Below are 144,179 nucleotides of genomic sequence, written 5' to 3'. Positions count from 1 at the left end.
TATGTATACATATATGAGCATATGTATATGTGTGCACAAATACATGCATGAGCGTTTTTGCTCATATGCCTGTAGACATCTTAGTTCATTTTCTGATGCTATAAAAGAACACACAAGACATTTTAATTTATAAAAAAGAAAAGTTTATTACAATTCTGGAGGCTAGGAAGCTCAAGATTGGTTTGTTGTGTCTGTTGGCTTCAAGATCAGTGGGCAAACAGGTGTGAACAGGAGAGACAAAACAGAAGGGGCAGCTTCACTTTATAACAAAGTGCTCTTGCGGAAAGGGATGCACTTCCTGGAGAAAGGCATTTTTCGTCCTTAATAATCTAACCACTCTTCAAAAGGCCCCTCCTTACAACACCACCAAAATGGAAACCATGTTAAAACACAGCAGCATCAATGTAAGAGTCTGTGTGCTTATTTGGGTGTGTGCATCTGTGGGCACATGCATATGTGTGAGTCATGCTATTCTTTGAGGCTGGGTGGGTCTCCCTTTAGATTTCAAAGTAGGAGCGTTTATGTACATCAGGAGAACTGATTCATATAGACTGTAATGTGGTTTGACTTAGTACAAGGCAGGCTAAGGACAAGGGGCCAAGCTGAGCTGTTTCCTCCCAGTCGCATGCAGAGGGTTGGTGACTCAGTAACTGTGGTGGTGCCTAATGTCACTTTGTGATTAATCACAGTTGTATGAAATGCCTCAGTGCTGGAGACACTCTTTTATTATCCCTTTTCTCTCTTAGACCACATTATATCATTATTAAGTTGTTTCCACCTATATTGTTTTTATTAGATAACCGAGGGAAATTGTGATTCTGTTTATTGGGCAGAGTGGTTATGTGTGTGAACACACACAGCCATGAAGAGAGGAGCTTTACACCCGTGCCTGAATGTTGTGCTCAGGAGCAGAAAGGGAAGAAGACAACGGTATGATGTCCAGGGTACATGACTGTCGTCCTGAGAGATTCTGTTCTGAAATCCTCTGAGAACCTGAGGCAGAACGGAGTTTTCTGGCCTCCAACTGCACTGGTTACTAGCTAAGACTTTCAGAGATGGGGGTTGGGGGTGTGTACTTTCTCAGAAGCCCTCCAACTGTATTTTTTCATGATCTATAATCTTTGAGGCCTATTTTTATAGGAAAAAAAATGGTTTCAAGAAATGTAAGCCCATGCTCCCACCCTCCTCACGAGGCATGCTAGCCTCATTTTTTTGAGGGAGACCTTCCACTCTTTGAGGACACTGGATGAGGAAGGATTTACAGAGGGACGCTGTGGGCAAGGCAACAAGAAACAGGCAAAATGTCTGTGAGTAGAATTGACATATAGATCCATATCAGAAGAGCTGTGGGTTTCCTGAATAAACCCACAAACAGCCAAACAGAAAACCTAAGAGAACAAATCCCAAGTCCCAGCAACAGATGGTTAGAACAATCCATAGCATGGAAACAATAAAAGGGCTTTTAAAAAAAAAATAAAGAGAAAAGCTAGCCAACAAACTAGTAATATAATGGGATCATAAAGAAAATCCTCAGACAAAGGAACCTGTGGCTTTTAAGCACAGGCCTTAGTCTTCAAAACCAATGTGGTGGGGTTGAAAAGCAGACAGGAGTCTCTAGGATTCCAGTTCTGCTGTGTCACGGGTGTTGCTGTTGTGATTTGAAAACTTGTTTTCTCTTCCTGGATATGAACACATTTAGAAATTCCAGCTTCCCCTCAGAGTGTTTGAAAAATAAATAACATAAGCCAGAAAAAACCTCGGCCGGCCTCTCAGCTGCTGTACTGCCTGGCCGGGTCATCCCAGTCCCCATGAACCATGCGCAGTCAGTGGGCTCTGAGTGCTGAGAACACATCGGGGTCCGTCCTGAGCTTCTGATGCGCATGCCAACCAAGGTGGAATGGGGTGGGGGGTAGCATGCTGTGGTGAGGTATCAAGGCCTCACAGAAAATGGAGACTCAACTCAGAGGAGACTATGGTGTGTCCGCATGTGCCTCTGGCTGACCCTTACACCCAGCAAAGGAAACTTAAATTGCTCTTGGATGATAGGAAAGTGGTTGGTGCTGGAGTTCCATACAATTGATGCACAGTGACAACTTGCCTAGACAGCATGGGCCTTCCCTGCTGTTCCCAGGATAACAAATGAACCAGACCCTTCAGAAACACATCCCCGGAGAATGACAGTCGTCCCCCTCCATTACATATCATCTCCTGGTCTGTCTCTGCCCTCCTCTCTTGCCTGTTTCTCTCCAGGGAAGAGAGGCAGGCATGTCCCAAGAGCAAACCGCATGGAGCTCTGGTTTCACTCTAGTGGCTCATGTGACCTTGGGCAACTCAACCTCCTCAAGTCTCTTTCTTTATTCATGATGTAACAACAAACATAATAGGACTAGGTTTTAAAGCTGCTTCTGGACACTAAATGAAAGCGGACATGACAACTGTCCAGGCAGTGCTTGGCCCTGAGGCAGCATCTGTGGCTGCTAGCCATCTCCCTGACCAGCTCACAAGAGCTGTGGTTGGAGTAGAGGCGAACGGACATGCTATGCACGTGTGGTTCTCGGTTCCTACCTGGCTTGCATAGATTGATCTGAACAAAAAAAGTCAATACATGAGGCTAGAAGCATCGAACAATGGAAAAGGAACTCAGTCCCAAGAGCTGAGCGGTTAGTTTCCTATGTGCTAAATGCAGACAGACAGCATGCTTTCATCAAGGTTTAGTATAGAAATAGCTGTTTCTTCGTTTAACAAGGAAGGTAGCAAGGATTACTCTTGTTTAATTTGCGATGCTTATGTCTCTGAGAAACTGATTCTTCAAAATGTAGTCTGATTTTTCAAAATTTCTATGGTCATACATTGTTGTGACTGGCCCTGGTGTTGTTTGTATTTTGATGTTAATTCTGCTTTCCCAGGAGGAAACGAGGAATGAGTCACGTACTCAGGTGACTTCTGGTGAACTATCCCCTAATAATAAATAGTAAAGGAGCCAATCAATAAAGGCGAGTAGATGGAACTTCCGGGTTGGATGGAAGAATAGCGAGTAAGCAGCAGAGAGTTAGGGGCTTGTTGGACGGGATAGCGTAAGGGGAAGATGTAGCTGCTAGTGTCTTCCAGTTTCAGTGGTGGATCTGCCAGGATTCGCCACTAGAGGATTTAGGTTTTATATGGCATACAAGAATAGGATTCTAGTTGTTGCACCCAGAGATTGAGTTACTCTTGTTTCTGAACTAAGTCTGTGTGGCATTTTCCTACACACGGAAGTTAGATTGGATTCAAGAGAGAAAAAGTTAGGGCGGCAAAGCGTGGGTTTGCTTGAGGTGCTCCACAAAGGCCGTGGAGGATTTGAAGCATGGGGCTGGCATGGTAGCTACCTGTCAGTGGGAACTTAGCGAGCTGGGTGGAGAGATTTTAGAGCTCTGAGTCAGAGAGTCCCCATGAGATAAGAGCTGCTGGTGGTCTCGCTGGGGCTGGGAGTAGCTGGGTATAGGGCAGGATCTTGCCACTCATTTTTAATATTTCCTGCAACAATACATCTTTGAAAATATTAAACCTGAGTGTCATTTAAAACATGTTACAAAACCCCAAGGAACTTTCTGAACTGTAGATTCCTGCACATCCAAAGCAGGCTTTCTGATTCCATCTTTTAAAGAGTGTCAGTCCTTTTGTACCCTGTGTGTGACACTTCGGAGGACTCTGTATCTCCAGGATAATGGTCATCAAAAATGATAATATCTGGGTCATGTGACATACAGAAACACTTGGGAGAGCATATGTGAAAGTATTAGCAATGAATGAAAACCAGTCCAAACCATCTAATTCCACAGTAGTTCAAATTATGTCTATGGCTTGCATAAGCATGCTTCAAACTAAGATAGAAAGCATGCACGTACATACGTAATAAGAACATGATGTGAGATTTAGATTTCTTATGCTTTAAAACATTCTATACTAAGCATCTACTATCCTTCTAATGAGGGGAAATGTGTTTTAAAAATAAAGGCAAAGCGACCGACCAGATGTACATCACAGAAGGCATCCTGAATTCCTATAGATAGGAGGATGAAGAAAAGTTAGAAGCTCATGTGACCCAGAGTACCTCTCAAGACAAAATTAAGTGCATAGAGATTGGAAGTGGTCCGCCAGAGGTTCCTTACCCTGACCATTAATGGCTGGGCTACCACAAACTTTAGGTCTCTGGGTTTGGGGGCTAGACTGTCTGGAGTATCCTGTGCTGGCCAGGGACCTGCCTTACCTCCTTCCTGCTCCGTGAGGGTCTGTGACAGAACTACTACGGGAAGGGCGGTGATTTCAAGGGTTGAGAAGGATGTAATAGCCTTTGCAGAGAGACCTTGCATCTCTCATTCCTCTCTCTTTGGGAGTTAGTAGGTCATTTGCAAGAGGCATGGGAAGAGCAGCTGATGGAAAGGTCTGATGATGTGGAAAACTGCTTAACCTAATCACTCTATTTCTGGTTGCTCCCCATGGCCTAGGACTGTTGAGACCCTGGTTTCCCCGGGAGGTTTCCCAGTTATGAAAATGGTGAAACTACTGAAATCCAGAGGAATTGGGGAGAAGGCCAGCTGGAATGATGAACACAGGGCGGTCAGGTTTATTATGTTCAAGAAATGGGATTACGGATGTGGAAGGAGCCCCGCTGGGCTCAATGGAGAAGACTTTCTGTTTCCTCCTGGGTGGTGCTTCCTCTTGAAGGGCTTCTAAAGACAGAAGGCTCATTCTCCTGTTTCATGCTTAGGAAAATCTTCTTTTACCTGCTCTCGAATCTGCCTCCCCATAAGGCCATGCTTGTCCTCCAATGTTTTCAAACAATAGACATTGCCTGATCCTCACACAGTCTTCCACCACTTGCCAGCCTCACAGCATGCCCTGGGCAGACTGACCATTCTCAGAATGCCCGGCTATTATTTCCATAATAAATGTCATGTGCTCCTAACACAGAAACAGGAGATATTTAGAAATCTCTAATTAGCCTCTAAATGAACAGCTGTACAAATTCAGGGCTTAGCACAGCTTGGATACTCTCTGTAGGGGCTTCATTTTACAGGTAAACAAACTGAGGTTCCTCCTACGAAACTGCCTTACTTTACTATAAAGAAACAGAGGGAGAGAAATTAAGAGAGAAGTTGAGCAGACATCTACTCCCCAGTCATAGGAACTGCTGTGCTTAAAATCTCATTTTATACAACTTTCTACTGTTAACAAGATATCAGCTTCTCTCTCTCTCTCTCTCTCTCTCTCTCTCTCTCTCTCTCTCTCTCTCTCCCTCTCTCTCCCTCTCTCTCCCTCTTTCCTCCCTCCCTCCCTTTCTTCCTTCCTTTATTTTTTTCTTTCTTTCATTTTGCTTTTTGATACAAGGCTTCACTGTGTAGCCCTGGCTGTCTGGAACTCATTCTCAAGACCAGGCTGGCCTCGAACTCACAGCTGCCAGCTGCCTGCTTTGCCTCCCAAGCACTGGGATTAAATGTGTACACCAGCATTTTAAAACCTTGAAAGTGATTGGAAATTTTGCTCTCCACAGTGTTTTGAACATTTCTCCATCAAATTATATTTGGTCTGTCAATAAAGTAAGGCTTAGGCCGGAACTGACCCTGTGCTGTAACTGTGCAGCTGAGGGGAAGAGTTGAGGTTAGACTGTTAATGAAAAAGGTCGTTCAGCATGCGTGAGTCCTCCTGGCTTTGTGTTTTGTGAAGATAATTGCCCCTTGTCTTAGAACACCAGCTCGGAAACAGACAGCACACCTCCAGCACAACCCCGAGCAGTGACCACCAGGCTCAGCTGCCCATTCAACTTAGAAGACCTTCCCAACATTGGAACAGAGAATGAATTTGCTGGGACCTGGGGCAGCCTGCACCCTGCCATGTTTATTTTCAAGTTTCATATCCTTTTTTTCTGTTTGGCCTCCTTCTTTAAAAAAAAAAAAAAGATGAAGCAAAGACCCAGAGACATCATCAACTAGGCACCTCAGTGATCTGTTTCCTGCCCCTGTCCCTAGCCATCTATCCAGCAGTCACATGTTTTACAGGGACATTCCTCCTTGTCCCAACCCACAACAAGCTCCCTCTTCTCTCAACAAGGTATTGCATTTCCAGTTCTGGCGCTTGCTTTGGCTCACATCACAAGCGTCTCCCTGCCCCCTGCCGCTTCCTGCCTGCATGGGTGCTAGGCTCCTTGCATTCTCCAGTCACACAGACCTAGGCTCTGATATTTCCTCAGAAAGGAGTCGGCTGGGTGGCCCTTTGTCCAGTCGGCTTTATTCGCTAGATGACGACTATTCTATCTGCCTCTGAAGGTTTTGTAAAGATCCAGCGCTCAACACTTGCCTAACCTAACCCCGACCTTCAGTTCAATTTCATGGCAGATAACTGTTCAGTATTCTATCGTGGCCCAGAAGGAGGAAACCACAACCTCAGACTTCTCTCACATGCACCCAGCAGGTGTGCTACAACCATCCCAGGAGAGGACTCTCTCTGGTGTATAAGGATTTGGCAGCAAATCCTCCATCACAAACATTCTCAGCAGCATGTAAGGGCAGCTCCTATTTCTAGACTCCTTCCCCCTCCTGGATTCTTTGCCTCAGTAATTATCTTGCAGGCAGGCCCACCCTGTCCCGTTCACACCTGTCAGCTTGCATCTCAGGATAAGCTTCTCATTTGACAGACTCTGAGAACTTGCTGTCCAGGCAAAGAAAACTTTACGGTGACGAATCCAACACAAACCTTATGTAACTAGCATGTCAACAAGCAGGAGACACGGAGGGATGGGGGAAAACAAACCCACATGAAAGGTGGAAACCAAGGGATTGCAGGAGGCTCTTGGTGTTCTTGTTTTCCAAGCTCCTAAAAATGGACCAAAGTTCTTAAGCTTAAAGCATTCCTAAAGGGACTCAAACATTGCAAAAGTCTCTTTTAGCTGAGAATTGACGCTAACCTTCATAGCTGAAATTTTAACAAGTTGCATTAGGAATTCCTTTAGCCAAGAGTATATATGCATAATATTGACTTGTTAATAGTATTTCTTGTCCACTTAATATATAATGACAGGCAGGTTTTTAATATATATATAGGCATATATATTATATATATTATATATGTAATGTTAAAACTGTGAGTAATTCTAACTGAAGTGACTTGAAATTACACGCTGGTTATAATACAATTAGCATATCAAATGATTCCCATGAAGAAGGAAGAAGAGGGCCCTAATCCTGGAAAGGCTTGATCCAGCATTGTAGGGGAGTACCAGAACAGAGAAAAGGGAGGGGGAAAGATAGGAAAATGGGTGGAGAGAAGAGGACTTATGGGACATATGGGGAGGGGGGAACTGGGAAAGAGGAAAATTTTTGGTTTGTAAACAAAGAATATAGAAAATAAAAATACATATTAAAAAAAAGAATTAAGGGATCTTCCAACTTCTCTAATGCAAGGAATACCTGAGTAGATTCTTTTTAATAAAGCAAACAATTCTTATTCTTGCTCCTTTGGCAGGGTATTTAGTCCCCAATTTTTGTATTACAGATACCAAAAAACAAACAAACAAAAGCCGAAACAAACTAAACCAAAACAAAGCAAAACAAAACAAAAAACCCCAACAAACCAAAAAACCAAAACCCCTGCCCTAACGAGTGAAGTATGCACAACCCGACGGAAGGCTCCGCAGCTCAGATGAAGGCGGAGGCCGGTGGTGATGCTGTTAAGGCAGCATAGCAGTTCCTGGCAGGCGACTGGGCTGCTGCCCAACCCCGGCTCCAGCATCTTTCATCACTTACCTTGTGCAGGTCCTTTCCACTATCAGGCTTTCAGACTGTTCAGATTATGGACTCTCCAAATCCAAGACCTTGTGAGGGTGCGGGGGAGGTGAAGGATATCTGGAGAAGGTTGCTGTGCCTCGGGACATGAGTCCCAGAGCAGGAGAAGACTTCATATGAAAACCTTGACCAAGCCGTGAGAGCGCGGAAGAACACACATTGCACTTTGTATAGCGCGGGCTTAGCCTCCCTCTGAGAGATCGGTGATCACCAGAGGCCCCACCATTGAGCTTTCGAGAAGCAGAGGAGGCTGGTGTCGGGGACCTTGGACAGTAGGGAACATAGAAGTGGAGTCACCTTTATGAGTGAAAGAAATGACATCGAACCTCGAAGGCTAACCCTTTCCAGCCCAGCGTTGCCAAGGAGGACGATCCACTCCAGGAAACCTGGGCCAAGCTCTGGCTCAGACACACAGGCAAAAATAGAAAGGGGCTGTAAGAAGAAATGTGTTTACTTGTGTGATTTCCCTCTGTGCCTCTTAACAGTATTATAATCTCTCTGCAAATAGGCAGTAAGAGCCTGCAGGCCTCACCTCTACTGATAAACCTTACCAAATAACCCATGCATGAACCTAAAACCTTAACTTCTTGTGGTAACTACCTGGGCACCAGCTGGAAGACAAGTTTAGAAGGCACTGTGATAAGGAAGAAAGAGGAGGGGCTGAGGGGCTGTCACAACTGAGTGAGCTGGGAAAAACCCCTCTCCTATGTGTCAAAAATAGAGCCTTTGTAGTAAATGACATAATGATTTAGGTTGCAAAGTCTATACCAGGCTTTCTACTAAGAAGTACTTTACCCTTAGGGGTAACAGGTTGTGGCTGAGGTTATTTTTGCCTATTATTTGTAAACTTGAGGAGGTGCTACTGGAATTTACGGGGTACAGGGCTGCTGCTAAACATATAATGCACGAGTATGCCAGATATGGGAAAGCCTGGTTTACACAGAAGTGCAGAGAGTCAGGGGGCAGAAGACATGGGACAACAGAGGAGAGGCTGAACCCGTGCTCAGGGCATGAAGTATTCACCAGCTATGTTTTAAAGCTTTGTTCTCTCTGACCAAGGCCTTTGATTTCCCTTGGAATTCCTAGATGCTTGCATAGCTTTTACACAGAGCATCTTCCTCGTCCTGAACACACCAAGTCCTACTGCAGTACAAAGGGCACTACTGTAAGAGAAGGCAGTTATATAAATATACAGTTATTAAACAAGGAGGGCTGGAAGGTGGGTGTCAGGAGCATGTGGGACAAAACATATGCCTACAACTCTGTCTCTGTGAGTCAGGGTTTCCGAGGTGACAATACAGAATAGCAACTGTAGGGCACATTGGGTTATGCTGGGGACAGTTGGGACCAACTGGGACACAAGTGAAGTTAGGAAAGGCACAGGTTTGCATCTAGAGATCCAAAGAGGGCGCGAAGGGCTAGACAATCAGTATGTGCCATTCTGGTACCCTGACACATTAAGCCACTCAGCAGCTATGACACATAGTTACCTGTGGTTTCTAGTGGGAGAGACAAGGGACACTCCAGAGTCAAGAGGTTTTGGAGCAACAGGTGCAATGAAGTCATGGTCAAACAATTTATTTACTGTAAACTTTAGACTTTGCTCAGAAAAACAACTGATGTTGTCCCTCAAAATCCCTGCCTACAACACTCCATTTGAGCAAATAAGTGGAGTGAGAGAGAGAGTTCATATTCACAGCAGAAAGGTCCAAGACGCAGGATATTTCAAGTCCAAGGGTACAGGAAGAATACTTTCTCCTTTAGCTATAGATTGCCAGCAGCAATATATATTATCCTTAATACTTGGCCAGTGAGGTAGATACATGGAAACATCACCCAGACACTCAGACAGACTCGGTCCTCCAGAACCAACACACTTCAGACAGAAACTTTTAAGTTCCATACAAAGAGGAACTGAACTATACAAGAAAACAATAAACACTCAAATACAGTTGCTTTCCCACCCACCCACCCTCTCTCTCTTTCTCTCTCTCTCTCTCTCTTGTTTGCAGCTTAAAAAAAATAAAATAAAAAAGGCAGAAGGATGTGCCCCTCCTGCAAATCTCTATACAATTTTATTCTAAAGTTATTACACTCTAGTTAAAATAGTCTGGTTAGTGTCCTGTCAGGGAGGGGTCTTAAAGAGCAGAAAGCCTGGACTACAGTGGCGAGTCGTTTGTACTACAGTTCCTTCCTTGGGAGACAATGCAAAGGCTGGGGACAGTACCTTGACAGTTCCCAAAGCCTTCCGTGCCTGGGGGATCCTCACGCAGCAGTTCATGTTCTTTCTCCTGCCCCAGCGGGCATGCACTCGACTCCCCTGTATACTCTGTTCTGCCATTGCTGTTGCTAGAGTAGCCATTTCCATAGGTTTTCGAAGAAGACCTGCGAAGGCACAGAAGGTCCTGAAAGGCAATCCTGAAATCTGGACTCCGACAGTAGATGAGAGGATTGAAAGCAGAGTTGACATAGCCCAGCCAGTTCAGAAGGATGTAAACTTCCTTGGGGATGAGGTTATCCCGGATGGCATGCACAATATTGACAATGAAGAAGGGCAGCCAGCAGAGGGTGAACGTGCCCATGATGATGCCTAAGGTCTTGAGGGCTTTGTGTTCTTTCAGGCAGAACTTGGAGGACCTTCGGAGTCCGTGGCCGCTCCTCCCATCCTGCTCCACCTGGCTGAGGTTTTGGGCGTGGAATCTTCCTTCAGATCTGTCTATCTTCTGCAGCTGCCTCTTGGCCACCTGGAAGACCTGGAATAGGACAAAGACCATCACCACCAGAGGCACGTAGAAAGACACGATTGAGGAAGCGATGGCATAGGCTTGGTTCGTGAAAAAATCACAGCAAGTCTCCTTGGTGTAACAGTCCATAGCTTCCTGGTGGGTGGCACGGTACCAGTGCATCTGGATAGGCAAAAAGGAGGTAAGGCCGGAGACAATCCATACCATCAGGATGACCACTCGGGCCTTATTCTTTGTCAACAGGCTCTGGTACTTGAAGGGCGATGTGATAGCAACATAACGATCCACTGCAATCACGCACAGGGTCTCGATGCTGGCTGTGACGCACAACACATCGATGGCAGTCCAGAACTCGCACCAGAAGTTGCCGAAATTCCACATTTTCATAAGGATGTGACTGGCCCCAAACGGCACCACCGCTAGGCCCATGAGTAGATCAGCACACGCCAAGGAGGTTATGAAGTAGTTGGTGACAGTTTGCAGTCGCTCGAACTTGGCAATGGCTGTGATGACCAGCACGTTGCCAAACACGGTGGCCAGGACAATAAACGACATGAGGATGGCCATGCCCACCACCCACGCTTCGTCCCGTTCCTGAGTGATGTCGTGGTCTGGCGCTCGGCTTCCGTTGGGTACCAGCAAGAAGTCACTGTCGTTCCCGTGTGGCCCCATGGCTGGCAGGTGAGCGCACTGGCTTTCCCTGCCCAGGCGCTCTCAGCGGGTGCACCTCCGACGGGGCGCAGCCGGCCGGGGGCGGACTCCTGGAAGCTTCATTCAGCGGCCGTAGGTGGCTGTGCTGGGGGCGCGTCCTGCACTCTCAGTTTGTGGGTGCTCGGGGCTCGCGGTGCCTGCCAGCTGCAGCCTGAACGCGGGAGAAGCAGCCTTGCAGTGCGCCCTGCCCGTTATGTGCACTAGACTTTAGGGGAATTGCTCAGTGACGTGCAGCAACTTTGGGCCAATGGCACGGCCGTATGACCGGAGGGGCGAGGCATCAAGGGCCAACCCTCCCCGCCTAGCCCGCCTCCTCCTGGGGTTGGCCTGGGCGGGGCCCAGCTGCTCCCGGAGGCCAGGCTACCACTCCCCTTCCAGCTAACCTAGCTGGGGGCACCAAAGAGAGAAATCTGGGGCTGCTATGCCAACCAAGCGCTGTCTGGAGGTGCTACCTGTCCGTGCAGGTCACCTGTGCGGACTGAGAGGTCTCTGGACGCCGGTGGCGCAGGGGCAGGGTGCATTTTCGTTTAGGAACAGAAAAAGGAAGCTCACTGGGACACGCACACACAGGCACAAACGCACCCTGCTGATCGGGACATGCTCAGACTTATGCAGAACCACAGCTACAGACTCAGAGACACACACCCGCGCCTGCTCACGCTGGAGATGACAGCTGTCTCCTGGCCCAACACAGAGAGGTGGCTATAAACAAACCCAGGAACACCCAGAAGCATGCGGAAAGAAACGCGCACACAAGCGCTCCTGTGGAGACTGGAGTGCGGACCACTTAGACACCAGTGTGAACATACAGGTACCAGCCTCCTCTAGCACTCATAAGTGACACTCTATTCGCATTCCCCTTTCAGTTATTTGGCAAGAGCACAGGAGGGGACTCCAACAGTTACAGAGTTTCTCAGCACACTTTGTGAAAAAATATTTTTTTGGCGTCTTCCCTCCTTGAGAACAAACATGCAGGCACTGCACAAAGGCAGTAATTTCGCCCTTTGCATTTCTTTAGGAATCAAAGTATACACATTTGGGTAGACTTGGGAAGGTGTTTTTAATTCTTGGGAGTGTGGCATAATTTTCTTGTTATATGGTGGATATCTGGGGGATGCATTGAAAATTAAAATGCAAATGCAATAATTCTCTGTTCTACAATTTAAAAAATTAAACTACATTATTTATGTTATGTGTATGGGAGTCTTATCTCTACATTTACCTGTGTACCACCTTTATGCCTGTTTTGGAGGTCAGGAGAAAGCATCAGATCCCTAGGACTGAATACACAAGTAGTATCAGCTCACAAGTTGCCTTTGTGAGTGCTGGGAATTGAACCCTGGTCCTCTGGGAGAATAGCCAATGCTCTTAAGCACTGAGCTGTCTCTCCAGTCTGCATAATTTTCTTTTCAAACAATTTCTTTAATAACTTTGTTGTAACTATAAAAATATTAATTGTATTAATTGTATGCATTTGACTGGGTAATTCGATAATCTTTCAGGCTGTGCCATGTGAACATGCCACCTTTGGGTTATTCCTGCCTTAAAAAAAAGATATTTATAATTTCATATAATTCACTATATTAAAAATGTGCTTCTGAAGTTCATTTTAACACTACAGAAAGAAAATGATAGTTGTTCCTTTCTATTTAAAAAAAAAATCAGACCAAGGACTAAGATTTCATGAAATACTAACCTTTGCAGATGGCAAATGACTCGAATGTTGGGAAAAAATTATTTTCAAGGTTTGATATCACATGTATTATGTTTGATATCACATGTTTGATATCACATGTATTATGTTTGATAGACCTGAAAGTCTTTCACGTGGAATAAGCAAACATACTTTGTAGATTACATAATAACATAACAATGGCTGACATTTAGGGCTCATTCTGCTATGTGCCTTTTATGCATTATTGCATTTAATCCTTCCCACAATCCTGTGGGGGATATTTTTAGCTTGATTCTCCAATGGGGCTCAAAGAGGCAAAGCGCTTCCTGGTGGACACTGGCCAAGCATCACCAGAATCTGAACCTAAATCTGTCTGATTCTAAGATCCATTTTCTCACAATCTTTCTAAGGTGCTGTGTAGAAAAGGGGCGGATCCAGAAGAAACCTGCAACTGGGATTGGAGCACCTGGGTTCCAGGTTCACCTTGAGACTTTTACAATCAGTCCTTAGTCAAACCACAAAGGGATCAAGTTCTCTCCATCTCTAAGGCGGTGTGCTGCAGGTTTGTGTGTGTGTGTGTGTGTGTGTGTGTGTGTGTCAGAGAGAGAGAGAGAGAGAGAGAGAGAGAGAGAGGGAGGGAGAAGAGGGGAGAGGGAGAGGGAGAGAGGGAGAGGGGAGAGGGAGAGGGAGAGGGAGAGGGAGAGGGAGAGGGAGAGGGAGAGGGAGAGGAGAGGGAGAGGGAGAGGAGAGGGAGAGGGAGAGGGAGAGGAGAGCAGGGAGGGAGAAGGAGAGCAGGGAGGAGAAGGAGAGAAAGGCATTTTCATTGTGATGAGTGAGAATCAAATTCTATAGAAACCATAGTGCTGTTACATAGCTAAATATCAGACAAATGCAAGTGAACTTTGGACAGTTTACTTACTCATTTAGAAGACATTACTTGTTTTCTCTAACAGAACAATAAAGCAAAGCACTTTGTGAAAAAAAGTAGGTGCTGTGTTGCTTTCAGAAATGGGGCTTAGAAATGGAACCTGCATGGACCCTCTGGCCTCCTTCAGTGGCACACCCCCTTTTTTTGACAAGTGCCTCAAAAATATTTCCCATACACCCCACAAATATCAATTAAAGATCTCTTCTGCTCACACAATTTTCATAGCACATCCACTTCATATTTGTGTTTTCCAAAACTGGCCCTGGTCTGGTGCATTTTAGGAAGAGGCTTTGTGTTATGCAATAACCTTTCTTTAAATACACATGTACTCAGAATTGTGGAACTAAAACATTTGAAACCTACTTCCTGTTTGCGAAGGTATAGAATAAATAAGCACAAAGTTTAATCTTCCCCTAACAACGACAACAACAACAGCAACAACAACAAAAGAAACTCAGGCAGAAACCTTTTAGGAGAAACACAATCTTTTATTTGCTGTGCACTTAAGTCACCCTGAACTTTAACTATATAATTAGGGAAGCATCTTTTTAAAACCTCATACATACTAAATGAAGAAGAGGAAATAACATTGGTCAAAAAGGAGGTTCTGGGACATTCCCCACCAGTTTTGACAAATGGGCATATTCTTCCCCCGCCCTCCCCACCCCCAACACCCCCACCCCTACCCCCGAGGTAGGAATTTCAGAATGTTATCTTTTCTCTGACCTCCATTTAGGATTCTAAGTCTAGACACAATTATAATAGGGAATAGCTTAGCAGACCACTTTGTTTATTTCCCTTAGTCTGAGAAAAAAAAAAAAAAGAGAGAGAGAGAGGGAGAAGCCTGACTTGAAGAAATGGGGCGTGTCCTGTTCAAGGTGTTAGGAAAGTTAAGAGTCTGGCTCTGCCCTCCTGGAAGCACTCCTCCCTACCTAGCAACTGTGATTAGTTTTATTTCACAGTGAGTGAGTCTGCTACAGCTGCTTGGGGATCTCGAGACCTTACTGAGTTAAGTAATACTACTTTAGACTAAGCTGCGTTTATCTGATGTAAGAAAAACCAAGCTCTTTTATGGTGATTGATAGTGTCTAATTACATATTTTGTCAATCCCTTAAGACACTGATTTGCCATTTCCTGCCTGCCAAACAGAAATAAAAAAAACCCATTTGATTTATCTAATGAGTGTTTGAACAGGAGTAAGGCTCTGTACTGCCAGAGAATGCCCGCACACCACGAGTTGGACAGCTAAGAAACCTCCTCCTGAGTCTTGGCTCAGGCAAGACTTCTTCTATCTTCATGATTCTTGGGCAGACAAACATCTGTGGAATTCTTTTGTTTAGCATGACTATCTTTTAATAATATCTCTGGACAGAATTATCTCACTATGTTTATGTTAAATGTGGTTAAAAACACATGAAATACTTAGAATGCTATCTTCAAAAAGAGATAGTAATCCCCTTAGTCATATATTTTTGCATTAAAAGCTAGATATAGACTGCATATTTATCTCACCATATCATGTGTGAAAGAACCCTTTGAGCATGAGTAATATGTAATTTGTTTTTGAGTTACGATGAGGATAAACAAAACCAAACTTTACAGAGAAAAGAATGAGCCTGAAAGTAATTACTACTAGCATTTATGTTGTCTGGTTGTATGGGGTGGTAATGATTTGGGGTGAAGAATCTTAGTTATTTACAAGGCACATTCCCCCAAACTCTTGTGAGGAAAACCCCAATGGCATTTTTCACAGTGTATTGCTCCCACTGTCCAGATTTTGAACTAAAATCTGTCTTCTTTCCATTTGTGTGCCTGACTCTTAAGTCTGCCCCCTTGAGGCCACTCAAAACAATCACCTCTTTCTTTTCTTTCTTGAGTTCTTGACAAGATCCCTCTGAGTTCTCTCCTCCTGGGTCTGGGATACCCAGTTGGACCACTATGGCCGATTTCTTCCCCCACTGTGCTTCATTTAGTTGATGATGTCAACCTTGATATCTGGACCATCCTCAAACAAGTCGTCAGTCACTTTGCCATCACCTTGGCAACTGTGAAGTGGAGCAGGGCAACCAGCAAAGCTCTCCAAGCAGGTACTTATGCCAGATGAATTTAATTTCCTGCTATGCTTGGGTTTTATGAGAGACACGCTAATAAATCCTCTACATCCCAGGGGCATTGGACAAAAGGAGAAGGCATTAAATTAGAACAAGGGAGGGGGAGGAGGCAGGAGGGAGGGGATAATTCAGTTGACCACATACAGGACTCTTTGACCTGAAAAAAAATTAATCATTCAAAGGGAATAAACATCAGCAGCTTGAGAATTAAACCCCACAGAAAATTATTTGATTAAATATTCTTTCTAGCTCTCCTAAGCTGGTACAATAGTATCCTCCTTAAGGACATAAGAGCGAGGTTGTAAGTATTTATGGTATGATGGATACTCAGGGATCTGCGCATGAATCTCTTGCTGAGGAGGAGAGAGGTTGCTCGGAATCTCCCTTAGGAATGGAGATGAATAATAAACAATGTGTAAGCAACGGATGTTTGGATGGGAGGGAAGCACTGGATGAATATTCAGGCCGTGAGTAGGGCAGGAGCACACCTTGGATCTAATCCCAGCAAAGCCATGGCTTGGTGAGTAACCTTAACAAGTCATCTTCTCTCTTGGAGCCTCAAGTGTGATCAGGGAGATTTCCATCAGAAATGCAGTGGGCCTGCAGCGGAAGGAAATTACTTGAGGGCCGTTGAGGAGATGGGTTCCTGGCTGTGAAGAGTCAATTTGTGGAATTGGCAAAGACTACTTAGAATCCTGCAAAACAACTTGTTCACATCCCCACACTCACATACCGCGATCTCACTGTTCTGATTAGCAGATATATCATGATTTCCTAGATCATCGGTCCACTTTTAAAGCTCAAATACACTTATATATATATATATATATATATATATATATATATATATATATATATATATATATATATATACATATACATATACATATATATACATATATCTATATCTATATCTATATCTATATCTATATCTATCTATCTATCTATCTATCTATATATATATATATATATATATTCAGCCCTAACCACATGTGGAGAACTGGAGAACTAGAATCACTTTCCGTAAATAGAAAGTAACCGTAAAAACAAAGCAATGCTAGTGAAATGTGACTTGATTTTGCTGCCTGCCAAAGTCCTGAGCTCTTGATTGAAGGCTCTCAACTGAAGAGAAAGACTATCAGTGGTAATCTAGTACCTAAGGAGAGTGTTCCTCTGTATTCCAAAATGCGGAATGACAATTAAGAGTCAAATTACTCTTTGGCAGGTGACTAGGGAGGGATGCATGTTGGTGCTTTGTTATGGTGGAAGGGTTAGGTGAAGAGCAGTGCTCTCAGATGTTCTAGATGGTTAAACAGAATGATGCATTTAAGGACCTAGTGGAGTGCTTCCAAGAGAAATATTTATCATCACCATAGTAGGAATCAATTTTTGCCATCATCATCATCTTCATCTTCTTCGCCATCATCTTCGTTGTTGTCATCATCATCATCATCATCATGAGTTTTCTGGGAAAAATTCTTTTTACAGGAAATCCTGTTCATTTCCTTAAGGGCAGTCCTTTAAATGAATAAATAAACTGATCCAGAAGGGTGCAGATCCTTTCTATACACCAAATAGTACCTTGACGAGGTTCGTGCATTAGATTGGCTGGCATCTGCAAGTCCTCAAGGTGAGGACTCACCTGCTATTATTGAGAAAGGAAAGACTTTGTGAAAGAGAAGCAGCAGAGGGTGGAAAGGACCAAAATGCTAGGCAGCGTCTGACTCGTGGAGCAGTGTTGGAACAACCCAGGAGCCAACTGTTTCCTCCAATTGTTAGTGGAAAACCCTGAACCAGTTACTTAATCTTTGTCACACTTTGCTTATCTCTAAGTGTTCTTATCTCACAACCTCTCGGGATACTCGAGTGTCAGACAAGTTAGTATCTCCAATGTGGTCAGGATTAGCTTGGCAGATAATTTGTGCTACATTCATTACTAACCTTAAGCCCAGAGTGTCTATGGAAAGACCCATTATTGACAGAGTTCAGAAAACAGGCTACAGAGAAGAGATGGGTCACATGACTTGGATTGAAGAAGTTCTGTGTGTAAACTGCATGGTGCTATGGCATAAGGCAAGGAGACACAGAGTCTCTTGGCTCTAAAAGAAAGAAGCGAAGGAGTTGTGGTGATCAAGCCATATCTGTTGTAGAAGACGTGGGAAGAAGCAGGGCCAGTGAGGAAAACACAGGAAATGAAATTGATCGCAGGAAAGGACAGAGGAAGAGGAGAATCTTCAGGAAAGAAACACAGTGGTCCTTCTCCAAAACAGGATCTTCTACTGCTGGAGCACACAGAAGGAAAATAATCATGTCCCGGGCCAATGTATCAGTTACTTTTCTATCACTGGGGTAAAACACCATCACCAAAAGCAACCTGTGAGACAAAGACAATTGACTTTGGCTGGCCCTTCCAGAGGTGTAAGAATCCATCTTGGCAGAGAGATGTGGCAGCAAGTAGGAAGCTTGAGCGTTCACACCTCAACCACAGTCTGGAACCGAGAGACTGAGCCCTCAGAGCCTGCCCCTGGGGTTTACCTCTTCCAACAAGGCTGCACTTACGAAGCCTCCACAAACAATCCTACCAACCGTAAGTCAAGCATTCAAATTCCTGAGCCTGTGGAGGTCATTTTTCGATCACGACAGTCAAGGAGAGGTCAAGATGTCCCAACTGTGTCTACTGACTGTGGGTCAGAGAACATGGAGAAACTAGTCCTGGCACTTCCTTGTCCTATATGACTGTCCCTCACCTGGCCTCTGTTTTCAGATACATAAAGTGATAAGATCAAATCAAGAGTCTTTAAGATCAGTTCCTGGTACATCATAGTCAGTTGAAACTTATTGTGGAATCAGAAAGACAATAATCAAATTTTCTGTTCATCATGACCATTACAGACCAGGAACTGGATGTGGCACCTTTACATTATTTTCATTTGTAATCTTAGGTTTCATTCTCATTTCTGCACAACCTTACAATAGAGGCAAAGCTATTCCCATTCATGGGAGGGACAGTGGAGGTTTAAAGACACAGGGCAGCATGCCCCAGGTTATATAATAAATAATAGAAGAAGGGTTTTTAAACTGGCTCCATCTGATTACAAGCCTAAGTCTGAATCATTGTCATAGGACGCAGCCCCAAATGTTAGGCTTAAAAACAAGGCTGTATATTCTGCCTGCTGTGGAGGAAGTGCCCGGTTGTTAGGGACTCACAGATGAGCTTTGCAAAACTACTGGAGTTAAGAGGCATCAGCTTCCACACTTACGGGAACAAGGCCAAAGAACCAAGATTTTGAGCCAAGCACCCCATTCATGATTTCTAAAAAGAGGCAAGATACTAGTGCTTGCACGTTGTTGGCCGTGAGCCTCTTGGCTCTGCTCATGCCCTTTGCTATGTCTTCATTCACCTGTATTACTTCAATGCTTATCTCCTGAGTGAGTTTCAACCTCCTAGAATGCATGCATGCATGCATGCACGCACACACACAGACACACACACAACACACACACACACATGCATGCATGCACGCACGCACATGTACTCTCGGCTTCCTCCAGGAAGACTTGCTTACTGATAGACTATGTTAGATCAGCAGGCTTTTTGTGTTGTTCCACACACCGAACTTACAATAACTCTCGTCTAATGTTAGTATCAATCCCCAATTGGCGTCTTATATTACTTTACTTGTTTGTATTCACAGTATCCCAATACAGGGTCAAGGCTCCAGAAGACAAGCATGTCACATGCAGGGGCATGCACAACCCTACCCCAGACCTAAACATTCTTAAAGTACCACGGGAGAGGCTAACCATTCTAAGGAAGCAAGGAGGTAGTCTCCTTTGATAATAGTGGCAATTAGTACCTACACTCAATTCCTGTATAATGTAGTCAATACCATGTCACAGCCACAAACTTGGTCTGATGGGTGGTTGGGGTCCAGCTCAGTACCTCACCTTCCTGCAGAGATACTAGGAAGGAGACAAAGGAAGACTCCTCAGAAAAGCAAATATTGGGTAACAAGAGGACTCCAGCCAACAGACTAATGGATTTTAAAAATAAAATGGATTGTAATGGCTGTTGGGAGAATGTGATTTGGTAGAATTTATTACAGATGTACACGTTATTTGATCTAGAAGTCCAGCATTACAAAGTTCCCTCTTACATGTTAATTATGAAAGCTATTCTAGTAAAGAAATATTCTTAAGTACTAGTTGCTCTGAAGAGAAAGTATCTAAACCGATGAGAAGAAAACTATATACTGTGTTGGGATATGCAGTCACTGAAAATGCACTAGATATATGGGGAGTGACTTGGGAACTTGTCCTTGCTATACTAGAAGATAAAAATCAATTAATGTTTGTTTTATTAAATCCAACGGAACTTCTTCTATCCCAGATCCTGTTGCAAACTCTCAGCGTCATTCGGCATGTTACAGCACGTCAAAAATTTAGAGTAATGTCGTATTAAGAAGGACAATCAAGAAAAGGTCAGTGTGTTGTAAAGGCTATGAAAGGAGTATGAAAGGGGATTTGTGCAGAACGGAAGGCTGGCTTAGCTAGATGTGTCGAGGTAGATGAAAAGCCATCATAAATGTGTTCCCTGAGCTTTGGGGAAATGTCAGGTGAGCATTCCTGCGCTATCATGAGGACCCATGATCTTCAGCATGCATGCAAACCCAGCTGTGAGCCGATATATCTACAATCCGAGTGTTGGGGAGGATTCCTGGAGCTCACTGTCCTGCCTGACTGAGGTGATGAGCTTCCAGTACAAGGGATAGACCCTATCTCCAAAATCTAAGATGGAGAGTGGCTGGGGAAGATGGCTGGACAGCAACCTCTGTACACACACACACACACACACACACACACACACACACACACACGAGGTTTTCACTCGACTGGGTGGGTGCACAGCTGGGTTTGAAATCTGAATGGGATTTCAATGGTCTAACAAGGAAGGAGTAAATGATCTAGAAACAGCGCAGGCCAAGGTTAGAAGTGAGACCTATTCATTCATCTCTGCTTGGGAAACTGCAGATCTTCTTGGAGATGCTGGCGCCTGCTGTAGGAGAAGGGAATAGAAGCAGTTGAGGTGCACTTTGCATTTTGAAATCCCCTGAATGCTGAAGTGAGGCGGCCTCCAGTCCTAATAAACAAGGAAAGGAGGCGTCTCAGGCCATGGAAGGGAAATCTGGAAGCTAAGCGCGGTCATGCCACAGAGACATGCTCAGGCACTGAGAATGATGAGAAGAGAAGCAGATTCAGAAAGGCCATGATTTTAACACTGCTTTTAACACTTTAGATTTAAAGAGGCGGGGCTAGGAAGTGGGGGAGGAGCTCTCTGGAGCAGGACAGACCAGGGCAATAGTTTTTTTTTTTTTTTTTTTTTTTTTTTTACTTACACTGTAGTTCTTGAATTGTTCCGGGCATGCTTTCCCAGAGTTCTGGAACATACTATCACAGCTGAAATAATCATGAGGGTAGGGAGGAGATTTGCCGATAACGGCATAGAAGTAAAAGTAGAAATTGTTAGGGTTTTTTTTTTTTTTCAATCTGTTTAAAAAGGGAGGAGGAAGGATGTAAGTAAAAGGAAACCAGGAAATGAAAATGATGATGGGGAAAACTTAAACAACAAGGAAGCTTCTAGAAGAGACCCGGAGCTGGCCGGAGCCTTTCTGCGGGCCTGATTTCCACACTGAGTGCATCTATATGTCATCTTTGCATACGGTTTGCTGATGGTTCCCTTTTAACAGTCCAACAGATCAACAGGGCTACAGATCTTATTTCAGCAAAGGAGCCTCAGAGGTGGCCGCAGACAGTGAGAGAGGTGACAGGAAGCCCAGCTCCAACCACACCGGCCCTTCTCAGTCCTCCCTGTAGGTCAGCGTTTGCACTCACTATTTCTGGTGCCTGAAGCTTTCTCTTCCCCTGTTTAACACATTTGTGCTTACTCACTTCCTAGTTTGGAGTTTAATTATCACTTCCTGTGGTAGTCGACTTTCCCGCCCTAGATACACCACTGAGCCCCTTGCTGTCTCAGCGCTATCCCGACTCTCTATACTTTTGGTTTTATTCGTGAGATTATTCTACTAATATCTTTTCCCAGAAGACTTCTCAAGGCTGCAAGCCCTTACCAGCTGGAGTTCTGCACATGTTGACACTCAAGAAATCGTTGTGAGAGGCAAGCTCCCATTTTCCTGCTAAACTTTCTCATTTTGAGTGGTCCAAGTCCCTTCAAGGACTGTAGGGCTGGGATTCTGCACACTTTCTTCCCCCTCTCCCCCACAGACCCTCACCGATTAGCCCCACCCGGACCTGTCAGTCACTGAGCTGGTTAGCCCCACCCCCTCTTTCTCACTTCCACATTTAAGATTCCATCTTCAAGTCTCACAGTCAATGCCTTAGTCAGTCTTTTCCCTGTATCAAGTGACCCCTCCTCTTCAGGTTGTTGTCAAACAAGGCACATTTCCTTCCTCCTATTTAAACAGTGGGTTCCCAAGGCTGCAAGACAAAACTGCATGGGGTCATTCTTTTTAGGTTCTTGGTTCCCTTTACATTGCTTCCTCAATGCCTCCAGACACCACCCCTCCCCCCTTCTTCACCAGAATTGTTCCTTTCACTGCCGGTGGTGTGGGGTGTGGGGTGTGGGGTGTGGGGTGTGGGGTGTGGGGTGTGGGGTGTAGGGTTGTGTGTTTGTTATTGTTTTTGTTTGTTTGATTTTTATCCTTACGCCAGTTAAATGTTTCCACGCCTCTACCTTTCCCAGTCCTTCCTTATGCTAACTGCCTCAGGAATTTTCCCAACTACAGTTACTCCTGTTGTTTGTTGGTCCAGGGACTTCAGGGAACTCACCCCTACCCTCTCTGTCCTGAGCAATGCCTGCAAGTTGTTATTCACAGATTGGCTGACAGATGGTTTTTTTGGTTTGGCCTTAGGAGTCTAAAGAATTAACCAGTCTCCAGCAGCCAAAATTGGAATTGCGTATATAATTTTTGAAGCGTAGCTGCTCATAAACTCATCAGCGAGCCAGCCTTACCAGAAATGTGGAAACAGTTTTAAATAAGAGCCGCAAAGGAGACTTCTCCACTTGGCCGTGCAGTCTTGAGTTTACTAGAGTCTGTCGCTCCCTAGGCACTCCTGGTTTTCAGACTGGGGTTATCTGTCATCTACCAACACTTAAGCAGTGATTCACCTCACGGTGACATTTCTCGGTGCTAGTTTCCTGCCTTGTGAAGGCCCCCACCTTGCTGCTAACTATATTTGGTTTATAAAGAATTTTTTTAACTTCAGGCAGAGGAAGTGGCTCAGTGGTTAAGGAGAGTCAATGTGCAAACATGAGGACTGGAGCTCAAATCTCCAGCAGTCCCATACAATGAGCTGGTGTAGCTGTATTTGTTTATAGCTCCAGTGTCATTAGAAGGTAGGAACGAGGGAATCCCCGGAGCTGACTGACTGCCAGCTAGTTCCAAACCCTGGTGAGCATGGTGACTAGTGAGAGAATCTGTCTCAAGGGAATCAGGCAAGACATCTGATGACTTCTTCCCGTCTCTTCACCTGCAGGGGCATGCAGACAGAGAGGCAGGCAGACAGACAGATGGACACACAGAATTGTTAGTCCCTCAGACTTGTATAGTACTTAAAATTCACAGACCATCTTTACTTTTTGTGTGTAGGTTGAAAGTATTGGTATTTCCCCGACTTTCCTGGATTTCCCCCTTAAGCACGCTCCCCTTTTTACAAAAGCAGAATCTAAGCAGAAGAGGTACCTGCATGTCTTCAGCCGTGGAGGTTAACCAGGAGCACTAGCTCCCTCTGGACTATTTGCTCATGCTTATTGGGCCTGATAGCTAAGTGGGTCACTTCTTATTTCCTGAAGTCTCCCTCGGCTCATCAATTAAAATAAATTCAAATCACTTCTCACCTTCGAGACCATGTGATTGTCTTACTGAGGTACAACATATGGATATATAAACAGGTATATTTCATTCATTTTATGAGTGTATTTTAGTTAAATGTGTTTTAGTTTAAGTATGAAATACTGGGTCTCGTTACGACATTTCCACATGTTATATGTCAATGAATGCTCATAAAGAGTCGCCCCTTCTGGGCAGGGTGGTTCGTGCTCATAATTCCAGAACTTTTGGTGCAAAGGTCAGAGGTTTGCAAATGCAGGCCTGGACCACATAGCAAGTTTTAGGCCAAGAACCTTGAAACGAAAATAACTAAAAGAGACAGGAATATTCAACAGTAGCACACTGTTATTTTGTACACAGTGTCTAGTATGAGACAGCGTACCTGCCTGCATTAGCTCATTGGAGCTTTGCTGTCTAGAATGGCCATAGGATTGCATGTAAGGACACAGACTTTGGTCTCCCAGTTAATGAATGGCCATCCTGAGACACATACTGAGCCTCCTTATTTCCTAAGTTCCCAGGTGAGCTATGGGAAGCAGAGAGACAGAGGCAGCGCAGCGAAGCAGTCGCACAGAAACCCCAGGCCTTGCAAGTAAAAGTCAGCTCTCGGTCACCTCCCCAAGACCTCGGCCCTTCCCGCCCCCCCCCCCCCCCCCCGCTGTCACTTTAGTAATTTCTCCCTTCACTTCTCACAGTTGGCAGTTGAACCTTCCGTGCAATGGCTCATTTTGGAATTGTTCTGATCAAGAGTCACCTCGGCAGAGAAGTACAGGCCTGGCTTCCTTCCTTTATTGAGACACATTAACAAAAGCCACAGAACCAGAAACGGGAAATGGTCTCTATTCATGCACAGGATGGGAAAGACAGATATAGCATCTTATAGACTTGAGGGTGTCAGCATCGTTCATCCACAATCCCCTGGTGCTTTTCATCCCAGTCCTTGTGCTTGGTGGGAAGGGACCCTGGCCTTTTGCTCCTCCTTACTGCCACACATAGTGAACCTGAACCTCAAAAGAGAAAAATGTTCTGCAGAAGGATATGGTCGGCACATGATAGCCATCCATACAAACCCATTGTTCAGGACTCATCCCTAACCCCTTGTGGTCCATAGGCCTCTGATTCCAAGGCTTTGACTTGTGCTGTTCATGCACGTTGAAGCTGCTGCCTCAGATCCTTTTTCACTCCTGTGATGCAGGTGCTGAGATCTGCAAATGCCATTTCTGGGGGTTTCTTGCTGGTTATCTTGACGATCACACAGCAGCCAGAGAGGTTGGTACTCACCTCCTGCTCATCTCAGCACCCCTGGGTAAGCTGTCCCCCTGCTCTGAAGCCCATGGTCCAGTCATATGATTCTTCCCCTTTCTGAGATCTAACTGTTGCCCGGCTGTGAACTTCCTGTGTAGGGCATTTCTCTGGCAGCCTCTCTGCTTCCTTCTGTTCTCTTGTTCTGACTGGCGGTAGCATCCTCCCGCAGCTACTCTCACATGGTTTTCTGAGCATAACTGTGCAGCACATTCCTTGCCTTAAGTGCCTTTTATTTGAAACAGCCAACACAGCCTCTTTCTCTAAAGCTCAACGTCAATCGATACAACGCTTACAAACTTTGCTAGCTTTTCTAGCCTATTCCTTATGCGTATCCACAACACCACAAAATAGGTGAGTTCTGGAAAACAAGATGAGATGTTTACCTTCATTTGTGAGGTAGCTACTCAAGATCTGTTTGGGTTCTGAAGCAAATGGATTGGTTGAGAGGTTGCCAGGACTACCAGGAGTTTGAAATCTTGCAGGGAGGGCAGGTAAGATAAGAGCTCTGGTGATGCGGGACACTGGGAGGACTGCAGTGAGGTCTTGGTTCTAAAATGATGAGGTGGCAGAATGGTATGATGTGTTTAGAATGTCAGATGTCACCGAAACCTGAGAATCAAGCAGGAGTGACTTTGTCAAACAAGTTTGTGGGTTATATGGGAGGCTGTAAAAGGAGACATTGAGGGCAGAGACGATAGATAAGAAAACATGTGAAGACTTGTCCAGGTGGAGTCATTATCTTTCCCCAGGTATGTACATTGAAGTCCTCACCCCCAATTAGAATGTGACCTTATTTGTAAATAAGGTTGTGGCATGTGTGAGTATGTGAGTGTGTGTGTGTGTGTGTGTGTGTGTATGTGTGAGAGTGAGTGTGTGTGTGTGTGTGTGTGTGAGTGTGTATGTGTGAGAGTGAGTGTGTGTTTGTGAGTGTGTGTGTGTGTGTGTGGTTAAATGAGAGCATAGTAGAGCAGACATGAAGTGTCTCATCTAATAGAACAAGTGTCCTTAGACGGGGGACAGATTTGGAGACAGATAAGTACACTAAAGCAGAGGACCACACAGGTAGGAGGTCAAGACTGTAAGGATGTGTCTCCATTCCAAGGAATACCAAATGCTGCCAACAAGCCCAGGAAGCCAGGAGGAAAATCCACTGAGCAAGTTAGGCTCTCGTCCTTGGCCCTTAGAACCAGTTAGTCCTCAGGTCACCACTGATTTCAGAATCAGACTGTGAGATAAGACACTTTCTCCCTGGAAGCAGAGTTTCTGGTTCTCGGTTGAGGCATCACGGATACAGAACAACAAAACAGCATAAGGAACAATGGTGAAGCAGGTTCCATGGCTCACTAGCTACAGTTTTCATTCAGCCAGGATCTTGGCTTATAGGCATTGGCTCATTTACCCATGACCACTAGAAGATGCGCACACGACCTAGTATCTAAAATAAAGAGAGTGAATCTAGGAAATCTTGAAGAGGTGGCTAAAGTTAGTCATTTCATGATGTTAAGGTTGGGCTTTGAATTTAGGATTTAGAGGTATCCATTGACAACATCATTACCCCATGGATATAGTCTTTTTTATTTTAAATTGTGAGAGTAATACCTATATTTAGAAACTTTGAGAGATTCAGATTACTTAAAGTCTAATTTATAAATGATAAATTATTCATTCCTGTAAAAGACGAATTTATAAATGATAAATAAAATAAAAAAGAATTTATAAATTATAAATGTACTCTCTTTTTGTGTTGATTTATATGGAATTTGATACATGGATAATGTCACCACCAGGAACTGAGAACCATCATCCTTGGGGACTTTTAAGGAGAGTGTAATGGTGCATTATTTTAATTTTAGTATAGAGAATGGGCTGGACAAAAGGATGAGTGGACACTTTGTTGCTGGGAGCCATTTCTCTTAGAGACTTTCAATACAGAAACAAGGGTCAACTACAAATGATTAAAGTTTCACCTGAGATCCTTTAATAAAGACTCTAAAAGAAATCCCCAGTCAGGTGGTGTGCTGTCAATAACAATGAAGCTTTGCCTAATCTCTCAATTAGGCTTAGCATGATTGGCAAATTCAACTGAATTGCAGGCATTAAGTAATTGTGAGCCTGTGTATGTTCTTTGGTTGGAGGTTCAGTCTCTGAGAGCCTCAGCTTGGTCTTCATGTAGGTCCTGGACAAATGGTTTGGGGACTAACCCAAAAGCTGTTGCCTGTATGTGGTGTATGTTATTCTAGCTGGGCTGCCTTGTCTGGCCTCAGTGGGAGAAGATGTGCCTAGCCTTACAGACACTTGATGAGACAGAGTGGAGGGATACTCAGGGCGACCTGCACCCACTCCAAGGAAAAGGGGGTGGGGGAAAGACTGTGGGAGGGGGTGACTGGGAGAAGGACAGTAAGCAGGATGTAAAGTGAATAGGTATAAAATAATAATAATAATAATAATAATTTTAAAAACAAACAAAAAAGTAATGAGTTAAGGCATGAAATCAGGTCTATGTCTACAGCAGTGAAAAGTGACGTTTAATCAAAGCTTCCATATCTAAACCTGAGGAATGTCCACCACTCTCCATAGTCACTCACCTATCCTGGGTCTTTCTGAGTGTTTAGTGCCTGTGACAACTAATCCCACGTGCCCTGGGCACTCTTATTCCTCAGGCCTTCTTCATCTTCTTTTTATTTCTTCCCTAAAGGCTTTCTTCAGTAGATTTTTCTCAAGGACCCTAGGTGCAATGTGGTGGCCGTCTGAAGACAACCAGTCTCTATATTTTCTTCATGGGCACTTCTTCATTTTACTTCATGTTCACACTTGCCCCCAAATTCCACGAAGGCAAGACTCTTGGCAATTACTTGGTTCTCAGTGTCCCAGGTCATACCTGACATACAGTGAATGCCCAGTAAATTATGGGATGAATGAAGCCATGGTTGAATATTTTTCCCCTCATAATTTTTAGTTAAGGAAATTAAGACCCACGCAGGTGAGGATGTTTGCCAGGTCTCAGAGTTGGTCAGTGGCTAGGGCCAAATGGAACCCAATCCCCTTCACCCATCATAGACTTCTTTTTCTTGCATCAGGCCAGCTTGTAACTGTCCGATTCGATCACAGAGGAGTGGGTTAGGGTAGACTTCAGAAACCACAATGCTGGATGTACATGTGAACTGTAACCTTTGCATAAGTTGCCTTACTTCTCTGAATACGTTATATTCAGAGGATATAAAATGATATATAATAATAAATTATAAATCTGGCTCACTTATTAAATAGAGGCAAGACCCTTTAAAATAAAATATAAAAGCAAATGTGACACCTATAAAATAAAAGTGAAGCCTTTTTGGTATTTCTGTGAGTCTGAAATGATACTGTTGAGCTATATTATTTGCTGTAGGGGAACTCATACAAAGTCAACTCTCTCTAAATAGTAGATGTTGCTTTTTTTTTTCATGAGAACCTCAGGCACCCTTAAGCTATTTCTTGGCTTCAAGAAACATAGATCTTCTCTCATTTGAATTTTAAACCACAGATGAAAGAGAATACTAGAAGATAAGAGACTGCATAGTAGGAGAAATGGAAATGGGCTCCTCTGAGGGGAGACTCACACACTAGATCCTCTTCCTCATTAATACCTAGTTTCTTCATCTATACCATCAAAGTGGAATTAGGACATACTGAATGATTCCTGCTTGGTAGAAAGGAGATGTTAGAGGAAGGTCATCTGGCAAGGTATCACTTCCTTTTCTCCTTTGGCAGTAGTGGGCTGATAAGGAGTTCATTTCTTTTACAAATGGATGTCCACTGCAGATCTGCCATGTGCCTGCCTCTGTGGGATAGCTTTGTCAATAAGTCTCTGCATGTAGTTTGTCTCTGCTTCATGATTTAAATTTATTTTTATTTCATATATTTGAGGGTATGTGTGTGTATGTGTGTATGTGTGTGTATGTATGTGTGTGTATGTGTGTGTATGTGTATGTGTGTATGTGTGTGTATGTGTGTGTGTGTGTATGTGTGTGTGTGTGTGTGTGTGTGTGTGTGTGTGTAAGCCTAAGGAGGTAAGAGGAGGATGTTAGATGCCCTGGAGTTAGAGGCATAGATGACTATAAGTTGCCCTATTTGAGTGCTGGGACATGAACTGGGACCTCTGCAAGAGCAGCAAGCTCTCTTAACCACTGAGCAATCTCTCCAGCCTGCATCCTTGTTTCTTTCCAGTTTAAGTAGGTACTCCTTGGATTCTCTTCGGAGGCTGTGTTCTTTCCAAAAATCAAAGTGTCAGAAAAATTAGCTGCTTCTGAAGCTGTCAGAGATAATCTATTCCGTATCGCTCTCCTAGCTTCTGGTGTCTTACTGGTCATCCCTTGGTGTTCCTTGGATCATGGTGTATCACCCTGATCTCCTTCTTCACCACCACAAAGCATTTTTTCTTGTGTGTGTGACTGCATAAACTTCTCCTTTGTGTCAAGGTTAGAAAACTATTGGATATAAATGGCCTTATCCTAGCTTATCACCTGCCAGGTTCTGATTTTTTAGTAAAGATATATTTAAAGACACAGGGGTTTAGAATGTCAATGTCTCCTTGGGACTAGACACAATTCAACTTCTAAAAACACTTAAACAGTAACCATAAAACTCCCTGACAAGAAATCTAAACATGAACTTTAGTCCTAGTGTCCCATGGAATGAGGCTCCTTGTCCCTGAGTGTCACATGGCCAGGCATTGCAAGAGACTCCCTTCACTTCCGATCACAGGCTCATGTTAAGCTTATGGCCAGTCGAAAGACTCATTTTTTTTTCATGCCAGTTGTCAATATACTTAATCAATCCAATACTTGAACATGATTTATTGACACTGTATGCCATACAGAATCCTAAAAGATTATTCTTTGAGAAACTCATTATTTCTATGAGAACTGGAGCCATTATAAATTCTAGATTCATAAACAATTATTCATTCACCACTTCTTCATGACTCTATGACTCAGTCACAGAAGAACTGACTGCAAGTGATCAGCCTCATTTGTCAGAATCAAGAGTAGGCACCTCGCCTATTAGTACTTATAGGCATCTGCTCCATCCCTGTATCTTACTGATAGGGTCTCTTAAGGCCCAGACACTTACTGTTGAACAGATTGGTGATTAAGGTGAGATAATCTGCCTTGGGCACAAAAATTAAGTTAAAATAGCCTCAATGAGTGAAGTATTAAAGTTTTAAATGAAGAAAAGATCCAAAAGTCTCCAGCTAGGGATGGAATAAGTGACAAGACTCTTCGAAGTGTAAGGTCAAATCCATTCTCTTTAAAATTTGATCATTTTGATCATTGCATAATATTATTTTTAACCTTTAGTTAGTTAGATATATGTTGACAGTATTTATCTCAGCTACAACTCAGTTTTCAGGTGACTGAAGACTCAGTTCATACTAGTTCTTGCTCTTCTGGGAATCTATTGGTAAAACAGAGAGGATTAGCATCTCGGCAGGAATCAGGATACCTGAGTCTTCTTCACCTAAACGACACTACTGCTCACTGCACTGTTGAATAAATTCTCCAAACTTTCAGCTTCTCTAACTGCAGAATTATTTGGATAGACCCCTATGACTTCAAGGTACAAATTTATTATAAGATTCTGTAATGATAATCACAGTTCTAGTTGGAGACCAGGGGGGCATCCCTCTGGTTATGGGACAACGCCTGGTTGTGGACAAGTAACTTCTGACTTTAGCTCTGCTGCTCTAACTGAGTAAAACAGACTAGCTAACTGTGGTAGTTTGAATATGATTGGCCCAAGAGGTAACACTATTAGGAAACGTGGCCTTATTGGAGTAGGTGTGGCCTTTTTGGAGGAAGTGTGTCACTTTGGGGGTGGGCTTTGAGACCCTTATACTAGCTGTCTGGAAGCCAGTCTTCTCCTAGAAACCTTCAGTTCAAGATGTAGAACTATTAACTCCTCCCACACCATGACTGCCTGGACACTACCATGCTCCTGCTTTGATGATAATAGAGTGAATATCTGAGCCTGTAAACTAATCCCAATTAAATTTTGTCCTTTATAAGAGTTGCCATAGTCACAATGTCTCTTAGGAAACCCTAACTAAGATGGTAACATATAAATCGCACTCCCATGGGGTTGCAATTATTCCTTCCTCTTCTCTTCTGCAACCAGAGCCATAGTGCAAGAGCACTTCTCTCTGGGGCAGCTCAGTCTGTTCTGTACAGGACAGAAAAGTGACCTTATGAATTTGTTTATTATGAACTCTAGCATATCAGTTATTTACATTGTTTTATAGTAACTCAGAATACCCAAAATTCTTGGCTTCATGGGTTATTATGCAACACCACTCTGTTTTCACATCTGAATAAAACTTAGTTTGTTTTAAGTTGAAGTCTTTGCAATGGGGTTTCCTGGTATAGTTTTTATTTGATCTAATTTTTGTTAATGTAGAAAGAACACTGTAGCAAACAGTTTCCAGGATGCCGCCAATGGTAGCCTCCTCTTGAGAGCTCTCAAGCTTTTGTGAATTCTCTGGTGCTCTGCTATGTTTACCTGTGCCGAACAGAACATTTCCTGTAATAATTTAACTTTTCATTGTGTAACCTTGATTTACACACCTTGAAACCAGCACTCACAGAAGGCATCTAGAGAAATGCACACTTACAGGATTCCCAGATCCCGCCTACACCATCATGCATGCATTTAATCTCACCAGGAATTGGCTTACCCTTTTTAGAAGCTGGACTGTCTTCACTTTGCTTACATAAATGCTTAACACCAGGTAAACCATGAGCAGTCACAGAATTCCAGTTATTTTCATAAACCACAGTTTTGTGCACTACTTGTTTAGATGGTAGTCTTCCAGAAGTGTAACTTATATGTGTCAAATTCCCTCCAATGGCCTTCTAAAGCATGGGGAAGAAAATATACTCTTAGGGCTCAAAGCTCTGCCCTTTCTGATTTTTAACCCAGTGTCCTGTCTTTCTACTTCTGGTGTATCTCTGGTCACATTGGCATCTTGGCCCTTTGCAAGGACACCAAGCTTATCTTGCTGTAGGACTTCTACTCATAGCCTTGTCTTTAGGTACTTTCTCAGCCCACATTTCCCCATGGCTCAGTATCTCTCATTGTTTAGGTCTCTCTCACTGACTTTTTGACTTACCCAGAATCATTTTTAGGACTCTGGAGAACATAGATGAATTTGAAAGGCAAAATGAATGGATATATAAATAAGTAAGTAAATGAAAATAGGAAAAAAAAGAAAGAGCTTTAATTAGGTGAGTTAATCAATAAAAGAGATGTACTCGATTCTGACATACATTTCTGGGATGACACGAGGCAGATGATAAGGTCTGAATGCCAGAGTATAGTTCCTGACTCAAAGCTGGTCACACTCATCCTTAGAGCAGATCCGCTGTGAACTGATGTAGCATTCTCATGAGATCAGATGGGTTGCCACGTGAAAGGAGGGGAATTCTGGAGATTCCTAACCTGCCCACCTGAAGTCATAACTGCTCCTGTGTGTTTACCCATTCCTGCTCCTGTAAGGCACCCTCACTGGTTCACCAAGTTGGGCTTGGATGGATCTCTTCTTCATTTTCTGGTGTTCCGCCTAGAGAATGGCCATTTTCTTACATTTTCCTTGGGGACAGCAATATGGTAACTCTCTTCCCCAGATTTCCTGTGCTAGAAAATCAATCCCAATGCATCGCTGATGGAAGGTAGAACCTTTGGGGACTCTGCTCTCACAAATGGGTTAATTTCCTTGTGGGAATAGGTTGATTATTTCTAGAGTTTGCTGCAAATTACACTTCAGTGCTCTCTCTGCTCTATCACCCGGTTTTTCTCTTCCTCACCCCCCATTGTCTCCCTCCCTCTTTATCTTTGTACACTAGTGTAGATGAAATCTCCCACCAAATAGCAATCTCTTGATCTTGGATTCCCCATACTCTAAAACTGCAAAATATAAGTTTCTAGTCTGGACAAATTACCTAGTTTGTGTATGCTGTTATAGCGTACATACGCAAAACATGCTAAGACAGCAGGTCATTGAACTTCTTCAAGTCTTAGTTTCTCCAACTGCAAAATAGGCATACCTATAGGTTATCCTGCTTATAGTTGTTTTGAAGATTAAGTTAAAAAGTTCACGTGCAATGTTTGGCACAGATGCCGTTGACTAGTTTTTCACTTCAGTTCGGCCCTTTGTCCTAAATTCACTGCTTAGCCCACACTAAGGCTAAGTAAGTGTTCATCAAAGTAGTTCTCCACCCAGACAAATTATTTTCCTAAAGTTTGAAGATCAATCCATCAGTCAATGCTTATCTTCTGAGGTCCTTTTCTATGTCTAGCTCTCTACTTGATATTGTAAGGAGACGAGACACACATGTACTTGTGAGACATACTTGAGATGATCATAGCTTAGAGACAAAGTACACATTATAATGATATAATCTGAAAAGTAGGTAGGCAATAAGAATTGACAACCTAGAGTAAGAGACATCTGGATAAGCTACCCTTTGGTAGATAAGAACTGCCTTTCATATAGAAGAGGAATGGACTCTTCAAAGATGGCAGCAAAGCTATGAAGGGCAAAGGTCCCCGCCACGGGAGCCATGGAAGCCATGGAATGAAAGAGGCTGCAGGGATGGCAGGAAGACTTCTGGGAAGGACAGGATGATGCATGGAGGCAGTATGGAAGAATACATGGTCTGTGGTGACTGTGACTGTGTCAGAGGTTCATCTCTGGTGGTATCGGAAGTCTAACACTGATTTCCAAGTGTGATATTGTCTGTAAATGGAAAGTTATCAGGAGGAGTTATGAGAGGGGAGGAAGAGGATAGATGATACCGTGGGGGAGGAAGATGAGTCCATGTGGGAAGGAGTCCCTAGGGGAGGTTGGAGATGGATAAGTAGTAGCTATGGTTTAAGAGAAATGGTATTTTTCAAAGATCAGAAGTAGAATGGGGAAATGGGACACATGACTGATAATATATATATCCTGGTTATTCTTCCACATGTTCTTGTCAAACATTATCTCCTCTCATCTCTATGAGGCATTTTAAAGAGTGGTGGCTACTTTGAAGCTTACATTAAAATAAAATTCCATGCCCAGGGTTAGCCTGTCCCTTATAGCAGAGCCTGGATTTAGAGTCCACTCCTTAAGTCTCTCCATTATTCAAAGGTGTAGAAAGACTTCCATGTGTATCCAACTTATAACTTCTTTTGATAACTTACCTTTTGAGGCCAGGTCACTCTTTGCTGTTAGCTTACAGAGTGAGTCAGAGTCTTGGAAGAAAATTGAGCCGTGGAATCAGGGACAGGAGGGAGAAGGTCCTTCAGAGTGAGAGCGGGAATTTGAAGAAGGAAGTCTGTAAAATGCACCATGGGAGAATGTGTTAGAGAAAGGAATGAGGAAAGAAGGGGCTGTACTCAGGAAAGAAGGAGCTGTACTCAGGAAAGCACAGGAGACCACACACAGACATGGAGAGAACGCTAGAGAAAGCCTAGAGCCACAGTGCCAGGCTCGTTTCTCTACAGCAGGCAGCACACCCAAATGACCTCACTTAGCATGCCTGAGAGCAGGCTGGACCCACATTCTAAGCTCACTTCACCTACTCGGGCACCTTAGAGCACCTGCTTCTCAGTAGCTGCGGGGGAGTGGTATATAGTTTCTAACCCAAGCTGCTCTGCTTCACCCCACATGTGTTAAGGAAGGCCCTGGAAATACCAAGTAAAGGGGAAAGAATTGAAGGTAGGAGTTCTCAGCTTGTGGGCCAAGACCCTGTTGAGGTTTTTGTATCAGATATTCACACTACAACTCCTAATAGTAGCCAAATTCCAATGGTGAACTAGCAATGAAATAATTTTATGGTTGGGGGTCACCACAACATGAGGAACTGTATTAAAGGGTTGCAGCATTAGGAAGGTTGAGAACCACTGTTTTAAGGCATGCTTATTACTATTCGTTTGAACAAAAGTATGTTCTAAAAACTTCTGTGAAGCTAAAAAGCTGTATGCACTATTTTGGTATTCTTTTTCTTCCTATGAGCTGAGAAATTGAGTCAAGAATAGTCCCAGTTCATTGGCTCAGCTTTTCCATGGTCTTCTTAACATCTCTAAAGATCTGTGTGAATCTGTTCTCACTTTATGGCAGTATGACTCTATGCAGCAACTTATCCAAAGCACCTTGAACTTGCACTCTTTGGTTTCATTTATGAGGCTCAGCCACCAGCTAGATGCTCTTATCAATGCCCTGTTAAGGAAGGCTGAGGGTTAAACCCTGGGTGAGATTTCTTAAAGGTCTCATAGGTTTTTCCACCTTCAAGATTATCTCCTCTCTCTCTCTCTCTCTCTCTCTCTCTCTCTCTCTCTCTCTCTCTCTCTCTCTCTCTCTCTCTCTCTCTCTCTCTCTCTCTCTCTCCCTCCCTCTTGTCCATGTGTGTGGATGGTTGAAGGTCTGATGACAGCATTTTGGAGGTGAGTCTCTCCTTCCACCATGCTGATTCTAGGAATCAAATGTATGTTTTTAAGTTGATAACAAACACCTTTATTCGTTGAGTCATCTTGCCTGATCACCCTCTCCCTTGCCCTTTCCCTGCCCTCCCTCCCTCCCTCCCTCCCTCCCTCCCTCCCTTCCTCCTTTCCTCCCTCCCTCCCTCCCTCTTCCCCCCCTCCAACAACACTGATACTCTTCCACAGAATTTCAGTGTTGATGTAATAGTACAACATTGTGTCTCCTAGGAAAGTTAGAAGTGACACTCATAAAATCTCCATCAAGTCTGCCTAAATATGAGCTGAACAGCAACAGACTTGCTAATGTGGACAGGGAAAAACTAAGGAACTCTGAGTGAGAGTGGGAGAAACAGCCCTCCCCAGGGAAGAGCATACCAACTGGGCAACTAGTATCAAATGCTCATCCCTGAAGCAAGTAATGTTATACAAACTGAGAAGATTGTGTTCACATATACATATGTGTATATATATGTATATATATTTATATATATGTATATACATGAGCACATACATGAACACATACAACAACAACAATTAATGAAAACAGATGTCATACTTCTGAAAGTGAGCGAAGAGTGGGTCTATGGGAGGCTTTGGAAGGAGGAAAGGGAAGGGGAAAATAAACAAAAAAAAATGTAAAACAACGTCATACCTTAAACACATGGCAAGAACTTCAGTATAGTGTGAGATCTGAGAAGAAAGTGTAAGGGACCAAGGAAACCAGGGTCATCTCCCCCAAGTCCTTCTCCAGTTACTGTTGCTTCTTGGACTATTAAATAGTCATTTTTATCCTCAGCTGTTGTGAAGTTGATAAAAGTAGCCCATGTGACACTGGTCCTAGTTTAGTATGTACTGAGCATCAATCACCGTGTGTTTCTATCATGCAGTCTAGCACAGATCTACAACTCCATTGATTAATTTTTAATATGTTATGGGTCCTTCTCATGCTGGCTTATTGGTAGATGTCATAAAACCAAAGTCTCCAGGAGCTTAGACTAGTGGTTTGAGAACAGACTGAGTCACCCAGTTTGTTTCCAAAGTGAGTCACTTGGTAGTTAGGGCTTTGCCTTAGTAAGCATCAGAGTTGGGGAAGAAGGGAGACCCCTTGGCAGGACTGGTGTCAGATGGGAGAGATAACAGGGTTTGTGCTTTCTGAGGGGACAGATCTATAGAGACCAATTGGTGTTTCGCTGGATGAGTTATTTAAGCTTATGGTTGTTCCCAGGTTTACATTTTTTTGTGTCTCTTTTTCTTTCTAAAAACAAAAAACAAAAACAAAAAACTTAGAAATATAAGCCATACTTGTATGACTTTGGCCAAGTCTCCTTCCTTTCTGGTCTTCATTATAATCATTTGCTGAGTGATAGCAGCGGGGTAGTGTCTCTAAAATCCATTCTGATTTGATTATCGAACTTCAAGGTCCAAGGCTGGAGTTTCAGGTACAGTCTTTTGTGCCAAAGAGAAATCAAGCTTCATTCGTTTCCTGGATTCTGACACATCATCCTGTAATCCCTGCCTGGTTCCCAGGGCACCTCATGCCAACTGGTGGTTTTCCACCCTGTCGATTCGATAGCTCCGCTGTGTCTCAGGCATAAAGGAACTGGTGCCAGTGAAGGGGAGATTCCCAATTTCCAATGTCCAGAGTGACCCAAAGGCCATTGCTTCTCCCAGGCTCCAGCTGATGGTTTAGGAGCTGGAGAGCTGGTCTTGATGTCAAACAAAACCGTTTGCCACGTCTCATTTACGACTGGTTGTTGTGGTTACCAAACAGATGGGCACACATGGCATTTGCTTTTCCTCTCTCTCCTGCTCTCTTCTGATTGTAACAGCAAGGTGGAGCCATCGTGGGATTAGCTTAGCGGTGTGAGTCACTGGGTACAAAACATGTTTCCATTTGTCAGGGTTTTATTAGTAGTGTTATTGAGGTGTTTTGTCTATGGCCCGTGGATACTGGAGGCCTAGACTGACCCTTTCTTTTCCTATAGATGGTTTCCATGTCGTAAGGATGCCAAGGAAATGACTACATATCCATTTTGTCATGGAATACATACTTATTGATGTAGAGACCAGACTTCCACATACTTGAACAGTTTTTAGGCTAATGGTTGAAATTATTGGATAAATTTCAGAATGGGGTGGGCCAACAGAGAACTGGATTGGGAATGAGTTGAAGCTTGATTATCAACCATTATATAACCTTAGATCTTGGTCTTGAGCCCATTTAGAAGAGTGATTGGGGCAGAGGAGGAAAGCAAAGTTTACCTTGTTTTCCATTTTACAAAACCAGCTAACTGGAGGAGGTATCTGATGTGATATTTGGAGGAAGATGGAGCAGCCTTTGGGCTCGGGAGAAGATCCCTCTGGGAATGGAAAGGGCATATAGCCCTGGAAGAGTGCAGGATGTAATTAGCAGGGCCTGTCGTGGTGGGTGGGTGCATGAGAGGATGGAGGGGTGTTCATTGTTCTGGTACTAGATCATTACACCTCCATCCAGATCCACACATTTCATTGATAGAAATCAAAAGATAATAAACTTTAGATCTGTAATCATTTCAATTTTTTCAGAAAACCAATAACTGGGACATAAAAATTTCAAACATAGTTCATTACTAGCAATGAACATTTTTGGGTCAATTGTTACACGCACCATACACATTAGATCTGTTTAAAAGTTTCACACATTAACTATGAGAATAAAAAGCAATAATAAAAGACATTTTCTGAAACTACGAAAGGGGCTGAACATGAAGTGGATAAACAGCATGAGCAGTTTTAGAAAAATACCTTTTCTGTATACATATTATTTTTATACTATACACTGCAAAAAAACAAGACTTCCATCTCTCCCCAGTCTCCCAGAACTTTGCCCATATTTGGTGCATGTGTTTAAACATGGCTAAGAAATACAGCCAGCCGTAAAGTGTAGGCAGTTCTTTGAGGAGTGGAGATGTTTGGATGCAGGGAGAGGGAGCTGCCTTGACAGAAAGAAATATGGGAGTGGTTGGAAAACACAAGCGTCAATAAACCAACTACATTTTTGGGCAGCTAGGAAGCTGATCTAATCTTTGGCTAAATTATAGAAGTATGAATAGTATAAAATCGCCCTATAGGCTAGTTTGGAAGAAACACATTTAGGGAGTCGTATTCAGGTCCGAACGTCACATTATTAAGCATGGAGCTGTTTAGAACATTGCTTATGCAAGGTTAGAACATCTAGGAGAAGGCAAAAGTGCTGTAGGATTCCATCTACAGCGCAGCCCAATCCCTTCCTCCCGAGATGAGATTCTGGCAAAGAGGCATAGCTTGGGTCATCTGGAAAAGCAGACGCTAGGTTGAAGGTTTGCTTAGAACGACCTTTCAGAGGACACTCACTGAGAAGGAAGCACTGAGGTAAGAGTGGGGAAAAGGCGCTAGGCTGCAGCGTCTCACAATGGCCCTAGCCCATTCCCTGGAGCACCTATGAAACAGTGGCCATCCCCAGTTAGTCCACTTTATCTGTCCTGAGAATGGAGACGCTTCTTGATTCCTGATGACATGAGAAAGCATAACAAGAGTTAGATCGACACCTCAGCCAAGATCATGGTCATTTCGTAATTCTTACGTTTCTATGGAGAAGATGCTCTTGTGACTGGAAGCATTCCAGCAAAGGCCAGATGTCATCCTCTTGCTAGTCCTCTATGGAAAGATTTTCCATATTTGGATTTCATCAGAATTACAGGGGGAGGTTTCAACTGATGCTAATTGTTGGGCTGCGTTGTCAGTCACTGATTTGGTAGGGAGGTCAGATTTGGGGCCTCAGGCTGTTTTTGAGACCCCACATCTGACTTCCCTATGCTGCCATGCCTGGACCATCAGTATTGAATCAGATATTTCAGCAGTGTTACGCTGATTAATTATTTGTGTGTTTGGCGTTCTAGGGCAGAGTGTGGGAGGAGAGACAAAGGAACTGCACCAGCATGTTCAACCTGTCACCTCGTTATCCGAGAAACGGAATCCTGAGCCACCCAGTGGAACAGAATGAAAATCCACTAGACTTGATTTCTATATGCTCGTCCAATTATAAAGACTCATTAATAACATGGATTTTTCCAGGGGAAATAAAGCATCACTGTTTGCTGTTTTTGGCATTTGATGAAAAGACGTTTATTGAGCATGTCCTCCCCCGACCCCATCCCTGCCTTCAGAGTTAATTGTTTGAGAATTTCATGCATACCCATAATGTGTTTTGATCAATACCACTCCCCTATTCCCTCCTGACCATTTCCTCCCCCCACTTAACCCAATATTTTGTCTCCCAACCTTATGTGTTCTTTTTAAAAGTCCACAGTGTTTGCTTAGTGCTGTCTATATGTCTGAGTTTGTCTTTAACCTATAAATTCATGAAAGGACATCTGTGGACTCAAGGATAAGAGCAAAACCACATGTGAGTTCCTTTGGAAATTTTTGCAGTCAGGACATGCCTTCTATGATTCAGCAGAAGTGATTATTTTGGGAGCAACAAAAGATATTCTTTTTTAAAAACAGTACAAACTTATGTAACACTGCCAGAGAAACTGAAATAGATTTTAAATCTATTGACTCTTGTTCATAATTTCTGGCTGCCATTCTCAATGTGATGTGGTTATAGTATTGCATTTATTTTTCCTGAGCATTATTTTATGTTCATATCTTTATGTATCTCTTTGGCCTTTATAGTTCTGGCATTTGAGGCTGTCTATTGCATAGTTTTGATGTCTACGACTGACTCTGCTTCTCTGACTTGGGGGATTTCCTTCCATCTTGCCACCATTACAGATAATATTGCCTGTATCATTGGCTGTCTGCCCTCACAGGTGCCTTTCCCAGCCTAGAAATCTCAGCTCCTAAAGGAAATCCTTTTCCCCACCTGCCCTAGAATGTGATCCAATAACTTCCTCGTCTGGCTGGGCCTCCTTTCTTATCTTCACCAGGGCTGAGGAACTTCTGGTCACAAGTACTAAGTGAGGGTTCTAGCATTACCACACAGTGTTCCAGGGAAATATAATTCATTGTCATAGTGCCAGTGATCATGACCATGTGTATTCTTGAATTCACCGGCATCATCTTATCTACACTGATCCAATATGCTATGTTAAGAGTGTCTCTGTGATTGCAAACATTCTAAAGTCATTTGACTAAGTGATTTCAACAAGTCAGTTTTTAAAAAGAGCAGGCATCAAATCATTTAACATCCAAATATTTTGAATGCTAAAGAAGAATTTCTTCTAGCTTTTCAGAAATTGAAATATAACAATTGAATATATTTCTGGAAGACAGACAAATCTCACTTTTCCTTCTATTCCCCCAAACAGTCTCGTTTCTGTCAAAGATTGATAGAGAATTACATTAAAAAGTCTTTTTCAAGGCTTCTTCTTTTTTTGTTTGTTTATTGTTGGTGGTTTTCCAGTTTTGAAACATTAGGACAAACTCCCTGTCAGAGAATAATTCTTTTACCATACGGATGAATTTAATTTCTTAGATTCCAATTACACTAGTCCATAATCAAATGAATCACAGCATTTAATAGTTTTTAATCACTGACACATGCCATTTCACATGAGCAGAATTTACTTTTCTCATATTCATTGCCCCTAAGAATTTTCTCATTTGAAAGCAATATTTGATGAAAATTTGAAAAAAAAAAACACTAACTGCAGTAATAATAAGGAGAATAACTATTTTAATTTTCCCCAGTTTTGTTCTTGGTCCATTAGTCAGTTTACACCAATCTATTGCTTTCTAGGTCAATTTTGGTCATTTAATGTTTTGTAAAGTTCCTTCATGTCACTGAACGTTCAAGCATAACATTTTGAGCAATAAAAGGCATTTTTCAAAGCAATAAAGCATATGTTGTCATGATGAATCTCAGCACACAATAAATAAATAAATAAATAAATAAATAAATAAATAAATAAATAAATAAATAAATAAATAAATAAACAGTCACAACTCCACCTCTGCATCAGCTCCATCCCCCAGAGGGAAGCAGTTCCAATTCGTCTACTTTGTCCTTTTTGAATAAGTTGTGCAATCCTTACTCTGTAATCTCCCTATATTGCAGTTCTTTCTGATCCTCTCCTCTCAGAAATCCCCAGTTCTAAGCTAAAGAGTTCTTCTATATTTTCTTCTTCCATAAAAGTTGTTAGAACCATGCGTCCAAGTTTGCCTTCTCCTTTCTTCTCTGCATCCTTGTTGACTTGTAATAAGAAAAGTCGTTTTCTGTCTAGTTAGTGAGTTCCAGAAAGGAAAAGAGATAAATCATATTCCCAACTCCCCATGAATAACTGATGATTTCAAATAACTTAAAAACTTCTAAGAGTGAATCTAAAATTGGTAAAATATATCAACAACTGATGACAGAATATTCTCAGTGTCCAACACTCAAAAGGTACAAAATGTTTTGGAGCAAAAGCTTCCCCTCTTGGCATGGACTCTGGCCAACGAGTTCTCTGCAACCAATGTCAACACTTTCTTGGCAGCTTCGTGTCATATATTATGCAAATTCTTGTGATATTAGTTTTTCACTTTATGTACAAGGCTCTACATTGTTTCTTACCTCGTACTTAACAGTTATAAATTTCTTATCCTTGTGTGAAAAAACTCCTCCTATATCTCCTTTTATATAGTTAGTTACTTAGTTAGCTAGCTAGCTAGTTTCATGTTGTGATGCAAGCACTTCATACATACCAGATAGGCACACATTCTAACACTGGGCTATGCCTCTAACCCTTAACATTTTGTGTAGCTGGGTAGCTAAGGGTATGCTTGCAGTCTCTATGTAATCCAGGCTAGCTCTAACTCTTGTCAAACATTTCCAAGTGCCAAGACTGAAGAGCCTCTAAAAGAACCCACCTGTGCTGACAACCTTGGTTTTGGGCTTCTAGCTGTTGTACTGTGACAAAATAAATTTTCATTAATTTAGATCACTTGATTTGTTATGATAGTCTTAAGAGATTATAAACCTAATTTGGACATAGAAAGAGCTAGTAATGAAAGTGGAATGTGAAGAAATCATGCTAAATCTATAGACATGGATAAGATCGACCGTTAGACAAATTTTTACATGCTAAACGTTTGAATTACTTTTGTGTGCTTATCTTATTATAAAAATGATGAATCAGATATATAAGCATTAGATCTGCATATGGCTTAGATACAGAAGATTGGTTCTGGGTACTGGAAAGGATCATGAAGCAGAGAAAACCATAAACTAGTTATTATATTAACATGCCATTGCAGTATTCAGAACAAATACGTTTTCCACTGGTTGTTGTATTTTTTCATCTTGTTCTTCTAAAAAAACAAAACTATTAGATGATACTGAACCAGGTGCAGAGGCATAATGGGGAACAACAAAGGAAGAGTCTCTCTCCTTTGTGGCTTCTAGTATTGACTAATGACGCCATTAAAAAAAAAAAGTTGTTATTTTATTCTGCCTACACCAAGTGGAATGCGGAACAGCCTGAATGGGAACTCTGGAAGACCCATCTAACTTAGTTTTCATAGTGTAGTGGTTTGAATAGAAATGGCCCCCATAGGCTCACATATTTGAATGCTTGGTCACCAGGGAGTGCTGCTTGAGAGGGATTAAGAGTCTTGGCCTTCTTGAAGCAGGTGTGTGTCAGAAAAGTAGGCCTTGTTAGAGGAAGTGCATCATGGGAGTGGGCTTTGAGTTTCAAAAGATCAAGCCAGTTCCAGTGTCTCTTTCTCCCTGCTGCCTGTGGATCCACATGTAGAACCCTCAGCTCCTTCTCCTGCACTATGTCTGCCTGCATGCCTCCACACTTCCCGCCATGATGATTATGAACTAAACCTCTAAAACTGTAAGTCAGCCCAATCAAATGCTTCCTTTTGTAAGAATTGCTATGGTCATGGTATCTCTTCACACCAATAGCCTGCTGACCAAGACACAGAGAATTGAATCTGAAAGCATATCACAAGACTGTAGCATATCTGAAGCTCATGTGCCAATTGACAAGAAAGGCTTATTAAAATTAAGGTTATGTGTCCATTGACAATAAGCTTTTGCTCTGTTTTACAAGAATATTTTTGTTCTAAACCTGAGAAGTTTGAGTTGCAGAAGAGTTTGAAAACTGCCATGGTTTGCTAGAAATGCCAGGAGTATGCTTTTAATCTTGATTCTGGTTCAGTGTTCTTTTCTAACCTAACCTGCCACCACTCACCTAGCACACAGAGTTACACATACTTACATCTATAGCTCTATACTGTATACATGATACTACATAAGTTACTGAAAAGCAAATTTCACAAAATAGTAGCCCATTGACCTTTTGAATCCCACTCATATGTGAAGAAAGCAGTCATAATTTCAGCTCTTTACCTATATTGTTTTAATGAGTACTAGATTCTTTCTTTGGAAAACAGGTGTTTTGCGCATGAGTAATTCAGAACTGACCACCCTGTTCTAGCTTCCCAGTCCATAGGAAAGACTTCATGGATTCTATCACCTTCATTGGGACATTCTGTGTCACAGACTTTCCAGGAGGGCTTGAGTGGGTATTCATGGTAAGAAAGTTATATTTAACAGCTGAACTCTCAACCCTGGGGACTCTTGTGGCTCAGCTGCCAAAATGTCAGCTGAGATGCTTTCTGCAAGCCACAGAGGCTTCTTTATGCTCAGAAGAGAGCTCTGATTTTGCTGAGACTTGGCAGCCACTCCTCTAAGCTGGGGCTACCAGGGGAAAAGCTGTGTTTGTGTGCACAGGCAGGACCCTTTCTTCAACACGAGGTTCTGTTGCAAGCTGTGTGGAACAAGCTATCACAGCGGGCTTGATTTTCTCAACCTTGTTGTTGGTTCTTTGCAGTAACTGCAGATTCCACATCAAAGCAGGAGAACCCAGAGATGATTGGAAAGCAAAGGTACAGCTGACAGTCACCACGAACATCCAAGCTAGTACATTATGCTCTCTTCCAAAGCAGGAAAACAGTCGCAAGTGCATTACATTCATTGATTTTTTTTTTCAAAGAACATTATATGCTTTAAATAGCATGTACAGGACCAAAAGAACATCACTACACTCTTAGTTTGCTATTGAATGATGCTTATGTTGCTCATTATGGAAAAGGAAAAAGCAAACAATTTTTGAGATACAGTTGTAAATTCTGGCCTCAACACTGCTACCCTGATTATTTAAGGAAAATGATTTAATTTCTTGCCAAACTTCATCCCCTTCTTTGTAAGATGAAAGCCATGTATTTACAGAGGACTAAAACGGACAGGGACTCCAAAACACCTGCAACTATACCTTGGCTTTGAAGAGAGTCAACAAGTATGAATTCACCTCCACGTTTTCTTTTAAGTCTTCAAAGGCAAAGGTACTGGGAGACAGCTTGGGTGGCTTGTGTCTCTGTGGAACTGCTTTGATTGTTTTGATTTGTGGGAACACTTTTTTTTGAAATATTAAGCCAGTTGATTTTATTCTAATTAAATCCCTGATAGTTCCTAGAGTTTTTATACCCATAGTTTAAGAGTACTGCATTACTGACCTCCAAGCAAACAATGCGAGGGAGAGAAAGATTTCTCCATTGTGGGGTTTCATGTAAGAAGCCAAACAAGGAGAACCACAGTGCCGTGAGTTAAGGAAAGATACGGATATGAATTAAAGAATTCTTGCAAGCCTGGGGCTTGGGCCATTGTAAACCTGGAATGAACGTGGGGTCAGAGGGAAGCATGAGGGCTCAGTGAGACTGAAGGGCAGAAGGCAGCAGGGGGAGGTTCTACACACTATACCTGGTAAAGCCCAAGCCGATGTTGCCAACACAGCAGGAAGGCAGAGGAGAAGTCATCTTGAAGAGATGAAAGGGAGTGCTGGAAGGAGCATGGGAAACCTTGACTACTTGACCATGCTGAGCATCCCAGGCCCCAAACACAGATGGGATTGAATAGAAATGGTTTGTGCCTAGAGCGACAGTAGCCAGGGTTGAGAAGATCCTAGATCAAAGTCCATAGTGAAAAGGCATAGGTGGTAGGGCATCGTGCCTTTAAACAAAGATTATTTAGAGGGTGGAGGTGGGCAGGGAAGGGATCAAATGTGGCCGACACAAGTAGAGATGCTCAGAGTCTAAGACTATGTCAAGGAGGATCTAAAGCACAGTCCACGGACTGGCATACCTAACTCCCCAACCCCATGTCATTGATTGTGTTTCCTCCTGCCCCAGCTTCCATGGAAGGAATGCCCTGAGCAGGACAGCAGAGTCCTCATGTGGCATTTAGATGTTGTGTGGCTCAAGGTTATGCCTCAGAGGGGGAGGGGAGCTGAAGTGATAAACCCCAATTAACTGGATATCAGAAAGTAGACGCCTTTACTTTCTTACCGATAAAGAACTTTCCCTCTCTGCCCACGTGATTGGTTGGGTGTAAATTTACACATGCTCCAAATACAAGCCTTTACCTCCTAAGCTTTTGCATAGAAAGGGCCTTGTGATCTTTGGTGCAGCATGTCATGTCATGTGTTCTGAGCATCTTCCTGGTTGCCTGTCTGCCTTACTAACAGGAAGGAACCTAAGGTCAGTGTTCAGTGCTGTTGGCTTTCCATGTCTTAGCTAGCACTTGGCACATGACAAATGCTCAATAAATATTTATAGGATTATTTAATGGCTGTGCCTTTTTAAAAATAGCTGGCAAGAATCTCTTGCATAAACAAACCATACACAACTGCATCTATGAACAAATACATAAAAGAGAAAAGACAGGGTGCAAATCAAAGCAGAGGCCCATATTAGGAAGGCTGAATCAAACAGGGCAAATTAACCATTTTGTTTGTGAAGTCCACTGATTCCTAGAAATCACACAGACTGGCAAAGTTCCTAGAAATCAGAGCACTCTTTATAGAACAGGGTCACATAGTGCTGCGTTCAATTTACTATGATGATCACAAACTCTATGCTAAATTAGATGCTAAGTTATACTCTACTGTAGACCAGAATTGTAGGAGCAAACAGTTCAATGCAACTTATTCTTTAGATTCAGGATGTTTTGTTTATTAAATGTGTGCCTTCCAAGATACAGTAAGCATACTAGTGGTAATGATATGGACAATTTGAGGATACACAGATGAATACCAGTTAATGAGTCTATGCATGACATCACAAACTGTAGTGCTTTGGGCAAGGTGAGATAGGCATCAGACAGCCAGGTGTGCTTTGAAGAGCAGCATGAAGCAACAGCGCGGGCAGAGCCCAGTTACAGCAAGAAGCGGAGGTGGTTTCGGGATCATCGAGGCTAGAGATGTAGGAACATTAGGTGGATAGTTTTCAAGTTTGGTGTGACAAAACACCAACTCAAGAAGGAACTCTTTGAAAGCTCACAGTTGTACTCAGGGCAGCTGTCCTTTTGAGGATTTATGCCATTGTGGTTTAGCTAATGGAAAAACAGAGAATGTTTTCCTTAAAAAATATATTTTCACATACACACACACACACACACACACTGAGGGGAGAGGAGAGAAGGGGAGGGGAGGGAGAAAACTCTTAACAGCATGAACTTCCACCTGCTTTGTAGCCTGGCTCCAGATAGTCCAACCATCAGTGTGGGCAGTGCCCGTGGGGCTCCGACAGAGCTCTTTTGCAGTCCATCAGGACACAGAAATGGCTTTCCACTTTCTGTCATCAACAATGAGACAATTGTATTAAGCAAATAAAGCTAGTTTTAGAATGACAAATACCACAGGGTTCTCTCAGTTGTGCTTCCTAGATTTACTATAGCTACACAAGTTCATGACCATATATAAGAGGAAAGCAGACTGAAACTGTCTAAGGGGAGAGAAGGACTATCGGGGTGAGCAAGAGCTGGTGGGGCGGAGATCTACAGGATCGCAATATGTTCAAAGTACACTATGTTCTGGTACAAAAAGTTTTACAAATAAAAAAAATTTAAATAGAAAACATGTAATGCCTTGGTTCGTTGGCTCTTCCTCAAGTCTCATTTCTTTGTTTTTGTTTTTGTTATTTTAAGACAGATTCTCACTCCATAGTTCTAGGCTGGCCTAGAACTTACTCTGTGGCCCATGTCAGTCTTAAAGTCATGGGCAAGCTTCCTGACTTGACTCCTCGAGTTCTGTGGATTCAGGTCATGAGTCACCATGTCTGGGTACTTCTTTTGATTCTAGACTTTGTGCCAACAAGCTGAGGATTTCTGCAGATGAGGAAGTTTTCTTCTACGGTAGCTCACTCCCATTGCATCACACAATCGGGATAATCCTAGTCTTACGACTTAGGGGAAGGGCTTCCAGACCTTCCTGTTAAGAACTGATATACATACGGCAAACTTCCAAAGGTATTTAAGAGGAAGGCCTTATTGCGTAGTGTGATCTGCTTAGGTTTTAAGAGTTTGACTTCCTTGATCTGGAGCCCTGGTTGTATCATTTGCTCATAGTGACACAGGGCCAATGGGCCATTCATCTTGTTAAAAGTTAGATTCAGGCCAGATTGAAATGGGCTGCACTCAGGCCCATCTTGCATGCTATGGTGAGGGTGTCATGTCAGACAATTTTAACAGTGATGATGTTTGATTATGCAGAAAAATCTGGACAATGTCAAGGAACCCACTCACTATCCTAATACATGACCCAATACGAGTGAGCTCACATGCTGGGCACCAGTACACTCCAGCTCACCATGTGTACCCCTACGATGGTGGACCTGGAGGGGCAGACAGACCCTTGGCTTCCCTCCATGAAGAAACTCAAGGCCTGAAATATCCCAGTCTTCATTCACAGTTATGTGCCAGCTGTGAGCTCTGAGGACTGGGGTGGCGAATGAGCTCATTCTTGACTGAACAGGAGCTGTCCTCACTTAGCCTGGGTCTCCTCTCTGTGCTTATATAATTTATGTAAATAATTAAAGTTCACCCTTTCAACCCCCCAGTCTACACCAAGTTAGATTCATTATCCATAAAAGGGTCATGCAAATAAAACTTACCCCACACCGAGAACCAAGCACAGTAAAATAGACACGGCTCCTAGTCTAATGGCTAGAGATATGGTCTCACTATGTGGCCCTTACGAGCCTGGCCAGGAACCTTGGCTTCCAATTTCTGGGACTAAAGGTGTATGCCACCAGCCCTGTGATTGCTTGTTTGTTTATGCTATTATTTCATGAAATAGTCAATGTCTATATGCAAAGGAGTGGCTTCAAACATTTGCTTCTATTTTTAGACATAGCACAGAAAGGCTTTTCTTTCTTGTGCATGAGATTTGGGGGGGGAGGGGGGTAGAGGTCACAAATGTGCTTGGGTGCATGAGGAACCCTTGAGAGAGTGCCAGAAGGAAGGCAGTGTGGGACCCTGGGTGAGTGCCAGTCAATCAGGACATTTATCTGGAAACCACCCTGCAATTTGGAAATGGGTCTGGACGCAGAGGTGGGAAAGGGTGGGGTAGCTTGGGGCTTTCGGTGTCCCTAACCACTTGAACTCCCTTCCCCCCTGCGAGTGCATGGCAAGGTCAACAATGAAGTAGGCACCCAACCCACCTTCTCTGTCCTATCTCCTCCATCTCCAAGAAACACAAACAAAATGGAAGGAAGGAAAACACACAATGGGCAAAATGTTAAGGAACATTTGCCTTTCAGAGTCCCTGGCAGCAAGCAGGGCTTTCTGCGAGGCGCACAAGTCATGTGGACATTTAAGATATCACAAGATCTCAAGTTTTCACCAAAGCTTCACAGGACTCAGATGGGACTCGTTCATCTGCCTGGTTTGTAGAAAGTGAACTCCACAGAAGAGATGGAAACAATCAAATGATGAGAACAGGAGAGGGCGTGGGGATGAGGGGTGAGGGGGGTGGAGGGCAGCAAAGAAAAATCTGCAAAGGGTTGAGCACTGTGCCCAAACCCTGTGCTTTTCACTTCCATGCTGTCCGTAGGGACAACCATGTCCCAGTCAGATGAGCTTCTAGAACAAAGAGTCAGACCGAGAGGTGAGGAGACAGATATTCAGTACTTAAGACATACTGTCTTACATAATTGTGGATGAAGGGAAGTCCTATAATTTGCTGTCAACATCCTACACAGGCAAGATGGTGGTGTTGAAAGACCAGTGAGTCAATGGGTTCTAATTTTGATCTGAAGTCTTGAGAGTCAGGAAATCTTTTTTCCTTCCTGACTATCGTGAGGTGAAAGGAGAGGCTGCTAGCCCATTGCGTCCTTCAGGCAGCATGCATTCAGCCTCTCTCCAACTCTCTCTTACTAAGGCCCTCCTTGGGGGTCTGTACTTACCTGGAGAGAGTAATCTGCCTTATGCCACACCCTGATCCAAATGTCAATCTCTCCCAAAGCATCCACACAGACACCTGGGAAGTGATGCTTAGCCAGCTCTCTGGGTATCACAGCTGCCTACGGATGATGGAGTATTTTCAAATGGAGATGTTTCAAAATCTAGAGCCTGGGTGTGGTAAAGTCGGAAGAGAAGTGATAGACTCATTGGTCCTTTAACTATAAGCATTTAATGTGTTGAAGCAACTGGGCAAAAGGTATCAGGGTTCTTAGTACTTAATGATTTGCATAAACTTACCCCTAGCCAACCCAAGCAGAGGTTGGAAATTGGCAAGGAAGGGCATCTGGAATGTAGACTTCCGCGTCATTTACCACGTGCTTTCTGTATCTCCCATATAAATCACGGAGCTGTGTTGAGTGAACAAGATAGATCAAGAAACCACCTTGCTAACTTGCTGACATGATTAATAATAATTAAACACAAGAAACTGATGAAGTACAGAAGCCAGCTGGTAAAACTTTTGCATGTTGAAGCTGTTTTTTTTTATTTTAAAGACATCGTTTTCTATCACAGACCATTGAGAATTCCCAAGTGCTTTTGTTTCTCATGTGTGTGTATGGCCTCCTAGATGAGAATTATCTTTAGTTGAAAGAGATCTAGGTATACAAGTATACCTTAAAAGATAGCATTACTATATATAATAAGTTCTAGGATATACAAGCCTTATTATGTGCTATTATTTGGATTGCAAATGTTCCCAAAAGGTCCATGTCTTAGAAACCTGCCTATGGTGTCATTGCTCAGTAGTAGAATACTGGGACCCTGGCTACATCCTGCCTTTTCATGATTTAAGTGACTTTGTCCAATCGTATCTCACCGTGTCTTTGTCTCAGGCCTCTAAACAATGATACCAACAGACCATGGATAGAAATTGTGAGAACCAAAATTCTAATTTTAAGTTGATTTGCTTTTATATTTGACATAATGACTGGTGCTAACACACTGTGACAGAAATTCCTTTAAAGCTTTTATAGTTGAGTTGGAATTTAGATAGTCCAGTCCAGTATTCTAAAGACTGGTTTCTTAAGCTGCTGAGCTATGACCCTGTATGTCAGTGGCTCTCAACGTATGGGTCATGAACCCCTTGGGGTTATAGATCAGATTTCCATTATGATTCATAGGAGTAGCAAAATTATAGCTAGGAAGTAGCAATAGAATACTTTTGTGGTTGGGGGGTCATCACAACACAAGAAACCAAAGTAAAGGGTCTCAGCCCCAGGAAGGTTGAGAACCACTGATGTGTGTGATCACGTGACAGCATGTGAGGCTCTCAAAGGTTTGGCAGGAGCAAAAGATGTCTGAGCACACGGTGGCCAAGGAGTAACTGGAAATTGAGCTTGTCATAAATTCATAGTGGAGTGCTCGTCCCTGCTGCATCGTTTGACTTCACAGTGACCTTGGTTCTGTACACAGTATGTGCACTTTGTACTGTTTGCGGATGGACCACCCAGTGCAGATGAACCTTGCCTGAACTGTCTCGGCTCAGATTCGAGACTATTAATGTCGTCAACTACAGTGCTGTGGTACATAGGACACTTTCTGCCCTTAAGGAAACAAGATGTTTTCATTATGGAAAACAAAGAATTCATTCTTTCTCATTGTCATTTCTCAGCATGCGCATATCAATTGATATGATGTTGATATTGTGTTTGAATTGTTAACGAGTTTCAGTTAAAAAACATTATATAAATTTTGGTGTTCGATTAAGATAGAATTTTTAATAATTTCTGAAGTGGTCTTAAATATGTAGTTTGTGATAGATGTTTATGAAAAGTGACATCTTCAGCCTTGCTGTTATAAAATCACAATATACATCTGTTGCAAAAATATTGAAGTTCTGACCTACACAGTAATTTTTATGTGAAAATAAATAAGTAAATCCATCTTATCAAAGTGAGAAATTGCTTTTATCTTTAATAAATGATGAAATTATGTTTATCAAATAGTTATTTCAAACTACTTAATATAATTTATTATCAGTCATACTTGACTTGTGTGTTTATTTTACACGCTTATATATAACAGAAGTTATGCAAAAATTTCTCCACCAAAAGTTTCTTGACTAAAAATGTTTATGAAGGCCGGTTAGGGAGGGTTCCTGACTCCCTGTGGCTTTCAACACTTAGCAGGTGGATATTTTTATTTATAATAATGCCTTATACCATAGTGCCTAGGACATAGCAAGGATTTAATCAGCATGTGGATTTTTATTGTTATTTTTTGTTAGTTTTGCTACTAGAATTTGGTGTCTAGAAAGAAGTTGGACCTTGTCCAGGTCCACATAGAGGGGTGTACACTGGCTGAAAGCCAGCTTTTCTGCCTTACAAGTTAGTTCTTTCTCAAGAGTCTTGTAATCCCCATTGAGCAGTCTGGGCTCAGAGATTTGGCAACAAAAGGTCATTAAACAGCTTATCGATTTTTTTTATCAGTCCTGACCCAGTTTCCATGGGCTTGAACTCACCTCTCCACAATCTACCTCATTCCCACTCCAACATGGATGCTCATCTTAACTCTGCTCTGAGAAGATTGGCGACTCCTACTTAGAAGAGACCGGAAAATGACCTCAGGACTTTGACTCACATCCCCTTTCTGTACTTTCATTGTTGTGTGAGGTGAGAAGGGTTTGAAGAGTCATTAATCATTTGATTGCTGACTGGAGACTGGGCAACGTGTTGGGTGTCTGCGCAAAGGACTGTGCTATACCAGCTCCTGATTCTCATCCATTCCACACCTTACTGCAGACACTGAGGGAATGTGAAGCTAGAAAGCTCATTAAAGATACCAGCCCATCAAACAGTTACTCTCCTTTTTCCAACCTTGGTAGTTGTTTCAGAACTTTATACTCTATGTTTTGATAATATTCTCTCTCCCTCAACTCCTCCTCATCTGTGGGTGGCACTTCATGGCCCCCATCTCCACACCATGCTGGGATCTGGTCTGACTTGAACTTGCACAGGTCTTCTGCACGCTCTCCAGCCTCTGTGAGTTCATATGTGCATCTGCCCTGCCCTGCTGTGTTTGGAAGATGCTGTTTTCTTGTGTTTATTACCTCCACTGCCTCATATACTCATTCTGCCCTCTGTTCCCCAGTGACCCCTGAGCCTTGGGAGGAGGAGTATGACACAGATGTCCCATTAAGTGCTGAGCATCCCATAGTCGTTTGCTCTCTGTACTTTGATCAGTTGTGTGGGTCATAGCCTACTGCCAGCAGAAAGGTGTCCGATGACAGTTGGGTTGATTCTTAACAGAAATTTGAATCAGTGAGTGGAAAGAACTAGTGTTTAGGTTCATTCTGTTAACTAGAATAAAGGATGGATAGAAAGAAGAGGAGACAGTGTGTGCAAGGCTCAGAGACATCAGGGAACACAGTGACAATGATTAATTATAGCAGAACAGTCTCTGTGTGGGCAAACATTGGGGAATGTGTTGAGGACAGAGTAGGATGTAGAGAGATGGATTTCAAACTCACCTGTGCCCCTTTCCCAATACCCCCAGGAGAACTTTTCAGCATAAATATAGGAAATCTCACCCCAAATTGTGTCTTTTTTTTCTTCAGAACATAGTGCATACAATATTTTCTAGAAGAATACAAAGAAGAGTTCATACACTACCTCCCCTTGAGAATGTTATTGTAGTCTGTACTGGATGGTTTTGTGTGTCAACTTGACACAGGCTGGAGTTATCACAGAGAAAGGAGCTTCAGGTGAGGAAATACCTCCATGAGATCCAGCTGTAAGGCATTTTCTCAGTTAGTGATGTGGGGGAGGGGCCTATTGTGGGTGGTGCCATCCCTGGGCTAGTGGTCTTGGGTTCTATAAGAAAGCAAGCTGAGCAAGCCAGGGGAAGCAAGGCAGTAAGTAACATCCCCCCCATGGCCTCTGCATCAGCTCCTGCTTCCTGACCTGCTTGAGTTCCAGTCCTGACTTCCTTTGGTGATGAACGGTTGTGTGGAAGTATAAGCTGAAAAAAAACCCTTTCCTCCCCAACTTGCTTCTCGGTCATGATGTTTGTGCAGGAATAGAAGCCCCGACTAAGACATAGTATAAATATTCTCAGATTGATTGGTCAGGTCAGAGCCTACAGAATGCAATTATCCCCTCAAAGCCCATCAGATGACCATCTGGTTCTTATACTTGTTCAAACAATGAGTCTATATAATATCTGCTTTAAGTGTCATTACAAAAGAGTCAAAAATGAAAAAGTTATGGTAACCTCATGCTAATTGATTATTAAAGGAAGTAAATAATATAAATGGTTTGGGTTTGTGGACATACATAGCCGAAAGGTGGACTGTAGAGATGTTACATGCAAATGGGAAGCAGAAGGGAGATGAAGCCATTCACATGTCAAACATCAAAGAGTTTGAAAAGCTGTCACAATCGGAAAAAGAAATTGCATTACATAATAATAGGAAATTATTATGTTCAGTTCAGGAGGATTTTAATAACTATGTATGTGCCCAGTGTGGGAGCCCATAAATACATAGACAATATAGATATGAAAAAAAACCTTAATGAAGGAATTGTATGAGACTCTATTATTCTGCCTATAATGGCAGAACAGAGAGAAAGTCAGTATGGAAGCAGCAGGCATGACTAACACTATAGAACAGGCAGACTAAAAAGCAATAATAGGAAACTACAGCAATGGTCACAGAACACAGATTTTTCTCAGGCACTCATGGAATGCTTTCCAGGATTCACTGAATACAATTTATGCATAGAAAGAACTAACCTTACTACAGTAAAGGCCATAGTTACTATCACTCAATAGTGAAAGCAGAAAGATTTTTTTCTCTAAGTTCAGAAACAAATCAAATACATTTATCCTCCCCATCTATTCAGTAGTTTACTAGGATCTGTAGCCAGAGTGATTAGGCAAGAAAAGAAAATGTGTCTGTCTTAGGGTTTCTATTGCTGTGAAGAGTGACCATGACCATGTGAACTCTTATAAAGGAAAACATTTCGTTAGGGCTGGTTTACAGTTTCAGGGGCTTAGTCCATTGTCATCATGGCGGGGAGCATGGCAGCAATGCAGGCAGATGTAGGTCTGGAGAAGTTGCTGAGAGCTCTACGTCTGGAACAGCAGGCAGCAGGGAGAGAGTAACAGACCTGAGATTCTGAGACCTCAAAGCTCCCCCCTCCACACCCGCAAAAACATTCTTCCTCAAACAAGGCCACACCTACTTCAACAAGGCCACACTTCCCAGTAGCACTTCAGATTCATGATATCATGAGTAGACAATAAATCAAAGAATTAGTAAACAAATTTATACAGTATTCAAAATCAGTCTGTATGAACTAATAACAAAATACTTCAAGAAGATTTCTTAAACATGTCACTTAAAAATGAAGGCTGTGAAATGTCAACATTAATTAAGGATTGCATATGACAAATGTGAAGTTGCTGATGAAAGAAAAGCAACACACACAACTAGAAAGGTCCTTTGCTCTGAGACTGGAAAGCCAAAGGTGTCCATGCTATTCGGGGCGTCTCAGGCAAAGCCCCAAAGACTTGTCATATAAGTAGAAAATCTAATTTAAACCATATAATGATCCAGAAAAGATCTTGACTAGCCAAAACAATTTTGAGCCATACTAAATATGTGCTGTTATGGGTTGGGGCCTTATATTGCAAAACTATAGTCATCAAAACAGTTATGGCACTAGAATAAAAGCAGACATAGAGGACATTAGAACAAGGTAGAGAGGAGTTGGTCCAAGCACATACAATGAAGCAGGCTTTGACGAGCATGTCAGGAATAAGCAATGTCTCACCCAGAAAGGATGTTGGGAAAATAAATTGGGCACATGGACCCTAACTGTGCATAAGAATCAACTTTCAAGTAATCAGTTCCTTAAGCAATTAAATGCCTGAACTCCTAGAAGTGAAATGTAGGGGGAAGCTTCTGGATTTTGGATGTGGCAGTGGTTTCTGGAATATAATAGGAAAAATAAAGGTGACACAAACAAATGAGTAAAATGATATCAAAATGCTTCTGTACAGTGAGGAAAGCAAGCAGGTAAAGGAAATGGATTCCACAGAAAAGGGAGGCCATCTTCATACCCATGCATGATAAACACATAAAGAATCTCTAGCTCCATTGGAAAAAGCCAACAAGTGTTCTGATTTTAAATGGGGCAAAGAAGCAGACAGATACTTCTCTAGTAAATATGGATATGCGAATGGTTGGTAGGTATATGAAGAGATGCTCAGCTTCAGCAAGAGGCTGCCTTATGTTTGTACTATAATCTTTATAGTTTTGTTTTTAAAAGATGAGCACTTGAAAAGATACACGGAGAATGAGCCTTTGTGGAAATTAACCTTTATGGAAAGGAAATTGCCACAGTTGCTATAGAAACAAATAAAAAGGTTCCTCAGAAAATTAAAATAGGAGGGCCACATGGTTAGGGAATCACACTGCTGGGCATGCATCCAAACAATTTGGAATTGGGATCCTGAGAAGACATCTTCACTCCAGTGGTGTTTGTAACACTACTCACAATAGCCAAGATAATGAAGTGCCCAAATATTCAACAGTACATGTTCTTACATGGTACATATGTACAAAGAATGTTAGTCTTTCTAAAGGAGAAAACTCTGGCATTTTGTGACAACATGAATGTACCTGGTGGACATGCTAAGTAAAACTCTACGGACAAGAAGGACAAATGTGATATAGTGCTACTTATATGATAAGTCTAAAAGAGTTGAACTCTCAGAAGCAGAGAGTAAGGGTGGCAGTCAGTGGTTGTGAAGAGAGGGAAATCTGGACACAGCAGTCAAAGGGCATGATGCTTTGTCAAAGAGAATGAGTCTTCAATATGTACTGTACAGCATAGTGACTAGATGAACAATATTGTCTGCTTAAAATTCACTAAAAGGATAGAGCATATGATAAGGGTGGTTATTGCATGCATGTAAATAGCATCTAGGAGGAAACTCGGGCAGGTGATAGATATTTATAGCATAAATTATACACTTATTTTTAAATTCATTGAGTTGTAGGTATTAAATATGTACAGTTTTTTTAGCATATTTTAGTCAGAATTTAACAAGGAGTACTATTCTCTCTAAAGAAAAGTATTCTAAAAAGAAGACCATAAGGAAGAAGACAAGAAACACACACTACTATTTTAGCATTCAAGCTTAAGACTTGGACTATCCCTTTTAAAGGAAAAAGTTATTTTCTTATGTTCCATAATGTTTACTTTATATTATATTAATTATATTATATTATATTATATTATATTATATTATATTATATTATATTATATTATATTATATTATATTATATTAATGTTATTTACATGTATAAGAATAAAAGGGTAACCAGGTGGTGGTGATGCATGCCTTTAATCCCAGCACTTGGGAGGTAAAGGCAGGTGGATCTCTGAGTTCCAGGCCAGCCTGGTCTACAGAGTGAGTTCCTGGACAGCCAGGGAAACCCTGTCTCAGAAACAAACAAACAAACAAACAAAAAACCAAAAAAAAGAAGAAGAAAAGGATAAATTGTTCATAGTGTGGTTGTATTAAACAAAAGTAACATGAAATTATTTATCAAATATAATTAAAACTAGAGAACGGCCAGACTTGAAATGGACTAAAAGCACCAAGGAACAGTTCTAGGTAGAAATTCTCCCCATATCTGCCCCCATATCTGCCCCCACAGATGCCCCCACAGCTGCCCCCGTGAGGCCATCTTCCCTGAACCTCAGTTGTCCATCGCGGTTTCTATTCTCATCACGGCAACATTTTGCGCCAGGAAGTTCCAGGAAGTTCCATGACATTGTTCGATTCTCACTTGGTGTGAATGCATCACTTACTCCTTTTTCCTTAAGAGTATTTTTATGTATTTTTTTCCTCTATTAACTTTTTTCACAACTTACTCGTATCGCTTGAACCATTTGTTTTCTTCTTCTTTTTTTGTTTTTTGTTTTTGTTTTGTTTTGCTTTGCTGTGTTTTTTCAAGACAGGGTTTCTCTGTGTAGCCCTGGCTGTCCTGGAACTCACTCTATAGACCAGGCTGGCCTCGAACTCAAAAATCCACCTGCCTCTACCTCCCAACTGCCGGGCAGTGGTGGCGCACGCCATTTGTTTTCAAATTCAGTAAATCCACGTTAGTTCAAGAAGTGACACAAACCTGAAAAGTATTAAAGTGACCATAAAATCCAAAAGAAAAGTTGTGCTAATTTTCTCTCTCTACGAATCTACCTATCCCTTGGACTCACAGGGAAGTATGGAGACAGTAGAACAGTTCAGCTTCTGGCTAGCTCGCCTCTGTGGCTGGCCACATCCTGTACCTTATCACCCACATCACCTCTCCTTTCTCCACACTCTGGCCTCTGTGGGCTGGGTGGGGAAGGGAGAGTGTGTGGAGCCAGGAGTGTGCAATCCATCGGCTGACTGATGGCCAGGAATTTTTAGATGTGAGAACAGGAGTTGGCTACATTTCCATCCTTTTGCCTCTCTCCCTGAATTAGGGAGGAGAGTTTCCAGTTGATAAGGCACATGGAGACAGAAAGCTGATGCCAAACGGACAGCAGGGAGCTGTCACTTCCATGAAAAGTGAGGTTAGGGGCCATAGATGCCACGAGCAACTTGAGTCATTCTTTGGTTGCACCGACCAATAAGCCAGCTCAAGTCAATTGATAATGAAAAGAGAAGCCATCCGCTCCCCGGGCTGGTTTTTGTTTGTTTGTTTGTTTGTTTGTTTTTTCTGGAACAAGGCTTTCTTCCTCATTGTTCTATTCTCTGTTTGCTTTGTTCTAAGACACTACCTGAAAGTGATAGGAGAGGTGCAGACATCATCTCACCAGCCAACACCAGTCTCTTGCAGCTCCAACCAAATGGGTGAGTCCACCCATGAGGCAGTTTGTGAGACCTAGAGTCCAATGCTCTGATCCATATGTCCCTTTCTTGCAGTTACGGATAGTGTTGCCATATGTTCTAAGTGCACATGGGCTGAGAGGGAGGAAGCCTTGGAAGGGCGACGGGTGTTTTGTAGCAGCCAGCCACATCGTGGAATCTGGAAGTTCCAGCTTCTTTGCAAAGTGATTTCAATACTCATTCTTTGCTTACCTCTCAAGATCAGTGTGAGAACCAAATGGGGCATTGGCTATAAAGAATGTTTCTTCAGCAGCAAATGCATTCAACACAAAGTGTCACAGGTGGAAGGGGTTGTTATTTCCCAGTCCTAAGTCTACACGAGCAGAATCCAGCTGCATGGACCATCTGTACACCTTGCTGACTACAAAACCAAGTCAGCTAGATGCCTTCTTCTTGCAGAGTCCAACACGTCCCCTCATTTTATTTTGGATCAAATGTATAGCCCACAAAAATGCAAGCATCTCTCATTTTAGTGACGTCTACTGATGTTTCATTGAACCATTAACTTTAGTAACACTGGGGAGCCCTAACTGCCACCTCTCATTTCACAGGCTAAGAAAGCAGGTGCAAATCGCTTTTGACTGGAATCTCTAATGAGGAAAAAATAACCACAATTCAAAAGGGGAGGTACGAAAAAAGTAAACACATGCTGAAGGATTCCTTGGTTTTGAAATATATGTCAAGCATCCAAAGAATGCTGCATTCTTTGGGCGTCTTCTCCCAGACAGAACCCAGTTTGAATCATGATTGGTTGCTCATGCCAGTAGATGGGTGTCTAGATAAGCAGATTCCACCAGGAGGAACGTGGGGAAGGTCAGAGGTAACAGAAGAAGCAGGTTTGAAACCACGTAAAATCTGTCCCATGGCAACAATAGCTGTCACGGGCTGCTCGCTGGGTTTCTTTGATGTGCAAATACTATTTCTGAAAGAAGATGAAAGCTAAGGCATTCTCTTGGAGACATTCTGGTAGGACTTTTGAGTTGTAAGTTTCAAAATAAAAAAAGGCGAACTTTCTTGATTTTATAAATCCATTGAATATACAGCCCATCCTCTGTTCCCGAACAGATTTGGCATAACTGTTGACACTTTCACTACAGACTGTGTGGACATAAAGATCATGGACATTTTCATCAGTGTTTAGGGGAAAGATGACGTGGAAATGGATCTCTTGGAAATGAATTTCTGAGCGCTACATGTTTTTCTACACAGAGCACCTTTGTGTAAATGAAGAAAGAGTGTCTGCTGCAAGAATAGGGGGAAACAAGCCTCCTAGGTGAGGCTTAACTTTGCCGGAGTGCACAGCTGGCCCGAGTGCGACCCTGCTGCACATACTCTCAGAGTGACCTGGAATCCCAGGTCCCTTGAGTCGGGGGCGGGGGGCGCAGAGGAACAGGAAAGCAAAAGAATGGGCTTTATTGCATTTGTCAGTGTTTTAAAGCCTTGTGATAAAGAATTTGAGGAAGGACTTAGCGAAGAGTTAACGGAAGAGATGTTTTGAAATTTGACTATACAGCTCTCAATCTAAGAAATTCTTGTTATGAATACTTGGGGTACGGGCTAGACATGCCTGTCTTGGCAATGCTCCCTACAAGCTGTTCATGCTCAGAGCTGGCTTCATCGGTGGGTTCTCTGGCTAACCTACTGTGACCTCTGCTCTTTCCTTACAAAGGTCATCACATTTCTTAACAAATGACCAGAAATAGCTTTTGTTTTGTTTTTAAGTAGTCAATGTTCAATTAATAGTTACTTGCCTTTTCTTCTGTTTTTTAAAATTTATTTTAAATTATAATGTTTTAATTAATTCTCAGAGAATGGGCTTTGAGACACCCCTGCTCCCCCTGTAGGGTGAAGTCATCTCTCTGCTTTTATGTTTGTTTCTTTTGACTTTGTTTTGCTCAGACAATACTTTTAGCTTGGCTCTGTCTTAGTGAGATTTCTATTGCTGTGATAAAACAACACGACCAAATGCAAGCTGGGGGAGGAAATCGCTTATGACATCTCACAACACTCAGGTCACACTCTATCACTATGAGAAGTTAACGCTGGACCTGGAGGCAGGATCTACATGATTTGCTAAGCCTGCCTTTTTATATCACCCAGGACCACTTGCCCAAGGATGGCGCTGCCTACAAGGACCAGGGTCATCGTCCATCAAGAAAAGGTCCTATAACCTTATGTTATGGAGTGAATCAATAAGGTGGCGGGAATCAGTTAAGATTTCCCCTTCCCAGATATGTCCAGGTTTGTGTCAAGTTGACAAAACATAATCAGCACATGCTCTGCGGTACAATTTTATAAACACATTTTGTCACCCACTATCAGCTCCTGAAAAATCTTATCCTCTCTGACATGTAGGGCTTACCCCACCAGAGCCTTCAGGCTCAGTCCTTCCTTAGACCTCTTTATTTCACTGAGTTTTCACTGTATTTAAAAATGATTTCTCCAGGTTTTAGAAACCCAGGTATATTTGTCTTATGTCCCAATGACAAATTAAATATAATAACTAGTACAATGTCTGATCACTCAGTTAAATCTCTAAAGACCCGCCACATAGTCTCAGCATCCCTGCGTTGCTACTATGACGCAGAGGAGGATTGTGGGTTCCCTCTCAGGTAGGGGCTGTAGGCTTCTTGTTCTCTCACCCTGGGCTGCTTTGTCATTACCTTTCCTTTTCGGAGCCTGCCAGTTATCTGAAGTCATAACTCAGTTTCTTAGTTTTTATCTCTACACAGTATCTGTGTGTATGTGTGTGTTTAGAGATGTGTGTATGTATGTTTGCATGCATGTATGTATGTATGTATGTATGTATTTATTTATTGTATATGAGTATACATCACTGTCTTTAGACATACCAGATGTGGGCGCTGGATTCCATTACAGCTGGTTGTGAACCACCATGTGGTTGCTGGGAACTGAACTCAGGACCTTAGGAAGAACAGCCAGTGCTCTTAACCGCTGAGCCATCTCTCCAGCCCTGGTATCTGATGTTTTGCAGGTGCTTCGTGAATATTTATAGAATGGCAAAATGAAAGGCTGGAGCCCTTCAGGAGGTGCAAGCTTAGGTTACCTCTCGGTCTAAGCTACCAGATATGAATTCATAAAAAGAACAAAGGATTTTTATTAGACTTGGCTTCCCCCTGTCAGGAGTTATGAGCTAGTTCCTTATTTTCAGGAGATTCATCCAAATCTCTTTATTTGCCAACTGCCAAGTAGCTAAGCAATCCTCCTCAGACAGAAGGAAACAGAACCAAACTTGGAAATTCCACATAGCGGGGGTTGTTCCTAACCTCCTCCAAGTTCCTGCACAGTAGTTTGCTATTCTTCAGAGTTGTCAAGGTTGGCTTCAAATAACTTTCCAACAGAAAGCCCCTTTGGGGCATAAGTTTTTGTCTAGGAATACCCTCCTGTCTTCCCTCCATACTTCTTCTTGGCTGTTTAGGATCATTGGTAGTTTTTGTTTTATTGGTTTTTTTCTTTTTTCTTTTTTTTTTTTTGCCTTTTTTTAATAGATAAAATGGAGGTGTTTTTAACTCAGATTTCTTAACCATAGTCTCTGTCATGAGCTTCAAATCTTTCAGCTCAGCTTTCACAGCCCACCATTCTGAATCTTCAAGTATAAGACGCAAACCACGCAAGAAAATGTTTGGAGACATGTAAGGCATTTCGCAATGTGTTATTCAATGACTAATTTTTTTATGGTTACCTGCTTTTAATCCAATGTCACCTCCAGACATTATATTACTATTGTTTCCATTGAAATATATTTAGTAGAAAATTAAATGTATGTTGATAAAAATATGAAACTGATAATTCTGAAGGGTTGAGGATGTGGCAGACATGATGAGTCCATGAGAGTCTGATGATTGTTTGGAACATACTGAGCTTTAAGATGAAGTCTGAACGTGGGGTGGGCTGCCAATGTAGCTCAGTAGGTAGGTACCATGCTTCCCTACCATACCACACTTGCTCAGTAGGTGAAATGCTTACCCTCCATCCAGGAAGTTGTGTCTCAGATCCCAGCACTGTATGAACCAAGTGTGGCAGTCCATGTTTGTAATCCCAGCATTTGGGGGCATTGTGAAAAAGAGAATGAAAAGTTCAAGGTTATCCTCAGCTACACAGGGAGTAGGGCTAGCCTGGGCTACAAGGGGAAAAATCATAACAATTGGTAAGAACCAGGGTCCTTCTTCTTTAATGGATGTTGCTGTCTCTTTGTCCCTCAGCTGTCAGCATTTTCTTTTCTATCATTTCCTTTTTATTCGTGATGATAAACTTGACTCTGAAATGGCATAAGGGGAACATGGAACACAATGACAGTGGGAGCATGTAGACTGCAGGATACCTAAGGTGGTGGGGAAGAGGGGGATTTGTTGAGCTAAAGGAAAACAGGTCTGGTGGCTGAGATAAACACTGTCATTGTCCTCAGAGGACGATGGTGACCATGTTGCTTTTATCATTCCATGGAATCAAAATGTGCCATAACATTTGTCAAGTTCCTGTCCCATCTCACTCTCTAAGTCCCTCCCACATGCTGGCCACCACACCACTCAGTATCGGCCATGACAGTTTGTATTTGGTTCAACATCTGCTCCTGACAAGATGCTGGGAACTGTATAGTTCAGGGTGAAAGTCTCACCATCAAGTTTCCTCTCCCTACACACAAACTCACTGATACTGTGTTTAGGGCACAACCATGGAGTCTAGAAGGGGCCTTTGTGTTCACATCTGTTTTCTCTGTTGCACAGAACACAAGTGCTTCCTGCTGTTTTCTGGAAATTTGTCTGTGAACAGCTCAAGGGAGGCAGAGCTCAAGGTATGCTCTCAGCAGAACGGTGCTCCAGAACATGGAGGGTTAAGCAGCAGAGGCTGTTGTCAAAGACAAGTTGCTTAATTGCTTTCCTTTCCATTTTCTCCATTACATTGTCTCAATATAAGAAGAATGTGTTATCATTGAAATGTCCTGGGAGGTTTCCCAGCCTCTCCCAGCAGCTTTATAAATGTGAGGTCTTGTTCTTGAAGTGGGAAGTTGCTATTTCCCCTGTGAGGGACATCTTTGGCTCAGTTCTTTCTTCCCCAGTATGCTTTGTATGACTTGTCTTTTCTCAGCCTTCAGTTGCAATGCTGCCTCCTCAAAGAGGGCCAACTGGTCTACCCCAAGCAACACAGGTGCTATCTCTCTTCAGAAACATGGTGTCAGATAGCTCAGCAGATAGCTTTACTTACTACAAACTGGAATTTTAAGTTAACTTTTAATTATATGTCTCTTCCACCATAGTGAGTTCTTCCAGGCAGCATTCTTCTTGTTACTTTATCTCAGCAACACACTCATTCCTAAAACCTCTGTAGCTGGTTGATGAATGTGTGGATGCTCTGCTTGCCGTATTCCATCATGATTTCTGTCTCACCCTTCAATAATCATTGGGTTTACGAATTATTCTTAAAGACCTCCAATGCTTTCTGTAGCCAAGACAGTCTGGTCTTTCTCCCTATTGGGTCCAAAATCATTATCTATGTGCTTTTAGTACAGAAGCAAATGTACTGTGTTGTAGTTGGGCTTAAGAGTTATCCACTGTGAGCAGTCTGAATATCTGACATGATTCATTCCCCACTATGGAATCCAAGTCTTCTAAGTGTAATTTTACTCACATTAGGGGAGGCCATTCCCTTCTAATGACTTTAGTTGTATCCAGACCTGATAAGGGTAAGAAATGAGGAGAGACAGGAAAATCAATATGTAAGGAAGTGCCGCACTCACATCTATGGAATATCTAAGTTAAGTATCTATAAAACCCATATATATGTGTGTATGTGTGTGTATGTGCATATGTATATATGTGTATACATGTATATACATATATACATGCATATATACATATATGTGCATATACATACATGTACATACATATATACGTGTATATATGCATATATATATATATGCATTCATATATATGTATGATATCCTAAAGATATCAACAGACTATGGCATGGTAAGACACAGCAAGACTAGGCACAAATCCTCATATTAAGACTACACAAAGCAACCCAGTAGGAGGAAAAGGGTCCCGAGAGCAGGAAATAGTATCAGGGATACCATAACTTCTACTGTTAGGAGGAGTTCCCCAAAATTCCCAGGCTACACAACTATAGCATATATGCAAAGGACCTGGGACAGACCCATGCAAGCTCTCTGCTGCTTCAGCCTCTGTAAGGCTCTGCTTAGTTGATTCTGTGGGTCATGTTCTCCTGGTGTCCCACACTTCTGGCTCTTATAATTCTTCCTTCCCCTTTTCTCCGAGGTTCTCTGAACTCTGTCCAGTGTTGGCTGTAGGTCTCTGAACCTACTCCATTATCTGTCAGAGGAAATCTCTGATGATGGTTGGGCACCAATCTATGAGTGTAACTTCATTAGAATCATTTCATTGACTTTTTCCCACTATCCTCTTAGTGCAGTAGGCCGCACATCAGACTCATAATCTATAAAACTCTTCTTCATGTGACATTACACTCTTCACATTTGCAGCTACAGAATAAAACAATCTTCGCCATCTAGTGGTAGAAACATAAAACTGCAGACATATATTGCATAAGGCTCTTGGACTCCACAGTTAAAAGGAGTGCCAAATATTGATTGACATATTGATCACTCTTTGTGGGTAAATCACATTGTTTGGAGGCCTTGGAGCGCAGTTTGATGTTATAATGGGCTAAGGTAATGGTTCCTCCTGAAATCAGGTTTCCTGGTGCAACAGTTGATCCCTGACATATCTGGGTCCTATACAGCTGATCTTTAGGTTCTTCAGTGTCTACAAAAAGCATAAACAGGCTGGGTATGTTTAAGCAGAAGGGTTTACAAACAGATAAACAAAAAACCTCTACATGGAGTTGGGGGTTCTCTGACACACTGATAACAGTGTGACCTACTTTTTTGCATTTCAACGATTAGTTTGAGCTGACAGAGCTGCGTCTGGAGCAGGCTGCCCCGCCGGGGCTCTCAGGCTTCTGTCCTGCTCACGTGTTCCTTTGAGCTCCAGTGCCTTCTGAGGTATATAAACATTTAGTAGCTTTTGGTTTTCGTTGTTTATTTTTAAGGAAGGAAATCTCTGTAATCCTTTTTCCAAAAGGCCCTCCGCTCAGCAGCGACAATTATAACCGCACAATTATCAAGGGGGTAATCTAAGTCTTGATGACCCTTAGATGAAAAGCTGTTTGTTTCTCTGGGTTTCCTTTTTTTTCTCTCAAAATAATCTCTTTGCTCGAGTCCCCACATGTGATCATTTTCCTTTGCTTCGTGAGTGAGACGGCTAATCTTGAGACGTTGACCGGCTCTCCTTTGATTTTTTTCAGTGGGTATTTAATTGACACTTTGTCAGTGCTAGCATCAGCTTCATGCCAGGGTGTAGCTGGGAATGCTCTGTACATGCCCTTTATGGGGCATGGCAACCACTACAAAAGGTCTGTGTTACTATGGACACATGTGTGAGAGGCATAGGATCGGATACAGGGGTGCAAATGTGTTCCTGGAGAAACCCATTAAGTATTAGGATAGGAATTAGTCAAAGGGCTGGGGGAAACATGGATCCCAGACAAAGTTAGAATTGTTAGGGTGGAGAGAGACAACCTCCAGCCCCTGACTCTGCTGGGGAGCACTGACAGGCAGGTGGGGAGCACCTACTGCCTAATAATGAACAAGGCAACAGAAGTTCAGAATCATGTTTTCAAAGACATGGTTGAGAGTGGGCAGGAAGCTGGTTCCTTTGACCACCGATGGGTGGGTTCTGTGGGATGTTGTGAAGGTACCCTCAACACTCGCAAGGCCTGGCCCCGATGCCACCCACCACCGCCGCTGCCTGGCCTCATGGCCTCTCGTTTTGTCTCTCTACTCCGGGTTGCTCTTTCCCCATTTACCTAGTGGTCCCGTTTTCTCCCTAGTTTCCTCCTGGCTTGCTGTGTAATTCTGGTATCTTCCTAGAACCGTTGTGGATTTTCTGTTGTTTGGAAATACACAGTAACAAGGTCGTGAACTTCTCAACCCACCCGGTGGAACCTTTCTATCCGAAAGTTAGCTTCAAAGCCCAGTTGGATGTAGCTAATGCGAAGCAAAGTCAACAAACATTTCCCTAGAGTCCTGGCACCGGAAAGCCTTTCTCTAGTTCCCTTTGCTCAACTCCCTGCTCGTCAGCAGCCTGAACTTCTACCTACCCTCACTGGCAGCTTCCATGGTGTCCTGGGTGATCGTGAAAGGCCAGGGCGGGATCCTAGAGACCATGAAGGTGCTTTAAACATGAGCTCCAGGCCCAGGTCCCCTCTAGAAGCTCTCTTTCTTTTCTGACAGGGCTGTTTGCTTCACCCCTTGAAACATACTAGTTTTGGTGTGTGACACACCTGGGTATGGCTCTGAGTAGCAACCGTCACCGGCCATAGGAACCAGGAAACCATCTTCTCTGGCCCCTGGTTTCCTTTCCTGCAATGTAAAAAATGATAAGTTGTTTTGCCTACTTCACTGGGTTATTTTGAAGGGGAGAAAATTACTCTATAGATCAATCATTTCTGAAACATGTATTGATTCAGCCAACTGACAGTGTCTGGGGGATAAAAGCCCTCGCTCTCGTTGTCGTTGTCATATGTTATGCAATATGACAACCTCAGGCAGAGGAACCCACTCCTGGCTGGGCCAGGTTAAGTGTGTGTTTTGTTTCACTTTGCATCTGTCTGGCCTGGTCCCTAACAGATACTTTTGCTATTACTCAGCTCTGGATGAGTAGGTTTCCAAACCACTGACAGAGAGGAGATGGTGCCAACGTGTAAAGCCATTCTGAAATACTTTTCTGAGATTCCCTAGGTCTTCTTACAGGTCAGACATTATCCTCCCACAATGGGATTCTTGGTCTCTCCAGTTACCTGGACTAGGGATGAAGCAGAGAAAGGGGAAAGGGGCTGACCTAGGAGTCAGCTTTGGGGAGAAGTAAGCATGGGGATTTGCTGGTGTCTGCAGAACCCAGTGCAAGACAGACTCATTACAAAACATTAGAGAGGCTTAAGAAAGGCTTATTTCAAAGGAGGATTCACAAAGGGGCCGCAGGAGGATTTGCAGTAGAGGTGAAGTGTGTCCCCGTGTGAAAAACAGGTTGTCACCTGAGATAAAAGTCCCGTGTATGGGTCATGCAATACAGACTGGGAAAGAAAGGACTGAGCAGGGCATGGGAGCCAAAGATGTCCCTCACAGGGGAAATAGCAAGAAAAAGACTGACCCACACATAAAGCTTGGGGGGGGAAGGCTGGGAAAGCTCCCGGGCATTTGCATGATAACACATTCTTCTCATATGGAGATGATGTGGCTTTAGGAACTTTAGGAAGAAAAGTGCAGAAGTCATCTAAGTATTGTCAGCCCTATTGTCAGCCGCAGAGCCGCAGAGCCAGGGCTCCCAAGGACTTGCTGTCTCCTACACTCTATCACTAGAGCCTACTTTGTCTCCACATGTGTTTCGGAGGCTTAGGATGGTTAGAAGGCAAGAACGAGTCAAAAAGAATTGTTGTGGTCCACACCTCAGATCATCCAGGACTGTGCTCTGGCCTTTGGTTGGCCCAACTTGGACTGGACAGGAACACATGGAAAGACATCACTCAAGCCTGCAGGAGTCGGGAAAGTAACAGAGAGCTGCTCATAGTTCCTGTCCTCCCCTCTCCCCAAATCCACTTACCTTGAGAGAAGTCAGCTCATAGGACATTTAAAACCTGTGTCCAATGCTGGCCACTCCCCAGAGGGCTCTTGGAGTGGCCTCTGTTCATTATTTATTGCTAGACTATCTCACATGACCCTCAGGCTCCATCTCTGCCACCCCAGTGAAATTTGTCTTGGGTTGGCTATTTTTAGAACAGTGTGACCCGTTGGGGATCATCACACCCAGTTCCCTAGTTTCAGAAAAGGGCCAGGTGACTCAGAATTTCCAACGCAGTTAAGGCTACACACTTCCTACCAGAGTCGGTCATTTGAATGGCAGCTTCCAGTAGCTGGCCCGAGGGTTCCTCTGTTGCCTGCACCTTCCTCCCTAATAGTTTCTGCAAAGTGCCTGACTGGCTGCATCCCTTGTAGGCATCATGGATGCAAGTGGATTTTACCTTAGAAGTAGGGGCAATTCCCAGGAATCTTTGCAAGGTGGTCTTTGCAAACCCAGAAACCCAGATGAGAAGGTTTTTTGTGTCTTTAATTGGCTCTTAGACACTCACGGAAGCACATGGAGCTTGAGACAAGACAGGCTGTTGTGAAAATTAGTAGCGCACGGTGTAAGGCCCTGCTTCTACCTTTTGGGGCTGCACACCGATCTTCATTGACATTGGTGCCTCCTTAGAGGAAGGCATTAGATGATTAGATATGGTGCTGAGTGTTGAAGGAATTTGCCTGTGGTCAGTCTGGGATTGGCCCCATTTGCTCTCTGGAGGGTGGCTTTTCTTTCCTCCAGATGTGGTTCCAAGGGCACGTGATCTATACCAGCCCACACGGAGCAACAACAAGAGGGCTCCAGACATGCGCTGCTGTACTCATCTCTCCTCTCTCCCTTCCCCCTCCCCTTCTCTCTCCCTCTCCTTCCCCCCCTCCCTACCTCTCTCCCCTCCTTTAGTTCTTATTTTACTATTTGATTGCTTATATATTTCTATAATGAATAGAATTTCAGGGACTCCACAATGTACCTGTGTGTGTGTGTGTGTGTGTGTGTGTGTGTGTGTGTTGGGGGTGGGGGTGGTGGTTCATATCTCTTCAAACTAGACCTGCACAGTATCATGATGAATGGTGAAATTCAGGTTGCTGATCCTCAATTTTAACCTTGTGGGTATCAACATCAAATAACATGCAAAAAGACCACCAAGGATTGAGAGGCCATGGCGAGAGGAAGATAAAGGACATGTTTGGATGATTACTGGCACTTTGGCAGTCTCCCGCTCCAACAAAACACGTATTTTTATTTTATGTTTTTACAGAGCACCGCAAATTATGTTAGCATCCCTGTCTTTAAGGCCTCAGTATTTAATTTCTCATTTTTTTTCTATTTCAACAGGGTTGTTTTTAATTCTCTGGCTATTTTGAGTCACCCTTCCTGCCTAACCATGTTTCTTTCAAATGTGAAGTTATTTTCATTAGTAATGTTTAATTTATCGGGAACTATATTAGTTTGTTTGGTCTGCCATATTTTAGCACCCTGGGTGGCTTACATAACAGGAATGTATTTCTTCACAATTTTGGAAGGTGGAGGTCCCAGAGCTATGATTCGCTTGTGAAGCTCTTCCCTGCCTTTTCAGCTTGTCACGCATCCCTGGGAACCCACTTAGTCCTTCTTGGACACGCCCATCCCTATGCCATTCCAGTATGTATGCAGGGGTCCCACTGCCACTTCAAGCCAGTTGTACTGTGTCTTACCAATCTAACGTCTCTTAATCTTAACTCCATTTTGAAGTCCCCGTCTTCAAGCAAAGTCAGAAGCATGGGGTTAAAGCATCAACAAATACAGGCAGAATTCTGCTCCTAAAGAGGACTTATGTCACCTCTCTTTTGCTGGTGGCCTTGATGTAGTAGCTAGTACTCATTTTTGCAAGCCTATTCCTTCAGTAATTTAATAAATATTTAATGAATACTTAATAAATGCCAATTGCTGGGATAGGTACTGAAGATACCATGCCAAAGAACACAGGTAGATTCCCGACAGGGAATTAGGTACTGCTGGGAGAGACAGGGCTAAAAGATCAAGCAAATAAAACAATCACAGACTGTGAGAAGTACAAGAACAAAAATACACAGTATTCTGATAGTAAATTAAGTGGCTAATATTGTGAATAAGATTGCTAGGGAGGCTCTCTGAGGGCATAGTTCTCTTAGATTATGCAGAGAGAACGATTCCCTAATCCAGAGAGATGGAACAGGAAATAGTAATTGCAGATTCAGAAGTGGTGGGTGACAAGCTCAGTAAGTTGCTGGTGGTGACTAAATGACCTTGTAACTACTGTGCACCGTTTTATGTAGAATATGGAATTAAATAGGCAGGATCAGGCCACACGGGGTCTCCACAGCCTTTAGAATCTATTCTGAATGTGATGCAAAGCCTCTGAAGTCAGTGATGTGACATTCTGTGGTGTCAAGGACAGATTGACAGGAGGGTCAGAAGTGTCACTGGTGTCTGCTGTTCATGCACTTTTATCATGCAGGACTGGATGGACAAAGGCTGCCCCCTGCTGCCTGTGTCCCTCTAAGCTCTCATTTGATGATCTAAAGGGAGAGTAGAGGTGTCCTCCTAGGATGTCTGTCTGTCTGTCTGTCTGTCTCTCTGTTTCTCTCTCTCTTCCTCTCTTCCTCCCCTTCCTTCTTCCTTTCTATCTACATCTATGTTTATTGTGATGGTTTACACATGCGCAGTCCAGGGAGGAGCACTATTAGAAGGTGTGACCTTGTTGGAGGAAGTGTGTCATGGGGGGGGGGCTTAGAGACCCTCCTCCTGGCTGCCTGAGGATGCCCAGTCTGTTCTTGGCTCCCTTCAGATGAAGATGTAGAACTCTTCCTGCACCATGCCTGTCTGAATGCTGCCATGTTCCTGCCTTGATGGTAATGCTCAGAGGACTGAACTTCTGAATCTATAAGCCAGCCCCAATTAAATGTTGTCATTTATAAAACTTGCCTTGGTCATGGTGTCTGTTAACAGCAGTAAAACCTTAACTAAGGCATGTATTGTACAAAATCACGGATTTTATTATGATGTTTAAAATTGTTTGTGCCTATGTGGAGGCCAGAAGACAACTCTTGACCACTCTCTTCCTCCACAGTGTGTTTCAGGGACCAAACTCACGTCACCTGGCTTGCAAAACAAGTGTTTTTACCACCATCTTACTCTCCACTGGGATGTTTTCATACACGTGTATCATGCAATTTTATCATGTTCACACTTCCATGTTACTGTTACTTTCCATCTTCCTAAATAGCTCCTTTTCAACTTTCATTTCAGAGAGAGAAAGAGAGAGAGAGACAGAGAGAGAGACAGAGAGAGAGACAGAGAGAGAGAGAGAGATTCTTTTTTGGCTTAGTTTACTTAACATGATCTCCAGTTCTGCCCACTTTTCTAAAATAACAGTTTCATTCTTCTTTATAATTGAATAAAACTCCGCTGTATGATGTAGAACCTTCTCTCTATCCAGCAATCGGTCAATAGACAGCTAGGCTGACTCCATGTCTAGTCTATTGTGGATAGTGTAGGAGTACACATGGGTGTTCAGGTGTGAATAGTGTAGTAATACACATGGATGTGCACGTGTGGATAATGTAATAAACATGGATATGCAGTTGTGAATTGTTTAATAATAACCATGGATGTGCAGGTGAGGATGATATAGAAATACACAGGATGTGCAGGTGTGAGTAGTATAGTAATAAACATGGATGTATAGGTATTTCTATAGTATGCTGATTTGAACTTTTTCTGGTATATAATCAGGAACAGAATAGCTGGATTGTATATTAATTCTATTTTTAGCTTACAGACTCTCTGTGCTCATTTCCATAATGCCTGTACTAGTCTACATTTCCATTAACAGTCTGTATATGTCCTGCCCAATTCCCGACAACAGGAAGTGCCAAAATCCTCCAATCATGTTTCCAAATACATACAAATATTTTCCTTAATGAGAAAAGGGGCAGAAGGGAGCTTTCAACCAGTTGGATGAATGTTTTCTGGGAAGTAGATTTAAAAAATGACATAAAAATTTTTTTAAGAGTAATTTTTTTTGAAAGATTGTATGTGCTCCCAACAAAAACAATATTCAGGAAATCCAGAAGAGGAAAAGAAGCACCAATAACTGTTCCAGATCTTACTATTTAAGATGAAAAATGTAAGTTAATGCATGATGAACACTGCTTCAGCAACTCTGTGTACATGTGTCCTGTCAAATGTACTCAATGTAAATCCCTCTACAGTTGAACATTAGTAAAGCAATTTAAAAGTTGTTTCAGTTTTAAATGCATGGGTTGTCTCAGCGTTATAAAACATGGCTCAGCAAATCTTTAGTATAATGGGCCAGAGAGCAAATGTTTAAGGTTTGTCCTGTGGGATAAAATGCCTTGGTCCCAACCCATGCTTCTCTGGGCTTGCAGCATGAAAGCCTTCAGAAATAGAGTGTAAATGAGACAGCACTGAGTACCAGTATTCAGTTATTGGGAAGGGGCAATGTGCCAAGTCTGTCCTGCAGCAAGAAGGGGTGGGTGCACCAGGCCTGGCTCACAGCTTGCCTTGCCTTGTGCTGACCCGAGGCACAGATCCAGGAGAGTTACCATGCGTTGTCATTTCCACCTGGTTAGGGTTTGTAGAGTATTGTTTAATATAGTCATCAGGTCCATACAGGATCCCCTTAGCTGTGACATTAAAGGCACGCTGTTTCCCACAGAGTTCTGCCTTCAGGTAGTTTTAAGTTGCCTTTGTTTTTGAAAGAGTTTACAGGGAGTATATTTCCCAAGCTTCCTCATATCAAGGAGCGCCTTTTATCTCTAGTCTCTGTGGCACCTTCGGATGACATTGCATTTACAAGCACTCTGAGTGTCCCAGCGGTCTTGATGCCTTGTCTCTGGGCACTGCCAAGCCAGGGCATCTCCTGAAAATGCCTAGATTCTCCCTCTAGTGACTGATCTGTGTGTTTCTGAAAGAAGTTTTGTCTTGCTTCTTTTTTTCCCCAGTCTTCTTCTTCTTCTTCTTTTTTTTTTAAGTTCTGAACTCTTTTTTTTAAATTTAATTTAATTTTATTTTTTAATTTACATTGCAAATGATTTCCCCTTTTCTGGGTCCCCACTCCCCGCAAGTCCCATAAGCCCTCTTCTGTCCCCCTATTCTTCCATCCACCCCTTCCCACTTCCCTGTTCTGGAATTCCCCTATACTCTTGCGCTGAGTCTTTCCAGAACCAGGGACCACTCCTCCATTCTTTTTGGATATCATTTAATTTGTGGGTTATGTCCTGGATATTCAAAGTTTCTAGGCTAATATCCACTTATCAGTGAGTACATACCATGATTGATCTTTTGAGACTGGGTTACCTCACTTAGTATGATCTTCTCCAGCTCCATCCATTTGTCTAAGAATTTCATGAATTCATTGTTTCTAATGGCTGAATAGTACTCCATTGTGTAAATATACCACATTTTTTGTATCCATTCCTCCGTTGAAAGACATCTAGGTTCTTTCCAGCTTCTGGCTACTACAAATAGGGCTGCTATGAACATAGTGGAGCATGTGTCCTTATTGCATGCTGAAGAATCCTCTGGATATATGCCCAGTAGTGGTATAACAGATATATATAGAACTTTTCATCCCAAAGCAAAAGAATATATCTTTTTCTCAGCACCTCATGGTACCTTCTCCAAAATTGATCATATAGTTGGTCACAAGACAGACCTCAACAAATATAAGAAGATTGAAATAATCCCATGTCTCCTATCAGATCAGTATGGAGTAAAAGTGGTCTTTAATAACAATAAAAACAACAGAAAGTCCACATACACATGGACACTGAACAATACTCTACTCAATGATACCTTGGTCAAGAAAGAAATAAAGAAAGAAATCAAAGATTTCTTAGAATTTAATGAAAATGAAGGCACAACATACACAAACCTATGGGACACAATGAAAGCAGTGCTAAGAGGAAAACTCATAGCTTTGAGTGCCTCCAAAAAGAAATTCGAGAGAGTATACACTAGAAGATTAATGGAACAACTGAAAGCCCTGGAACAAAAAGGAGCTAATTCACCCAGGAGGAGAAGAAGACAGGAAATCATCAAACTCAGGGCTGAAATCAATCAAGTAGAAACAAAGAGAACCATACAAAGAATCATCAAAACCAAAAGCTGGTTCTTTGAAAAAAATCAACAAGATAGATAAACCCTTAGCCAGACTAACCAAAGGGCACAGAGAAAGTATCCAAATTAACAAAATTAGAAATGAAAACAAAGGGCGGCAGCAGTAGCTGGTCCAGCTGAAGGGCCATCAGCGGTGGAACCAAGGCGACACAGGGTCCAGTTAGGCCCTGCGCCCACGACCACTGACCTTCGCTGACCAGCCGGGCGGCAAGCAGCTGCGGTTCTGCGGAGCCTTTCGCTGCACGGAAGCCACTTCAGAACTCGGCTTCCCGCCAGTCAGGAGAGACTCACCTCCATCTTGATTCCGGGCTCCAGAGATCGGACAGACTGAGGTACACAAACATAATCCTAGGCCCAACACCGCAGGGGTCTGAGCCTGACGGGCGTTGGCCTGCACCCAGGCCCTGGGCTGTTCGAGTGGCCATCGGGGCGCCAACCCAGCCAGGAGTTTTTTTTGCCCTGGTCGGTGCACACGCCGCCATTTTGCCTACAGGACCCAGAGTGCTCGGGAGGGCAGAGACGGCTAACAAGCGTAGCCTGAGGCTAACAAAACGGGGGTCTAGGCCCCAAAAGGCACAGGACTGACCCCAAGAACTGGGCGGCTTGGTGGGCCATCTGTGTGTCAACCCGCCCAGGAGGTTATTAGCACAACAGACTCTCCCGGTGCTTTCGGGGAGCGCGGACGCGCACGCCCGCCATCCGGGTCACCTGGCGGACCCAAATAACAGTCATAGCCCTAGGGGAACTTTGCTCGGACCTTGGCCTCCCAGGCTTTTGCCTGGACTCAGGGCCTGGGCGACAAGGCTAACCTAGTGTGCGCCAGCACGGTTGGGGAAATCGGCTGCCCAGCGGAGTGAGCGGAACACAGGGGAGGTCACAGCAGCATACACCTTCGGAGCTCCCTGGGGGTGCACACGGGTTCCATCTGGTCCACAGACACAATCTGGGGCAAGGCCTCAGGCAGAAGCCCTCAGGTCAACTCTCTCCGCTTCAGATCAGCCTGGGTGGCCGCACCACATCTCCAGGTCCCTCAAGAGGCTAGTGGGGGCTTCCGGGCGGCCAGCTGGGAGAAGTCGGTGTGCTCCAATAAATCCTGCAGGCCCCAGCGGGAGCCTTCAGGTGCCTGCTTCGGGATCTGAACAGCCTGGACAACAGCACCCTGTCTACAGGCAGTGCAGGGTGTAAGCTGTGCACCAGAGGCCAACGGGGAAGGGGCAGCTTGCACTGGTGAGTCCAGCACTGACAAGACCAAGTAACGCCAGTGAGAGCTAGATGGCAAAAGGCAAACGCAGAAACGTCACTAACAGAAATCAAGGCAATATGGCAACATCTGAACCCAATTCCTCTACCAGCAAGTCCTGGATACCCCATCACACCAGTAAAACAAGATTTGGATTTAAAATCACTGGTCATGAGGCTGGTACAGGAACACATGAAGGACATTCAGGAGAAAATGGATCAAAAGTTAGAAGCCCTTGCAAGGGAAACACAAAAATCATTGAAAGAAATCCAGGAGAATACAAAAGCCAACAAGGAGGAAATGCAAAAAACACTTAAAGAAATACAGGAGAACTTTGGTCAACAGGCTGAGGTCATGAAAGACGAAACACAAAAATCTCTTAAAGAAATATAGGAGAACTTTGGTCAACAGGCTGAGGTCATGAAAGAAAAAACACAAAAATCTCTTAAAGAATTACAGGAAAGCACAAACAAGCAAGTGAAGGAGCTAAGCAAAACCATCCAGGATCTAAAATCAGAAGTAGAAACAACTAAGAAAACTCAAAAGGAGACAACTTTGGAGATAGAAAGCCTTGGGAAGAAATCAGGGGACAGAGATGCAAATATCAACAACAGAATACAAGAAATAGAAGAAAGAATCTCAGATGCTGAAGATTCCATAGAAACCATGGACTCAACAGTTAAAGAAAATGCAAAATGCAAAAAGCTTGTAACCCAAAATATCCAGGAAATCCAGGACACAATGAGAAGACCAAACCTAAGGATTATAGGCATAGATGAGAGTGAAGATTTACAACTTAAAGGGCCAGCAAATATCTTCAATAAAATTATGGAAGAAAACTTCCCTAACCTAAAGAGAGAGATGCCCATGAATATACAAGAAGCCTACAGAACTCCAAACAGACTGGACCAGAACAGAAATACTTCCCGTCACATAATAATCAAAACACCAAATGTTCTAAACAAAGAAAGAATATTAAAGGCAGTAAGAGAAAAAGGCCAAGTAACATATAAAGGAAGACCTATCAGAATCACAGCAGACTTTTCACCTGAGACTATGAAGGCTAGAAGGTCCTGGGCAGATCTCATGCAGACTCTAAGAGAACACAAATGCCAACCAAAACTACTATATCCAGCAAAACTCTCAATCACCATAGATGGAGAAACTAAGATATTTCACGACAAAACCAAGTTTACCCAATATCTATCCACAAACCCAGACCTAAAAAGGATAATAGGAGGACAACACCAATACAAGGAGGGAAACTTCACCCTGAAAAAAGCAAGATAGTAACCTTTCATCAAACCCAAAAGAAGTTAAGCAATCAAATTTAAAAAATAACGTAAAAAATGATAGGAAGTAACAATCACTATTCCTTAATATCTCTTAACATCAATGGACTCAATGCCCCAATAAAAAGACACAGACTAAATGACTGGATACGTAAACAGGACCCTACATTTTGCTGCTTACAGGAAACACACCTCAGGGTCAAAGACAAACACTACCTTAGAGTAAAAGGCTGGAAGACAATTTTACAAGCAAATGGTCTCAGGAAACAAGCTGGAGTAGCCATTTTAATATCAGATAAAATTGACTTTCAACCCAAAGTCATCAAAAGAGACTCTGAGGGACACTTCTTGCTGGTCAAAGGAAAAATACAACAAGAAGAACTCTCAATCCTGAACATCTATGCTCCAAATGCAAGGGCACCCTCTTTCATAAAAGAAACTTTATTAAAACTCAAAGCACACATTGCACCTAACACAATAATTGTGGGTGACTTCAACACTGCACTTTCCTCAATGGACCGATCAGGAAAACAGAAACTAAACAAGGACACAATGAAACTAATTGAAGCTTTGGACCAATTAGATTTAACTGATATATATAGAACATTCTATCCTAAAACAAAAGAATATACCTTTTTTTCAGCACCTCATGGTACCTTCTCCAAAATCGACCATATAATTGGTCACAAGACAGACCTCAACAAATATAAGAAGATAGAACTAATCCCATGCCTCCTATCTGATCACTATGGAATAAAAGTGGTCTTCAATAGCAACAGAAACAACAGAAAACCCACATACACATGGAAATTGAACAATACTCTACTCAATGATACCTTGGTCAAGGAAGAAATAAAGAAAGAAATTAAAGACTTTTTAGAACACAATGAAAATGAAAACACAACATACCCAAATCTATGGGACACAATGAAAGCAGTGCTAAGAGGAAAACTCATAGCCCTGAGTGCCTCCAAAAAGAAAATGGAGAGAGCATACATTACCAACTTAATGACACACCTGAAAGCCCTAGAACAAAAAGAAGCTATTTCACTTCTTTGAGAAAATCAACAAGATAGATAAACCCTTAGCCAGACTGACCAAAGGGCACAGAGAAAGTATCCAAATTAACAAACTTAGAAATGAAAAGGGAGACATAACAACGGAAACTGAGGAAATCCAAAAAATCATCAGATCCTACTACAAGAGCCTGTACTCAACACAACTGGAGAATCTGGAAGAAATGGACAATTTCCTTGACAGATACCAAATACCAAAATTAAATCAGGACCAACTAGACCATCTGAACAGTCCCATAAAGCCTAAAGAAATAGAAGGAGTCATAGAAAGTCTTCCAACCAAAAAAAGCACAGGACCAGATGGTTTCAGTGCAGAATTCTACCAGACCTTCAAAGAAGAGTTAACACCAATACTCTTCAAACTATTCCACAAAATAGAAACAGAAGGAACACTACCCAATTCCTTCTACGAAGCCACAATTACGCTGATACCAAAGCCACACAAAGATCCAACAAAGAAAGAGAACTTCAGACCAATTTCCCTTATGAACATCGATGCAAAAATACTCAATAAAATTCTTGCCAACCGAATCCAAGAACACATCAAAACGATCATCCACCATGATCAAGTAGGCTTTATCCCGGGAATGCAGGGTTGGTTCAATATACGGAAATCCATCAATACAATCCACTACATAAACAAACTCAAAGAACAAAACCACATGGTCATTTCATTGGATGCTGAAAAAGCATTTGACAAAATTCAGCATCCTTTCATGCTCAAAGTCTTGGAGAGAACAGGAATTCAAGGCCCATACCTAAACATAGTAAAAGCAATATACAGCAAACCGGTAGCCAGCATCAAACTAAATGGAGAGAAACTTGAAGCAATCCCACTGAAATCAGGGACCAGACAAGGCTGCCCCCTTTCTCCTTATCTTTTCAATATTGTACTTGAGGTACTAACTCGGGCAATTCGACAACATAAGGAGGTCAAAGGGATACAAATTGGAAAGGAGGAAGTCAAACTATCATTATTTGCAGACGACATGATAGTCTACCTAAGTGACCCAAAAAACTCCACTAGAGAGCTCCTACAGCTGATAAACAACTTCAGCAAAGTGGCAGGTTATAAAATCAACTCAAGCAAATCAGTGGCCTTCCTATACTCAAAGGATAAGCAGGCTGAGAAAGAAATTAGGGAAATGACCCCCTTCACAATAGCCACAAACAGTATAAAGTATCTTGGGGTGACTCTTACCAAACATGCGAAAGATCTGTATGACAAGAACTTCAAGACTCTGAAGAAGGAAATGGAAGAAGACCTCAAAAAATGGGAAAACCTCCCATGCTCATGGATCGGTAGAATCAATATAGTTAAAATGGCCATTTTGCCTAAAGCACTATACAGATTCAATGCAATACCCATCAAAATCCCAACTCAATTCTTCACAGAGTTAGAAAGAGCAATTATCAAATTCATCTGGAACAACAAAAAACCCAGGATAGCTAAAACTATTCTCAGCAACAAAAGAAAATCTGGGGGAATCAGTATCCCTGACCTCAAGCAATACTACAGAGCAATAGTGTTAAAAACTGCATGGTATTGGTACAGTGACAGGCAGGAGGATCAATGGAACAGGATTGAAGATCCAGAAATGAACCCACACACCTATGGCCACTTGATCCTCGACAAAGAGGCTGAAAACATCCAATGGAAAAAAGATAGCCTTTTCAACAAATGGTGCTGGTTCAACTGGAGGTCAGCATGCAGAAGAATGCGAATTGATCCATCCTTGTCTCCTTGTACTAAGCTCAAATCCAAATGGATCAAGGACCTCCTCCACATAAAGCCAGACACTCTGAAGCTAATAGAAAAGAAACTGGGGAAGACCCTTGAGGACATCGGTACAGGGAGAAAGTTTCTGAACAGAACACCAATAACGTATGCTCTAAGAGCAAGAATTGACAAATGGGACCTCATAAGGTTACAGAGTTTCTATAAGGCAAAGGACACCATCAAGAGGACAGATCGGCAACCAACAAATTGGGAAAAGATCTTCACCAATCCTACATCAGATAGAGGGCTAATATCCAATATATATAAAGAACTCAAGAAGTTAGACTCCAGAAAACCGAACAACCCTATTAAAAAATGGGGTACAGAGCTAAACAAAGAATTCTCACCTGAAGAACTTCGGATGGCGGAGGAGCATCTTAAAAAATGCTCAACTTCATTAGTCATTAGGGAAATGCAAATCAAAACAACCCTAAGATTTCATCTTACACCAGTCAGAATGGCTAAGATTAAAAATTCAGGAGACAGCAGGTGTTGGAGAGGGTGTGGAGAAAGGGGAACACTTCTCCACTGCTGGTGGGGTTGCAAATTGGTACAACCACTCTGGAAATCAGTCTGGCGGTTCCTCCGAAAACTGGGCACCTCACTTCCAGAAGATCCTGCTATACCACTCCTGGGCATATACCCAGAGGATTCCCCACCATGTAATAAGGATACATGCTCTACTATGTTCATAGCAGCCCTATTTATAATTGCCAGATGCTGGAAAGAACCCAGGTATCCCTCAACAGAAGAGTGGATGCAAAAAATGTGGTATATCTACACAATGGAGTACTATTCAGCCATTAGAAACAATGAATTCATGAAATTCTTAGGCAAATGGATGGAGCTAGAGAACATCATACTAAGTGAGGTAACCCAGACTCAAAAGGTGAATCATGGTATGCACTCACTAATAAGTGGTTATTAACCTAGAAAACTGGAATACCCAAAACATAATCCACACATCAAATGAGATACAAGAAGAAAGCAGGAGTGGTCCCTGGTTCTGGAATGACTCAGTGAAACAGTATTTGGCAAAACCAGAACGGGGAACTGGGAAGGGGTGGGAGGGAGGACAGGGGAAGAGAAGGGGGCTTACGGGACTTTCGGGGAGTGGGGGGGGGGGGCTAGAAAAGGGGAAATCATTTGAAATGTAAATAAATTATATCGAATAAAAAAAAGAAATGAAAACAAAGATATTACAACAGAAGCCGAGGAAATTCAAAAAATCATCAGATCCTACTACAAAAACCTGTACTCAACACAACTGGAGAATCTGGAGGAAATGGACATTTTCTTAGACAGATACCAATTACCAAAATTAAACCAGAATCAAATAGACCATCTAAACAGACCCATAACCCCTAAAGAAATAGAAAAGGTCATAAATAGCCTTCCGACCAAAAAAAAAAAAAAAAGCACAGGACCAGATGGTTTCAGTGCAGAATTCTATCAGACCTTCAAAGAAGACTTAACACTAATACTCTTCAAACTTTTCCACCAAATAGAAACAGAAGGAACACTACCCAACTCCTTCTTTGAAGCCACTATTATGCTGATACCAAAACCACACAAAGATCCAACTAAGAAAGAGAATTTCAGGCTAATTTCCCTTATGAATATTGATGCAAAAATACTAAATAAAATTCTTGTCCACCGAATCCAAGAACACGTCAAAACGATCATCCACCATGATCAAGTAGGCTTCATCCCAGGGATGCACGGATGGTTCAATATATGGAAATCCATAAATGCTATCCACTACATAAACAAACTCAAAGAAAAAAACCACATGATCATTTCATTAGATGCTGAAAAAGCATTTGACAAAATTCAGCATCCTTTCATGCTAAAAGTCTTGGAAAGGACAGGAATTCCTTTCCAAGGCCCATATCTAAACATAGTAAAAGCAATATACAGCAAACCGGTAGCCAACATCAAACTAAATGGAGAGAAACTTGAAGCAATCCCACTAAAATCAGGGACTAGACAAGGCTGCCCCCTCTCTCCATATCTTTTCAATATAGTTCTTGAAGTCCTAGTTAGAGCAATTAGACAACAGAAGGAAGTCAAAGGGATACAAATTGGAAAGGAAGAATTCAATTTATCACTATTTGCAGATGATATGATAGTATACTTAAGTGACCCTAAAAACTCTACTAGAGAACTCCTACAGCTGATAAACAACTTCAGCAAAATGGCTGGCTACAAAATCAACGCAAGCAAATCAGTAACCTTTATATATTCAAAGGATAAGCAGACTGAGAAAGAAATTAGGGAAATGACCCCCTTCACAATAGCTACAAACAACATAAAGTATCTTGGGGTGACTCTAACAAACAAGTGAAAGACCTATATGACAAGAACTTCAGATCTCTGAAGAAGGAAATCGAAGAAGATCTCAGAAAATGGAAAAACCTTCCATGCTCGTGGATTGGCAGGATTAATATAGTTAAAATGGCCATCTTGCCAAAGGCAATCTACAGATTCAATGCTATTCCCATAAAAATCCCAACCCAGTTCTTCATGGAGCTAGAAAGAGCAATTCTCAAATTCATCTGGAATAACAAAAAACCCAGGATAGCTAAATCTATTCTCAACAGTAAAAGAACTTCAGGGGGATTCAATATTCCCCAGTCTTCTTATCCACACCCCCTTTTATTGAAAACAGACTTTCCCTCACCTAGTATCTCCTGATTACAGTTTTCCCTCCCTTTGTTCCTTCCATCTCCCCACCTCCTGCCCCGTCCAGATCCACCCCCTTTCTGTCTCTAATTAGAAAACAAACAGGCTTTTAGGGCATAATAATTAATAAAAGGAAATTGAACACATCAAAATAGGGCAAAACAAACAATCAAATAAACAAACAGAAGAAAAAAGCCCAAGAAGCATCTGGAGGCAGGGACCCACTCATTCTCACACTCAGGAATTCCAAACAACAACAACAACAACACAACAACAACAACACAGCAACAACAACAATAAAACCCCTTAAGCTGGAAGCCATAATAGATACACAGAGGACTTGGAGAGTAAATAGAGAAAAAATAAAAATAAAACATAACATAAATTTTTAAAATAAATAAATGAAACCCTGATACAACATTATGAGACAAGGAACCTGCAAAGCTGCCGTTGAGTTTGTGTTTGCTTAGCCATCTACTGCTGGGCATGGGGTCAATCCTGAGGAGTTGGTTGTCTCCCCATGGAGACTCCCTTGGGGAAAACTTCATTTGCAAGTGGTTATCAGGTGGTGATAGCTTCTGGGTTAGGGACGGGAGTGTGTGCCCACTTCTCTCAGCTCTAGGACCTCATCTGGTGCAGACTAAAAGCCTTGCCTTTTCTCTTGAGTCTGAGTCACATGAACAATGGCTTTGCCAACTGTCCTACAGGTCAACCTCAGGTCTTGGGCAATCTCAGAATGGCTGTGCTCATGTTGAATCATGGACATTCAGTTAGGACGTCACACTACCCTGCTTCCTCTACTTCCTACAGGCACGATGCTTTGTTTATTACAGCAATAGAAACCTAAGCATGACATTTTTCTCCATCTTAGCCTTTTTGGTTGGGGTAAGAAGAAATCAAAAGTAGTTTTGATTTGTGTTTCCCTGATTGCTAATAATGTTAAAGTTTTCTAAAGGAACTGAGTTTCACATTTGGGCTTTCTTTGCTTGCTGAGAGAAATTCCCTGTCCCCTTCTTTTTCCCTTTGCTTGATAAGTCACTCATGCACGCAGTAGTCAGTTTGCATACGTTTATAGGATTTTATTCTGTGTGTTCTTTTCTAACGAGGTGAGGTGTAGCTTTGCTCATAGCTTTTCTATAAGGGCGTAGAAGGTCCAACTTGGTTACATCTCTCTTTTGGACCTAGTTTTTCTTTCCTTTATTATGATGCTGAGTTGAAAACTAAGAGTGGCTTTTCATACAGGGTTTATTATGAACATTATTTCAAATTCTTTGTATTTTGTTGACAAACTCTTCTGTTGAGATATGGGCTACTCTGAAAAGCTGTATTAATTACAACAGAGCCTATTTCTTTTCATGGTTACCAAATCTTAAAGATTCTGCTCACATTGTACTCCTTTCTTTTGTGGTTGCAACTAATGACTTGCCTTTAAAAATATCTTTTTTATTAGGCACGGGAAAACATTTCTGTGATCTTAATATACTCTTCTGTCTTTACATGGAGGTTAAGTATTGAAGCAAGAGTCTGGCACAGCTGTGGAAGGACTGAGTTATAAAAAAAAAAATAGGGCCAGATGATTTGTTTTCTTTTTTCTTGGATATTTTCTTTATTTACATTTCAAATGCTTTCCCTTTTTCAGGTCTCCCCTTAGGAAACCCCCATCCCCTCCTCCTCCCTCTGCCTCTATGAGGGTGCTCCCTTACCCACCCACCTACTCCAGTCTTCCTGCCCTAGCATACCCCTACTTTGGGACATCTAGCACTTCAGGCCCAAGGGCCTCTCCTCCCACTGCTGTTCAACAAGGCCATCATCCTCTGCCACATATGCAGCCAGCGCCACGGGTCCCTCTATGTGTATTCGATGCTTGGTGGTCCAGTCCCCAGAAGATGGGGGGGGTCTAGGCCAGATGATTTTATTTTTAAATTTCTCTTTCTTTGCATTCTGAGTTTTAGCTGATGGGACAGTAGGGGCCGCTCAACCATTAAAAATGATCAAAATGCAAAAACCATTTAATTGAATCAAGGCACTGCAGTTTTCAGGCCATTAGAGGGCAGATCTTGCTAACTTTATAACAGTACTCATTACTGCCAAAGGAATCATCATATAAGTATCTGGCAAGTGTGTAAAGGCTACAGGCCATAGGGAAATGAGACCGGGTTATCTGGCTCGCAGGGACTGCTCATTGGTAATGGGGTTTCATGTTTCTTTCTTCTCTTGCCTTCTGAGTCCTCCCAAGGAAGAAATGACTTTTGTCAATCTCCTAGCCACATTCACTATCTGGAAACTGTCTTGATCCAAGTCCTCAGTTACCCATGCTACTCTATCCAGTTGGAGTACAGAAAGTTGAAGTAACAGGACACGAGTTTCTGCTGGCCTGCTTATTAATGATGGACACCCAGGATAGAGCCACTGCTTAGAGGGCTCCCAGGCTCACACACCCCTGTCTAGATCGTGGAGTGCTTACTGCTCACATTGTGTTTTCTGACTGAGCAGGAAATAAACGAAAGAAAATTTCTCCCTTCAGGGCCAATACCATTTTGAATAATTATTCTGGATAGAGTCTCTTTTGGTCATAATATAAGGATTTTTTTTTCTAACAAAGTCTATAAACTTTCTGTTGCTAGCAGCAACATGGTGGTATCATTGCTAGAGTCATGTTTCCTCCTGGTACTCACCCACATCTTCCTTACATTGTTCTCCAGTCTCTTTAGCAGCTGAATCCTTGCCTTCTTTTCCTTAGCGTGCCCCAGCCTCAACTCTTAGCTGAGACATTTAATAATTATCTAAGATACTAGCCATAGTCATTGTTCTCGAAGAAAATCTAATGAAGAAAATCTTATGAGGATGAGAAAGAGATGGTCAGGAGATGGCCAGAAGATGGCCAGGATATAACCAGGAGATCATCAGGAGATAGCTCAGAGATTACCAGGAGATGGCCAGCCGGGAAATGGTCAGGAGTTGGCCAGGGGATCACACTCTAGAGTAAAAGGTGACCAATGAAAGTCAAAGCAGAGTTGTTACAATGAGGAGCTATTTCCTGACAATTCTCAGGAGAGATGAGAAAGAGGGGTTCCCCCCCCCCAAAAGACCGTGGACATTATAGAATGGACAAAATCAAGCACAGGGCCTCAGGCAGTGTCTGGAGTCTATTGATTAGAGAGATCCCCTTAAAAGCCAAGGGAACTTGAGAATTAGGATTACATACTGTCAGAGACTTCCTGATTGGTTTCCCATAGGTTTATATGACCTAAAATAAGGTCAAATGATAAAGGCCCAGGGGACCTTCTTAAGAAGTCCACAAGACTGTGGCTGCGTAATGTGCTGGTCAGTGGTTTGTCAGCTTGACACAAACCTAGATACCCCTGTGAGAAGGAAATCTTACTTGAAAAAATAGTCCATAAAGCCGTCCTGTGGCTGAGTCTGGAGGGCATCGTTTTAATTAATGATCCAGGTGGGAGGGCCGAGCTCACTGGGAGTGATGCCACCCCTGGGAAGATGGGCCTGGAAGGTACCAGAAAGCAGACCGAGCCAGCCATGGAGCCCAAGCCAATGAGCAGCACCCCTCCATGGCTTCTGCTTCCATTTCTGCCTTCAGGTTCCTGTTTTAATTTTCCTGCTTGGACATTCCTCAGTGATGGCGTGTGACCTGTGAGTTGTAAGTTGAAATAAACTCTTTACTCCTCAATTTGCTTGCTACATCCTATACAGTTTGCTCCTAGCACCCTAGCTAGTGATGGTGATGGGGAGAAGAAAGAACACGCACATAGACATGTATAGTGAAGCAGGCTAGAGTTCACTAATGTCCCTCAAACAGCTCTGTCCTTGGAATGCTCATTAGGGACAGCACAGGGGAAGAGTTAGCTGGTCTCAGTAGGAAGTCTATGCAGGCCAGGAGGCTCAGGCTGTAAACATCTGGGAGAAGGAAGCTGTAGTTGCTAGTCTTTGCACAAATATCAACCATTTATAAACACTCCCACTTGGACTCCAAAGAAAAACTTTGCCATTCCTGTTGAGCCCGAGCCATATGGGTAACAACTTTGTCAACAGTACTACGGCTGCAGGCCTTGCATGTCCTCGGCATGGGCATGTGCATGTCCAAACACACATTCAGTCAGGACTTTACTCACTCAAGCTTCCTCCTGTCTCTGGATTTGTTTTTGGCCATGATGTTTTATCACAGCAAAAGAAAGTATAATTAACTTGCATGGTATAGAATACTAAAACTGGAATAGAGTGATGTGCCTCGTCCCTGCAAGGTAGTTTTAACAGTGCCAAAAAAGTTTTATGCAGACTGCAGGAGAGAAAGGGTTTAATGGTCTTACCCAGATATGAACCCTATGATCTACAAAAGTGACCTGTCAAGCAAGATGGGCCCACTTGTGCAATAGTGGTACCACTGTAATGAGGGTGAACAACTGTTCTCTGATTAGATTTGGGACCCATTCCATGAGACAAAAAAAATCCATACTTATTATTATAAAACCACTCAAAAGTCCGTGTAGGAGAGGTTGCAAATCCTAGAGGGTAGAACTTAATCTGTTTGTTGAGCTAAATTGGCACAGCAGCAAATTACCTGCTAAATATGAATGTTTGTATTAATGGACAATTACTACTCTCAGCTTTAATCAGATAAGTTTTCTCTTTCCAGTGAACTGCAGTGAATACAGACTTGTGGCTGCAAAAGGTCCTGAGAAAAAGTGATGGTTGAATGTTCCACCATAAATAAGATATTTATACCTTGCTCTCCTAGACTCAGGAAATACTGTGGAAGAGAAAACAGAGAGGATGTAAGAATCAGAAAATAGGTCCATGAAATGGCTTTTACTGGTCAGTATGCCACCATAGTGATCACAAATTTGCAACAATTACATATGATTGCACTGGCCTTACACAAAAATTGACTTTATTGGCGACTAGCCACGAGTGGAGGAGGCCGTCCAGGTAGCCCCACTCTTCATTGCTGAGCTGTTTCCTGTGGATAGACAGGGAAAGGGAGGATCATCAAGTTCAGCTGTATACCCACTGCTGATCCTAATAGACTTCAGTGCATAGGTCCAATCCAATGATCAGACAGGTGGTCCTGATTAAACTAAATGGATCGCAAAATAAAACTAGGATCCTGGGTATGGGAAAGGGACAGGGAGAGAGAATAGGGAATTCATGTGGTGATGAGAAAAGATGGAGAAATACTGTTGTTTATTTAAAATCAAGTATGACGAATGGGGCTGTGGATATAACTCAGTGGTAGGATGTTTGCTAAAAGAATACAAACAGTAGTCTATTGTCTATATTAATTGGTGAAGAGCTCTTTCAAATTTTAAACTTGTTTTTTTAAAAGATTTATGTTAAAAACATATTCAAAGTACACTGTAAATTTTTTTCAAAGAAGCAATACAAATGAGAAAAAAATTCCTTCCATGTGATACACAAGATACAACAAAATTTCATTAGAAGCGCTATAAGGAAGGCCCAGATTTCCTTTACGATTCAGTGTGGAGGTATCTGCAATTTCAGGCTGACTTTTTAAACACACCCTATATTTCTTTAAAGAAGCACTTTTGAGTAAGTATTCTCATGGTCTTGGAGCTTCTCTCTGCCATATTTTTACTTTTCTTGGGGAAAAAATGCAGGAAGTTCAGCTACCCTAACAGGTAGCCTGAGGACTTGGCATCTACAAACACATTGAAAAGAAGTACAGGTCACATTTCTGATATTGGTATATTCTTCAGCAAGAAGTGTTAGTCACAGATCCAATTTTCTAAGTGACATTTTGAGAGGTTTCTTAAATAGATTCATTAAATTAGACCTGGATAGGAAACGAGTGAGACTTTCATCTTTAGATGAGGAATTTGGCATTCAGGATACAATTCTGATTTTATCTGACATCACTTTATTTCTGGAAAATTTGCTTTGAATTGCTTGATATTCTCATTATTGGATGTAGAAAAAATCCTTAAAATAAAAATCAGGTTACCTGGGTTGCATCTGTTACATCTATTTAGGTATATGTAGAAAAAGAATCCATATAAGTGGACATGCTAAATGGTCACGTTTCTACCATACCACAAATCAAACCCACAAGAAATTCAGCCAAAAAAAAAATCCCTATTTTCTCCTGTGCTCAGTGAGTATTTAGTCTTGTGAGAGGAGAATAAGAAGAGTATAGTGGCACTGAGTATTACAATTCGCAGTCCTCATTTCCAGAAACAATAGTTAAAAAAAAAAAAGGAGCAAAGTCCAGTGTGCAAGATATGCCAGGGCATCCGTACAGTAAAGTGAAGGCATTTTTCACTGAAACAGAAGGAGGAGGCGTGGTCACAGTGTGGAGGAGGAGCTTCCACAGTCCTGTATCTGGTGCTAAGGAAGTAACTACAAGGAAGTTACTGGGCATAGATGTAAATAAGAAAAAGATTTCACAGATGTTGAATAGTATATCTGTTTGGACTGGGGGAACTTCCGGTTGGTAGGGAATGGAAAGAAGCTGTTTTCCTACCTTCTGCATTCCTGGGGTTAATTCTGCCTTGTTTGGAATCAGTTTGGCAAATGAAATGTTACTGATTAAATCAGTAGCCCCCTGCTCCCAGCTTTAGAGACCAGAATTCTCACCTCCATCATGTTCAATGGGAACATTACTAATCAATAAAAGAGTCATGTGCCATTGGCATGGGACACTATTTCTTGACAAAAGAGATAATTCAGACAGAAGGTATCTAGGACCATGTAGGATTAAAATGAAAGGAATTTGGTATTTTTGAGCACCAAGCTGGAACATTTGGATAAATGGGCCTCTTCTGCCTGAGTAAGATTCTGCTTTCCTCTCTAATAAGACTGGCTAAAATCAAAGGCCTTCTTGCTGGGCTCCATTAGAGTCACACTGAATATTCTTAGCTAAAAGTTTTCAGTTCTCTAAGTACATTTTTTGTTTTGTTCAGCTCCCACAAATCACTAGTACTTGGGTTACATTTAAATGTACTCAATCATACATAAAGGCAACTTAGTCTACTCAACAGAACCTGGTCTACTCAAAACAGAACCTGGTCTGTCTACTCAACAGAACCTGGTCTACTCAACAGAACCTGGTCTACTCAACAGAACCTGGTCTACTCAACAGAACCTGGTCTACTCAACAGAACCTGGCCTACTCAACAGAACCTAGTCTACTCAACAGAACCTGGCCTACTCAACAGAAGCTAGTCTACTCAACAGAACCTGGTCTACTCAATAGAACCTGGTCTACTCAACAGAACCTGGTCTACTCAACAGAACCTAGTCTATTCAACAGAACCTAGTTTACTCAACAGAACCTAGTCTAGTCAACAGGACCTGGTCTACTCAACAGAACCTAGTCTACTCAACAGAATCTGGTCTACTCAACAGAACCTAGTCTATTCAACAGAACCTAGTCTATTCAACAGAACCTAGTCTACTCAACAGAACCTAGTCTACTTAACAGAACCTGGTCTACTCAACAGAACCTGGCATACTTAACAGAACCTAGTCTACTCAACAGAACCTGGTCTATTCAACAGAACCTGGTCTACTTAACAGAACCTGGTCTACTCAACAGAACCTGGTCTACTCAACAGAACCTAGTCTAATCAACAGAACCTGGTCTACTCAACAGAACCTAGTCTACTCAACAGAACCTAGTCTACTCAACAGAACCTGGTCTACTCAACAGAACCTAGTCTATTCAACAGAACCTAGTCTATTCAACAGAACCTAGTCTACTCAACAGAACCTAGTCTACTCAACAGAACCTAGTCTACTCAACAGAACCTGGCCTACTCAACAGAACCTCGTCTACTCAACAGAACCTAGTCTATTCAACAGAACCTCGTCTACTCAACAGAACCTAGTCTACTCAACAGAACCTGGCCTACTCAACAGAACCTGTTCTACTCAACAGAACCTAGTCTACTCAACAGAAACTGGTCTACTCAACAGAACCTGGTCTACTCAACAGAACCTAGTCTAGTCTAATCAACAGAACCTAGTCTAGTCTAATCAATAGAACCTAGTCTACTCAACGGAACCTAGTCTACTCAATCAACAGAACCTAATCTATTCAACAGAACCTAATCTATTCAACAGAATATACACTGCAGGTGGCAACTTCATCTGTCTTTCATTTGGGATGGTGGCTTAATTTTATTGTTTCATCTTTCTCTCCCTTACCCTGCCCCACCACTCTCTCTCTCTTGTTTTTTGTTTGTTTGTTTGGGTTTTTTTTTTTTTTTGAGACAGAGTTTCTCTGTGTAACCCTGGCTGTCCTAAAATGCACTGTGTAGACCAGAATGGCCTCAGACTTAGAGATCTACCTGCCTCCAGAGTGCTGGGAATATGGCCATGCACTCACCACCACTGGGGGTGTGATGCAGAGCAATAGGCTAGACCACAAGCACAGGCAAAAGCAAAAACCCCAATCTTTTTTAATCCCACACATGATAAAAAAGAAACATATTGCATATATGATGCTTAATAGTTTGCTAGACCAGAATAAAATATGTGATTAAATATCCAGGCATAATATTTATATTTTTTAGTTCTTTGTTAAATGTTTATTCTCTAGCTGACTTAATAAGTTTCAGGAAGTCTTTTTTATATGGTTAAATTACTTAAAAATTGAGAGTGAGTTACCTAGAAAGGTTAGAAGCTACATCCACAGAGTCTCACTAATATGGCCACTTAAACATGACCCCCCAAAAGCATGACATCAGTAAACGTGATAGTGTGGAAGGAGGAACCCAATGAGGCCTCATCTTAGACAAAGAACTGAATGCCGCTAAGGCTGCTGAGAACAGGAAAATAGTCTTCCTCAGGGAAGAGCACACCAACTGGCTGTTCAGTACTGAATGGTCAGCCCTGAACACACATACATACAAGTAACACTACAGACTGAGCAGGTTATATTTACATACATATGTGTGTATTTATATATGTATAAATTGTATATATTTTGTATATGTAAATTGTACACACACACACACACACACACACACACACACACACACATATATATATATATATATACATACATATACATATATATATATATATATAGTATACACACACACACACACACAATTAAGAAAAATAGACCATGAATTTGAAAGAGACCAAGGAGATATACATGGAAAAGTTTGAAGAGAGGAAAGGGAAGGGGAAATGATACAACTACATTATAATCTTTAAAATAAAAACATACTTTTAAAATAAGGAATTTTACTTCATTAAGCATCCTTACAGATTATTTTATTATTTTAGTTTTTAGATTAGAAATTTGTATGTACGTGTGTGTATGTACCTGTGGCTGTGTACATGTGAGTGTGGGTACCTGTGGAAGCCAGAGGGCATCAGATCTTCGGGAACTGGAGTGCTGGGGACTTGTGAGTCACCTGGTGTGGGTTCTGGGAATTGAACCCAGATCCTCTGCAAGAGCACTATATATACTTAGGCACTGAACATCTCTCCAGCCTGCAGATTATTAGTCTTTGTTTTCTATGCCTCACTGGTTATTCACATGAGATACATTTGTAACTGAATTTCTTGGTTAGTCTATGAACACAATTAGATTATTTTTGCCAGTTTGCAGACTGATCTTCAGGATATTTTTACAGTCTACATTTGGAACTGCATCGCAGGAAAATGCCTAATTTCTTCAGATGAAGTGTTCCTTTTCTGTGTGGGTTTTCATATTTTAAACTTATGAATTACTTTAGGGTTGATAAATGCCTAAGAACAGTGAGCATCTACTTATGTTAGCTAAGTCTGTTGGTCAAATGAGGTAGGTAAGGAAATTATTTTGACATGTGGTGGTACCAACTTCAAAGTCTGTAGTAATCCAAACTCAGTTCACACGACTGGCTTCTCAATGCTGGCCTCAGTGGTGTTGGACAGTTCCCATGCTTTAAGCTTCCTTTTTATCATCTGTAAGATGAAGCTACAACCATCCCATGTGTAAGCAGGTGAACTGCAGCATGTGGGGTTGCCGTGACTAATCCCATTCTCATTTAGAGAGAGAGAGGCTGGATTGGCAAATACCCAAGTGTATAAAATCCTAGCTTCCATTGCTAATTCAGAGCTGGGCACCCTAGGTTAAGCCAGCATATAGCATCTGCAGCAGCATATTCTACACTGATAGTATCTCACACTCTGGGTTTTCCTACCGCAAGATTTTACTTCTCATCTTACTGATGAAGTGAGGCAACAATTTCCTTGGCCCTGTAAACTGCGAGTGAAACTGTGAGTGTCATTTTCAAATGGAAGCTTTGGCACCCATCTGTGCTTTTCCATCGCCCTTTACCACTGCTATAAAATCAGTGTGTCTCAGAGACTAGCTGTTCTCCCATTCAGTCTTGATATGAATCAACTCTCAGCTGGCAAGTTTAGTGACGAGTAAACTTCTGCTACTTTGTGTGCCACTGTGAATGTGAAGTCATCACCATGCCCCAGAAAAGACGCTTAAAGTTAATTTACTTTAAGCTCAAAACATTTGATAAAATGGGTGTGTGCTTGCACACATATGCTTGCACGGACACACACACACACACACACACACACACACACACGCACAAGGACAAAACTGCTGTCTCAGTGGGAATAAGAGCTATTTTATTCAAATTTGAGAGATCACGGCCTAGAAACAGATTTAGTTTAACCTAAATTCCATGTTCTGATATGGAAGCAGTTTCGGGGAAGTTTAATAGTTTTACAGAAGAAAGAAAGTCATAAGTCAAAGATATTTTAAAATACATTAGTGGGTACATCAGAAAGGCATATATAGTTACAAGGTAGAGCAATCTCTCCTTTTGGACTTTAGGATAGTATCTGATGACTTTCTTAGCTCTGGGCTTGGTGGGAGCTCGTGGTCTGCTAAGTTAGTCTGTTAGTCACAGGATAGTAGTTCAGACACAGAGGTGAGAAAGGAATGATTAGCTTTCTGTCCCCATAGGGTATAAGTCACTTCTGAAGCCATGGCATCCCAACCTCTTCCCATCAATGCAATCACTGCGGTTCTAATCAGTCAACCAAGCTCTGCAGTTTCCAGGATCTCTTGTTGACAGACTTCTACCTGAAGAAACATTGATTCTCTCAATGCTGTGATGCACTGCTATAATACCTCCCCCTCACCCCCTGGGATACAGTTACACTTGGTTATTATAATGCAAATCTGCAGCAGTGCAAGAGCTACAGAGACAGCACCCTAAAATGACACTCATAGTGAACCCATCTTTAAACTCTTCAGATAAGTGAACCAGATTCAACACATTCCCTTTAATCCACTTCAGTTGAGTTTTCTTTTATTTGTAGCCAAAATTATTTTTGGCCAATTTAAATGGCTTTCACGACGTGATTTAGCAGAATGTAATCTGGGCAGCACTAAAATCGGATGAGCTGATCATTGCTGCCTATCGATGCTGTAAGAGGTGACAGAAAACCTACACGGTTGGAACTCGGAAGAAGCTCATCAGAGGGGGTTCTCAAATGAAGGCGCATGATGGTGGGCACCTCTCCATTGTGAGGAAGAGGTGGAAATTGCATGGAGGATAAAATAATGAAGTTTCCGCTTTCATGCAGTGCACCCTTGGTATCTTCAACTCTCTACTGTTCTTAGAGCTCTGAGTGCCTCTCCGCTGACCTTTCTGGAGTTTCTGCCTCCCCTAGCTAGATGTGCCAGGCGCCTCAGCCCACTGTGCTGCTCTTTCACAGTCCCAACATGGAGCACAGGAGCCTCTTCCTGGACTCGTCCGTGGACTGGTAGGGGGTTTAATTAATTAGCATGTGTAAGAGGTTTCCAGCCCTTTAGTGGATTAAGAATAATTAGGGAGGCAGAGCCATGCTCTTTTGAATACCATTCCAATCTCTTCCCTGCTTCTCCTAGGAGTGTTTTATCTCACTTCTCATTAAGTAGATTCAGACACTACTTAGGCACTCCTGACAAGGGGCAGGCATTTTATCCCCAGATTTAGCAAATTGTATTGATAAATAATGCTGTTTAATAATAACCGTAGGCACAAAGTATTTGGAAGCACAGTTGAAACTTACTGGATTTTGTTTTCAGCGTTCTCTTGCAAGATCCCCTGTCGATTCGGGGATCACAGATCTCCCCCAGTCCCCTCCTAGAAACAGCACCCCACCCTAGAAAGTGTACCTTTCCTGACCCCAATAGTCATAGAATTTTACATGCTATGTTCTTCATTTCACACTTTGATTAAATATTTTTGTCCTTCCTTTTTTTTAAAAAAAAAAGATTTATTTATTTATTATATGTAAGTACACTGTATCTGTCTTCAGACACTCCAGAAGAGTGAGTCAGATCTTGTTATGGATGGTTGTGAGCCACCATGTGGTTGCTGGGATTTGAATTTAGGACCATTGGAAGAGCAGTCGGTGCTCTTAACCACTGAGCCATCTCTCCAGCCCTTGTCTTGCCTTTATTTACTTTTTATCATAGAAGATAATCAGTTAGGAATGGCATTTAGGGATGCACAACATAGACAGACACCCTGGAGGTTGACTTGCTACAATTATTGTGACTGTTCCATGATGACACATAGGTCCTAGACACAGGCTTTTTACTATTTGTCTTCCAGGTGCAAGATAACCATTCTAACTCCAGATACCAAGTCAGCTACTCCTGACCTGACAGAATGAAGAAGGCATGCATGAAGAGAAAAAAGACAAAGGAGTTGACTGACTGAATTACTCCGAATGCCTCATTTGGAACTTAGTTATTTGAACACTTTTATTTTAAGGTGACTCTAGAAAATAGCATCAAATCAGCATGTAGTGATGTCCTCACCAGAACTGGATCTCTCTGGTTTAAAGACCAAGGAACAATGGATGACAGGTAGGCCATTATTAGTTCTGTCACATCACAGCTTTGACAGTATATTCTAAGGAAAGAGCTTTAAATGCTAATTATTCTGTTATATAACAATAGAACTTAATCTCATCTGACTATTTTTGTGTCTTCCAACTCCTTCTCTATTCCTCCCTCTATCCCATCCTCTCTAATCTTTGGTAGCCACTATTCCTATTCTGCTGAGGTCAGTTTTGAGAAACATTTGAGGTGTTGGAGAATCCCAAGTTTAGCCTTGCTCAGTGAGAACAAGTAGCATGCTATACCATGCTCTGGAGAGGCTACACTTGTGTGTCAGTGAAGATACAAGTATTTTAAAAAGCATTATCTCATCTTCAAAAATCAATCAGCATCAATCCTTGGTAGGGCATTAGGCTGTGCATCACTGTTCCTGCCCAGTGCTTAGGGCCTGTTGGGTCTTGAGCAGCTTAGGAGAGCGCAGAGATCACCTCATCTGGGAGACTATTAAGATCTTTATTTGCATTGTGGTACTCAGCAGTCATCATTAAAAATAGATGCAGAGGGAAAGGCCTTTGGAATTCTTTAGAAGGCTGAGATACAGCACTCATGTTCCTAGATTCTTGCCGGGAGGTTCTCTTGTAATCATTCTGAAGAAGGAAAAAAAAAAAAAAAAAAAAAAAAGCTTGCCCAGGAGTCCTTCAAGTCGGATTTCTGTTTCCTCTAATATGTTCAGCAGCAGTTCTGTGACTGTGAGCTGCTTCTGTGTCAGATGTAAATCAGACCCACATCCCTTAGCCGCTGGAGGCCATAATGAAACACTAAACTCAGGGCAACGACAATGACAGTGACCCAAAGCATGCATTGCCTGGCCATCGATATCTTCTAAATGTTTCTCCTTTGTGGGGATGAAGACCGACTTCGAGGCAGAAGTAATAGGAAAGAAGTGGGCACAAAAATCACGGACAGTTTTCAGCTCAATGCAAACAAAATGCCCAGGAGATAGCAGGCCGGCTTGTGGTCAGTTAAGGTTTTCTTGGCACTCTGGGATTTTTGGGTGAAGAGCTCAGGAATCCTCAAGAAGGTAAATTCACAAAGGTGGCTTCGTCTCAGTTAGGGTTTTTTTGTTTGTTTGGTTTTTGTGCTGCCATCCAGAAATAATTAGAAAATTAAAACCAAAGTTGTTGTGTTCCTTTTCATACCATAGCTTAAAAGAACGTCGATGTGCTGCCTTTTAGGGGCCCAGGCAGTCAGTAGTTGTGGGTTATTTGTGCCTTACTCAAGAGAATATTTCCACTGGCAAGATGCAGCCCCAGCTCCCTTCTCTCCTCCACCCACTCGCAGCTCTCTCCTGTCTACATCAGCTGTTACTTGCAGAGCCCAGGAAGTAGAGCACATACCCTTGGCTTCACTGCTAGTTGTCTGTTCAGGAGTTTGTGGTCTATGTTTGAGGAGATGTCAGCTTCCCAGTGAGGTCTCCTTGTCCTTGTCTTCTCTGATGCTGTCTTAGAGAAGCCAGGTTCAGAAGCAGCGATGTGCATTGCTTAAATCCCTTATTCCTGGGAACATAGGCCATTGGTTAAAAGCAGATTCCAAAGACTCTACTACATGTATAAATTCTCATACTGGAATGAACTGAAGATGAATCCATGAATTTTAGCTTCGTATCTATCACTGTGTGCTTGCTCAAAAGTAGTAGGATATTTGGTACATGTCATAGTTGACATAGTTGGCTAATATTCCTCTTAAAATACTTCAATTCACCCCCAAATTTTACAGAAATTCTCAATTAGTATAGCTTCCAAAACCTTTTGTCAGCTGGTATTTGATCTGTCTTCTTTTGAACTTTGGGTCACTCCTACTCAATGCCTTATAACTGAACTATAGCAAAGGGATAGTAGGAGTCATATTTGAGACAGCTTTGGGGTGAAACTTTATAATAAGTTCTATTAAGCTCAAAGCAAAACTTCCTGGAAATGAGATTGCTGACTACATTAAAAGCCGTGGATATATTCCATAAGGAAGCTTCTTCACAAGATTTGTTTCTGTCCCTTTTCAAGTTCCCGGAGAATACCATCTGGCTTTAATCCCAGTTTCTATTAACTTCCATTAATTTAATTTTTGCTTGGTCCTTTTGGGTTTCAGGAATGTCTTTTACAATGTTCCAGACCAATAAGTGACCCCACGCTGTTGTCCCTATCTGTAACCTGTGAAGTGTAACTGTTTCTTGGGAGCTCTTGAGGGGACAGACTTGTACTATTGGTTGCCACCCTTTCTTTGTTACCTATAGGGAGATCTACATCACCACTCCTCTGGCCTTGGTCAACTAGTTTGAACCAAAACTGTTTGCAAGCTTATGGAATAAGGAATAGAAAGAAATTTTACAGCTGCCTGAGCTCCCTTCCTTGACTGATACCCTCTGTGCAGTTCATTCTTGAGCTCTCCTGGACCACTGACAACATGGATATGTGCAGAATGTACTTCCAAATGCGTCCATTAAGAGCACTGAGCTATAATATGCATTCTACTGCATATGATATGTAATTGGTTTTAATAAAAAATCTATCAAAGACACCTTTATAACAAAGCATCATCTTTATATAGCATACTGCCACATATTAATCTTAATTATCTCTTGCAGAATTCTGCAATTTAAATAAGATGAATGTATCACACTATCGGAGGTCAGGAAACTAAAGCTTATGATGATATGATTGAGTTCCAGTAATATGAGATGGAAAGTAATAGTTTACTTTGAAACAGGCCACCATTTTTTTTTAAAGGAGGGAGATGTATATAACAGATCTGAATTTGATTTTAGGGTGTATGAGCCCATCAGATATCCCAGTACAAATCCAAATCCTGCTGGGAAACCAGCGGGTATAAGAACTGTAGGCATGGCATGGCACTGGTTGGTAGAGATGTGGAAGGGCAGTTCCCTCTAAGTGGGCCACAGTCTTTGTAGAATATAAACCCCTGGCTCTCGTGGCTTTCCCAGGCCATTCTGTGCTTACTTCTGATCAGCATCCTGAACTCTTCCTTCCCCTTTTCTCCCTTCTCCCTATAATTTGTCATTTCCCCTTTGTAGTTTCCCAATTGTCTTCATTTTCATTCAATGAATACCACCCACCATGTTTCCTGGGTCTCTGGTATGTCCTCTTTCTAATATTTTTACCTTGTTGACACCAGGCTGTCTCTGTGACACCCTAGGCAAACCTCTCTCAGTCCATGAACTTTCACTGATCTCTAGTCTGGTTCTTTACACAAGCCTACCTGGTCATTCTTTTTTAATCTGATAGCCACTTCATTTTTGCTGTGAAAGTATGTCAATGGCTGACTACAGTCGCGTGCTGAAATCAGCACTGAGCGTCTAGTAGTAAAGACAATTCTATTGCACTCAAGAGAAGCATTTATTAAATAAGATATTATACTGACCATCCAATTTCTTTAAATGTCTCTTTTAATCAACTCTTGTTTTAACTAGATATTCACTGCCTCAAAGTATTTTACTTAAACTCAATCAATAGATAGGCTTCTTTTTTTTTCCCTTGTAACTTATTTCAGTTGAGTGAGTCCCCAACTAAACATTAAATAGGGAGTTAAATGTCACCGTGATGGTTTGTATATGCTTGGCCCAGGGAGTGGCACTATTAGGAGGTGTGGCTTTGTTGGAGTAGGTGTGGTCCTGATGGAGGAAGTGTGTCCTCCTGTAAGCTTGGGCTTTAAGACCCTACTCATAGCTACCTGGAAACCAGTCTTCTCCTGTTTGTCTTTGGAACAAAATGTAGATCTCTCAGCTCCTCCTCCATCCAGATCATGTGACAAAGTGAGGAATTACACTGTTTTGTCTGTAGTATCTGGGCTGTTTCACAGTTCCATCATAGTGCATAAGACTTCCAATCTCTCCAGACCCTCGATAACATTGCCTATGATGCAATTTTTTTATTATAATCTCCATAATGGCTATGAAGTGGGATGTCACTTTTAAAAGAATTTCCCCCCATGGCAAGTGATTCTGTCAATTATTATAGTCAAGGGCTTATGGGATATTTATATTTCTTTTTTGAGAAATGTGTTTTTAAGTCATTTGCATATTTTTAATTGGGTTATTTGTCTGTACACAATTAGACTTTAAGAGTATGTATTCTGGATATAAGTTCCTAATTAGATACATGGTGTGCAAATATCTTTCCCTGTGGAGTGTTCTTTTTGCTCTCTCAATAGAGATTTTTACGGTAAACTAGCTTTAATTTTGATGAAGTTTGACTGAAATAATTTTTCTTTTGTTATTTATGAACTTTGTGCCATTAAAAAAAATCCATTACTTAAGTGGCTAGAGAAATGGCTCTGCCACTAAGAGGCTGTACTGCTCCTGCAGAGAACCTGAGACTGCTTCCTTGAATCTATGTTGGGTGGCTCATAATTGCTTATCACTGCAGCTCCAGAGGAACCCGATACCTCTTGATTTCTTGGGTACCTGCTCTCTCTCTCTTCTCTCCTCTCTCTCTCTCTCTCTCTCTCTCTCTCTCTCTCTCTCTCTCTTTCTCTCTCTCTCTCACACACACACACATACACACGCGTAGACACATACTCTCAAAATATGAAAAATAAATCTTCTTAAAAAAATCTATCTTCCAACTGAACCTTATACAGATTCACGTTTTTGTTTTATAGCTTTAACTTTTAAATTTAGATTCAGTCTATTATGAATTAATTTTTATGTAATATAAAGTCAGAATCCAACTTCATTTGTTTTTGCATTTTTCTATCCACTTATCCCAATACTACTTATTGAAAATACTATTTTTACATAGAATAATCTTTGCATCCATATTTAAAATGACAACACAAGCTTATTGCTATCAGTTTTATTCTGTTAATCTTTATTACCTTTGTTTTACATAAGTATTTAAATGAGGACATTTAGTCTTTCTTCATCATCTTTTTCAGAACAGTTTTGAATTTTCTGAACCTATCAAAATTACACATGAATTTTAGAAGCAACTTTTTAACTATGGGGAGAAATTAGCTGAGATTCAGATAAGGAGTCTGTTGAATCTGAATGTCAATTTCATGAATATTGTAATCTTGAATATTGAGTGGCTTTGTTTATCTCCAAGGCCTAGGAAACTTTGGGGAAGGAGGTCAGAAAGGTTGTAAGAACCAGAGGATAGGGAGGACTAAAGCAAAACAGTGTCTTCTGCACAGGACAAAGCTGATGCACTCTTGAAATCATAGACACCATGGTTGCCTGCACAAGACCTGCATAAGATCAAACTAGTAAATATCCTAGTATGGAATGGGGGAGGGGGTTACCTGCCCACATCCCTAGCTGAGGAGATTTTGACAGCTGATGGTTGCTAAGAGAGAAGACAAGTTTTTAAGGCGTGAGTCTTCTGGTAAGTAAACCATACTCCAGTGGTTGGCACCAGACACCGAGTGTATGAACTATACGAATTGAACTCAGTGGCGAAAAAGAAAAGAGAACTTCATGTTGGCAGGGGATAAAAAGGTGAGGATGGAACCAGGAGTTAGCAGGAAGTGGGAAGGATAAATATGACTAACATATATTGTGTGTAAATAAAAATATTATAGTAAAAGGAATATCAAGAAATATTGCAAATCTGTATAAATATCTATGTTACAATGGAATTTTATATACTAAAATATGATTATAATTTTACCTATTTTCTTAAGTTTCTTGTTTAATATTCTTTTTGATGCTGTTGAAAATTGAACTCTTTCAATTTCATTTTTCTGTTTGTTTATGACTAATGTGTAGAAACCCAATTGAGATTTTCAGTGCTAATCTTATATCATCAGATTTGCCAGATTTTTGTATTAGTGTTAATAGTTTTTCTAAGTCACACCTGCAAATATAGACAAACCAATGGCATTGTCTCATTCTGGGGACATGTGCTTCCTTCTTTTGTCTAGTTGGTTTAGATACCACTTTCTTTTCTTTCTTCCTTTTCTCATTCTTTCTTTCTTTCTTTCTTTCTTTCTTTTTTCTTTTTTCTTTCTTTCTCTTTTTTTATTTTTTCTTTTTGGTTTTTACTTTCTTGTTTTTGAGACAGAGTTTCTATGCATAGCAGCTACCTATCCTGAATTCACAGTATAGACCAGGCCAGCCTTCAACTCACAGAGATCCTCTAGCCTCTGCTGTTTTGGATATTTCTTTCTAAAAAATAAAAATAAAAAATTAAAAATTGAAGTTGTGCTGAGAACACTTTCCTTGTCCTGTGCAAATTTTAGGATGAAAACTTTTAGTCTAAAGCAGTGACTCTCAACATATGGGTTACAACTCCTTTGGGATCATATATCAGATATTCTACATTTCAGATATTTATATTGTGATTCACAACAGTGGCAAACTTACAGTTACAAAGTAGCAACAAAATGATATATCAGAATTTATATTGTGATTCACAACAGTGGCAAATTTATAGTTACAAAGTAGCAACGAAATGATATTGTGTTTGGGGGTCACCACAATACAAGGAACTATAGTAAAGGGTCACAGCATTAAAAGGTTGTAGAGAACACTGGTCTAATGTTTGAAGGACATGACCTGCACACAGCGTATCTTGGATCTTATTTTATTAATCCAGTCTGACAATGTCTCTCTTTGTTCCGTATCAGTGTGGTTGGAATATTTCTGCCAGCTTTTCTTCTCTCTTCTTGTTTTCATATCTTTATTTCCCATGATGCTTTCTTCACTGGCTTCTTTCGGATTACATGAATATTTTATATAGCATTTGTATTTTTCCAAAGAGTCTTCATTCATGTTTTGAGTTATTTCCCTCATGATTGTATCAGATCTTATGTATAGCATAACTTATCAAAAGCAACATCATTTGTATTTAATTCAATTTAATTCAAGTAAAAGGTAGAAATGTTATTTTTAGTCTAACCTTTCTCTTATGGTATTATCGTTGCAGGTAGTATGTCTCCGCATGTTACACACTCAGTAAAATATTTTTGTAGAAATTTGGTTATATAGCTTAGTGCCTTTTAGATAAGCTGGCAGAGGATGTGTCATGTGCATAGCCACAGGCGTTGTCATGGTAACTTTCCCATTCATCATTTCTGCAGAGCTTCTTCTGATCTTCTGAGTTCAACCGATCATGTAGAGCTGTTTCCTGTTTGGATACAACTTGATCCCATCTATTTCCTTTGTACCCTGTTTGAATGCATCACATTTCTCTGCTGTGTAAGCCTAACAATACAGACTACCAATGCGGCTCAGTGCACCTGCCTCTTAAATCAATATAAAGAGGCAAGGAGAAATATATGTTTATATTGTCTCAGATACATAATCAGCTTTATTGGTATTCTGTTTTTTAAATCACATTACTGTCGGGGATAATGTGCTCTGAGTCTTGAGAATTTTTAGTGCTTATAAAACAGCCGGGAAATGTCAGGTTTACTCAGTGTATGTAAATCTGGAATTTTTATATTTCACTTCAATTTTTAAAATATCACTTCTCTGGCTGTGGGATTCTTAATTGACAGCTCTTGTTTTCATTTGAGCACTTTATCATTCCGTTGTCTTCTCAGTAATTTTGCTCTTATGAGGACAACTTTTTGCATTGCTACTCGAGCGATAAGTCATTTTCTCTCATCTCTCTGGGTCAAAGGCGTGCACCACCACCGTCAGGCCTGCTTTATTTCTTTAATCAGGATTTCCTTTAGTTCCTTAGGAATATTTCTCATGGACACTTAGGGAGCTTTGTTTCTTAAGTCTGACTCTTAGTTTTACAGCTATTTCTATGCTTTTCTCCTCCAGTGTATTTTATATTTCTCTATTTCTTTTTCATACCTAAAAAGCTGTTTTGAAACGGCATTGTCGATGAATGTATCGTACCACTCTGCTTTAGGCTTCCCTCTCTAGCCCACTTCTGTGACTTCTCATCGCTGATTTCCTGGTTACATGATGGACTCTTAGTACAAACCTCATCTCTTGCCCACAGTGCTCAGTTGTCTTGTGTGGCTGTTCTGTGGATCTTCTCAGGGTATCGTGCCACCACGTGCTATTCTTAAGCCTTAAAAGAAGACAAGGGACAAGGTCTCAGATTTTATCAAATGATTTATTGCTTTTATTGCTAAAATTTTGATATGAATAAGCTTTTGACATAAAATTATTGGACAGAATATGTTTTCCTTTTATTGTACTCTTCTAACTGCTTGCATCCTGTTACCTGACATCTAGTGTGAAATTAACTTTCTTGATTGAATTTGCTTATTTTGATAAAAATGCATACCCATAAGAGGAAAGCTAAGCACAATACATCTCCCTCCCTCTCTCTCTCTCTCTCTCTCTCTCTCTCTGTGTGTGTGTGTGTGTGTGTGTGTGTGACTATCATCATTAGGATGAAGGTCAATGTTTGCTATTTTCTTTAACTTGGGGGAGATAAACGGATAATTAAGCTATAATTTGGTACTTGAAAGTTTGAAGGCTATTGAATTAGGCATGTTTCAGGATGTCTTTTCCGATGTGACTTTTTGGATAAGGAAACTTTTAATATATAAAATAGGGTACCATCTTCAAATAAAGATAAACTGACTTCTTTTTTTCCTATTTGATCTGGAAGCTGACTCCCTGAGGATGCATTCTCATAGAACTTGTTCTCACCTAGAGGTGCTATGCAAACTGCCAAAGAAGCAAAGCAATCAACAGTCATGTGTAGCTAGGAAGCCTGTGAACCACAACAGTGGCCACAAAGACACAATAGTGACACATTTATTGGGAGAAACCAACAGATGTCTAACTGGACCTAGGGGCTGGCTCAATAGGAATGAATTCAAGCTTGTTAATGTAAACATAGCCAACCACCAATGAGTGGTGAGGTCATGGGATCTAGAGGGGCACATACTACTGGTACTTTTGTAAACCAGTATAATTTCTAACTGCATCTTAAACCCTTTATACCCACAGACTCCTCATCAACAGCTCTTTTAGCATGAGATGGAGAGCATTATAAAATCCAGCAACTGGTTAAAAATAAATAGAAGAATTTACTATGGAGTACCCAACCCCAATTGACATATCTGCAACACAGCTGCTGAACCTAAGGCTCAGAGACCAGCTCAGAAGAGGGATCAGAAATATCATAAGAGCCCAAGGACCAGGAGGTTATCTGCTGCAAGCTTGTGTCTTTTGTGTATGAGACAGAAGAACACCCATGAAATATCAACAATAAGGTTGACTAAACAAAACAATAAAAATCACAATTTGACTTTCCAATGTGGATGGAAAAAAATATCCTGAGACCCTACCCCTAGGTAAAAAATTATAGACAATTGACAGCTGCTTAGAATGGGGGAATCCATCATCTTCACAAATGAAACTCCTGATAGGTTGTCTAATCCTAAGTGGTAAGTCTTACACACACACACACACACACACACACACACACACACACGAACAACACTAAATGGAGTCAGTATTATATGATTTTCTTAAAGAAGTCATGAATTTTTTGAGAGGGAGTAGAAGGGACACAATAGGAATTGGAGGGGTAGACCTGGTGTAAATGCAATATTCATGTATGAAATTCTCAAAGAATTAAAATGTAAAATTATATATTTTTATCAAAAGTAGACATGAGTGTCAATGGAAACACTTCTCAAATATGGAGTCTTGGCACAGATAGTGCTTACTCATATACCTCATGTAAGTCTTTAGTGCCAAGAGAAGGCAAAGGTGTAGAGTATGTATTAATAACACCTAATTAAGTAGCATCTATGACAAGCATTGTATTATAGGAAGATTATTCATTACTTCAGCAAACTTTATGACAGCCATGAGAAGTAGTATTAGCTTTATACTTCCTTAGTTATAGTCTGGTATGCTATGATTCTGAAGCATGGAGAGTACTTTATCCCAAGTTGTTGAAGAGAAAGTGGCAAAGCCAGCATTTAAATTCAGGTTATCAAACATCAAAACCTATGACTTTATCTTGAGAGATATTGTAAGGGAAAATATAGGTCAATATAAAAGAAAAATAGAGTCATGTGTTGCTTAAGTTGGGGGGTAGATTCTGAGAAATGTGCCTTTATTAATTTATTTCATCACTATGCCAACATCACAAAGTATATTTACACAAATGGAGCTTGAGCATGCAGAGGCCAACTACTCAAATGGCTTCTTGATGCAGTTAAGAGATGCAATAAACACAACTTAGATGAGGCTGCTGTGCCAAGGACCAAGAGCCCCTTGGAGAGGGGTTCCTGCGAGAAGGAGTATATAGGAGCAGCAAAACAAATGACTTGAAGTCAAATCACGGGTTATAAGCTGACAGACTATGTTCTGCTCGAGACAGCTTTCCAGATTGCTCTCTTATCTACCTTCTCTGGATATCTTCATGAAGATCTCTGTTTGAGACAGTTTTTTTTTTCAATTCTAAAACCTCTGGATAGTTCATTTCTTGCAGATTGAAAGCCCAATCTTTTATTTATGTATCAATTCAGTCTTTACCCCCAGGTTCCCTTTTGATTATCTCATGAATAGGCATCCCAGGAGCACAGCACCTTGATTCTCAGAAAGAGCCAGCAAGCATTAATCATAGACAATAAGATAGCTGGGTGGGACCCTGCCCTGAAATTACCATTCTTAGCACTCCAGGGCCTGTACTTAAACTCTCTCTGTTCTAGGTTGAACTTGAACAAAACTAGGAATTCCTTGAGGAATCTGTCTGTCTTTGTAAACATAAACAAAAAAATAATTAGCTGGGTAGGATCTTGCTCTGGGAAGACCACTCCCTAAATCTCTTTATCTCCCGCCTTAGTAGCTTTCTGACAAGCTGGCTCATAGTGCAGCTGCCTCTGTTCTTTTAGATCTGTGAAGCTCCTTATGTAATTCTTATTTCATTGTTATATTTTGCATAGTTGAGACATTTTCAAACACCTGCTTTTACATTCTTTCCTGCAGCTTTAAGAGGTGACCTGAAGGTCACAGCATTCTATCATTTTGCTGAGACATATATACACTCTCACCTCCCAGACTTGTGCCGCGATCATCATGGAGTCATTAACCTTGGCAGAGAGGACATTCCTCTATAGGTACACTATTATACAAACAAACCTTACACCCACAGCAACCATCGTGGAGGCTTACGCCCTGTTGGCTCTGTTCCAGGGGTGGGAACCATGTCATTCTGTCTTTTACATGGCCACACTGGACTCAGCACTGCTGCCTGTACAGTGAGGCATGCTGTTTTCCAACAAACCCTATGCAAGGATAGGATCTAGTGATAAAACTGTAGTTGTTTCTTATTGCAGGCCATCAAGTACACTGTGTGTATGTTATATTTTTATACGGCCAGCAGCTCAGTAGGCTTTGTAAGTCTATGGCACAAGCACCCATAACACATACACATATATGGCAAACAATAACTTTTAAAAAGAGGCCATGTATTAGAAAGACAGCAAGTTTAGGGAGATGTAGAGAGAATCTCTTCTGTAGTGTGTGGAAGCAGCAACTGGCAATAACAAGCCTATTAGCAAAAGGCAGGAAATAAAAGGTGGACGTTCCAATAGAGGGACTGGAATTCTGAAAGATAATGACGTGTTGGAGATTTGCCATCTAGACTCTGAGGAGACAGGCTCATGAGACTGAGGAGGGTAATGACCCAGAGGCCCACACAGAATAGAATGTATGAGTTGTATAAGTTATGAGCTACTTGAAGAACAAGCCCAAGCTTATGGCCCAGTCTTTTATTCATAAATAATTAAGTCTCAGAGTCATTATTTGGAAACTGGGCTATGGGTAGAAAAGACCCTGGTTCCAGGGAATGCATAGGAGGGTTTGGAGCAAAGGGAAGGGGAACATGATGTAATTGTATTATAATCTCAAAAAATACCAACAAGAGAGAATTGCATGTCACTAGTACTAAAGTTGAGAAAGATACCAAAATATTTTGTTGAACATATAATGGAAAAATCAAATTATGGATGAAGTAGTGGTGCTCCTTTTAATGGGTTAAGTGGAAGAGTGGAATTTTTTTTTTGTACATAGGTGGACAGCTGATTTAACTCAATTGTCTTTTTATCTTTTTCCCAATGGCACTTCAAATCAAATACCTTAATTAATAATTTTGATTTTTGTCAGAAGTACAAGGTGGAAAGCAGGTTTTTTTATTGAATGTGTAGTTCACCTTTATAATTTAGAAATTTAGAGATTTTTCAAAAGATCATTTTTTTTAATGAACCCTGCAAATCATTGCATCTATTTTCCAGTGTCTCTGGGGTTTGGCAGATAAATCCATTCTTTCATACTTTGAAACTTGTCACCCATCAGTGTTCTAGGGGTTTTTGAGAAGGAGCCCTTATTGCTGGTCTAGGTCCTCATATACATATAAACACAGAACCTTGTGTCAATAACCATACTTTCAACCTGAAATTCCAATTTAATATTAATCTATATCAATTATTCAAAAGAAGTTTTATCACTATTTCAATGATCTACTCAACAGACAGCCTTTGCCTTAATAGCTTTTTAATATAAAGTCAAAGTTATACATGCTTCAGTGGAGGGGTACAGCTATGGTGAGTCCATAGAACACTTATTAAAGTGTTATTTATCTTTATAGTGCAAGCACTATAAAGCTATTGTATTTTAACCACTACAAAACATAGGGAACAAGCCAATAGCCAAAGTAACATTTGACATCTATCCATTTTGGGACTGTATTAATCTGGAAGGAAGTCCTGATTCCTGGTTTGTCTTCATCCTGTCTGAGTTCCCTAGTCAGCTCCGAGATGCTGTGCTATGACTCAGTGTCCACTACTGTCCAAGATGAGAAAACACTGCCATCCCACATCTCCAAGCTCATTTGTATTTAATTATTTGTTTGTTTCCTTAATTGCCAGGCATGTTAGACAAGTCCAGAAGCTTTTGTAAGCCTCAATTTCTTCACTTGTGTAATGTGGCTACTGATAATACATTCTCTGTGAGTTTCTGCTGTGAAGATAAAAGTAAGTCAAGTCTGGGAAACATTTTATAAACTGTGAAACGCTGTGGAAAAAAAAGTTATCATTTTTACAGTGGTGTTTTGGCAGAGTCTAGATGGCAGCTGAAAACAGGCTGACTCAGACGCAGGTTTGTAGGGGAGCTGGCAGCCTTCTGGGACATTGCTAAGGAAACCAGTAGAAACATAAACGTCACTTAAGCTCTATCCTTATCTGTCTACTGCAGAGTATCGACCAAGAGCACCAACAGTGTAAGGACCAGTCAGGGGTTATTTGCAAAGGACATCAGTTTCCATTTATGGAGGGAGAGAAGGTGGGTGTGGGCTCTAAGGGAAGAAGGTGTTTCTTTTAAGTTCAAAGAAGAAAGTGCTTCCTGAACATTTCCATCAAGTGTGTGCAGTGCCATCTGGAAGGCAAAGGAGGAGGTTGACTTAGGTCTCCCTGTTTGAAGGGAAGCCTTTGTCCCTGGAATCTTTCAAATGTTTGTGAGGAGATCAAATTAGTAGCAGAAGCTCTGGGACTTCCTCTGGGTTCAGTGGGGGTGGATTCCACCATCAGCATCCTTACTGAGCATAACAAATTGGAACAGAAATAAGTCTGTGACTCTGATAACTGGGCCTGTAGAAGCCCCAAGTATTCCTTCATGTTTTGGAAAAAATCTCTCATATAATTCTCCTGTATGCCTACTGTAGTTCCACCATAAGCCATGGTTTCTTTCACTTCTCCCTTTTCACTTGAAATAAAGGCTGGCCAGCATTCATGGAGCCTCAGTGTTCTCCGTGGGATTCCTTATCACATGCCCGCACTCTAGGACAGAGTTCTCCTTTGCATCAGAATGTCATCCCCAAGGTCTCTGTATTAGTCTGGGTTCTCTAGAGTCATAGAACGTAGGGGCAATCCCTATATAGTTAGGTAATTTGTTGATGACTTACAGTCTGTAGTCCAACTCCCCAACAATGGTCAGCAGCAGTTGTGGATGGAAGTCCAAGGATCTAGCAGTTGCTCAGTCCCATGAGGCAAGCAGGCAAGGAAGAGTGAGTCTTCCTTCTTCCAGTGTCCTTATGTAGATCTCCAGCAGAGGGTGTAGCCCAGATTAAAGGCATATGCCACTGTTCCTTTAATCCCAGATGATCTTGAACTCAGAGATCTCCTCGTTTTAATTTCCTAGAATTCATAGCCACCATGCTTCAAGATCTCCATGCCAAGATCCAGGTCAGAAACTTATATCTCTGAGCCTCCAAATTAGGATCATAGGTGAGCCTTCCAATTCTTGATTGCAGTTCATTCCAGATATAGCCAAGTAGACAACCAGGAATAGCCACTACAGCCTCTCTTTTCATATTCTATTTATGCTGTTTTTAAAAAGCTATATACTATAGATACTAGTTTGATATTTAAGATTTTAATGACCCAAACCCTCCTACCCTGAAGCTGAGAAGGTAAACTTCTCCATTATTTCAGTGGAAGTGGTGGACTCTGCAGTGCATTGACTGTCTAGTTATTTATCAGCCTGTTTCTATTCATGGAGGACTTCGGATGCAGAGGGAACTCTGTTTCTGTTTGCCCGATTCAAGTGTCGGAGAAACAAATCTTGTTCTTCTAGGCTGCAATGGAAAAACTTTTAACAGGGTTTTGGCATTTCCTTTTCTTTATAAAACATGCTCAGCAAACTGAATCAGTTAACTACAGTTTGGTAAATAGTTAGGTTAACAATTATAACATCTGCAATGCTTTATAAAACAACTAATTTAATAAAATCATTATTGTGAGGACTTAAAAAAAAAAGCTTTATACTTGAAGCTTGATCTTGTCCCTTCTCATTCCCTTACCTATCATACTGTCAATTAAAGTGTCCTGCCTTCATGTCAATCCCTCGGTCTAGTCTACCTCCTCTCACTGGGCATTCCTTTGGGGTTCTTTATTACATCATACATGAATCATTGGGTTAGGCATTACTTCTGCTTTCTAGTCACCTTATTTTATGAAAAAAAGGGAAAGAAACCCCAAGATTTTAAAGAAGAAAAAAATAAATTTTATTTTTAATAAAATTTTGGTTAGCCTATAAAAATGAGTTTCATGGTGATATATTTATACACAGTCACTTTTGTGTCTTTTTCAGACACTGACAATGCTTATTTTTAAAAGGGAAAGTCTTGCATGCTGTTTCCTTGCTTGAAACCATATTCTTCCTTAGCATAGGAGCAAGCTCCTCTTAAAGAACGCATTTGGGACTGTATGATCAAAGAAATAATCATGGCGTCAAGTGAGTCTTAGTGCAGTGTGGTCCTGAACTAAGTTCTCATCATGACCAAGATTTTCTACATATAACAAGGCATGGTTGTAGGGAATGGAGAGAGAGTTAGGTATATAGTCAATATTGTTCTAAAGATATTTTCTCAAAATTCTATTGAATTTTGTTCTTTAAAACAAAAATTAGCATTTTTTAGGTTTCTGAGTTTCTTTTGGCTTGAGTAACTGTGACTAGAAGATAAATGAGAGATGAATTAAATGAACAGGCTGAGATGCCCACCAGGCTCCAGTGGACAGTTCCAAGCCTATGGCCACATGGTTAATCCTGGAGTGTTAGGGTTACCGTGACTACCGTGACCAAAGAATCTTGGGGAGGAAAGGGCTCACTCATCTTATGCTTCCACATCACAATTCATCATATAAAAACACTGGGACAGGAACTCAAGGGGGGCAGGAACCTGGAGGCAGGAGCTGTTGCAAAAACCATGGAGAAGTATTGCTTAGTGCCTTGCTGCTTCTGGCTTGTTCAGCCTGCTCTCTTATAGAGCCCAGGACTACCAACCCAGCGGTGGCAACCCCTGTAATGGGCTGGGTCCTCCTCTAGTCAATCACTAATGAAGAGAATGCTCTTCAGTCTTACTTACAGTCAGGTCTTACGGAGGCATTTTGTCAATTAAGGCTCCCTCCTCTCTGATGACTCTAGCTTGGCTCAAGTTGACATTACCAAAAAGGTAATATGTGTGGGAGGGAAACTGGAGGGCTGGGCATTCCAGTAGTCAGAGTATACTTTAAATGTGCCTGATATTGTCAAAGAGCAAACCCAAAGAAAAACATACAAATAAAAAGAAGATAGGCTAGAAAGTCTGTGAACTGTACTTGTAAGCAAGAGAAGTGATTTTGAAACCATTACTGAGAATAAGTGAGTGGGTTGGGTCCATCAGATACCATAAAAATGAGGTTCATAATGAACTTTGGGGATGCTTATGTTAGCCATGAGGAATAGGCTTTAGCTTCCTACTAACATTTGAACAATAATCCTTTTTTAGAATTCAGTTGTTTGTTTTTTCTACAGCTGTTCTTGGGCTTTTAGAATTACATTTAAATTAATATGTTATATCTTGTTCTGAATTAAACATATTTTCCACAGAATATGTTTGCATGCATAGTTTGGTGTCTTTGTGAATCTAGTGATCCACCACTTAACTTCTCAGGTTAGGCAATCTCTCTAAATCTCGGTTTGTTTGTTTGTTTTTAACAGTGAAATGGGAATAACAAAAGAGATTCATTTAAGTTGTGTGGTGTAAATATAGTAATAAGTGTATGTGTTTGGAATAGTAGTGTAGTGTGAATAACAGAATGAGAGCTTCTGCGATAAAGACATGGTGGTCCTAATGAGAACAATGAGGAAAGAGAAACAGGAGGAAAAAGAAATGAAAATGTGTGGGTTAAAAGGTGGCCCATGCCTGGTCCAGAGCTCAGGACACTGGGGAGGCAGGGCACAGGAGTTTTGACCGTGCAGACCCCACGCTGGCATCCAACTATGAAAAGCTGCAGGACCCACCTCTAGAGGGGTGGGGGAGCACAGTCTGAGCTCCCCGGGGACTGCGAGAACTGTCTCGGGGGTCCTGGACCTGCACGGAGGCTGAGGACATCAGGTTTTCAGACTCTTGGGCATCTCAGCAGCTGGATACCATGGAAGAACTGATAACAGAGTGGGGGCCAAGGCTTGGCTTGGTGGAGAGCGTGGCTAGGAGCACTCTGAGTCCTTCTGCGAGAGTTCTTTAGACAAAGGCCTGTTCCATTGTTCCCCTCTGCAAATCCCAATGAAAAGAAACAGTCCATGTTTTGAAGGCATTTATTGTCATGGTGGAGAGTGGTGATGAGAAAACTGTGCCCTACTTTCTCAGGGCGGGCCTGAGGTTAAATACCTTTTGCAGGGAGGAGTGTCCTTGAAGGAGAGCTTAATTGGCTAAGCCCTTCAGGCCTTTAGGTACCTAGTTAAAATGGGGATCTGTCTTGAGGCTACATGATCTGCTGTGCCCTCTTCTGCCTGTGGAGGGGCTTGGGTGTTGCCCTCATGTGACTGATGGCCACAGACCTATGGTGAGGAGAGCTGAGGCCCCGTGGTCAGGGGCCTGGTGTCCAGGAGCATGGCAAACCGCCTGCTGCCCCTTGGAGGGGACCCTGTGGGGTCACCGGGGTTTTAAACCTAGTTCAACCAGAAAATAGGCTGCCTCTTATGATCCCACAAAAGTGGAGGTGATGACACCTCCCTAAAGGATGCTGTGCTTTCACAAGGCTGTACTGAAGGAAGGTGGTGCAGACAATGCTTTCCTGGCTTTCCTCTTTCAGCCTTTTTCTCAGAAACACACTTTCCTTATGCTGGGATATGATGATGAAACCAAGGTACATTTTTTTTTGTGGCAAATGGTGATGCTAACTCCCACTTTCCTGGATAATGGACACTTCCTACTTACGTGGAAAGTAAACTTTAATTCTCCCTACTGAAAAGAAAAAATGAGCTTTTAGCATTTGATACTTGAAAAATTTGGGAGATATGAATTATCTGCCTCATGTAGCTGACCCATAAAAATCACATTCATACACTTGGGTGGGTAAGCAATGTCAGATTGATGTTTTCATGAAAGAAATGAAATCTGTGGGCCTCTGTCTTGTAGGTGGACATAAAAATTCATTCTTACCAAGGCATTCTTTTTCCCTTTCTGCAGAATTATTTTAGAAACCTTCTGGTTGTACTTGTCTGTGGAATCACTGTTAAATGCTCTGTGTACACTTGCATGGTTCCTTAACTGACAAGCAAGGTGTCTTACACGTTAAGCTTAAAGGGAGACCCCTTCCTGAGAGAAGATGTTTTTCCTCGAATAGATCTTACTCAGGTCCTAGTCCCTACTTGGAGAGAAATGGCTCTGTGGATCAGAGCTGAGGCCCCTACTATCTTTGGAAATCACAGACCCAAGTCCTCTTCATTATCCCAGCATAGCAAATCAAGAAAGTTCTGCTTTGAATGTGTCTCCCTTGGTCCTCAAGCTAAAGAAACACAAATGCTTGGCTGGTTTTGAAACTCTCTCTCTCTCTCTCTCTCTCTCTCTATTTGTGTGTATGTTAATACATATGTATGTGGAGGTAAATAAAAGACAAGCATAGACTTAAATAAACAGCTTAATATTTTCTGAAATGGTTTTATTTACCCATTTTACAGATAGGGAAACTGAGATTCTGAGAGGTGCCCCATTCATTAACAACAGAATCTAATAAGTGGCAGTAATAAGCTCATTGTTAGCACCAATCTCTTACCAGCTTCCCCAGGCCCAGCCTGAGGCTCTTACATTCTTATAGAAACCATAAAGAATGAATGTTTTTACCTCCCTATATTTTTAGCTACTTCAAAATTCACAGCAAGAGTTCATTTTCTCATATTGGCTGTCCAAGATCAAGCACTGGTAGGATTGGTTTTGGGTGAGGTCTTTCTTTTGAATTGAAGCTGGCTACCAGCTCCCTGAGTCCCCAAGTGATTTGTCTTCTGTGTTCCTTCACTTTGTCTGACAGTGGTCTTTTTGCATTTGTTTCTCATCTTAGAACAATTCTTTGACCTTAATTGTTTCCTTAAAGATCTAATCTCCAGAAACAGAAGATCCAAGACTTACGGTTCAGTTTCACGATGGTGTGAAGGCAAAGATACTATTTGGTTATTTGCCTCAATAACAATGTAACTGGAATCCCACTGTTCATGAGGTGGGGCTCTTCTGTTTTCTTCAGGGAAAATAGGAGAACTTGAGATGGTCACCATACTTTCCCTCTGTCCCTTACCTGTTCTCGAAATGACCGTGTAAACATCTTTTAAAAACACTATTTTATACGATAAACAAATGGGAAAAGTGGAGTCCAGACAAGGAGACGTCTTTCTCAAAGTTTCCCAGCTTCCCAGAAAACTTGGGTCAAGTATGGATCACAGCATTGAGCTTCCGGTTCCAGGGCTGGGCAGCCCCTAATCTTGATACAGTGATCACTGAGCATTCCGTTCTAAGCAAGTTCTGTTTGGGAGCCACGCTATATATCCCACTGGGGTATTTTTAGATGCTAATTTCTTTTTCACATTTTTTTAAAGGACAGAAAATCCCAACAATATCCAGACAGCCAAAAAGAAAAATTACAAACAGTGTGGGCAGTGGATATCATGCATCAGCTGAGGCCAGACAGCCCGGAAAAACTGTTCTGTGTGACTGATCTGCTGGCTGACTGGAACTGAGGGAAAGCTGGGAGTCTGTAGCCTTAAGCTTGGCTCCACATCAGAGCCCAGCGCAGATTCCTATAATTGTTGGCTTTGAAGCTGTTTGCTTTGGGCTAGGTCCCAGGCTTGCTACTACTCACTCATGTGACTGTTTGGGTTCCTTAAGTTTTGCAAGCCTCAGTTTCCCCGTTTGTCAAACTGACAATCTGATGTATAAATTCATAGGTGTATTTGAAGAATTAAACAAAATTCTTGTGGATAGTGCCCAGTATGGTCTAGAGTCTGCAGATGCTCTAACATATTAGTAGTCAGATAGATGGATTCTTTTTCCTTTAAATTTGCTCATTAAGTATTAAAAAAAAAAACTTGTTGCATACACACATCTACTGTCAGAAACAGTTCAGTAAGACCTGCTAAACATTATAAAAATCCCATAAAACTGCAATTAAGTTATTCCATGAAGCTTTTAGAAATGAAAAGCATTTGATCCAAAAGACCCACTGCTGTGCTTGAGTCAACGGCCTCTTTGTGAGCAGCTGATGACCCTATCCAAAGCAGAGTGGATTGCTCTTGCATTTGGGGGTGAGTGGTGTGAGAAGGACAGTCTCAGAGCTCATACGTAGCTCGTCTTTGTTGATGAGGAATCTAAGATGCGGTTGCTGGATGGACAGAAAGATGGGGACTAGCTTTTATTTTTCCTTCTCTGAGTCTCCTGCTTCTGGGCTCGAGTTAAGAAAAGGATGGAGAAGGCTAGAGAGATGGCTCAGTGTTTAAGAGCACTGACTGCTCTTCCAGAGGTCCTGAGTTCAATTCCCAGCAACCACATAATGGCTCACAACCATGGATAATGACGTCTGATACACTCTTCTGGTGTGTGTCTGAGGATAGCTACAGTATACTCATATACATATAAATAAATAAATTTAAAAAAATAGAAAAGGATGGAGAAGACAAAGAAACCAGACCTAGTCCAAGAAGTGCATGGAGCAATTCTCTGCTAGAACTTGGGGAAGCCTTAATATTGATGACAAACTTTCAGTTTGTCATTATGTATCTGTTTCAAAAACAGGATTATTCTGATGAAGACAGCAGGGCTATTAGAAAAGTCTGCATGCAGACCGAATCGTGAGGTGTGTTGGTACTGGGAGAAAGGCTTAAGAATAGTTATTCTTTTACAGTTGGGTAAAACTATATTTCTTTGTAACATACATTCCCCTTTCCCTTTCAGTCTTCTGTAGGTACTAACAGATTTTGGAATTTTTTCATCATCTCTTCCCTCTGAAGGCACCGACCTCAGAAAAGAGGAGAGGTAACATTATAGAGCCTGTGAAAATGTTTTGGTTACATGACTTGTCAGGTTATAGTCTGAATTTTTTAATTCGGCAAATGAATTGAAATTGCAATAGAATTGGTGGCAGAGGCTCTTGTGTAAAGCTTGGAAGGTCTTAAGTAGGTAAAACAAAAAAAGGGTAGGAATTATCAGTATTTATCCTAAAAAGGATGAAAACCAGTAGAAGGGGGTTTGTTCAGAGACCTAGGTTTCAGGTTCTATGTGCAGACTAGTGGCACAATTGTGCTCCAGGTATACATGGGTCGGAGTCACGTAAACTTGCTGCTGCTTTACAAGTCCTTGTGCTTCTTCTGGGATCATCATCATTCAGTTTACACTGTCCTCCAAGAAAAGAATGACAAAGCATCATTTTCTATCTGAAGCTTTCTCTCCCAGATCTGAAAGCTGTAAAATTTATAAGAGGAAACTGAACAAGTAGGCATGTCTGTGTTTTTTTTTCATTTTTAAATTGAGAACTTTATTGCCAATAGAACATCAATAAATTTGGATAAACAGTTCTCTCAAGAGTGGATATATGTTCCTTTGCATATATGTTCAAGAATGGTATAGCTGGATCCTATAGTCAATCTACTTTTAGCCTTTTGAAGAACTCCCACACTGATTTCCATAGTGGATGTACCCATCTGCATGCCCATTAGCAGTGAAGAAGTGTTCATCTTTCTCCACATCCATGAAAGCATTCACTGTCATTTGGTTTTCACTTTTGTTTTTTGACTTTGACCCTTCTTACTGAGGAGAACTGAGATCTCAGAGTCTTTTTAATGAATGCTTATACTCTGCATCTCTGAACTATAGATCCTAACAGAAGGGTGGGGACTCTAAAAACTTCAGTCTTCTTCTAAAGACTGAAGAAGAGAATTTCCTTTTATATATTCTTATATTTGTACAGCCAGAGAAGGGCGCAGAGGATTACAGGCCATGCGACCCCTTGTGTCATCAGATGATTACCACTGATAGCAGAGGCAACAGCTCCTATAAACTGTTCTTTATCTTATCTTTAAAACACAAGAGCAACTGGAACTCAAAGGCCGCCACACTTGTTAGTGGCTGCGACATGCTAGTAAGAACAAAGTGAAGTGGATCTGTCCAAAAATGCCTTGCTTATGTACCTGTTGTTAGAGAGACAGCCAATCATACCAGGAATGCTGAAGGTACTTTTCATAGAGTTAGTAAGATCCTACTGCTGAAGATTATTAGGCTCTGAAATGTGAACCACCAGAGAAATTCATTCAAAGGAGGAGGTTTCCCCTTGTTTTTGAGGACCATTTGGGGGTAGTTTTGTTGAATGAGCACCTTCCTGAGCCCCATATAGATGTTAAATACTTCCCAGTTGTTCCACACGCACTTTCCTAGTTGGCCTTTTCACTGACAGTAATCATATTTAAACCGAAATTAAAAGAATCCTCTCTTACTGCTGTAGCACAAAGCAGGTGCTTAATGTAAGGTTGGCGGGTAAAGGGATCAATTAAGGATGCATCCTTATTAGTTCTTGGCTCTGCCATGAGGTGTTAGTGTTTATTTTATTCATCAAAGTCTTTCTAGCAGCCTTCCGGGTACAACAGGAAGCCACTTGCTATCTCACACCACTGAAGCTTTGATTCCTTGTCTAATTATAAAGGACAGTGGAGAGGAATGAGGCAGGACTGCCAAGGAAGGAAAGAGCCAGACTGATGTCTGAAGATTGGGGCATTTATTCTAGAGTTATCTGCCCAGGGCATGGCTCGTGTCCTTATAAATGCATGGAGACTTTGGAAGTGTAGATTGAGAAAAATTAGTGGAGGGACTTTAATCTATGACAGTGACTTTGGTTGGTTTTTAGAGGACCAAGTCCACAGTTGATAGCAATAGCTACAAGCAAATGTCACAACAGGTTTGGTAGGCCAGACTGAAAAGCCATATGATGTAGGATTCACTGAGGAGGGAGACCATGTCAGAATGAGGACGGATGTGCACCTGCGGAGAACTCATGCAAAGGGAGGGTCATCAAATGAGGTCACCCTCAGTTCCCTCAACATGAATATGTCTCACCCTATTAAAATAGTCAATCTCAGCTCTTTCTGAATACTTATATTCCAGAAGAAAGTGGATGGCTTTATTTTTATACTTGGGTCGAATTTTTTCTTGTCTAAATTTTCCAACATCATCTACAAACATCTATCCAATTACTACATGTGGAACCTGAGTACCAGCTTTTGTTCTTCCTGATCTACCTGCATGCATAAAACTAAATCCCTTCCCTGTGTACTGAAAAAAAGTGGAAGTTTGTCCATTCTTGCATCGAAAGTCAGACAGTGAGTGGAACATGACAGACCACATCAGTAGGTGATACTTGGAACACAAAGGCAACAGTGCTTCATGTTCCAACAGAGTTGGTGTGAAGGACATGAAGCTTGAAAGAACTTTGGTGTTTTAGGTTCAAAATGCTGAAGAGGTAAAGTCTAACGGTATTTAAAACCCTAGCAGAGATTACTTCAGGCAGAAGGAGAGAAAGGCTGGGAGCAGTTTGTATGTTCCAGGACAGGGAGGATCAGTGTGGTCCAGAATCGATGGGGCAGGTATAGAGGAGCACGAGGGCAGAGTACAGAGAAACTTGCAGATTTTACAGCTCTTGGGATGACACTGAAGGGAGAAGAGATTTAAGCAGAGAACTGGCACAAGATGTTCCTACATGTCCCCTTCAACACATTCCCAAGCATCTGCGTGTGTCCACATTTCTACTACTCCAAGATTGTCCTAAGCTGCCATAATCTCTTTCTTGCTGGGCTTCTGGAAATTTTCACACTTGGCTTCCATATTTAAATCATCCACATTCTCAAAACACTATTCATCATGATCTTCGAAATACAAACTGGCTTGTCACACATCCCTTCTAACACATGTAAGTGAATTCTCATTGAATTTTGAGTATTAGATAAATTCCTCTGCATCTAATGTAAAGGTCCCATTCAGCTTTCTACAGACTGCTGAACCTCTTTTCCATTTCTCTAAGACCAACTCTCTGCCTTAGACCTTGGATGGAGAGTCCCCTGGCTCTTGACAACCCAGTTGCTGGTCACTATCTCTGACCCCAGACGCCTCCTCCTAAGAGAAACCCTTCGGAGCTGCCTCGTGATGAGCCTTGTGCCTTCCTGCAGGTCACCTGCACACTTTGTAGACTGTACTTACTCTTGCTTGCTTTTCAAATTCTCTGTTTCTCCTTCTAGACTATAGATACCAAAATTTTGAAAGACTGTAGCATGGTGCCTGTATTTTGCTCTTGGCACTTCATAAAAGTTGATTAGGAGGGGGAAATGTGTTTAGCCCAAGGAAGGGGGAGGAAGAAAATTCAGAATGAAGGATGGCAAAATGAAACTAAGGATGCTTGAAAGAGCTACAAGGAATTGTTTTAACCCAAAGTTATGTATAATACAAACAAGTGTGTGTGTTGTGTGCATACATACATACAAATATAGTACTAATGAAGTTAAGCCTCTTGGGCTTTCAATATTCCCCACCTCAATATAAATTGATTGCCTAATAAATCTCCCAATATTAGGCATGAAAAATCCCCTTCTAAGTTGTTAGTCAGGAGAATCCAAGAAATTCCTAAAACAATACAGGGTTTTTCATTGCCATTAATAACCTCCTAGAGGTAGAAGGTCAGTCCCTAGTGTTGAAGACACCACATATATTGGGCACAGGACTCAGAGGATCCAAGTTGAACTTGACCTGAGCCTGAAGATTAGTTTTCAGCATACCACAGGGCCTATACAAGCTACAAAAGAAGGGAGTCAGCTAGTAGTCCTGCCAAGCTGAGAAACTTACAAACCTTACAATGATCAGCATGTCATGATAACCCTAAAGGAGCAGCAGGAGCACCCCTGTTTAGATGATAACCAACAGAGCTCCAGGTGGACTTAAAGCCACTCAACGGGAGGGAAATCACTCTTGGTCCTAGAAATCTATCTCATCTCCTGGGGCTGCTGAGGTCATGAGTCTTAGAGGACAACTTTCTATGGACACTTTCCTAAACCAGTGTAATTCCAAACTGCCCCTTAAATACTTGTCCTTATACCCACAGACACTTGTAGCTGTCCCTCCTTATCAAAGAAACCTCTCAGCGAACAAAGATTATTAAAAAACCCACAACTGAGAGAAATGCAGAGAACAAATAGCTTGGTTGCGCTAGACTCAATGGATACATCTAGGATACAAGTTCCTCACTTAAGATTCAGGGAACATTGCAGAAGAGGTGGGCATAAAGACTGGTAAGAGCCAGTCTGCTGTGAGATAGAGTCTCCTGGAAGTGTCAGCAAAGACACACCTGTGATGCTTCAACAGTGCGACTGCCTGAGCTGGGCAGTGATAACATCAATAGACAAATTAATGTGAAAGGGGGAGCCTCGAGGGGCCTCACCCACAGAAAAGTCATGATAGGCAACTACGGACTGCTGTGAGAGGGGTAATTAGTCATCTTCAGGGACTAAACTAATCGGTTATCCAATTTCAAGCAATCAGCCCTGAAATCATATACATATGAACAACACTAAAGGGAACCGTCAGGCTATATATATATACGTATGTATACATACATGAAACGTATGTAATACATAACAAAGAAAAAGAGCCCACAGATTGGAGAGGGAATGGGATTATACATGAAATGGGTAAGAGAAATAAATGAACAGGAGGGGGAAAATGAGAGCATTAAATTTTACTTTAAAAAATAAAAAGGATATATTTTTAAAAAAAACTAAGCAAGAGAATAAATAAAAAAGACCATAGTTTATACCTGGAGAGATTTTACAATTGCCATTTTCTCTCTCTCTTTCTCTACACACACACACACACACACACACACACACACACACACACACACACACACACATCACTGTAGTATAGTGTGGAATCTGTAAGTAAGCTGTAGAATCAACAAAGGACCATGGTTTCATACGCTGTTTTAAACCCTTCCTAAAAGTAAGGAAGGACAGCAGGTATAATGGGAATGTTTGAAGCGGTGACATTTTTTTTACTTTGTGAAAATGATATTTTTAGTATGTTCATCTCCTCTAATTGTTGCTGCATTTATTTCCGTTGCCATGGGAACCTAGAGAGGGATGGTTTCCTGGCCCCTCTGGGCCTCAGCAGAGGCAAAGGACCACAAGAGTCGCTAAGGGCTGCTGTTGAGATGCTGTGCGTGAGTGTTTCCACTTTACAGTGCTTGCTGGAGACTCTGCTACTCTGTCAGATGTGTGTGCAGCCCCACAGAGAAAGAGGAACATGTGAGAGAGCTTGTCATGGGGGAGAGGGTGGCAGCAGCTGCATCGTCTATACAGTGCGATTGAGAGGTGAGGGAGCAGCAAGAGAGAGAGGTCAGGCAAGTTTTCAGGAGAGCAACACCTCTAGTTCCTACATTGTACCTGAAATTTTTTCTGGGGTTAGCTAGAGAAGAGGTTAATTATCTTCCTGTTTTGAGCTTCTTGCTTAATTATCTTCCTCTTTGAACTAAAAAGCATGAAGGAAAGTTGAAACAAACATGAGAGACAGATTAAGCCCCAGAAAAGTAAAAGAAAAAAAGGAGCCAGACAAAACATACATAGAGTTTCTCGGTTGTTTACGTCCAAGGGTGGAGGGATGCTAGTCTAGCTAACGAGAATAATAAAAGAAAAGGAAACTCCGATGCCTCTGTGACTTGGTTTTCTGAAGCAAGGGAGGTCACATACACACCTCTGGGATACAATCATTCAGTTGTTCTCATCAAAAGATTCCTCGGGGTGCTGTGCACTGGGTGCAGTGGACAATGAAGGAAGTGTATCAAGGGGAAAGAAGAAAACCTGGCCTTGGGCTGATTGGCATCTGTGACCAGTAGGTACCCTAATGGTGCCACAGTCTGACTGACTAGCTTAGGAATGACATTTTCAAAACTAAAACGTAAAAAGAGAGAGAACAAAGCCATGTAACCATAGCCACTTCAGTGTGACCCAAATCCTTTCCAAGTGTGTGTCAACGATGGGGTGGAGAGAAATCTCCAGGACCATCTAAACTCTCTTTCTCTCCTTTTCCACACTGCCCCTCCATCTGCAGGTGTCCCCTTTCTTTCTGTCTCTCTCCACCTCTCTCCCCAAATTACCTCCTTATCACTCTTACTTACATCGGCTCCTCTTGATCCCAAGGAATTATAGCAAGATCCTCCTGCAGGTTTGAAAAGGTCACATGAAAGTTAATTATTTACACTGTCATCGATCGATTAATATAACTGCAGGAACCCAACTTACTGCAGACAGAGTGCTGAAGTGTGAGAGGCAGAAAGAAATTGACCTGTTGGCGCAGTGGTAGTAGTTGCAAGGTCTAAGACTGTGTTTTCCAGCTCTGTGAGAAATGCTCTGCTGAGCAAGGCAGGAAACCCAAAGTTAAAAAGTGTAACTTCTGTAAGTGAGATTAACACCCATTTTTCTCCAATTGACTCTCCATCCCCAGGCTGTGTTCAGTGAGACTGCTGCATTACCATAAAGACTCTCTTTAGGAAGCCAGGATGTTTCTTCCCTTTCTATGTTTATGTTTAAAATAGGGTGACATTTTAAAATTGCCTTTCTTGTTGGTATTTTTTTAAACTAATTCCCTAACTAGCCAGAATAATTGAATGTGTAGTATGGAGCAAAAATGTATGGAAACATCTCACAGTCTGCCAAGTTAAAGGCTTATATTTTGCAAAGCTATGTGTATCGGGAGGGAGTTTAAACATAAATAATCCTAATAACTAGGTGCCTGGCACTGAGCCTTGCGGATAGAATGTACCATCTCCCTTGTACCCAGCAGCAGGATCTCTACTTCCACTTTCCCAGTGAGTGGGGTTCGCAGAGGTTCCAGGACAGACCCAGGGATAAAAGAACGAGGCTCTGAGCGTTTGATCTCTCCATTGTCAAAAGACAGAACCCATGGGTCGGCATGTGCAGCCATTTTATATTCCATCCCCAGGGTCTATGTTTTACAGGTGGAGAAGGAGCAGTTCCCACCATGGTAGAAGGATCCAGCACAGGGTTAGTAAATGACACCTATAGACAGGCAGCAGGGGTTGGGGGTTGGGGAGGTTGTTTTGCAACATAGCTAGAAAGAGCAGCCAAAGAGCATCTATGCCAGGTTAATGTCTTACAATTCCTGCCTAGCAGTTTTGCTAGGTTCTCCCTTTCCTCCAGGGTGTGTTGCTTGGTATCTTCATGGCTTCTTAGAGCCAAGAGAAGTAAAGTTCAGTTTTCCTTAGGTTGTGTGGCTTCATCTCTCTCTCTCTCTCTCTCTCTCTCTCTCTCTCTCTCTCTCTCTCTCTCTCTCTCTCTCTCTCTGTCCATCTTTATTTTTATACTACCACTACCTTCAGGATTTGCTTCTTTGTCTTCATAATTCATTTCCAGCATCATTTGGATTCAACTGCTAACATAAATCTCTATAATTTTTATTATTGTAATGTCTTTTACAATTCCCTCCTTACAACACGTAATTTTTATTGTAAATAAGACTACAGTCATTATCAATCATTTGGATTTTAATTACGTATATGCGTTGGCTAGTTTTATGTCAGCTTGACACAGCTAGAGTTATTTTTGGAAGAGGAAACCCCAGTTGAGAAAATGCTCCTACCAGCCTGGCCCAGAGGCAAGCCTGCCAGGCATTATTTTTGTTATGATTGATGTAGGAGTGCTCACCTTACCCTGAGCAGTGCCACTGGTCCTGTGTCCTTTGAGAAAGCAGACTGAGTGAGCTATAAGAAGCAAGCTAGTACGTAGCCCTCCTCCAGGGCCTCTGCCTCAGGTTCTGCCTCCAGGTTCTTGCCCTGCTTGAGTTCTTGTCCCAAGTTCTTTTAGTGATAGAGTGTGACCTGAGAGATGTAAGCTGAAATAAACCCTTTCCTCCTCAAGTTATTTTAGACATGATATTTTATTACGGCACTAGAAATCCTTAAAGTATATAACCATAATGTAGTTTCTCTAGTTTTCTCATAGGTCCATACGGGAGAAAATGGCAGCAAGAAACATTCTTCAGAAGTAAATCATTTTCCTTCAACTCCTTTGAGGTGATAACTCAATGACTCAATGATGACTCCCTAGAAAGAATATAGGGTTTCTCTCAATGCTGCCTGTACATTCTCAATGTATCAATTCTAAAAAAAAATCCTTATCACCATTTCTTTTAAAAACCCTTATTATTACTATTTGAATGTACGTCTCTGTGTATGTCTGTGTGTGCATACATGCACATGAGTGAAAGTGTCTGTGGAGGCAAGAAGAGGGCCTCAGGTTCCCTAGAGCTGGAGTCACAGGAGTCTGGGAGCTGCCCAGTGCAGGCATTGAGAATCCAAGTAAAGTCGTCAGCAGGAACAGTATGCACACCTAACCACTGAGCAATCCATCCAGCCCTTCTGTTTATTTCTAGTCAGATCCTTAACCTTGGCTTCAAATACCTCACTTTACAGAGTATGAGTCATCTCTTTTGGGTGTGTTTTTGTTAAAGAAAGCTGAATGCTTCAAATTGAACTGGTTAGTTTGGTACTGGGCTTACTATAAATGGAAGCCAGCAGCCACATGCGCTTATGAGGTTCAAGAAATAAAAGTAGTCTGAGTTACAACATGATACTCTACTTTGAAGAGTTATTGTAAGGAAAAAAGTCCCACCCTATCAAAATTATGCCATTTATGTTTTTATGGTGCCAAGGTAAAACTCATGGATTTGTACATGCTGAGAAAATGCATTACTGCTGAACTACATACCAAGCCCATGGAATGTCTGCTTTCCTGCCATCCTCTGGGAGAGATCCTATTTTTCTGCCATTGTAAGGATGCAATGTGTATTGGATTGCATCTGTTTAGTGCTGCAGAGGTAGAAACTTAGATGTACTGGGTAGTTTTCTTCCCTGAGAACTAGGCAATGAACTATTTCCCAAGATATAGATGCTATGTGTAGGTCTCTTCTGTTTGGCCCCCCTCTCTCTATCTCTCTCTCTCCCTCTCTCCCTCCCTCCCTCCCCCCTCCTCCTCCCTTTCCCCCTCCCCTCCCCCCTCTCCTCTTCCCTTCCCCCTTCCCCCATCCCCTCCCCCTCCCCTCCTCCCTTCCTTCTCCCCTCCCCTCCCCCTCCCCCTCCTCTCTTCTCCCCCTTCCTCTCCCCTCCCCCTCCATCTCCCCTCCCCCTTTTTCCCCTCCTCCCCCCTTCTATCCCGCCCCCTACTCCTCCCCTGTCCTTCCCCTACTCCTCTCCATCTCCCTCTCCCTACCCTCTCTCAGAACTTTGAATAACACTAGACATAATTGGGTGGAAAAATCATTTCCCTAGAACAAGGGCCTCTAAAACTACAGCAAAGAATAATTTCCCAACTACAAATCCTAACTACTAAAAAGAACGTTGGATTCTGTGATAGAAGAAGGATCTCCATCCTGCCTGACTCTTCATTCCTGCCATGTCAACGCATGATCCCACAGACACAGTAAAGCTCAGACATGATCTTGAAATTTCAGTAGCGAGGATATGTTAGGTGCAAGGTATCACTCGGGACTCTGAACTCACTCTCAGCACTTTGAAGTACTCACTTTAAAAGTATTGCCTGAAGTTCTCTTTCTTTGTTGGATCTTTGTGTGGTTTTGGTATCAGCGTAATTGTGGCTTCGTAGAAGGAATTGGGTAGTGTTCCTTCTGTTTCTATTTTGTGGAATAGTTTGAAGAGTATTGGTGTTAACTCTTCTTTGAAGGTCTGATAGAATTCTGCACTGAAACCATCTGGTCCTGTGCTTTTTTTGGTTGGAAGACTTTCTATGACTCCTTCTATTTCTTTAGGCATTATGGGGCTGTTCAGATGGTCTAGTTGGTCCTGATTTAATTTTGGTATTTGGTATCTGTCAAGGAAATTGTCCATTTCCTCCAGATTCTCCAGTTGTGTTGAGTACAGGCTCTTGTAGTAGGATCTGATGATTTTTTGGATTTCCTCAGTTTCCGTTCGTTTTATCTCCCTTTTCATTTCTAAGTTTGTTAATTTGGATACTTTCTCTGTGCCCTTTGGTTAGTCTGACTAAGGGTTTATCTATCTTGTTGATTTTCTCAAAGAACCAGCTCCTGGTTTTGTTGATTCTTTGTATGGTTCTCTTTGTTTCTACTTGATTGATATCGGCCCTGAGTTTGATGATTTCCTGCCTTCTACTCCTCCTGGGTGAAATAGCTTCTTTTTGTTCCAGGGCTTTCAGGTGTGTCATTAAGCTGGTAATGTATGCTCTCTCCATTTTCTTTTTGGAGGTACTCAGGGCTATGAGTTTTCCTCTTAGCACTGCTTTCATTGTGTCCCATAGATTCGGGTATGTTGTATCTTCATTTTCATTGTGTTCTAAAAAGACTTTAATTTCTTTCCTTATTTCTTCCTTGACCAAGGTATCATTGAGTAGAATATTGTTCAGTTTCCACGTGTGAACATCGATGCAAAAATACTCAATAAAATTCTTGCCAACCGAATCCAAGACCACATTAAAACAATCATCCACCATGATCAAGTAGGCTTTATCCCGGGAATGCAGGGTTGGTTCAATATACGGAAATCCATCAATGCAATCCACTACATAAACAAACTCAAAGAAATAAAAATCACATGGTCATTTCATTGGATGCTGAAAAAGCATTTGACAAAATTCAGCATCCTTTCATGCTTAAAGTCTTGGAGAGAACAGGAATTCAAGGTCCATACCTAAACATAGTAAAAGCAATATACAGCAAACCGGTAGCCAGCATCAAACTAAATGGAGAGAAACTTGAAGCAATCCCACTGAAATCAGGGACCAGACAAGGCTGCCCCCTTTCTCCTTATCTTTTCAACATTGTACTTGAGATACTAGCTCGGGCAATTCGACAACATAAGGAGGTCAAAGGGATACAAATCGGAAAGGAAGAAGTCAAACTATCATTATTTGCAGACGACATGATAGTCTACCTAAGTGACCCAAAAAACTCCACTAGAGAGCTCCTACAGCTGATAAACAACTTCAGCAAAGTGGCGGGTTATAAAATCATCTCAAGCATATCAGTGGCCTTCCTATACTCAAAGGATAAGCAGACTGAGAAAGAAACTAGGGAAATGACCCCCTTCACAATAGCCACAAACAGTATAAAGTACCTTGGGGTGACTCTTACCAAACATGTGAAAGATCTGTATGACAAGAACTTCAAGACTCTGAAGAAGGAAATGGAAGGAGACCTCAAAAAAAATGGGAAAACCTCCCATGCTCATGGGTCGGCAGGATCAATATAGTTAAAATGGTCATTTTGCCAAAAGCAATATACAGATTCAATGCAATACCCATCAAAATCCCAACTCAATTCTTCACAGAGTTAGAAAGAGCAATTATCAAATTCATCTGGAATAACAAAAAACCCAGGATAGCTAAAACTATTCTCAGCAACAAAAGAAAGTCTGGGGGAATCAGTATCCCTGACCTCAAGCAATATTACAGAGCAATAGTGTTAAAAACTGCATGGTATTGGTACAGTGACAAGCAGGCAGATCAATGGATCAGGATTGAAGATACAGAAATGAACCCACACACCTATGGCCACTTGATCCTCAACAAAGGGGCTGAAAACATCCAATGGAAAAAAGATAGCCTTTTCAACAAATGATGCTGGTTCAACTGGAGGTCAGCATGCAGAAGAATGCGAATTGATCCATCCTTGTCTCCTTGTACTAAGCTCAAATCCAAATGGATCAAGGACCTCCACATAAAGCCAGACACTCTGAAGCTAATAGAAAAGAAACTGGGGAAGACCCTTGAGGACATCGGTACAGGGAGAAAGTTTATGAACAGAACACCAATAGCATATGCTCTAAGAGCAAGAATTGACAAATGGGACCTCATAAAATTACAAAATTTCTGTAAGGCAAAGGACACCATCAAGAAGACAAATCGACAACCAACAAATTGGGAAAAGATCTTCACCAATCCTACATCAGATAGAGGGCTAATATCCAATATATATAAAGAACTCAAGAAGTTAGACTCCAGAAAACCAAACAACCCTATTAAAAAATGGGGTACAGAGTTAAACAAAGAATTCTCACCTGAAGAACTTCGGATGACGGAGAAGCATCTTAAAAAATGCTCGACTTCATTAGTCATTAGGGAAATGCAAATCAAAACAACCCTGAGATTTCACCTTACACCAGTCAGAATGGCTAAGATTAAAAATTCAGGAGACAGCAGGTGTTGGAGAGGGTGTGGAGAAAGAGGAACACTCCTCCACTGCTGGTGGGGTTGCAAATTGGTACAACCACTCTGGAAATCAGTCTGGCGGTTCCTCCGAAAACTGGGCACCTCACTTCCAGAAGATCCTGCTATACCACTCCTGGGCATATACCCAGAGGATTCCCCACCATGTAATAAGGATACATGCTCTACTATGTTCATAGCAGCCCTATTTATAATTGCCAGATGCTGGAAAGAACCCAGGTATCCCTCAACAGAAGAGTGGATGCAAAAAATGTGGTATATCTACACAATGGAGTACTATTCAGCCATTAGAAACAATGAATTCATGAAATTCTTAGGCAAATGGATGGAGCTAGAGAACATCATACTAAGTGAGGTAACCCAGACTCAAAAGGTGAATCATGGTATGCACTCACTAATAAGTGGATATTAACCTAGAAAAATGGAATACCCAAAACATAATCCACACATCAAATGAGGTACAAGAAGAAAGGAGGAGTGGCCCCTTGTTCTGGAAAGACTCAGTGAAGCAGTATTCGGCCTAACAAGAACGGGGAAGTGGGAAGGGGTGGGTGGGAGGACAGGGGAAGAGAAAGGGGCTTATGGGACTTTCGGAGAGTGGGGAGCTAGAAAAGGGGAAATCATTTGAAATGTAAATAAAAAATTATATCGAATTAAAAAAAAAGTATTGCCTGAAATCTGGCCCAAAGAAAAGGGTGGAAATACTTTACTCTCATTTACTAACTCACAGACATATATAAACTGAATGAAGTAGATGAAAGGATTGTTACTATAATAGAAATTGGTTTTGTTTTTGTGTAGCTCTTGAACATATAGAATCAAAAATATTAAAATTATCTGAGAGTACATGATGCCTCTCAATCTCCTAGTCTCATTGGTAGGCATTACATTTGTTATGATTCTGTTATAACTTGGATCCTTAAGGAAGAGATGCTTGCCAGTGTGGTGTGATATACTTGTCTTGGATGTTCATGTGCCAACTCACCAGTTCTTAGAACTAACTAGATATATTAGCTGCATGTCATAGACTGCCCCAGGTGCTTAGGAACCAGTTATAAATTTAAGGCACTACTCCTATCTTTAAAACACTTTAAAAATTAAAAATAAATATCCAGGTAGGGAAAACAATTGACGGACTGAAGAGGCATCCTATAGAATGGGGGAAATCTCTGCCAGCTCTTTATCCAATAGGGATTAATATGCAGAATATAGGAAAAAATTTAAAAAGCTGAACATCGAAGAATAAACAATCCAGTCGATGGCTGTGTTTCAAATGAGTAAATACAAGGAGGCAATAAAATACATGAGAAAGCATCCAACTTCCTTAGCTATCAGGAAGATGAAATTTAAAACTACACCAACCTACTGCATCTAATCTAGAGCAAATGGCTACCGTAAAGAAAAACAAAATAACAACAAAATATGTCAGGGGGAACCTTCCTACACTGTAGACAGGGATATAAATTGGTGTATCTGCTGTGGACATCAATGTAGAGGTTCCTCAAAACACACAAAAGCAGAGCTACTGCATGATCCAGGCAGATCATTTCTGACTATACACTTCAAAGATCCAAGGGAGCATAACTAGGGGCATTGATACTACTTAATGTGTATTTCAGCACTATCCACAATGACAAAATGAAACCAGTCTAGCTACCTACCAACAGATGACCAGATCAAGAAAATATGATATATGGATGTAGCACAATTATGTGTGTGTGTGTGTGTGCGTGTGTGTGTATGTGTAATCCAGAGGATGGTCTCAGCAAGGTTCCTCAGGAGGATTGTCTATTTGGTTTTTTTCTCTCTTTTTTTAAGAGACAGAGTCTCTCACTGTCCTAAAGCTTGGAAGCAGGCAAGCTTGCCCGGTCAGCGAACACTAGTCATCTGCCTAACTCTGCCACTCACAGCTCTGGGATCCTAAGCATGGGTGCTACCACACTTGGATTTTCTATATCGATTCTGAGTATCAAATCCAAGAACTCATGCTTGCATGTCAAATATTTTACTAACTGGGCTATCTCTCTGGCTCTATATGAAGTATTACTTAGCCATTAAGAAAAGCAAAACTATATGTGAATTTTTAAGTAAATCAAAATGTTTTGCTATGGCTTTTCCAAACATTAGTGTATTCATCCATCCTTCCCTACCACCTACCCTCCTTCCTTCCCTCCAACATTCCCTCCCTCCCTCTCTTTCAGTCTTGGCCTTCTTCCCCATTCTCAGTTAAATCTCCATTGGTTTTTTTTTTTCATTTTTCCTTCTTAGTATTTGTTTCCTACTATCTCCTCTCTAGATAGCTTTCCTTCTGCCCTCACTAAGGTCCTTTTTCACTTTCCCAGTTTCTGCAGTTATCTAGGAAAAATATTTTATATACATATTATATATGTAAATATTTTACATATTTCTAAATATATATACACATTTCTGTTATCCACATATAGCAAAGAACATGCAGCAAATTTGTTTTGCATGTGTATACATAGACTATACACACACACACACACACACATACACACACACACACAGTTTGAATGAAGTTGTAACATGTGAGGTGATAATGATCCCTTGAAGAGCCATAGACTATCTAACAAAATCCCCAGTGCCAGTCTTGGGAAATCTTTCTTTGAGTTGTTTGTCAGGGAAGCCAATGTGATTCCCAGAATAATACAAGCTATTGCCATTGCCATTTTCTGCCTTCAAGAAATAGATGCTGAAGACACCACACTTCAGTTAGCAGAAGTAGACGAGTGGAGTTGGAACTGGCCTCCCCAAGTCTCAACTCTCACAGTATCTCAAGATGCTGTGAAAGCTACCAAAGGAAAATCAGTCAATCGATAATCTTAGCCAGTTGCCAAAACCTATGAATTTCAGCCATGACCAACATGGCAAGATATTCCCAAGGGTACAACAGGAATATTTATAATTTAGGAATAACCAGAAGCTGTATAATTGGATTAAGGCTTGGTCAATAGGAAGAAACTCATATCTGATACTGTAACCTTAGCTGCCTGTGGCCCTCCTACTGCCACTTTTCTAAAACAGCATAGTTTCGAATTATATCTTAAATATTTATCCTAATACTCACAGGTAAGTGTAACTCTCACCCTTGTGGTGGTTTAAAGGAGTACTCCCCTATTAGGTTCATGTTTGTCAGGGAATGTTTGGTCTGTGGTTAGAGAAACTGTTTGAGAAGAGTTAGGAGGTGTGGCCTTGTTGGAAGTGGTGTGTCACTGTAAGTAGGCTTTGAGGTTTTAAAAGTCCATGCCGGCTCCAGTTAGATCTCTTTCTCTAGCTCATGGTTGTTGTCTCAACATGTGAGCCCCCACCACCTGCTCCAGCATGGTGCCTACCTGCTACCATGTTCCTCACAATTGATGGTCAAGGACTCATCTTCTGAACTGTTAAGGAAGTTGCCAAATAAATGCTTTCATTTGCAAGTTTCCATGGTCATGGTGCTTTGCAAGAGCAGTAGAAAAGTAACCAAGACACCCTTCATCAAAGAAACTTCTTGGTGTAGCAGTCAGAGACAATTACAGAAATCCACAACTGCTCCAGACACAGAGAACAACTGACCATGGCATTTCAAGAGTCAATTGATAAAGCACAATCCCATACCTAAGATTAAGAGGACATTGCAGACGAAGGGACAGAAAGATTGTAAGAGCCAGAGGATCAGAAGGCCTTTTGTTAGGTAGTACCTTCTGTACCCAGGAAATCTCAAAAGGATGGTTGCCTAAACAATACTTTAAAATGGCAACACAAATTAACTTGCCAATGTGGATGGAGGGTATCTCACATGACCTTATCCCTAGATGAAGAAGTACTGGTAAGTAATGGCTGATGAGAGAGGGAGAACCATTTTTTTTCCTAGGACTGAGCCCCTCACTAGTTACCCAAACCCAAGTGTTCAACCCTAAACACATTTATACATGAGATATGCTAAATGGACTCAGGTGTGTGTGTGTGTGTGTGTGTGTGTGTGTGTGGAGAGAGAGAGAGAGAGAGAGAGAGAGAGAGAGAGAGAGAGAGAGAGAAGGAAGGTATGCAAATGATGTAAATAGAGTGCTTACATGTAAAATTCTCCCTATAAAAGGGTTTTGAAGGTTCAGCCTTTCAGGGTCCTAATCAAATCAGCCTGCTATGATGATGTATACTCAGATCATGCCTCTAATGGAATCTACGGCTCTAACAGCATTCTTTTATGATATTATAATATTAACTAAGATAAGCCCAAACAAGAAAGAATATATGGAAAGGAAGACCATTAAGGAATAAGAAGGGACAGTAGGAGGGGTGAAAGAGGGCAAGTGTGGCCAGTGTGGGAGAAAATACAATCATACTTCCTTATATACATAAATGATAATAAAATATTGAAACATGTTTTTCTCTATAGTTAATATACTCTAATAAAACAGAAAATAATACAGTAAAAGGGGTGATGACAGGGAAGTGTATTCTATTTAAGAAGAATTCATGAATATTTATACATAAATAGGAGAGTTAGAAGGAAAGGTTTTCTTTGTTCTTAATGTTTTTAACTGTGCCAAAGAAAATATCTCTGAAGAAGGAAATTCTCACTTCAATTTAGGAAGAAAAAAAAAATGACCAACTGCCAGAGCAACATTGTGAGTTGTGTTCCCAAGGTGACTAATGATTAGTTTTCAGTGTAGCGTTTTTTCTTTTGTTATTAGAGATAGGAGAGAGAGGCCAGGAGAAAAAGGAAGTGTGTTAGTTACATTTTTGTTACTGTGATAAAATGGTATGGATGTGTCTAGTCCTGCAATGACTTGAGGTGCCAGGGTAGGTTGTTTCCTGGGAAGGACTTCTTCCTTCTCAGAGGTGAAGGGGAGGGTAGGTGGGGGTTGGGTGGGGAGGCATGTCCATGTGAAGAGGGAATTAGGAGGAGGGGAGGGGGCTTCTATCGAGATGTAAAGTGAATAAATAAACAAATTAATTGAAAAAAACAAAAGAAAGAAAAAGAAGAGTTGCCTTGATTACAAAGCTAGACAGCTGGCTATGTGTCTATAATGGCTACAGTAGCAGAGACCTGGAAGACCACATCTCAACTTCACACCAGAAGCAGAGAGTGAGAGGCAGAAGTGGGGTAAGGCTATAGAGGTTCAGTCTGTGCCCAGTGATGCAGTTTCTCCAGCAAAGCTCTGTCATCTCCTCAAACATTGATGCCACCAACCAGGATTCAAATGCATGAGCTGGGAGTCATTCTCATTCCAACCACCTCAAGAGGGTTGGGGAATGGCTGCAAAATTCCTTGAGCAGATAGGCTCACACAGAAAGAAGTAGTTGAAACAAGCTTTAGATTCAAGGCTCTAAGGTAGCAGAGTCTTTAAAAGTCCCAGGGGCAAAAAAAATCTGGAAGCTGGTATGGTAAGTGTTTATTGCTATTGTCTTTTAAAGCATTTCTGTTTTAATGTGCTTGAAAAAGAAAAATAACTCTAGCCAGAGATCTCATCTACTAATGAAGTAGTGAGCTGATTGCCCTGGAATTGTGTGTGCTCTTGGCAGTTTCACTGTGTGTCCAAACTTGGCAGTTTCCAAAGTTTTTAAATCAATGATCTTAAAGGCTATCTCATTTCTTAATACTACAAAGTAATGCTGAGTGAAGAGCTCTTCAATCTTCCATTTATCCATTACACAAATATTTTACCTTTTGCCTGATTTTGCTTTGTTTTATTTCTCTCATGACCAGGATTTTGCCTTTAAAAGCTAATTGTCTAATTCACTTTTCCTTTTATATCCCACTACTGGTGCCTACCTAAGAGACATTTTATTGACTTTGTACCTTTTCCATCTTCTCCCCCGAAGGCATTTTATGACCTAGGCAGCCTTCTCGGTAAAGAAGATACTGCAAGTCGTAAAGAACACACAAAGCCAGCTTTGTAGTCGGTTGATTTTCAGAGAGCTGTGCTCCCCAAGCATGAGCCACCTCATCACCTTAACACGTGTTTCCTGATTTCTTCTGCTCTGTCAAATGCCTGAGGTGGAGACCTGCAGAGGTGCGTAATCATGTTCCCAGGGCTGCCCATGTAGTGTGCTCTCTACTTCTGTGGATTTCTTTCCAATCCACATCTACTCTGCTGAGCCTTAAGAGGACTGTGTGGCCAGCCCGGTTTGCTTTGGAATGCAACTACAGAGTCATGGCTCTGAGATCCAGATGGACTGTGACCACATCCTCCAGTCTCACTGTCCCTCAGCACAGCTGACGTCACGAGATTTACTACCAGTCTCCCAAATTATCAGTGTTCAGCTTTCCTTTTACAATTAAAACGTGTAATAATCATTTAAAATAAAGCATACTCTTCTGATTTGCGATACAGAGGAAACTGATGTCAGTGTTTTCTGAAGTAACTCATACATTTTTAATCTGCCACTGAAGGCATTTCTATTAAGTGTACTGTTAGGCATTCCACTTCTTTCTTTTAATAATGTTTTGTGCATATTTCCTTGTATTATTTAAATCCTCTTTGAGAGGCTTTTGGATGTATGTATCTGCGCATGCTCATATACATAATGTTTTTCAGTCCAATCCATAATTTAAATTGTATTTAGCTAGGAAACTGTGGAAGATTTCCTTAGAACACTATTTTCTGATTTGTGAGAGAACCAGAGTTTCTTAAAAAATTTTTTCTACTTTTTTCTCCTTAGCTTAGGGATTCTCCTCGATGAGTAACACTGTCTTTCTGTGGTTTTTGAGTATGTAATGTCTCAGAGGAGACCACTTCCCAAGATTTTTCCTTTGTTCCTCATGACTTCCATTTTCAAGAGATTGCTCACTATTCTCCACAGTGGAAAGAAGCATGGGCAAATGCACCCTGCATAATTGAGGACTTTAAGGAATCTTCCTGGAAATTCCACAGAGCGCATCTATTTCCATTTTATTGGTAAAAACTTAGCCACAGACTGAGATGCAAGAGATGGAGTCATCTATCACTGAATAAAAGTGAGATTTGGTTACTCATCAGCCACGATACAGAATGAGTGACAATCAGACATGGCTTAAATAAGAACTAAAGGTTCATCTATAGCATTAGGTACAGTTTGATCCAGCAAACATCATCAGGACTCTGATTCCACTTTTTAGAGATTCTGTGGAGTTTTTTGTTTGTTTGTTTGTTTTTTGTTTGTTTTTCCCATGTGCCCTTTTTATCCCCAGCCTGAACTTTTCCAAAACATAAGAGATAACCTGTAGCACTTCATCAAATAACACTTTATACCTTACTGTCCAATGACGGAGGGAGACATTCTTTCTAAGACCTCCCCCAGAAAAGCAAGAATATTGCTTTCAAAATCCAGGGCTGAGGCTTTGTGTGCCATTGGCTCAAACTAGATTAATGCCTTGCTGAATCAAAGATTAGAACCAACTAGGTAGAGTATATTGATGAATTTGGTCATATAGAAGACTTGCAATGGGTTAGCTTCCCTAGAACATGAATTGGCTACATACAGGAGCTATTATCATTGCACAGGAAATGGTGAAAGGTGAAATAGCCGGGAGATCAGTGCTCACTGTGGTTCTTGAAGGAATTTTCTCTTTTTTGTTGCACAGAATGAGTTAGCTTTACCACTTCTTTATTTGCTATTGAGTGATCTCCACTATATTATTTCCCTCTCCAGTCACCTTGGCAACTCTAAGCAGCATAGATCTTCTGGTATTTGCTCTTCCATTATGAAAGGGGTTAACATTTCTTGACTTTTATTTCTTTGTGGTGGGGACTCGAGGTCCCTTCTTCCACTCACCATCTAGTTGTTTATATATCATGAAGTGTTATGCATTCTGCTCTGTCACGCCAAATAAGTTTTTCCAGATATCCATAAGTTGGATAGGAAAGTTGAAAATTAGGAAATGCCACTTAGATAGCCATGCTGTCATAAATACAGTTTTCTGAAAGCCAGATATTTACACTCCCCTTGCAAATAATCAGACACAAGCCTGTTTGTGCCCCTAAAATTCAAGTACCTTGCTTTTTAAACACATGTGACCAAAGTGTTCTTTTAAGTTTTTCAAGGCCTTAATCTGACAAAACTGTTTTCTTTCTCCTAGAGATCTTCTTTCCACAGTCATCCAGCCTTAATGGGACAAGATGCTCTCACGGCCAGCAACATCCCTGGGCATCTTATATCTAGAGATAGGTCTAGGGCTCAGTGGCGAACTTGGGCTACAGAGCAAAGGTAGAGTTTGACAGTCCACAATGGCAATGAAAGCAAGCCTCCCGTGAAAGAGACAGAGAGGACCAGAAAGAGAGGGAAGAGAGAGAAGAAAGGGAAGAGAGAGACAAGAGCGAAGAGAGGAGAGCCTTGCTATTTAAGCGCTAGCTGAGGAAGAATTGACAAGGGACAGAGGTGACACTGAACGTCACACTGAGAATAGGAGTTTCTTTTTCCACCAGTTGGTGCTTCAGTGCTCACCCTGCCGGACAGCTCCAAAATGCAGAGCTCACATCTAGATACGACTCTCCCATTCTCTGTGATGTCCCAGCCTCTCCTCTTCCTTCTCAAATGTAAATATTTGGCCTGACTCTTTCCTTTCCAAATATATACATGTCCTCCTAAGAGTCTCAAGCTGTTGAGTGACCCAGGTACTGAATGCAGTAAATCACGAGCATGGTTTAGCATAGTTGGCATGATTAAGACTTTTTGCTCCATGTTTACTCACAAAAAGACAACCTGGATTCTAATCTTGAGTCCAATGTGGACTCTGTTTTTGTCCATCCACGTCAGTTCGATATCAAGTCCCTTCACCCTTTTGCTCTTGCTCTTTTAACTTTGTAGATCTCTAATAGTATTTCTCAGAACTGTTAGGAGACCCCCTAAGAAGGTATCTAAAGTTCTTGGTGTGGCAACCAAGTAGTATATGCTCCGGTGGATGCATGCTAAGTAGTAACAAAATGCAGGTAACAGGAATTATGAGTTCCACTTGTCATCCATGTTTCCATTATGAATCTTTGTACTGTGTGTTGAAATTCTCTGCCCAATCCTGTCTCTTTTGTTAGGTATGAGTATTTGAGCAAAAGGACTCTATCTTCTTTGAATCATATCACCTAAGACTAAACACATGCCTCAACATGTGGAAAACTAGGATAACATTGGGGCTGGGAGATTGAGATTGTGCAACAAGTAGTAGTTATGGCTGTACTAGCAGGAGGGCTTGAGTTCAGAACCCAGAGCTGATATAAGCAGTAGGGCATGGCTATGTGTGGGCTTGCAAACACAGTGTCATTGTGAGGTAGAGGTTTGCTGGGGCTTGCTGGCCACTGACCAAGGTCCAGGTTCAGTCAGAGATCCTATCTCAGTGGAATAGGGTGAATAGAGTTTAGCAGGCCAGGCCACATTCTTCTCTGACTCTGCACACATAGACAACACACACCCACCTGCAGAGGAAAGTATAGAAAATGGATATTTACCAATCATCTGGCTTACTAGGTTGCTCTACTTTAAACATTAAATTACAGGCCAAGTAACCCACCATTACAATGTTTCATTAGTACTATTAGGAAGTCTCAAAGCGTCCATGATCCAAATGTGGTCATATGAACATGTGAATCTCTGCTCCTGGCGTCCCCACTGCCAGCAACACTGCTTAAAAACAGATACTTGCTGCTATTCCCTGCTAATGAGGTTGCTGGTGACAGGACCGAGGATCTGAAAAACATGATCCAAGCCTGCAAGCCAAAGACAGTGTTGTAACCAACCAAGCCTGAGTCCTAATTCATAACCTGCCTTTGGACAGTCCTGTCCACTGCATATGCCCATTCTAAACACTGTTTTGAGCTTCATTTCCATTTCTTTAGACAGATTAAATCATCCCAGAGATCCTCTGGGGTCAAAGGCCCTTTTTGTTTTTCTTTTGAGTACCCATTTGTCTTTTCTTCTCTCCTCAGGTCCTCCTTTCCTTTTTCTAGGACAAAATCCCTGCAGGGTTTTGAATGGAACTAACTGCCCTGTGAAGAGGAGGTTATGCTTGTCACCAAAATCTGAATTTGTCCCATTAAATGTATCACCTAAGGCTTATCCTAAATACACTTGTTCATGCTACAGCTCTGTCCGCTCTGCATTAAATGTGCCATTATTGTTCACACAATTTTGATTTGGGGATTTGTAGATGCCAATAGAATTTCTTATCAAAAAAACTTTTAAGTTTACTAGATATAAGTGAAAAAACCAGTAACCTTTAGTTTGGTTGGGGTTTTGTTCACTGGGTTACATACTCTTGATACCTGTCTTCATGTCTGGGCTGTTATCCCCCCAAAGAGACTAAATAGTTATTTGCTTTTTATTGGTAATAAAACAGGAATCATTTAACTGCCCCTTCAAACATTAATAGTTAAGCCAAATGGCATCAGGACAACTAGAGAACAAAGAACAGCAAGGGTCCAGGGTGTTCTTATCTTGCCCATGATAACTACTCTGATGCTCTTTGTCTCCTCTGTTCTGTTTCAGGCAGCTGGTTTGCAGCAGGCCATCGCTGCTGGGTTAACACAGTGCTGGCAAAAGCAATTATTACAAACACACGATGAGGTATCATGCTTTCTTCCTCAACTCTGTTCACCTCTCCTGGAATAGACTGGTTCTGGGCAATTGTATCCTTGTTGGAGGCAGCCCATGACCTTGGTCTATGTCTCCTCATCTGTCCCACATGTGCAAACCTACCCTACTGTGGCATCTGGACCACTTGTTACATTTGCAACCCTTCCACACCTGAGTCTATGACTTCCCCAGTCTCACCCTTTCATGGGCATTCTAGCGCAAGGGTTCTCAATCTTCCTAATACTCAGCCCTTTAATACAGTTCCTCAAGTGGTGACCCCCAACCATAAAATTTTTCTGTTGCTACTTCATAACTGTAATTTTGCTACTGTTTGAATTGTAATGTTGTCAGTAGTTAGGGTTTCTACTGCTGTGATGAAATACCATGATTTAAAAAAAAACAACAAAAGGATTTATTTTGTTTACACTTTCATATTATTGTTCATTATTGAAGGAAGTCAGGACAGGAACTCAAACAGGAAAGGATCCTGGAGTCAGGAGCTGATGCAGAAGCCAAGGAAGGGTGCTGCTTATTGGCTTGCTTCCCGTGGCTTGCTCAGCCTGCTTCCTTATAAAACCTACAACCACCAGCCCAGGGAGGGCACCACCCACCATGAACTGAGCCCTCCCCCATTGGTCAGTAACTGAGAAAATTCCTTACAGTTGCATCTCATGGAGACAGCTTGTCAACTGAGGCTCTTTCCTCTCTGATGACTCAAGCATGACAAGCTGACACACAAAACCTGCCATTGCAAATGTAAATATCTAATATGTAAGAAATGTGATATGCAATCCCCAAAGTGTTCACGACGCACAGGGTGAGAACCTCTATTCTAGAGGGAAAGGGAAGAAAGGGCATTGTAACACTGACAAGGAGAAAATGGTTTAAAAACCAATAAGGTTTGGGTTAGCAAAGCAGCTGGATGTCTGGTCGGCCTTTATCATTGCTCAGCAAAGTAAGGCACAAGTGTGATCACGCAGGAGACAAATACTGTATAAATTACCCATCACAGCAGCAAATTGCCTGTTGACTTAGGATGTGTGGTCACCTCACAATTCTTCAGCTTACTAATTTAATCATTACTAATGTACTAATTTGATATGGCGTTCACTGTGTTTATATCAATGTTTATGCAGGGCTGCAATCCTTCCTGGATCAGGGGCCTGCAGAGATGGAGAGACTCTGGACTGTCTTCTTTGACTCATTCATCTTCAACCCCATATGGTCCTATTATCCTGAAGGAAGGCAATAGGTCATTAGGACTACCAACTAAACTCAAGAGAGTTTTGGGTGAAAAGCATTGGTCAATTTAAACTTTTTGGCCAAGCATGGTGGTTCCTGTAATCCCAGCACTAAAAAGCATGAAGACCTCAAATTCCAGCCTGGATCCTGTCTCAAAACTAAGCAAGCAATGAAGTAACAGAGCATAGCAGCTGGGGACTAGCCCAGGAGACGTGTGAGGCTTTCGGTTCAGTCCTTATACTGGCTACAAACTATCCAGAACATACTGGCTACAAACTATCCAGCACATACTGGCTACAAACTATCCAGCACATACTGGCTACAAAGTATCCAGCACATACTGGCTACAAACTATCCAGCACATACTGGCTACAAACTATCCAGCACATACTGGATACAAACTATCCAACACATACTGGATACAAACTATCCAGCACATACTAGCTACAAACTATCCAGCACATACTGGATACAAACTATCCAGCACATACTGGATACAAACTATCCAGCACAAACTCCTGATTTCACCTGAGTTGGTTCCAGCACACTAGTAGGTTAATGATTTTTAAGACTGTCCTGGAAGATTTCTTTGCTCTCTGAAGTTAATCACTGTTCATAGTTCTTCTGTTGGGCCAGCGTCTAGGCAGTCTTGGTGGTACTTGAAGGTGAATTCTTCATTCTAAGGTTTTGGGGCCCCTCCTACATCTGAGCGGGAAAGACTCGGCCTTTTCCAAACTGTCCTAGCAGTGTGGTCTCATTTAACATTTGCACTATTTCATACACATGACTGGAGGCTTTGTTCAGATGTGTTGACAGCAGATGGATTTTGCTCTGTCACAGGCCCTCACAGATACTTCAGATCCCTAAGTGGTCCCCATGCCGGGACTTTTGGAAACCTGTAACACTGCTGTCAGTTTTTACCTTGCTTTCCATGTGAGAGGACTGAGGCAGGTTCCAGTCTAGTCATGTGGTCAAGGTCACAGGTGGTCAGAGCTAACTTCAGACAGGATGACAAGAGTGGACTAATGAGGTGGGGCTGATCCCTTTGGGAACCTTCACACAACTGAAAGCATTAATTCTGCAGAACTTGTGATCCAATTCCCAAAGTGCCTGGTATTCTCTTGAAGGCCCCTCCCAGACAAACCTTGCTCTGGGCCAGGCAGCGTCAGGCATAAGAAGGAGGAAGTAGGCTGCACAGAGGAAGGATTGCCCCTGGCACAGACACCTCAGAGCAGTCTCAAGTTTATTGTCTCTGAATAGAGGAAGTGGATACTCAAAGTGGTGAACACGTTTGCCCAAGGTCACCTAGGAGTCTGCAGTAAGGCCAGAGTTTGCGCCCTGTCCCCAGTGAATGGGTACAGAAAGAACTTATGCTGGCCAGCCCAGGGGTGTGAGATCAGGGCAGCCTCTGTGCCCACTCCTCAGTACGCCCCTCTGCACAGGTGGCACCCCGCGTGCCCTGTGGGGGCGGCAGCGAGCTGGACCGCAGGGACACCCAAGCTGGGGTCTGTGGAGCCTGCCGAGCCCGGTTTGGTTAGGAGCAGGAGGATGCTCTGCGTGCTCAGGTGAGCCCAGGCTGGGGTCTCCAGCCCAAGCTGGTGCCAGGTGCCCGCCTTCTTGCCTTTTCCCGAGCGCGGGGGCTGGAGCCGGCATCCAGGGGGCGGCGGCGAGGGCGCAGGCAGTGGCGGGGTGCGCTGCTCAGCGCAGCAGCGGCGGCAGAAGCAGGGCTCTGCGCTAAAGGTGGCCGCAGCGATCTGCCAGGGTTCCGTTCTCTCTAGCCTTCCACCGCAGCCGCGTGGTGCTGGGAGTGCGCCACGAGATCAGAACCCCAGGAGCCCACGTGTTCAGGTGGGGATGCCGAGAGGGGGCGGGGCGGGATGCCCGGGTTGCGGAGGGGGCTTCAGGGTTCTGTACTTCCGATACCCACCAGCCTTTGTCGCACGGATGGGCTGTGTGTCAGTGTGGGTGGGCGGACTGTCTGTATGGGTAGGACTTGTCTGCAGCGTGGGACCACTGAAGGTTGAAAGGCTGCCCTGCAGTTGTGTAGGTAAGTACTTGTGAAACTGCGTGTGTGTTCACTGACTATATGAGGTTGTGTGTGAAAAGGAGAGGGGAAAGGAGAGGAGGGGGAGAGGGAGGGAGGGAGACAGAGGGGGAAAAGAGAGAGAGGAGAGAGAGAGAGAGAGAGAGAGAGAGAGAGAGAGAGAGAGAAGCTAGGTTGTCGATCTGTCCTTACTGGTGTGTAATTTGATGTATGATGTCTCAATAGACTGTAGATGATTATGAGTATGTGACTGAGTATGCCCTCTATGTGTAACGAGATATTTGCCTCTTGCGTGTATAAGCAGCAGGCGTGTGTGTAGTGGCATGAGTGTGTGGCTGTTCTGTACTCCATGATGATGTCTCAGTCACTGGCAGTACTAGGGGCCATTCTGCTCTGGCTGTCTTTCGTGGAATCCAATCTCAACTGAAGATGCTTCTTGTCCAGGCGTTCACCGTGTGCATGGCGCACTGCCAGACCGGCTGCCTCTGAAAGAAGTGGGTGTTGATTCAGGGGAATGCTAACTGGCAAAGGTGGGAAAGTCATGGCAAGTGTTTGGCTTCTTGGAGTCGAGTGTTAGAAGAAAAACCTTGGTGATTTCCCATTTGACCCATGAAAACAGCACAAAGTGTTTTCTTAAGGAACAGATCTGGCATGAAAGTGTCTCCCAACACAGGGGGCAGGGGTGCGAGTCTGCCTTTTTGGTTTTCATGTTGCTGGGATAGAATTCTTTTGGTTATAAAGCTGTAGGTGACCCTGGTGTATAGCTGCTGATAGACGTTTGTCTGGTCCTCAGAGATTTCAGCATCAGTGACCAAGGGATGAGAGTTTGCTTGTGAGCACAGCTAGAGACGGAAAACAACACTGGTGATAGATGTGGTACCCGAGAAATGAGGAAAGAATCAGAGAAAGGACAAGACCCACAGAGTCCTGACACACAGTTTCCATCCAGGAAATACCTTCAAATGGAAGAAAAGATTACGCAAAGTAACCGATGTTCAAACATTCCCAAATCATTAAATGTTGCATTTGTTTTCTTTGTGCACCCTTAGTCTAATCTCCCTGTGTGTTTACATCATTTCTTCTTCTGGGGAGTATCTTTGTTATAATTATTTTCATGTGTTAAAGTTACCTTTGGCATTTAAACTCTAGGAGAACTGGAGCACAGAGAAGTTACCCCGAGTTTCAGGAAGCCTTTAATTCCTCTGTTCAGAGCAAGCAGGGGTCCCAAAACACCAGGACAGCAAACACTTGTGGTTTTTCCCAAGTATTCCAGGTTTTACTTCTCAATGTTATTCCCGGGCCATCAAACGAAATGTGTTTCCTTTGTATACTCTGGACTTAACCAACCTCATCCCTGTTCTTCCCAGCCTCTCTCTTTCTTCCCCACCATCACAGACTGAAGGCAACACCTGGAGTTGTCAAAAGCAGCCCACCATCCCAGCCTGTACCCCAGCCTATACCCCAGCCTGTGGCTCACACATCTTCCCCCAAGTCATCTGAACAGGGTACTGACGTCACCTCTCATTTCTCCTCCCCCTTCATCAGGAGTTGCCAAAGCTTAATCAATTGGCAGTTTGTCCATTTTCCTGGAGTCAGTCTCTCTCTCTCTCTCTCTTTCTCTCTCTCTCTCTC

General features: G+C 41.9%; 1 protein-coding gene across 1 annotated transcript; it reads right to left on the bottom strand.

Annotated features, from left to right (window-relative positions):
• Positions 1-9,379: 9,379 nt before the first annotated feature.
• Positions 9,380-11,466, bottom strand: Adrb2 (adrenoceptor beta 2). Its single transcript, XM_052155383.1, has one exon. The coding sequence runs from the start codon at positions 11,231-11,233 to the stop codon at positions 9,977-9,979; it is 1,257 nt and encodes a 418-aa protein (XP_052011343.1). The 5' UTR covers positions 11,234-11,466; the 3' UTR covers positions 9,380-9,976.
• Positions 11,467-144,179: the final 132,713 nt, after the last annotated feature.

The sequence above is a fragment of the Apodemus sylvaticus genome, chromosome 13 (assembly GCF_947179515.1).
Source record: "Apodemus sylvaticus chromosome 13, mApoSyl1.1, whole genome shotgun sequence".
NCBI lineage: Eukaryota > Metazoa > Chordata > Mammalia > Rodentia > Muridae > Apodemus > Apodemus sylvaticus.
The sequence above is the reverse complement of the archived record's forward strand: the minus strand, read 5'-3'. Positions and strand labels throughout refer to the sequence as shown.

Coding starts and splice junctions, on each gene's coding strand:
- Adrb2 (XM_052155383.1), bottom strand. CDS start 11,233: ATGGGGCCACACGGGAACGACAGTGACTTCTTGCTGGTACCCAACGGA.